The sequence below is a fragment of the Meriones unguiculatus genome, chromosome 9 (assembly GCF_030254825.1).
Source record: "Meriones unguiculatus strain TT.TT164.6M chromosome 9, Bangor_MerUng_6.1, whole genome shotgun sequence".
In the NCBI taxonomy this organism is placed as follows: domain Eukaryota; kingdom Metazoa; phylum Chordata; class Mammalia; order Rodentia; family Muridae; genus Meriones; species Meriones unguiculatus.
This window is the reverse complement of record NC_083357.1, coordinates 70079126-70223304: the sequence shown is the minus strand read 5'-3', so window position 1 is coordinate 70223304 and position 144179 is coordinate 70079126. Positions and strand designations below refer to the sequence as shown.

Here is a 144179-nt window from a genome sequence, read left to right as displayed (position 1 = left end):
TTGCTGTCTTCCAAAGAAGCTTTTCTCTTCTACTTGACTATCAATATTTTGATTACTTCCTCTATCACTCTAAGCAATTTTTAGCCCCAAATGTACCTAAATCCTAACTTAGCTTATTTTCTAATCAGATCACATTCTTGATCCTAGACTTTCAAGGGCATTTCCTAAGCTCACTCAACTAGAGAGGAAGTATGTGGGAGAATGCTGTCAGGTTCCTAAAGCCTTTTTAGACTTCAGCCACTTTAAAAAAAAAAGATGTGATTAGGAAGGGAATCTAGAGTCTGTAGATCATGCCTAAATTTTGTGTTCTGGTCTTCGATGCTCCTTGAACTGGGGAACAGTGAGTGAACATTTGAGCTCAGTGGTTAAGAGCACTGGCTGCTTTTCCAGAGGACCTGAGTTTGAATTCTAGCACTCACATGGCGGCTCACAGCAACCTCTAATTCCAGTCCCAGAGAGTCCAACACCCTTTTCTGCCTTCTAAAGGTACCAGGCATGCATGTAGTACACAGACAAACACATAGACAAAACAGCCATACACATAAAAAAACAAAAACCATAGAAACCAGCCTGCCACACACACACACAGTAACAATGCCTTCACATCAGTCCTGTGAATGACCACCCACCAGCCCCTACATCCTTTCATCAGGTGACAGGAAACAGCCCGGCAGCTTCTGAGGTCCTGGCCAGACTCCACCTTATATCTGTATCCACTGGCACATAATTTGCTTCATGAAGGAAATAGAAGAACCCTGCTTGCCTTTTTAACAAGACAGCCTTTCACATATGACCATGGTCCTTGTGCCCCTGCTGTGCCTTCACTACCACTGGGTAACTTTTGCCATCCACTGAGAGATGTTTGTTCCCAGACCTCTCAACATCTTATGCACCTTCCTCCCGTCAGCAAATATCCCTCTTGTCACTTCACATTGAGAATGAACTCAATCCAGTGCAAACAATGGAGCAGTTTTGTGGTAAGGGAATGTCTTTTCAAACCAAATCACAGAAGCTGTACGGTATGCTGATACACCAGTCACCTTGGCCGTTGGAGTTAACAGGCAGGAGGATCACATGTTCAAGGCCAGCCTGACTGAGCTACATAAGATCCTGTCAGAAAGAGAGAGGGAGGGAGGGAGAGAAGAAGGGAGGAAAAGAGAAAACACATCATATCGTTAGTTATTACTTCAAAAAACATCAGAAAATATACTTTCTGTAACATAATGTTTCACTCATGATAGCACATGTCATTTCCATTTTTTTTTCCTTTAAAGTTAGATGTCTTTAAGTTTTGGGCAACACCAACATCAGAGAGAATTGATTATAAGGGGTTGATTGCTGTTGGTGGTCAGGAAATGGTTCTTTTGTTGTCAAGAGAAAGGTCACAAGAGGGCTTTTATGGGATTAAACTAAAGAAAATGGCTTTTAAATTGGACATTTTCTTTGAGGAAGAGGGAGAATAAAAAATGTCATGGACAGCAGCTTCCTACACTGGAGGGAAAATAATGAGACATGAAGAGGTGAAGTCACAAATTACATTTGTGTTAATTAGTGACAGTGCACAGAGGACAAAAGAAGAAAAAAAAACAGTATGTTATTTCTCTCCTTTCTCTTTTAACTGACATACAATAATCCTACATGCCTGTGGGGAATAATATGATTATTTGATACATGTCTGGGATGTGTAATGATCTAACCAGAGTAACTAATATGTCCTCCTCCATCAACTAAAACAAACCACGCCTGCTCTCATCTCCTAACTTCAGGGCCAGAGGCAGCCACTGGAGGTCTAGCCAGAGAATTGCTTCAGAGAAAGTGGTGAACTGAAATGGCTGGATCTCTTTTATTCTAAACTTGAGGGGAATGTGTGTGTGTGTGTGTGTGTGTGTGTGTGCGCACACACGTGTGCGCACTCATGTCCGTGGTGTTCTTCTGTTGCTCTCCACCTTGTCTTTTGAGATGGGATGATTTCTCTGTACCTGGGACTTACCACTCAGGCATTAGCTAGTCAGAAAGCTCCCGCCTCGGCCTTCCCAGTGCTACAGACTTGAACCACCAGGCCCAGCTTTGTGTGGTGCTGGAGATCAAAACCCAGGTCCTCCTGCTTGTATGGCAAGTGCTTTACCAACTGAGCCCAACTTTGGGTATACTGACTGCACAGAATGATGCGTTTCTTTCCAGTATCTTTATACACATATGTAATACTCTTCAATCATATCACACACACATACACCCTACATACACTGCCCTCTCTTATGCCCTGGTCCCTTCCCACTGGCTTCCTTCCTCTTCCCAAACTGTCTTATGCATTCATCAGAATCAGTTACATGATTCTTTGGATAAGGAATCCAAATCCTACAAAAATATTTACTGAAAATTATACTCATGGGAACATCTCTTCAATTAACAACAACAAAAAAAAAAAAACAACCAGAAAATTTCAAAGTATTTAAATTTCCTTTCCTTCTTTTTAAATACATCTCAAATTTGGGAAATTGTAGATAAAAGGATATGAGCACAGAATGATAACTGAATGACTGTTCATATTTATTGGTCAGGCATGTAGACTTCCATTGATTTTAAGCTAGAATGCTATAGAAAGTTCCAGAAGTGAACTCAGAGGCGTGAATTCTCACCACACCCACACTCCTCGGAATTCTCATATCATGAGAGTAACTTGTGGTTAGTATAATGTTGTGTGAATCCTGTTACCATTTGGAAAATAACTTGCTCTCTCCCAACACACATGGGAAAGCTCATTAGCACAACAAATATTTGAAGTTCAAGAAAGTCCTGGATGTGCTGAATGATTTCAAGGAGTGGAATGGAGCAAGCTAGCTAAAGAACACAGTCAGTATGAAGATTATGCTCTGTATTCCTGCTAGGAATTACTGGTCTACCCTGGCAGCCAGAGTCACCTTGTGATCGAACAGAAAGACAGAGAAAATGTGGGACTTGGGAAGGGCAGCAAGCCCCATCTTTGCCAGCTGAGCATTGAGAGAATCTCACTGGCAGATTCTGAACTATGTTACAGTCAGCACACATACTTAGATTATCTTGTGTACATACTTGCTAAGGATGCATTTCATTTTAAAATTCTGTTTAAAATCTTATCAGCCTGTTAATCTGCCTGACGTAACCACCCAGTGACCTCACTTACTTTTAAAAAGTTCCCTAGAAGTACACCAAAACATTTTGCTTTGAACAGGGTATTTTCCTAGGCCACCAAAATACTATAAATATAGCTATTCTTAAGATCCTTAAATGTGACTCTCTTCCTAATTTACCTGTGCCAACCCTAGGACATATACTACAACCGTTTTTACCTCTCTCCTTCCCTATCTTAATGCCTGTGGTTCAGTTTATACTAGACCCTAAAGGAACTCCAACTTTGCCTCTTACTCATCCTGAAATTCTTCTCTATTGCCTAAGTCAAAAATCCTACCCAACCTGATTAAAGGTCTCTGAAAAGACTTCCTTAGGCTGCTATAGGCAACAGCATTCATCACCCTCTCCTGCAGCAGTGAAGGAGTTTCCCCTCCCAAACATCATCTCAGTCTCATAACTTTCGCTAGCCATGCACACAACCTCCACGCTCCACCCTCCACCCTCCACGCTCCACACTCCACAGCCCACTACATGAAATTCCTTATACCTTCAGAGCTGTTGTAAAGCCAAACAATGATATTCCTGGTAGCAAATCTGACACTGGGATTCTCAGCTCCACAGTGGAATCACTTGAAGAGCCAGTTAAAATGCAAATACCTGAGGTTCACGAATATCAGGAACGAGGAGGTAGAAAGATTATAAGAGCCAGAGTTTGGGGGTAGGAGTCCATGTATGCTCGCTCTACTGCCAGCAGAGAAATGACCTGTGAAAAAGCAAGAAGGAAACTCAGTTCAGTATGACTTAGCCAGGCTGGTTTAAACTTCTGGAGTATGACACCAGCCAGTTTATTTTAGACATATGTAAGTACAGTACAATTTTGGAAAAAAGTTTCCTAACCGTTAACTCAATTTTATGTGCACAATAAAGCTTAAGGTGTGACTACATTAACACTCTTTTGCAAAGTAAAATGTGGCCTCTACCATGAAGACGGGTTCTATAGCTTAAGGGCCTAGGATCCGGTGTGGTCTCTGACTGAGATAGCATAGGGGTCACCAGGCTTTAGAGTACATGTGACATCTCCTCTAAGGGGGGTTCTATTGACAGAGAGACAGAGCAAAAGCTAAAGGTCTAGGGAAGGAGAATCTGAGAAAAACATGATAGTTTGGGGGTCAGCTGTGGCCATCCCCTATAGATAGCAAAGGTCATCAGGTTACTAACTATATCCACACCCAGCCTTCTGGGTGGAAAAACAGGTAGACACATCCCTTCTGTTGAAGAGACAGCTGTGTGCTTAACCTTCCTGGTTTCCCTAGTGTGTGTCGGTGAACACGTGATCATTGTGCCCTCTAAACCTCAGGACCAAAAAGTCCAGTGGCTATATGTGTCTTCTACATAAGAAAGAGAAGCTACGCCTATGAAATCTCAACAAATGTAGCTGTTTAAACAAGACCCGAACATTTCCAGTGTCAGCTGGAATGGGGAAAATCTCACAGGGCCCTACTCTTAGATGAAGAGCTGCAAACAATTAACAACTGCTGAGAAAGAATTCATCTTCCCCAGGGATGAGGCCCTGATGGTTATCTAATACCACATGGTCAGCCCTAAAAGATATGTGCATATGAGCAACACTAAATGGAGTTAGCAAGTCATATTTATTAATATATTTGTTAATATATATGATAATAATAATAATAATTAAAGAAAAGGAAGATACTGAAAACAGATGGGAGGAGTTGAAAATGTGTTGTGAATATGAACATGTTTTTGTTTTGGTCCCTGGTGTGGGATGTGGGACTGGTTCAGATGGTCCACAGCAGCAGACTGTTTTGCCTCATGGGGGCTCTGAAAGGAGCTCTTTGCCAGCTGCAGATAGTTTAAATCTGAGGACTCTGGAGAGAGAATAAATGCCAGAGCCCAGAGAGTGTGAGCTCTGAGAAAGAACAAGGCTGCTCCTGGTTGCTCTTGTGAGACAAGAAGTTGGAAATCTCCTGGAAGGAGGATTGGACTGGCTCCAAGAAACCTGACAACCTTAACCAGCAGGAAGTAGCTAAGAAAGAACTGCACCCCCTCTCCCACTAACCCTTTCTCCTACCTGGTGTTGTGGTATTGGAAGGGATTGGGGTGGAGTAGGCAGAAAGAGATATAAGAAATGTAAATTAAGAGGTTTTTTTTAAGTATGCCAACAGAGTATAAAAGAAATCTTATTTTAAAAAAATGCAAATGTCACTGATTCTGATTTAATTCAGTCTACAGTGAGAATGAGGGTTATAACCTAAGGTCCACCTCACCTGAATGATGGGAGACATCATCCTCTGAGTCACTGTAGCTATGTTCATAACACAGAAGGGACAGGAATTTACAGAAACATGGCTTCCCAAACACCCTACCCTGGGGGCTAACTGCAATCAAGAATTAAATGATAAAAGTGGATCCTAGGTAGAGTGTTTGCCCAGCATACTTGAAGTCCTGGGTTGAATCCCCAGTACCACACAGAATTGGCACACACCTATAATCATAGTCCTGGAGAGGGACAGGCTGGAGAGCAAGAAGTTCAAATCATATGTAGGCTTAGATTTCTCCCCAAAACTACTTTATTTAGGGTTCCTGATTGTTTCTATCTCTCTTCTACCCACTGACCAGTGGTAGGGGAGAAAGAAGGTTATTAGGTAAAGGGGGTTGTAGACCTTTTTAGAAGTAGTTCTTTGGGGTGAGTCCACTCTTTGTTGTCTAGATACCAGTAGTCCAGTCCAAAGGCCATCACCAATCAGCAACACGATTCAGCATGATTCAGAAGATTGGGACAAGTCATTGAAAGCTGCAAGATTCAGTTGGATTGCCCCGAGAACTTCTCTGGAACATTTCTCTCTGTAAAGTGAAGTGTGGAAGCACCAAGATCAGTGTAGCGGTGTCGATCCAAAAAGTGATGTCTCACTGTCCGTGGGCCTCTATATATCTCCTCTCCTCAGAGTTCACCCACAGATGTTCCCAGCTGACCAAAGTCCTGCCCCTCTCAAGAGAGAGCTCACAAACAAAACACCGTCTGCCCTCTCATGAGCCTGCCTCCAGCAAAACATCACATAGCTCAACTGAGTCTTCAAAGAAACCAGACACTTTCACTTCAGTCATCCTTGGCTACATAGCCAATTTCCACCCAACCTAGGATACTTGAAATCTTGTCTCTAAATAAACAAATACTTAAGGAGCAGGAGAGACTGTGCAGAAGTTAAGAGCATTTACTGCTCTTCCAAAATACCCATGTTCAATCCCCAGCAACCACATGGTGGTTCAATTCCCAACAACTACTGGTAACCCCAGTTCCAGGGCATCCAGTGACCTCTCGTGGCCTCCGTAAGCATCAGGCAAACACTAGGCGCCTAGACAAAAATTCGGGTAAAATACCCATACAGGTAAAAATTAAAAAAAAAATAAAAAGTAGGCCCACAGAAATGACTCAGAAAACACCCAAAGAGAAGCTCTGAGGAGAATAGGTCCAAGCAGATATCAAAGCAACCTACAAAGTCTCTGGAACACTGAGGAGTTGACAGCCAGACCATAAAGAAAAGGGAAAGTCCCCAAACAGCCAATGACTGACACAAAAAAATGGAAACAGCACTAAGCTGACTCAATGGAGCAAAGCTAGCACTTGCAATAAACAGTGTTGGGAAAAACAGCTCCGAGGGGGAGGAGGGAAAAAGTCAATCCATTCTTTATACAATAAAGCTCCTGTGAGCCTTGAGCCTTCCCGCTGCCAAGGACCTTAGAAAAGAATGAAAGAACAGCATCCCCATACTTCCCTCATCCAACCCCCTCCTTTGTCACTTGACCCTGTTGATTAACATCACTGTGCACTTGGGACCTACCCACACACATACAGGCCACTTGCTGCCAGGGATGCCTTCTCACCTAGCTTTCCTCACCTTTCTTCTCCTCCTTCCAGAGGAAGGGAAAGCCCTCCCTTGATCTTTGGCATGGTGAAGCACCACCCCCCTTGGTGCTTTTATGGCTGTAGAAACCACAGTCTACTAAAAGCAGGTGATTTTCCCCCTGCTTTTGGCTCTGAGCCCCTGAAGAGTGGAAATGTTGCCTCTGTCAGCTGTATCTTCCCAGTTCCTTCTGGTAACTAAGCGTTTTGTTCAACTAAAGTGTATCAGCAAGCCATGAAGGACCCTATTGTTGAAAGAAGAGTCAAAAGAAAAAAAGAAAAACCTAAAATATGAGTTCCAGTGGGTGGGAGGCAGTGGCTCTGCTGCTCAGGAAGGGTTACTCCTGCAAACACGCTCTCACTAGACCATAGGCTGTCACCGTGGAAAACCAGGAAGGGACCTTTAAGTGATAACGAATACCACAGTCTGACATAAAGAAAATAAGCTTCTGGCGCTGTCTTCCAGGTGGCTGAGATTTTACTAAAAGAGCAGCTAATTAATGGGTGCTTAATTGGAACGCTGCCTTGTCTAGAATAGGGAAAAGCATGCCGAGTAGTGCTGACCCAATGCCCCGGCATAGAGTCGCTGTCATGACAGTCAGTGTTGGCCACCAGCCATATTCCATGTGTGACACACTCCCAGGCACGTGTTCTTGACTGACAGCAGGTGGGGCGGAGATGAAGAACTGCTTGTCAGTCAAAGATAGGTTTTCCGATTTTGTCACCTATAGGAAGCTGGTCACATTCTTTCCTCCTCCTGAAGCGTGTTGCCTATTCCCATGCTGCCCTGACAGCCTTCCTGAAATGTAATTGTAAAACAAAACTCCAAACCTCCCCTTCATTATGAATGTGATGTCTGTGTCCTTAATGAATGCTCTCCCTTTGCGGCAGTTTTTAAAATGGCAGATTTCCTTTGTGTGCTTTCCCACTGCCTCCCAACCTACAGCATAAAATCTCTCCCTGGAGCAATGTACTTTTCCGTTTGGATACTTACCAGTCAGCGTTTTACTCCCTACTTGACCCTTGTGGGTTCAGAGGCACTTAGAGTCTAGCCTCTGCTCCTGACAAGGACTGAGCTAGTGTCAGCCTAAGGGCATAGCTTCTTCTCATCCCTAAGATTAAAGCCAATGAACTAGGTGGGGGTCGGGGGAGCAAAGCTTAAAAACAGAGGGAGTTTTTAAGGTGGTGGGCAAACAGAAGGGACGAAAGGGAAGGACATAAAACAGCCAGGGCATTACGGAAGCTGCCAGGAGGAGCCCACTGCCCTCCTTCTGACAACTTGGAAAAACAACCTTCTGGATTGAGTTAAGGGTTCTTTCAGCAATGACTATAAAGGACTGGAAAATTTTAAAGCCTAACATCACTTCTCCATTAAGGCCAGCCAAGTGATGGAAGAGGCATGTAATGATACAGCGAAGGCAGAAAGGCTGGCTCAGGTCACAGCACTGTGAAACCTCGAGTGAGTCACTTAGCTTTTGCATCTTGGGGTCATCTGTCAAGTCCTGCCACAAAGGGCTGCTGTGACTATGCACATGAAATGGTCGGTTTATATTTCAACTGTGGGTGGGAAGAGCATCTTCACGTGCGTGGAGTGTTCCTGTGCCTGTACTTCAAGGGAGTGTGAGAACTGAAGCTTGAAGGATGCCCAACCAAAGCCACAAGGCCACTTCTTTACAAGCGCTCATGGGTCCACGTTTTTCTACACCAAAAATGGTGGCGGAAGGAGGGCTTGAAAGGAACAAAGATATTTTTCTGCTGTCTGACTCAAGAATTAGCTACATCTGGGGTGGACTGAAACAGGACCTCTGTCGGCCTTGCAGATTAATGCTACTGGCCGAGGTTTGTGATCGTATGGTAGAAATCTCTCCAATGTTCAGAGCTGTCTGAGAACAGCAAACTCTTGAGTTAGCAAGAAAAGTTGAGAGAAAAGTCCAAGTTAAGAGGTATGTCCAACGGTTGAGATGTTTCAGAAATACAAGTTACTGGAGGGCAGGAGTGGACATATACCTGTTTTGTTAGCTGATGTAACATTGTGTCTAAATAGTGTGGCTGGCACATAGGAGACACCCAGATATGATGAGAAAGGGGATAAGGTGATCACTTCAGATGATATGACTTCATGAATGATACTCAATAGCAGCTGTAGTTCTGTTGAGTTGGTCTCAGTTCAGCTGTTCGGTTGAGGGCTCCATGACCTGTCCTACCTTCATTCTACTGCTCTAATAAAAAAAAAAAAAAAAAAAAAAAAAAACACACAAAAAAAACAACTCTGACCAAAGGAACTTAGTGAGATAGGAAAGCTTTACTTGGCTTACACTCCCATGATCCACCATTGATGGGAGACAGGGCAGGAACTCAAAAGAGAACCCATGAAGAAATACTGCTTGCTGAATTCAGTCTTAAACACCCCAGGACTATGTGTCCAGCAAATAACACTGCCCACAGTGGGCTGGCCCTTCTACACTGATATAATCAAGACAATCTTATCTAGGCAGTTCTTGAGGCTCTCCTCTCAGATGATGCTAGGCTGTGCCACATTGACAATAATGGCTAACCAGGACAGGCCACAGCCCTTTACCAATGATTTAGTTCAAATTCACACCATCCTGGAATGTCTGCCTGGCCGTACACTCTAAAAATGTAAGATAAACAGCAGTTAAAATTGCCAAACCTATGCAAATCGATCCACAAAAATCAAAAAAGCTTTGAGGAAAGGGACCAGGTCCAAGTAGTTTCTGTCTCTAATACTCAGCACAACAGCTGGTACAAAGTCAATCCTTAGAATGGTTTGCTGCTAATAATGTTATGGCCACTGATCTCACACTGGCCGCCCCCGTCTTCTCAGCTCTTGAAAGATGAAAGGCACAGCAGCGAACACGGAGGAGGGTGGCGGCCAGCAAAATGTCTCTGGATGTGACACCAGTGTTGCCACCAGAGCTTCTTTTGATCTCACTAAAGCACTGTGAACCGGGGTCACTCCATCTACAATCCTGGTTCTTCCTGTCTTTGAGACTGTAGAGTTGCAAAAGCAGCAGCAGCAGATCACCCAGGAGCCTGACACAATACTGTCTGGAAAGCAGGGCTGTGTCTTCTCTTCCTGGAAAGAGCTGGATTGCTGCTGCTACAATTGAGCTCTCTTGGTAGGACTTAGAAATTCAACTGTCTCTGAGTGGCTGATTATTTGGATTTTTCCTCACTTTTTGAAAAACTGGTTCATCAGTCTATTAAACCTGTTGGGGAGAACTCATCCCACACTATCTCACAGACTCCCAACTGGCGACTGTGCCAACTATGCTGTCCTCAAGTACCCCCCTGTCCTGCTTGGAGGGCATTTGGACCACTATCCACTCCACTTGTTTGAGTAAGTGGGTCCAAACCAGAAGTTCTCCCTCTCTCTCTGTGGGTAGAAACATTAATGTCAGTGGGAAGAAGCAAGCCAAGTGACCTTAACCACCTTTTTTTTTTTTTTTTTTTTAAGGAAATGTCAGGACGATGGACATGCGTGCCATATAAAACTGACACAATGCCTTAGAGCCGTAGTGAAAAAGAGCAGGAGTCCTGGCTGTGCATCAGAGGAAGGAAGCTGGCTGCAGCTTCAGCTGTAAGATGGAGACAATGGAAAGAAAGAAAGGAAGGAAGGAAAAAGAAAGAAAGAGAAGGAAGGAAGAGAAAGAAAGAGAGTCAAGCTGTATGAATTCTAGCCAGTCATTAAGTTGAGCATGGCAAGCAGAGCTGGTACATGGTAGCTAGTGTTGTCTCTTGTACTTTTCCTACCCAGAGTCATGGAGAAAAGCACAACTCCACCCAAAACTGCTGTTTAAACACTCTATGGCTTGAATGTTAGTAAGTTGGTACCTGAATCTACTTGTCCCCAGTCAGCTTCCTACTACCCTCGGTGACTGGCATTCTAGTAAAAAACAATCCTTAGCCTGAGCATATGGCCTAGACTGACACCTTAAATGGCATCATGCTATAAGGCCTAAAATAATGATACCCACTGTCTACATTTTAAAGGACAATGAGAGGGCTGGAGAGATGGCTTAATGGTTAAGAGTGCTGGCTGCTCTTGGAGAGGACAAGAGTTTAGTTCCCAACACTCAAATGGCAGCTCACAACCTCCTATAATTCCAGCTCCAGGAACTCAATGTACGTCTGGCCCCTGGGGTAGAATGTACATGTATTAACATTCAGGAAGACACACACGTGCATATAAATAAAATGACAATCCCCAAAATGTGAATTCTCACACATAAATGCAAAACACTGTTTGGAGCAGGTAGACACAATTTGAGATCTCAGAGGAATCTTCCAAAATAGTGCATTAAACAATACCAGCTCAATTCTCCTCTACCCTTTGTCTTAATCTTGTGTTTTTCCAGTGACGGCCTGTATTAGATTCACCTACAGAAAGTATTACATACAAGTGTGGCCCACCTTGCTGAGCCAGAATCTCTGGGTATTGGCTGTAGGGAACCGCATGCTTAAAAGGGATGCAGATATACACATGTATCTAAATCTGCAGCTGAGCCTGCAGAAAAGATCTCATTCTTTCCCTACTCAGTCATAAAGGAAACAAACATAGCCAGTATGAGCACTGAAGGTACCAGTACCTCATAAACATTTCCAAAAGCATGTGAACACACGTTGCTGGTTAGCTGATGCAAACACCATTTACGAATAGGCTCTGTCATACAACCTGTTGACTGGTCATTGTTTAATCAAGACAAATGAACTGTGAAGCCTCGGTCTGTGTTTACCTGTCATTGACCACATAGGTTTCTTGTTGTGGCGTAACCCGTTTCTCAAAGATACCTTTTAATTAAATTTCTTCACCTCAGAGGGAGCACGGGTTCTGATTTGCTTTCTCAATGGGACATTTCCAAACGAAGGACTTCTCATACACTTCTGCTCGTGGGTCACCTAGATGGCTGGCTTGCCAATCACTGCTCACATGAATAGACGAAGTCACTGACAAAGTTAGGCTGCATAAAACGGTGTGCAGGTATCGCTAAACTCCTCACAATTCTGACTGAAATGTGATCTGCAGGAAACAAGCACCAGGGCAAGGACAGGCCCCCACAATTCATCTCTGCCTGCTGGGCCACTGTCGCCCAGTAAAGCACTTGGTCGTGGGCAGCTGAGCACAGCAAGACAAGCCCTGAAGGACAGAAGCTGAGCAGGGGAGAGCAACATGGGGAGCCATGAAAGGGCCTGAGGGGCATGCTGGCAGAAGAGTCAGATGTGGCTCCGTAACTGTCCCAGTCTCAGAAAAGCTCAAGTCAAGTCAGATGTTTTTACATAGACATATGAGACACATGTCACACACATGAGAGCCAGACAGCTTGGATATGTTCAAAGGCCACGTATTAAAAGGAAGCCTATAGTGAAATAGTTCTCACAGGCTCAAAAATGGTCTGTGCCTAATGACTAACTCACAATATTTCTGAAAACCATGATCAGTTGGCTTAGACTCACAATATGTATGAAAGTCATGACCAATTGGAGTAAAACTGTTCCCTGGGCCTGTATGTCTTCAGCCTGGGACTCAGTTCCTGGCATTCTTCCTCTACTACCAACACATTAATGTTGCCTCTCTTAAGAGCCATGGCCACCAGACACAAGAAGTAAATCACTAGATAAAATACTTTTATTTCACAGCAACTCATATTTTTTAGTGCACTTGGGCTCAAACAGTATAGCCTAGATCACTCTCCTAATTCCTAAAAAGTCTCCCTGTAAGCCAAGTGACTCCGGGCTGTAATCCCAGGACTCAAGTGAAGCTGAGACAGGAGGATCACAAACTTGAGGCTAGTTTGTATTGCATAACTGGAGTTCAAAGCCAACCTGGGGTATATGGCAAGACCCTGACTCACAAACACTGGAGTCTTGCTATAAATGTTTCACACAATGATGTAGTGTGTGAGAAATATGACATTTCAAAAATGGATATTATAAATAATTGGTGCCTGGGTAACTAAGTCATATGGGATACAAGATCTGTATATATTGCCCAAAATTGTCTTGTGCCAAAACAAATTAAGGATTTACATATATTATGAAAACCAAAACCCAGAGTGACATATTTGATTGCTATTAAGTGATATATGCAAACATGTTATCATGGTTTAAGCAGTAAAATGTTGGCTAGAGGCTTGTGTGTGAGAGTTGACTGCAGGCTGGTGGGCTTTGGGGATCAATTAGATTGTAGCTCTCATGTCAACCGTGGATTAATCTTCTCATGGAATCATAGCATGATGCCATTGCTGGGGAGTGGTGGAACCTAGGGATGGGCAGTTAAAGGAAGGAGGCCAATGGCAAGGTTTGTCCTGCCCCAGCCTCTTCCTCTCTTCACTTTCCAGCAAAGCCCCTTCAGGTAGACTGCCTTCCCTCACCTTACCCATCCACCATGATGTGGAACCTCTTCATGACCCCGACCCAGGAGCAAAGGGGCCAATTGCTCATGAACTGAACCCCTGAAACTGTGAGCTAAGACAGAGCTTTCCTACTTTATTTCAGGTGTTGATTCAAAGCTACAAAAGCATGTCTAATACACACATAACACACAATGGACAAATGGATTATCCCAAATATACACAAATTGCTTAACATTAATAAGAACAGTCAATAGAAAAAGTTTAAAAGCATGAAGTCACATACACACACAGGAAAACACAAACCAACTTCTACACATGTTCAGTAATGGATGAAAGCCTTAAGGACTTATGTTATTAGACGTGTGTGTGTTTGTCCATGTAGCTGCCATTCCTACGCATCTGACAGCCTTTTGTAAGTGGGCACAGCAGCACTCATAAAGACCATGGCTCAGCAGCTACAAGGCTGATGCTATGCAGCACTGCGCTTCTACAGAGGCCACAAGAATGTTTGCCAGTGGGCACAGGTGATTTTATCTTTGTGCTCTCTTTCTCTCTTTTTTTTAATAGCTTTCTAGTTAGGTTTTTGTTTTTCATTTTTTTAAATAGCATTTTTTACCAAAACAACTATCTTTTTCCAAAATGCTGCTTGCTTTATCCAACACGATATAAAACCAATAAAAGGATGCTTTTCTGCTTTGAAAACTAGTCAGGAAGTTACGGTTTGCCTTCGGTTTCCATTTCACGCGTCCACCCTGGCATCCTAGAACTAGCACTCGCAACTACTTGACTACAGTAGTTGATAATTAGTGGTTGATCAATTCCTACCAGACACTTGTGACCTGAGTTTCCCAGGGATCGGAAAGCCATAATTATGCTAAAGATTCTGCAAGCTTTATTGACTGATTAAAACTTCATGCTTGTGGAGATGGAATGTTGCAGATCCACAGCCACACTGATATTTTCAGCCAATCAACAGTCCTTCACTGCTCACCGCTATGTCTGACATAACATTCTAAGGGGTTACCAGGTAAATTCTTTTTGGAATGTATTAACAGACCACTCACTTCTAACAACCCAAAAGCTACGAATATCATCCAGTGATATCTAAAACATAGCAAGATTTCCTTACGCTGCTCTAATCCAGCCTGTTGCACCAACGACAAGTGCCTGGTGACTTCTCTGTTCTGTAACTATGTAATGAAACTGCATCCACATTGGATCATGGAACAACATATTTGGCTCAAAAACAAACCATCTCATTCCCCTGTGGGGCAAGGGCTGTTTTATATGGACAGATGAACAAATGTTTGTGTTCACTGACCAGAGCCACAAACATATGCTCCACCTTCCGCTTGCTGTCTTCTGTTAATGTACTAGCTGTGACGAGGCTCTGGGGCTTCATGATTACAGCAATTGCTAGAGATTTACAAACCTGAGTTGCATGAGGCTGAGCAGAAGCTCCTCCCCTTTACTGAGTATTCACTTACAGCTGATTTGCACTTCCGGTGCATACAAGATCACCAACTGTGATGGTGCTATTCTTGGCTCCACTGAAAACACGACATGTGGACTGATGACGGTCCATGAGTAGCAGAGCCCAATTTTAAAAGGCATTTGTATGGTGTTGGATCAAAATTAAGTTTTGATTCTTTTATTAATAATAGCTATATTATTAAGACTGATTATTTTAAAAATTTTGTTTTTTGGTAATGACTTTTGTTGTATTCTATCAAAGAACCGGGTCATGACAGATTAAAAATTAAAGTTCTAATTTTTTTGAAAAGTTATCATTCAAACTGGTTTACAAAACTTACCCAGAGCAGCACTGGCTATGACAGTATACTGCTTCATATAAAAATGCCAGAATGCTTTTCAGCTTGGAACAACATTAAAGTCCTTATGGATGCTCTGTGACACGATTCCTGGAGCAACATGAAGAAAGGTCTACTCACCCCAGATCACGAACTGCTGACAGACCAAAGTGAAGATGACATCCAATTCAACTTGGTGACCCACCAAGCTTTACTGGGGTTACGTACACCTGGAGTGCATCAAACAGCCTGAGGCAGCTCACAAGTGGGAGTGTCCTTGCCTGGCAGTTCAGCTGGCCTGAGGCTCTTCTAGGCAGCCTGGCTGACCAGAGACTCCCTGCAGTCATTACTGCTCACACATTCTAGTGAATCTGGTCAGTTTCAGGGGCTCCTGAACCCTCTGAATTGTTTACTCCGAGCTTAAGGAGCTTCGCCAGGAATGTTTAATCTCCCTTTAGAACAGTAGTTCTTAGAACCTTCCTAATGCTCCTGCTTTAATACAGTTCCTCATGTTGTGATATCCACCAACCATAAAAACTGCTTTCGTTGCTTCTCAATAACTGTAGTTTTGCCATTGTTATGAAACATAATGTATATGCCATGCAGGATCTCTAATATGTAACCCACAGGTTGAGAATTCCTGCCTTAGAGCATCCTGTGTCTTGCTTCCAAGATGAAAGATTTTTACCGCTTTACCGCAGAAGAAAACTGCTATGCAAACTGGATGGCTCAGCTTGCTTCTCTTTCTTGCAGTTTCATCCACTAGCTATGCTCTCTTCAGGACACTGAGAATTCCAACAAAGAAATAGAAATACTAAAACATAAGTTGAAATGCTGGGGGAAAAAAACATAACCCCCTCCCCCCAAAAAACAAATCCTATGGGAAGTCTCAGCAACAGAATGGGCCAACAGGAACAAAGACCGAGCTTGAAGACAATGCAGAGGAACTGAATGTCTAACAGGAGCAGAGAATAATATTAAGGTACCAGCAGAAATATCAAGATACAGCTGACACTCTGAAGAGACCAATCTATGGATGGGGCAGAGAAGACCCATCCTAAAGGCATGGACTCATTTTAAAGAGAATTGTAACAAAAAAAAATTTTGAACAGAGTTAGGAAGGAGGTGCCAGTCCAGATCTAGGAGTCATTGGGACACCCAGCAGACCAAAGCAGAGGAGAGCTCCCTTTATCGTATTATAGTCAAAGCACTAAATATACAGAGCTATGAAAGTATATTGAAAGCTGCAAGAAAGAAACACCAAATCACATATAAAAGCAGGGCCATCAGAATAACAGCCTGTTCCACAACAGAAACTTTAAAAGCTAAAAGGGCTTGTAATGATGGATTTCACACTCTAAAAGACAACAGCTGCCAAGCCTGACTGCTATGCCCAGCAAAGCCATCTGTCATAACTGAAGGAAAAATAAAAACTTTTCATGATAAGAACAGACTAAAAGAATATGACCACTAAGCCAGCTCTACAGAGGTATTTGAAGGAATCCTTCAGACCAGGGGGAAAAACATACATTAGGCCACAAGAATCAATGAACTACGCTGAAATAATATTGTTAAGTGAGGAATAGTTAAGAGGGGAGAAAAAAACTACAAAATCAACAAATGACAGCAATCCAATATACTTTTCAGTAACAAGTGAGCATTAATGATCTCAATACCACCATCAGAAGATATGAGTAGTATGGTAGTTCATCTTGGTGGTCAACTTGATTATGAACTAATCCACAAGAGAAAGTTACAGCTCACCATACTGAGCCAACCTGGAGTCTAGGAGCCCTTTATTTTGGGGTGGTAACTGAGAGCAGGCTAGTGCCTCGTAGACTCTTGGTTCTAGGGTTAGTACAGCATTTTTAAAGCCCAAACCACACAGACCACACAACTTTGGATGAGGGGCAGAGGTTCCTTCCAACATCGGTTTCAGAAGAACACAGCAGTTATTCAGACCTGACAATTAAATTTGATTTATACCTTCATCAGTTATTTCGGTTTCCATTTAGCTGCTCCAGTGTTATGCTGGTTACTGCCCCTGGACCTTAGTCAGGGTCATGGAAATCCCTAATATGTTGACAAGGTAAATGTGGCTTTGGGTGGGTGGGTAGAACGCTGAAAAATGGAATCAAGACCTTAGTTACCTTCAACTACACCTGGAATCAACTAAAACACAAGTAACTGAGCACAACTGTTGAGCGTTTTCTTGACTGGATCATTTAGGGTGAGAAAACCCACCCTAAATTTTGGTCACACATTCCAATGGAAGCTCGCATAAAAGGATTTTAGAAGGAAGCATTTTGGTTTTTGCTTTCTGCCTGCTTGCCTTCACTCTTGCTGGCAAATTTAAATTCATCTATCCTGCTGCTAGGACATTCTTTCACTGATATTATAACCTAATTCTTCAGGACACCAACACAGGCCCAAAGAGCAGCTAAGACACACAGATAGCCTCACAGACTGAACAACTACCAGATTCTTGACCTTTTTGTTTGGAGACAGCCATTATTGGACTAGGCAGACCACAGCCTGTGAGCCACTCTACTAAAGCCATCACTACACATTACACTCATTTTGTATGTATGTATGTATGTATGTATGTATCTGTCTGTCTATCTATCTATCCATTCCTTTAGTTATAGAATTCTAATATAAGTAGATGAGATTAAAAGAACGAACTATGTGTTGCCTCTGAGGTGCACATCTCACCAGAAAAGACATACACTACTTTAGAGTGAAAAAATATAAAAATGTGTTCCAAGCAAGTAGACAGGTGTTACTGTGTGAACATTCAACCAAACCAAAACTATGAACCAAAACTCCCGAGGAAAGATAAGAAGACTATCTCATACCAATGAAGGGAACAATCCATCAAGATGACATTAAGGTTCTAAACATACACGGACCAAGTGCAAAAATAACCAAGCTCAAAAAACAAATACTACCAGACTTAAAAATTATAGACTAACCCTGGTACAGTAATGGGAGCTGACTTCAATATGTCATCTCATCAGTCATCCTTATCAAAAAGAGAAATCTAAGCCAAGCATGGTGGTGCATGCCTGTAATCCCAGAACTCTGGGAGGCAGAGGCAGGTGGATCTCTGCGAGTTCAAGTCCAGCCTGGTCTACAAAGTGAGTCCAGGATAGCCAAGGCTATTATTCAGAGATACCCTGTCTCTGAATAATAAGAGAAATCTTGGTTAATCCGAGTTAAATTACATTACATTTCTACAGAATATCCCATCCAAATATGCAGAATATACATTTTTCTCAGCAGCCCATATAACTTTCTATAAAATAGACCATATATTAGGATACAAAGCAAGTCTTAACAAATAACAAAATTTTAAAAATACCTTGTAATCTATCTGATCACAATGGAGTAAAACTTCAAAGCAAGAGAAACCTTAGTGCACACACAAAGTCATGGAGATTAAAGGTACTACCCATTGGAGGACTGGTCCTTAAAGAGATAAAAAAGAAAATATAAACACTCCTAGACGAAAAGGAAAATATAAAATAACCTTTGCGTGCAATGCACTGAAACAGACCTAGGGGAAGACTTATTTTGGCTCTAAGTGCATACATACATTAGGAAAGCAGAGAACTCCAGAAGAACATAATGACTATAGTGGTTGGAAGGTGAAATGTTCCTCATAGGCTCCCATATCTGAGCACTAGGTCTCCAGCTGATAGCACTGTTTAGGACTTGTTATGGACTTGTTAGGAGGTGGAGCCTTCCCTAGGAATATGTCACTGAGAGTGGGCTTTGAATTTACAGCCTACTTCTTGTTCTTTCTCTGCTTCCTGCTCCAGCCACCTGCTGCCATGCCTTCCTCGCCTTATGGACATCCTGCTCTGGAACGGTAAGCCAAAATGAATTCTTCCTTCTATAAGCTGCTTTTGGTCACTGAAAACTAACAAATACAATGGTTAACCTTAAGCCCATGGAAAAAGAAGGTGAACTCCCAAACCATGAAACAGAAAGAACTCCCTAGGATCAAGGTAGAAATTAATGATATACAAACAAAATAACAATACAAAGAATCAATGAAGCAAAGTTTTTTTAAAACGGAAATGATACACAAACTTTTAGCCAAACTAAACAGAAAGAGAAGGCTCAGCCTATTAAGATAAATGGGAGCCATACAAGACACCAGTGAAATTCAGAAAGCCATCAGATCTTACCTAAAAAAAAAAGGATCCATTACACTAAATTGGGAAAATCTCAAAGGAGATGAATTTCTAGATTTGTATGATCTAACAAAATTAGACTAAGAAAAACTTTTAAATAGGTCTATAACAAACAATGAGATTGAAACCATAATTAAAAATCTCTCAACTAAAACTAAAGTCCAGGCTCAGATATATTCACTGGTAAATTTTACCAGATCTTCAAGGATCCTCAGACTATTACCAAACATTTTTTTATAAAACTAGTATCATCCTATTAACCAACAAACAAAAAGACTTATAGACCAACTTCCCTGAGAAGCAGACACAAAAATTCTCAAAACACATCAAAAGATCATTTACCACGATCAAGTTGGCTTTATTCTAGAAATGCAGATGGTTGATATGCATGAATCAATGCTCTAAATTATATGAATTGTCTAAGGAACAGAAATCACATCCATCTCAGTTGATGTAGAAAAGACTTTTGACAAAATCCAACACTGCTTCATGTAAAAAGCCCTGAAGAACCTCAAACAGAAGGAACATGCTTCAATATAATGAAGCTTTATATAACAAACTTATAGTCAACATTATATTAAATAGAAGCAGTGGTTCTCAACCTTCCTAAGAGCTGCAACCCTTCCATATGTTGTGGTGATCCCCAATCATAAAGTTATTTTCATTGCCTTTTCATAACTGTACTTTTGCTACTGTTATGAACTGTAATATAAATATCTGTGTTTTCCAATGGTCTTAAGTGACCTCTGTGAAAGGTATTCAACCCCCATATATATTGCAACCTATAGGTTGAGAACTGCTGGACTAGAGGAAAACTCAAAAGCATTTTTTACTACAATCAGGAACAAGACAAAGGGCCCACTCTCTCCACTATTATTCAATATAGTACTGGAAGTCCCAGCTAGCGCACTGAGAACACTTAAAATGAATACAACAAATAGAAAAAGACAAAACCAACATATCTCTATTTACTGAAGTGAGTCTAAATGGGAAACTGTGGAGTCTACTAGAGAACTCTCAGAATGGATAAACACTTTCAGCAAGTAGGCAGGATATATAATTAACATACAAAAATCAACAGCTTCCTGTATATCAAGGACAAACAAACTGAGAAAAAAAAAATCAGGGAAACAATTCTATTCACAATTACCAAAACACAAACCAGTAAACATGGGAGAAAGACCTCTTCAACGAACACTTTCAAATCCTAAAAAACTAAGGAAGACACTAGAAGATGGAAAGATGATAGGATTAATAGTGTCATAATGGCCATTTTGCCAAAAAACAATCTGCAGATTCAGTGCAACCACAATTCTAGAGACCTTCTCCACAGGAAAAGAAAAAGTAAACACAAAACAACCTTATAATTCACATGGAAGCACTAAAGTCTCTAGATAACCAAAGAAATCTTAAACAAAATAGTGCTAACGATATCCATTATCTGATGTAGGTTTACATTTTTCAAATATCTACTTTACTTAAGGTTTTTTTTTTTTTAAGATTTATTTTTATTATGTATACAGTGTTCTGCCCTCATGTACACCTGCATGCCAGAAGATCTCATTATAGATGGTTGTGAGCCACCATGTGGTTGCTGGGAATTGAACTCAGGACCTTTGGAAGAGCAGGCAGTGCTCTAAACCCCTAAGCCATCTCTCCAGTTCCTACTTAAGGTTCTTAAACGCTCTTCCAACTCCCTGCCCCAAGAACAATTCAGTAGAAATGGCTAGACTCCACTCAAATGGCACCCCCTCCCCCAAAGTACCAAAACTCCATGAAAGCAGCCCAAGGTCAAGTTCTCTGAAGCATTTCTGTCTTTGAAATCCATCGAAGGATGCAAACCATTGCAAAGAATAGCAATGCAAAAGCATGGAGATGCAAAAAACGTCTCACAGTTCTCAGAGTGCACACAAGGATGTTTTCCAGGTCACAAAACCACGCTCCTCACACAAGGTTGTTTTCAGCTGACCAATATCATGCAGCTTTTGACAGCGGCTGTTTTCTGAGGGGGCAAAACATCCCCATATCAGACACTTGAGACCCAAACAAAAAACAGTCACATGACACAACCGAGTTTTCAAAGAAACCAGAAACTTCTACTTCAATCTGATTTCAAATGTGCTACAAAGCCATAGTAAACAAACCAACAGACAAAGACCAGCATGGTCCTGTCACAAAGGCAGACACAAAGATAAGTGGAATAGAACTGAGGACCCAAATACAGAGAGTTCATGCACCCACAGCCACATGATTGTCTTTACAAAGATGACACAAGTACACACTGGAGAAAACAGCACCTGCCACAAATGGTGCTGGGGAAACTGGATACATGTAGAAGACTGAAACTAGATCCTAATCTCTCAACTTGCATAATGGATTAGAAACCTCAATGACAACAACTTCCCCTGCACCTGCTAGAAGCATAAGGCATCCACGTCATATCTCACAGGTAAGAACTTTCTGAAGAAGACTGACTGCACAGAAAACAAGGTGCATAAGGAAACAATCAACAGATGTTTTAATTTCATGAAGTCTCATGAAATTAAAAACGAGATATATGGCAAAGGAAATTGTTAAATGAAGAGGCAGCCCTAAGAATGTGAGACATCCTTGAGCCAGCTAGAAGTCTGACAAAGGATTAATGTATCTAGAGTATACAGAGAACTCAAGAAACTAAAAATCTAAAAATCAATCCAATTTGAAGGGGTGGGCAGCACAGACCTGAACAGAGTCTCAAAAAAGGTACAGATGGCTAATAGACTTTAAAAATGTTCGGCAGCAACTCACACAGTCAGTCATCAAGAAAATGCTAATTAAAACTACCTTGAGATTCTGCCTCACCTCACTCAGAACGGCTATCATCAAGAAAACAAATGCTTAACAAATGTTTAACCTGGAATGTCTTAAAAGTTAGAAAACCAGATGTGAGGAGACACCTTAATGGAGGAGACGGCAGAATACGTGGGATAAGAAACAGTCAGGGGACAAATAGTTAAATCAGGTATTGGGCAGGGTCAGGGAAGGGAGTGGTAAAGGTATTTAACCATGACTAAGGATGTAGTAAAAAGCCTTAGAGAAGAAACCTACTACTTTGTAAGATAACTATTAAATAAGTAAATGGTTGTTTTTCCCTTGAAACACGGTCTTTCTATGCAGCTCTGATATTCACTATGCAGCCCAGGCTGGCTCCAACTGACAGACTCTCCTGCATGAGTATAAATGTTAGACAGTGAAGCCAACTCACAGCTTCATTATCTCAGCTCTTATGTGTCACCACGGATACGCTAAGTGGTTCCAATCCTGGTACTCAGACACATGGCTTCATTATCCCAGCTCTTCAATGTCACTTTCCCCTCTTCAGGCCATTACTTTAGAGCCCAACTTCTAAATCAAACACTACTGTCTTACTTTTTCATTTTCAACTCTTTAAAATCAAACCTTAAATTTAATATTACAAACTTCTAAATCTTGCTTTTTTTCTTTTTAATACTATACATTACAGAATTCTGAAAATTGATTACCACATACTCCTCTCGCTCCTGTTTCCACAGAAAAGGGCATGATTCTCACTACAGTCCTTTACACTTGGCCCCACTGTTTAACATTTATACTCAGTATCTGAATTTTTCTCTAAAGACAATCATTTGCCAGAGAAACATGTCACCAAAATAAATATAAACAGCTTCAGTATGCTGCTTAAGCACTGTTTTTGTCTTTGCCTTGTTTTTGCTCTTCCCTTCTGACCATGGGCATCTGCTAAAAGTAATACAATCAGAGAGATTTAGTACTTACCAAATCAGTAGTCAAGTTTGCCTGGCACAGGAGGTTACAAATTCTATCCCCAAACTCAGCCATGCAAACACACTTAAAATGTGTTATATTCTCCCTGGACTCTACCTTAACTATAAACTAGAGATGTCAGCTGTTAAAATGACTTTGAAGTTACTAATGCATAGGGCTATAAAAAAGAAAGCATCTCCATACCACCCCAAATTCAAAGATACAATCATGCATGTGAAAGAATAACAAATATGTACCAGACAGTAGATCTGTGAACAGCAGAGTTCTACCAAATTCTCTATAGAAAGCTTTAGAGTATGTACTGTCATGTCCAGTTGTATAATCTATAACTCAGCTCATTAGACCTACTTAGTAAAATGATCATCTCCAACTATAACTTCAAAAGAAAAGAAAATACATTACTCCAAATTACATTGGGAAACTTTTATTAACTTAAATTGGCATTCTTAATTTTGCCCAAGTTGTTAATGTCTTTGATATCAACCTGCAGGTGTTTTTGCCACCACAGAATCATGAGGACTTGTAGTTGTCATTGTCCTGTAATGATTAAATTGATGTTTACTAATCAATACTTCTCTTAACTACTTAAAAGATACTCTGAGGAGTGCTTAAAAGTTCTGTGTGTAAATAATGACTGATACATTTAAGATCCTTTTGATGCTGAAGATAAATATTTCTTATATAAAACATTGTTTTAATATACCACTGTCCTAATGAGGCTGTTATTAGATGTATTTTCATACTAAAGAATAAAGCTTTATCTTTGTAATAAGTTTATTCATAGGACTCTTTTCAGTGAAGAACTTTGTATCCAACAACATAAAACAGGCATACTAAAAGTGACATTCTGTAAAGGAAGCAAAAAAAGATGGCTGCAAGAAATGAGACCAGCAGTTTGCATCATACATTCTTTGTATAGTCCATTCTGAGCAGCAGAATCAAATGCAGAGCAAATGCTTTCAAAGGGTGCCTATGTGGTGATTATATTCTCCACACATTGAAAAGAAAAGGGACAAAAGCAGAGACCACAGTATAATGAAGAGTTACAGCACAATAACACCCTCAGCCATCCACAAAGTTCTTGCTCAGATTGGCAACTGAAACTTCACATCCACGTGGGCTTCCTTGGCTAAGGTCACTATTTCAGAAAGCTTTACAACCTGAAAGAGAGAACAGGGTGTTTCTGTCTCTATCTTTATAACAAGGGGGACACAGATTATAAACCAAGGCAAAAGGAATACAGAATCTTTTCCATTTAAGACACTAGTGCAATTCTGACATCCTACAAGTCAAACTAGTGTTACAAGAACTGACGTTGGAAGATCGTTAAGTTTGACATTCTTCATGACCTATACTTCAAATAAATACGTCCTGATAAAGGTAAGTAACTAGATACATCTTAGACAAAAAACAATGAGTATTCTTGTAAGATAGACCACAATTCAAAGCACAACTAAATAAAACTTACTTTGAAAAAGCTTACAGGCTTAATTTATAATATTGGAATAAAAGTTTAGATATAAAAATTGCTGGTATTTTTTTTTGTGAGGTAACAATATTCAACAAAACTCAAGTACCCTGTATGATACCAGAATATCTGTTTCTATACAAAATGTCATAAAAATTACACACAATATTCAGCTTCTATCTCAGTAGAGTAGTTACAAAAATGTAGTCTGAGGTTAGAGGAATATGATACTAAATAAATATAAATGACTTTATAACACCTATCTCTTCATCAATACACATGGGAATTTTACCACCAGGAGAATTCTTGGGGGCTAAACAGCATTGTCAGAGAGTCAGTACTACAGACTAAACTTCCAGTTTAAGAGAAAAACAGAGGACAGAAGGGCATGTTAAATAGATGATCCCCAGGGTTGCAACCATTAAAAATCCAGACCAAGGGAGACTCTACAGGACCAGAACACAGTATTGACACATAAACTCCAAAGGACGACTGTTTTAAAACAGGAAAGCTACAGCTTAAGAAATGCAGTTGTATATTAGCAACTGCAGGGCAGTTTGGTCCCAAGTCTAAACAAAGACCCTAGATGGTATGAGATAACTGATGAACTTTCATAATCGGACTGCCAGTGTCCAACTTAAACAACAGTAAGACCTTTACATCATTATACTACTTCACCTTCCCACACAAGTGAGATGTAGAAAATGATGCACATGGGGATTTATTAATACATGAGAGAACAAATACGTAAGAACACAGATTAGACCAGACTGGGTATAAACTGGCCACTGTTTAAGATGGATGTATAGAGGTTCAGAAAGAGAATTTTTAAATTCTCCCTGCCTCCAAACTCTCCTGCACTGTCCAATTTGAACATCTCCCTCATGTATGCTGTTTTTATTAATAGTTTCCCATTTGCTGACCAGCTGTCTGGACCACTTTTCCTTTTGCCTGGGGTTGAGTACAACCTTCATGCCCCACTGCAAAACCCCGTCTTAGCAATATATGGATCTACTGCTCTCACTCCCCAGAATTAAGTTTCTGTATATGTAGGTTAAGCACTAACATTAACAGTTAACACTCAGCTGGTTCATTTTAGAATCTAAAGGTATATAGATCCTTTCCACACTACATATTTGACCTCAGCTCATCAGAGTCCACTTACCATTTTAGCAGCTTCATCCAAATCATCACAAGCAAGAATTTTAAGACCACTGTCTGTTATTAGTGCCTTAGCATCATCAACGCGTGTACCTAGAAATGATTTATGCAAATATAAGCAAATGACTTAAATACATATACAAAAGCATTTAAAATCTTTTCACACTATAAGAATTTCAGCACAGCAATTTCTATTATTTAACTTATTGTATTATTTACTTATTTTAAAAAATTATTATAAAAGCTTGGAACTACCTTGTGAAATATTTTACCACATCCATTGTAATACAAGCAAAATCAGAATCCCAGTTAAACCACAATAAAAACACAACACGTTACACAAAGCAAAACTTGGAGCATTTTCCCCTAATGTCCTAAATTCTTTAAAAATAATAATAATAATAATAACTTTGTGAGCCAGGTGCTACTTTAATCCTAGGCAGAAGCAGGTGGATCTCTGTGAGCTCAAGGTTAGCCTGGTCTACAAAGTGAGTTCCAGGACAGCCAGGGCTACACATAGAAGCCCTGTCTCAAAAACAAAAATAAAAACACCAATAACAACACAATCACATTGTGGTGGTATGAGGCTCACGTATTTGTACATTTGGTCCCCAGCTGCTGGCACTATTTGAGGAGGTTACAGAACTTTCAGGATAGAAAGCCTTGCTGGAGGAAGCACGGGCCTTAGTAGTTTACAGCCTTGTCTCACTTTCCTGTGTGTGAGACTGAGATGTGACCACCAGCTTCCTGCTCCTGCATGGTGCGTTTTCCACTGTTGTGGACATCCTGTCTTCTGGAACTGTAAGCCAAAATAAACTCTTCCTTATGTGCCTTTTACTGTGGTATTTTATCACAGCAACAAAAAAATAAGTTTTCAGCTTTTATACTTAGTACTTCCACTAAAAAATACAGCTGTTTGTAAAATTGTATTTTAAATGAACTATACTCCTTACAACTGTATCATTTAAACACTTAGAAAACAACTCATGTCTTTAGCACTCACCTTGTAGCCGTACCACAACAGGTACTTTAATTTCTAAATCCTTCACTGCCATGACTATTCCTTTTGCAATAACATCACATCTCATAATTCCTCCAAAAATGTTGACCAGAATAGACTGTACCTATCAATAAAGTAAACATTAAAGGAGTAAGTATCTGTCCTTTTCTCCCAAACCAGCAGACTAAAAAAACCAATTCCATGGAAACGTTTTCACATAAAGCCATTAGTTTCTTTTCTCTCTCCCCGTCCACCACCCACCGGCACACTCTTTCACTACTTTCAACCACTGGCTGTATTTGTTTTCTAATATATCTACTATATATTACAACAGAACCTTGTAATTCAGTCTACTTCTTCCCAGTCTCCCATGTCATCTCAGATCGTGTCCTACAGCAATGTCACAGGAAACACCTCCATTAGCATTAATCACCTACTAGTTTCTTCATTCCTCCCCATCAATATAACCAATTTTGGGTGCAAACCCTAGTCCTAATAGCTCTACAACTTTTTCTCCTCTGGGCCACAGCTTCTTTGGCTAATCACACCTCAATCCTTTACAAGCTGGCCTGGCTGGGCCTCTACAGCTCCTTTAGTAGCTCTTTCCCCTACTCTTCTTCACACTGTTGCCTACAGTCTTGGTTCTTTAAACTATCTCTCCTGGACATCAACCCACTCCTGATGCAATCTTACCTCTAGCACTTTGTTCTCTCTCTTTTCAACGGCTTTTTTACAACACTGAGGGAACAGGTTCTATTGTTTTCCTCATTTCCCTAATTCCTAAGGCCTCAGTTTTTCCCAGTATGCTGAGGACTTTCAAATGTATCTCCACTCATTGTAACAGGTAAACTCTCCTGGGACTGGAGAGACAGTTCAACAGCTATGAGTGACTGCTACTCTTGCAGAGGACCAGAGTTCAGTTCCCAGCACCCCCATTTGGCGGCTCCCATGCACCTGTAACTCCAGCTTCAGGAGATCCTCTTCTGGCTTCTTTGGGCACCCACATGCACATATACACACAGACACTAACACATACATACAAATGAATGAAAAAAAATAATGTTTTTAAAAGCATAACATATTTATAGCCAGTTGCTTACTAGACAGTCAGTACAACTCAAGCTCAGCACATCAGTTCCAAAATCCTTAACCATTGCCTCTGTAGTACAACAGGCACCAGCTCCCACTGTGCCTCATTTTAGCTGAATCCTTAGCAAAACAATACATGTAGTAAATAACTCTATTGGGTTCCAAGAAAAAGTTAAAAACTTTTAAATTCTATACACCTTCTGCAATTTCCTTTTTCCTAAAGGCTAATGCCAAAAAAATATTGTCAGCAATATCAACGACACTTATTAATGAACTAAGTATGCATGGGTACATATATTTTCACAATTCCAGGCTTTTGCAGTCAAATAATATCATCAAGATTATTGTCCTTCTGACTGGCTCCCACGCCAGTTCACCAGAGGCTTTTTAATAGTATATCTAATTTTATCAAATTTCTTCACTATTGGCTAAATTTCAACATAATTAATTCTTTCAAATGTTCTCTACCTTGTTTTCACTTAAGAGTTCAATTCCTCTTTTCAAACTTTTGTAGTTGAATTTTAATGTTGAACTAGCATAATGACAACTACCAAATGATCAAGTTACTCTCACTATTCAAGCTCTAACCCATAAGCCCCACCCTTACCTTTTTATCTGAAGTGATAAGCTTAAATGCTTCTGTTACTTGCTGGACCGTGGCACCTCCACCAACATCAAGAAAGTTGGCTGGAGTCCCTCCATGTAGTTTTATTATATCCATTGTGGCCATAGCCAAGCCAGCACCATTTACTATCAAGAGGGAAAAATGATTTATGTAAGAAACAGAGACAATGCAGTAAGCTGTGCACAGCCAATTTTAACATGAAAACATGTTGGGTACCTAGACAGCCTATGTTTCCATCCAGGCCAATGTAGTTAATATCGGCATTAGCTGCTTCTTTGTCCCTTTCGTCTTCCTGGGTCCAGTCCTGAAGATCAAAGATCTTCTTCTGGCGATAGGCTGAGTTTGAATCGAAATTGATCTTTGCATCCATGCACAACACTTAAGACGTAAAAATGAAGAAAGCAAACTTATTTTATGAATTTATTATATATTATATATTAACTTATTTCATAAAATGAACTATCCAATAACAAACACGGTTTAATATAAGGAAAAAAAGCACATTTTACTTTTATATTAATTCAAAGTATTACAATTTATGTTCACAATGAATTTAAACTGTTTCTTACATAAAAATAGGAATATAAAATACCCCAAAGTTTTTTTATATATTTATCCTAGCACCAAAGAACAAAAAAGAAAAATTCCTCAAGACATTACACATTTTTTTAAGCCTTCCATATTCCTATCACTGAAGGATACTGTCTTCAAGTAAATCCTAAATCCATTCCTCCTACTTTGCAAGTCAGTTAAATCCCATCGACTTGCAAAATAGTGTTAATACTGAAATTTTCTTCCTCACTCTTCTTTTCCTTAGCAGAAAAAAAACCCTAAAGACTTGAATGTTTGTGGAAGTCCACAAACAATGGCCCATGATGACTTTTGCCTATTTCTATTCTGACATGTGAACTAAGACTATGATTCACAGTTTTAAATGATTAAGAATAAGTAGAAAAGGGGAACAAAAATAATTCCAAAACCCAAGATGGTAAATGTTTGATAACGCACAAACTACTTTGGAACTGTCAACTTGCTGTGCTCCAATGCTCCTATCATTCACTCTTATAACCACTCCAATTAGCTTCTACCCGTGGCACTCAATCAAAAGTGTCCCCCTTTAGGTATTATGTACACCTAACCCAGAGCACAGCACACACAGCAGGGAAGTTCTATCACTGACCTACATCTCAACCCTTGGTTGTTTGAGACAGGGTCTGTTATGAATCCAACTCACACTTCTCCTCCAGCTTCCAAAGGAATTACCGGCATGTGCCACACAAACCAGCTCTCAAGATGGCTGCTTCTCTGACTTCATCATTCAGTAGCCATCCCTTTCTCAGTACAGGGTGTGAACACAGAAGCAGAAATTTGGCACAGGATTTAGAAGCTGAGAGATTTTCAACTTGAAGAGTAGTTGGGAAGTTAAAGTGATTCATAACTGTCTCTACATATCACATCCCTCATTGTCTGGGCTATGATCTCTTTGAGTTCAAGGCCAGCCTGGTCTACAAAGTCCAGGACAGCCAAGGTTACACAGAGAAACCCTGTCTGGGAGAGAGGAAGAAAGAAAGAAAAAGAGAAGTTGGCCTTCTTAATAAATTAAAAAACAAAAGAGAGACTGTATACCTGGAGAGATCACCAGGAAACGTCACTAAGTGAATAAAGATGCAAAATGCACATACTTTATGATCTTGAATTAAATAATTAATGACATGCTTCCTAGTGCTTTACTTAAAAATGAATAGTAGGGAAAAAATTAGGACAGAGAGGGAACCAATAAGGGCAGACGTTTTTTAAGGATGGGTAAATATACCTCAATTACATTGCTTTAATTTTTGAGTACTATTAAAAATTAATATGAAAATGCCCAGAAGTAACCAAAGTAGTAAGAAAACTGATTATGTTTGGGTACTCTAGCGAGGAAATCATGAGTTCACAGAAACTGTTACTTGATATGACAGAGTGTCCACAGATGTGACTAAGACGCACATGCTGGTCAGCACTTGGTCTCAGGCATTGTAAGCATTCTTACAAGAGAAAGGCAGAAGACTCTACTTACACACAGCAGAGAAAGAATCAATGTGGCACAAGGGCAGAGACTGAAATGAAGTGCCTATAGGCCAAGAAACACAACCAGGAAGGGGAGAGCACCGGAAACAATCCTTCAGGATAGCCTCTGAAAACACAGCCCTACCCACTAACCTATAACTATGAAGGGGAAAAATCATTTAAAGTTATGGTACTCTTTATCAGCCATAGAAAACTAACACTGGTAACAAAGAGCATAAACAGAAAACTCCAAGACAAAAAACATGCTCAAAAAAACATGAAAAATATACATTAGTAGAAATCAAAGAACTGATCAACTGAGACAAAACACCATTTCTTCCTCAGCAGCTTGACATTAAAACCGAGCATGTTAACACTAATGGCAAAATATGCAAGACTAACTCTGAAAATATATTAGAATAATGGAAAGAGAGGCATGGGAGGGAAAAATTACCTGGAAAACGAGATCTTAAAATGCTATTATCCCCCGCCCACCAAAAAGCAACATACTATTTGACCCACAAAACTTACCTTTAAAAATATCTATTAAAAACAATCACAGATGTAGTCAAAGATATAAAATAAGGTACAAGTCTTCTAGAAACAGCTTTTGAAAAAGATTTAACTTGAAAAGATTCTTCTGCATGATTGTAAGGGTCAGAGCGTGCAGAGCAAGGCCCAGTATGGAAGAGGGTTGAAGGAGCTGCGCAGAGACCGTCCTGGGGCTGCAGCACTTCTTCCCCACTGCACTGACATTTCCTGGCACAACTTTTCTCTAGTAAGTACACACTGTCCTAAATACACGTTTAAGTACACTAAGAAAAGACAACCTGAAAAGAATCAAACCCTGTTAAGAGGATGAAGGCATTCCCACAGCAGCGGACCGCAGCTGCTGCAGTTCAGCTAGAACAAACCCATGGGCTTATTTTCAGTGTTAACTGACCTCTCTTAAGATATCCGAACAGTACTACTACCAGATGCTTTACATGGGTAATTCCTCATCCTCTGAAAAAAGTTTAATTATATTCTGTTTCATAATTATGTTTATTATTAAGAGAGAATTTATTCACTCTTTATATTATCATATAAATGACTTAATAAAAGTTGGTTTCTTTGATAAATAACTGTAGGTATAAAGTAAAAAACAGTACTACAAATAATAAATACTTAATAAATAAATTATAGCAGTAAAAGCAGTTAATATAAAACAACAACAAAAAATTGGGGTAGAATAAAAAACAATATACATTAAAAAAAAAAAAGAGAAATTGGCCCATAGGGAGTGGCACTATTAGGAAGTGTGGCCTTATTGGAGTAGGTGTGGCCTACTTGGAGAAAGTGTGTCACTGTGGGGGCAGGCTTTGAGGTCCCCTCTGCTCAAGCTATGGCCTTTGTAGCACACAGTCTCCTGCTGCTGCCTGCAGATCCAGATGTAGAACTCTCAGCTCCTTCTCCAGCACCATGTCTGCTTGCATGCCACCATGATGATAATGGACTACACCTCTGAAACTGTAAGCCAGCCCCAATTAAATGTTTTCCTTTATTGAAAGTTGTCATGTCCTGGTGTCTATTTACAGCAACAGGAACCCTAACCAAGACCAAAGCTGGAATATTGCTATGTTATCCCTGACCATGCTTTTCTTTGGAGCAATGCTGGCTTTGGGACTTTGAATTAGAAAAGTAGCTGCATACTTTAAATGAGGCTTAAGGCGCCACCCTAGCAAAAGCATGGAAGACAGTAGTGCTGAGGGTGATTTGAACTGTGGGGGCCTGGCTCAAGAGGTTTCAGAGAAGAGTTTTAGTATGTGGCTTATAGACTGTTCTTGTGATATTTTGGCAAAGAATATTTCTGCTTTTTTAACCCTTGTCTGAAAAGCCTGCCTGAGGCTAAAGTGAAGAGTTTTAGATTTATTGAATTAGCAGAGGAAATCTCAAAACAGTCTAGTATTGACTCCATTGTGTGGTAATTAGTGGTCAATCTTACACAGATCTATAACGAAAAGGAGCAAGCTAAGCAAGGAAAAATACAAAACATACAATTTAAGAAAAAAAGAGGCACCAGGAAGTGTAATGGAGCTAAATCTTACATTCAAGGAAATAAACAGATTAAAGAGAAGCTTGATGTAAAATGGAATAAAGACAGTAATGACCTCAGGGCAATATACCACCCAACTAAAGAGTCTAGTTTGTGAAAAAGAAATTAAAGTTTAGAGCAGGTGTGGTGGTACATGCTTTTAATCCCAGCACTCTAGAGGCAGAGGCAGGCAGATCCCTGAATCTGAGGCCAGGTTGGTCTACAGAGTAAAATTCACGACAACCAAATTGAGGCAGTGAAGAAAAGCACTGAAAACAGAAAGTTGATGAAGATAAAACGGAACAAGGAGACATGTTCCACCCTTAGCAAGCAGCAGAACTTGGCAGCTTCAGCCATGTGGTTCTGGCTTTGGAGTCAAGGATAGAAGAAAGTTTATGGAATCTCCCTCCACAACAAAGGCCAAGCATGTGTCCCTGAATGAGTCCTAGAGAAGCCATTGTGTGAAGCTGTTGCCATGGTCATGGTGCCTCTTCACAGCCATAGAAACTCTAACTAAGACAACCAGTTACACACATGCAAGGGAGCCCATAGTCTTAGGCAAGCTATTCTTCTCTAGTGGCTCCAAATTCAGAAATGACTCCACACCTGAGCAAACTTTTTCATACAAAAGATACAAGCATGCAGGCTTGGATGGCTAATTCTCCAGAGCATGGGTGACTCCTCATACACCCTCATTACTCCAACCCAGAGCTGCCCCACAGGACCTTCTGCCTGGGTGGAATTGCTTCATTTCTGTCCAATCCAATATGGTGAGCAGTGACGCCCTGGAATGTGACTACTGTGACTGTTCGCCTGGGTTGTCAAGTTGTGTCATTTTCATTAATTTAACCAGGTAACTGTGACTGACCAGTGGTCGCCACATAAGGCAGCGCAACCGTAGTTTGTGTTTTAGTGTGTTTCTTTCACGTCTGCTCTCATTCAGTTCACCAGAAGATGAGCTGCTACCCAGGAACAACAGATGACACCATGTGATCTTACCCTGTCCATCAGCATCTTCTACCATTGGGTTTATTTCCACCATAGTCGCGTCGTACTTGAGAAAAAGTTTATAAAGCTTGACCATGTTATCTGCTGCAGAATCCACAATGTTAGGTGGAAATCCCATCTTCTGTGCAAGCTGAAAGTAATTTGTCTTTTTCAGTAATAACTTGTATATGTTTCCCATCATCATTAAGATATTGCAAATAAAAACTTTATTATTTAAGAAGATAAGCTGGAGCTATAGCTAATAATCACCAAAAGGGCAGCTACTTAGGGTCTGAACAGAAACAACAAAAACTTGCTACTTAAAAATCTTCACAGGGTAGGTTTTATGGCCATTTTCAAGTCAGAAAAATGATTCAGTGCTAGGGCTATTAACCTAGATTGCAGTTCTAGCATTCATTTCATAGTTTCCCCCACTGCCTCTAAGCTTACAGTCAACCTACACTGAAAAGGAGACTTAGGTGCTCACTTCGGTGACACATATACTAAAAATTGGAATTATACAGAGGGGGAAAAAGACTTATTTTATTAAAACTACATCTAAAAAGTAGGTCGATAAGCTCAATGGTCTAAACACTGACCAAAGTTACTAAAGCAGCCTACTTTCCCGTTAAGGTAATACAAGGTGGGGCTGGAGAGATGGCTCAGAGGTTAAGAGCACTGGTTGTTCTTCCAAAGGTCCCAAGTTCAATTCCCAGCAACTACATGGTGGCTCATAACCATCTATAATGAGACCTGATGCCCTCTTCTGGTGTGTAGGCATATGTGCAGTACAGAATACTGTATAAACAATAAATAAATAAAATATTTTTTTAAAAAAAAGGTTATACCAGGCACACCTACTGGGCTATTAGGAGAGATGCACCCAAAGGCCACAATCTCATACATTCAAAATTCAACTCTGGCAGCCCCAGGGGCACAGGTATTTAAGCCTATTATCCAGAAGAGTTACGGAGCTGAGCAGCAATCTGAATCAGAGACGTCTATGGAGCATTTTAAACCGCAAATATCAAGATCACAAGCCAGCAGTTCTACTTCACATTTCTATGACAAAGCAAGTGCACATCCCTTTTGCTGTGCTGCAGCGGGTACTAAACCCAGGACCTCCTACAAGTGTGTCAAGTGTTCTGCCCCCTGCCCAGCCCAGAGATTTTCCCACCTGGGACAATCATCAATTTCAAAGTTCTGTGAGAAGTTTTAAAATAGTGCTATACAGGACAGGAATCTGCTCAGAAACACTACAAAGAATTCTTTCCTTTGTTTCAACAATCAAAGCCTGCAATACACTCTTGATTTTCGGTAACAGAAACATCTTAAATCCCTTAAAGGTGAATATGATTCATGTAAAGAGCCAGGCAACAAAAAATAAAGTAGCTAACCAAAAAACAAAATAAAAATCAGAAAGACTGTCATTTGGGTGAAGAGCTTTACTAATAAAAAATAATACCATGTAAGTACCATTTCACTATAAAGATTTTCTTTAGTTTTGCATAAACTTAAATATTTGATAATTACAAAGTGATTTCCACCAATCCAATGTCATTGCCAAGCACTGAGATACAAATCCCTGCCGTGTTCAAAATGCTTTATCTTGGTGCTTATAAATCAGTATTTGCTTCCTCATCTGAACTTTCCTCTCTAGTCATCACTCTCATATAACTCCTAATAAACCAAATCTGCCTTTTGCATATTTATTGCACTCATCTGTTTAAGCCATGAGTTTCACTAAAGAATATCTGTCTTTCCTATGAGTCTAACGCCATTCAAAGCCCTGCTGTTGCTATACTTCAATAACTAAGGTTATTTTAACGTTTTCTCACAGCAACTGATAAAGCTTGTGTTTATATGCACAGCAAACAATTTAACTTACTTTTGTATACAAACCAAATAATTTAATCCAACAACATCATTAAAAATAATATTGAGCAATCCTCAAAGACATATTAAATTCTACAGTTTGTTTGAAGGAGCAGAGATATAGAGAGGCTAGGGGAGGGGAAGTTGACAGAAGGGAGAGGATAGTACAGAAAACCAGAGAAACTATAAACAGCTGTTACTGTATGTATGTTGCAAAGATGGCTGTCATCTACCACTTTATACAATTTACAGAAAATAATGGGGACAGAGGAACATTTTTAAACTGAGCCTATAGAAAGCAATGATTAATAATCACCTCTGATTCTTCAACAAATAAACTGAAATTAATGTAAGGAAGAGGAGACCTATACATTATTTAAAAAAAGGGGGGGATATATTAAATTAATGAGTCTCAGTGAAGGACTTCCTACAGATCTTGACTCAAATAAGTTCTACAAAAAGCAATAATGAGACATTTCAGGAGTTAAAACTGACTGGACCTGTGAAGACACTAAGGAATTACTGTCAATGTTACTGGACACAGGAAAGCACAGTAGGCTATCTAAAAGCTTTCCTGCCTTTTAAAGAAATACACAAATATTTATGAAGCCTACAAAGAAGAGTACTGTAAATACTTTCAAAAACTGCAATTCAAATAAGAAATTAAACTGTCTTAAATTGCGTAGTGTTTTACTAAGTTAACTATATTTTCTTAAATATTATAAATATCTAACTAAAAACTGGAGATGTTTCAGAACATAACATACTGCCACAGCTTGCTCCTTTCGGATGCCTTCCACTATGTCAACAGGTTCTTTTATGATGGCTTCAGGGTTCTCAGCAGCAACGTCCTCAATGTTGACACCACCTTGTGAACTTCCTATCAAGACAGGGCCCTACAAGGGACAGAGCAGACAAAGCATCAACTTTTATTTTAGACCCAATATGCTTTTAAAACTAATCTCTGCACTGTCAGATTTGGGCATCAACAGCTCCCACATCATATTTTAAATTTTCTTTGACAATGTAACACATCTGTAATAAGTAACTACTAAATGTTTAAAAGAAAAATGGAATAGAAGCAGAAACAGAAAACAAAAATAATTACTTGCCTGCAAGAGAATAAGTACACACATACACCAAATAAGTAAATAGAACCAAATAAATAAAATACAACCTATGCATTTTTCGCATAAAACTAAAGAAACATTAAAGTATTACTTAAAGTGAAAATACGAAAATCATTGAAGGGAAAATTAGCATATTTTCTGAGCTTCTTGTCTTCCCACAAACAAATGAAAACAAACTACCTTGTAAGAACAGCCCTGACTACTGCCACAAATAATTTAAGAAAATAAGACATAAGTAGAAATAATTAAATTATGAACTTTTAGTTCCTCCAAAACTCAATCAAGAAAATGATAAAGCAAATATCGAGTAGGTTTGCTACTCTAGGTGGCTGGAAGCACTCTAGTGGCATGTAAAAATGGTGAAATCACATTACAGATAATCTAATGAATAAGAAAATACAGATTGTGTCTAGAGAGCTGGCTCAGCAGTTAAGATGGCTGCTCTTCCAGAGGACCCAAGTTTCACTCTCAAACATTAACACCCATCTGTCACTCCGGTTTCAGACAATCCAAAGTCCTCTTCTGGACTGCACAGAGACAAGGCACACATTCGGTAATAAACATACACACAGGTGAAACACCCATATACATAATTTTAAAAAAGACTTGATCAACAGTGGGATATGTATGGAGAGTTTTGAGGAAAAAAAGAAAGATGCAAAAGCTGAGATAGTGGTTTTTTTAAATCAAGTGTGAAATAAACAACAAAAAAGATTAAACAAAATACAGAGACATCTTATTTTAAATGTACCCATATTCAAAAGAAAATAGTATTCTTGAACTCAGACTTTTACTTGAAAAAAATCTAAAACTAATTTTACTTTTCTAGCCAACCACAGTAACAAAATGTGAAATTTATTTAATTACATTAAATAAAATGTAATTTTAAATAATGTTTTACTCCCCTACACTGTAAAATACAGTTCTTCAAATACTTAAAGAAATAACCAAAGGGAACCTATTTTTTTTTAAGACAGTTAACTCATATTTAAATAAAAAATTATTTTCTACCATGCGGTTAGTTAGATTTTAACATACATGGTAATGAATTATTTATCTAGACTTTGTTCCAGTGGGATAAGTAACTTCTTAAGTCTTCAGCCACCTTTGTCTATGCCCAAGCAGGGATTCGGAGTGGACCCTACTTCATGCTAAGATGAGTGTGGTGGTATGTATTTGAGTGTTTGGTCCACGGGGAGTGGGCCTATTAGGAGTGTGGCCTTGTTGGGGTAAGTATCACTGTGAGGTCTCCTATGCTCAGGCTACACCAAGTATGGCACACAGTCATCCTTCTGCTGCCTGTGCATCCACAGGTAGAACTCTCAGCACCTCTCCAGCACCATGTCTGCCTGCATGCTGCCATGCTTCCCGCCATGACGATAATGGACTAAACCTCCGAACTGTAAGCCAGCCCCAATTAAACGCTTTCCTTTATAAAAATTACTGTGGTCAGGCAATGAAACCCTAACTAAGACACTGAGTCAGTTACCTACGGCATGGGAGAAAGTTCAATCACATGAGAAGAGGGTCACAGTTCTAAACTGGGTAACATCGTGTGGAAGACAAAGATGTAAAGATTTAGTCAAACTGTGGAGATGATGATCCAATCGTTCCTGCAACAATAAAGTCACAAAAAACTCTAGATGCTAGGGCCAGCAAGATTAGTAAAGTAGGACACCAAAACCTCACCTGTTCCCTCCTACAAACATCAAGTTCTAGCACCAATATGCAGTTGAAAGGCCTGACAATTCAAGAAACCAACCAGGGAGTCACTTTACCCAGAAACGGTTAACACTAGTAGCACTAGTACTAAAACTGCCAAGAAGCCACTTCATTTCATCTGCATTTGCCACCCACACCTACCCCATTTGGGGTAGTTTGGGACTAAGAGGGAAACAGTCTTTGCCCAAGGAATAAAAAATATTATAAGTCAATATTTTGGCTTTTTGGGGTGTTGTCCAGGGGGCTAGTTCATGTCTTTAACTTTGGCTGATCTGGCCTTGAACTTGTTGAGCAGGGATCCTGTTGGCAGGGGAAAAGCCTACAAGGCCTTTGATTTAAGCTGCCAGGCTTCTGTCTCAGTCTAGGAGAATAAGGAAGAAGACATCTTGGAAATTCACCATCTTTGTTACCTGGTCATGACCCTCTCCCTATCTGTCTGCCTATCAGGGACTCTAACACCTAGCCCCTCATTCCCCACTCTTAGAGATCACCCTAACTGCTGTTAGGCATTCTGAGGTACAAACTGCTCTTAACTTCTTCCAGCTAACTAGGGAGGGGCAGCCGTCAAAGTGCCTCAGAGGAGGGCTGCTCTATGCATCCAGGATAAAATTTAACCAATGTCAATAACTACAACATAACAGAGCCATTTGGTGATTGTGTGACAGGTGACTTTAGAACAACAGAAAAAAATTAACAAAATTAACAACTGGACAGCTAAAAATGGTCAACTCTAACAAACTCTCAAATATACTAAATGGGGGGGGTATGATTCAAACAAAGTCAACAACAACAAAACCAAGCAGAAATAGGACACTCAGCAAGTGATGGCACAAACAACAAAGCACAGGAGAGGAGACAGAAGATGGAGAAAACAGCAAGTCAAAGGCAAAGAAGGGTGAAAGCAATGGACGCTGTGGGCCCAGTCACTAGAGGAATCTCGGGGTTACGAATTATGACACTCTAAATTCAAGAACCGCAACACTAGCTACTATAGAAACTAAGGGTCACAATGCTACACTAACTCCAGAAACCGTCTGTGTAGCATAAAAACGTGGTATGCAAGCATAAAATTATGCAAACAGACGAGGAAATACGTTTCCTACAGGAATTGGCTCTCTGGAAGTCCCTGGCAAAAATACCCTATTGGAATATGACGTGTTCTTATAATCCTGCTTTCTCAGATGCAAGACTGGAATTGATGAGCTCTTTTTTTGCTGTTTCTCTATAATTCTTGAAACAGTACAATTAACTATTCAAGGAAACATTTCTAATAGATCACTAAAAGCTTTAGCAAATAAGAGTAGAAGGAAAATAAAATTTTAGGAGAGGTAATAAATCAGATTCAGCATCAGGAACTGCTTGTGGAAAAACCAAACATTGTAGGTAGTAAAAGGACAAGAGTTTCAGGGCTTTCTAAAGAAAATGTTTAATCAGGATCTGTTAGGATAAATGCTCTGGATATTCCCACTGCAGTAAAGCTACTACAAAACCATTACCTAACACAGGTATTTATGATGAGGCAGAAAGAAGATAGGCAAACATAGGAGGTCAAAAAGTTTTGTATTATACTATAAGTTTTACGGACAGGCTAGCTCAAGCATCTTATCTCTAAGGAAAGATTGTAAACCCTTAGCAAGCCAAACAGGAGGAATTCCCCTCAGTTCTTACCTCCAGGGGGGTTGTAAATCTTTAGCCGACCTAGTTCAGAGGATTATTAACAACCCCTAATTAACTAACAATAAACTACATAAACAGACCACAAGTTTAACAAGCCCCTGGCCCTCTACTCGCTAAATTGGCAAACAAGTCACTAGTTCTATGTTTGCTCTGCTTAAGAGGCTGTTAGGCCAAGATTTTTGTAGACACTGCTTCTACCAGGTTACTCTTTCAGTTAAAATATAAACTTTGTAAATGTTCCGGGGGGGTATGTCAACTTTAAGGTGCTTCTTTGTAAGATTACTATAAAAGTAATCTTTTATAATCTTCAGTAAAGCGCAGAAGATCCAAATCAACATCTCTGTCATTTCGCCTATCTGTGCCTTCCTGATAACCGAATTCTCTGATTTTCCTGTGGACACGGGGTGGACGCGGGACACCCGACGGGGCTGGTCTATGGCATCACAACTCTGCCCATTCAGAAGCTATGACACCAGCAGGCAAGAACTATAATAGCTGCCAGGTATGGAGGCCATAGGTAGTTAAAGCCCAAAGCAATGAGCATCCAACCTGAATAGAGCCTTAAGTTTCTAGCTTCTAAAGCCTGACACAATAGGCCCCAAGTGCGCAGGACTTGGAGATATAACCCTGCAGACTGTACAAGATAGCACCAAGGCCTAGAACACTCAAGAACAGGACAAGAACAGGAACCACCCACAACAGAAAAGCTTCTCCCAGCCTACTCAAAACTTTTACCCAGGTGGAGAGAAAGGACTCCAACCAACTAACTGATAACAATTTGTTCCTATGTAAAGCCGAGGGTCTTGAAGTGCTTCAGTTAGCAATAAAGCACAACTGTGGGACAAGAGAAACTCCAATCAACGGGCAACAAAGCCACATTCTTTTTAAATCATCCACATGCCTGCACCAAGAACTGAGTAAAGGGCCACTGAAAGGACTCAGCTGGTAAAAGTGCTGCCAAGCCTGTCCCCCAGAGTTCCACCCCCAGAACCCTAACAGAAGGAAAGGACTAACTCTGCAGAAGCTGTCCTCTGACCTCCGTATGTGTGGCTTGGAATGAATGCGTGTGGGTTCGAGCAATGTATGCACACACAGACACATGCATACACACATGCTTGCACAAATGCAGATACTCATGCGCGCTGTGGTGGTCTGAATAGGTATGGCTCCCATAGACTCATGTGTGTGAATGCTTGGCCCATGAGGAAAGGCACTCTTAGGAGGAAGTGTGTCTTTGTGGAGGTACGCTCTAAGGTCTCCTATGCTCAAGCAGTGAACAGTGTAATACACGTCTCCTGCTGCTGCCTGTGGAGAGGATGGAGAACTCCCAGCTCCCTCTCCAGCACCATCTCGGCCTGTGTGCTGCCAAGCTTCCCACCATGATGATAACGAACGAAACCTCTGAGACTGTAGGCCAGCTCCAATTACACCATTTCCTTTACAAGAATTGCCATGGTCATGGTGCCCCCCCCCCCACCACAAGCACAGATGTGAAAATTAAGGAGTCAGGTACAAGATCAGGGATATCCTGGTCTACACAGTGAGTTCCAGTCAGCCAGAACTACAGTGAGACTTGTCTTTCAAAAAAAATAAAAATAAGTAAGAGTTGAGCAAAATCTGACCCAAGGGTAAGACAGTGAAAAGAACAGACAAAATTTAATCTCATTTTAATCAACATTCCATAGTTTCAAATTTAGAGTCAGTTTTAACAAAAGCAGTCTTAAGTTTTTGAAAAGTAACATAACCTCATCATAATCCACATCAGAGTGATATTATCAGAAACAAGCTTGTGGAAGCTGATAATAGACTGCTCATCTGTCTGGCCTCCAGATTTAGTGACTTTTAAGTCTGCTACAAGTAAATGCTTTTCTTTTAACAGACTTCTTTGACTGCTGAGGTGATAACTGCTGTTACTAAAGGCATTTTTTTTTTAAGGAAATTTTTCTTAGGAACAACTCCCCATTGTCTTTGTCATTCTTAAACCTTGCTCATTTTTTAACTCTGCGTAGTCATAAGGAGCTCCTAGCGGGTAAAAATCTCTGGCTTTGAATTAATCTGGCATTTCTTGGGAAGCTGCTGAAGACATGCTTTCACTAGGTAATACTCTAAGGAGTATCTGCCTATAGTCCTTGCCTGTCCCATAACCAGGTAAGAAAAATGGAGGGCAAAAGAGCACCCAAAGATGAAAATTCAAACTAAAATTCCCTCTAAGATGATCATGAACATAGAAAATCCAAGGATTATGCACACAAAAGGTTAGAATAAATAATTTTAGCAAAATTCAGTATAAAATAAGCAAAAAATCAGTTTTATTTCAATACATTGATAAACAGCCTGAAAAGGAAACAATCCCATTTGTAACAGCACCAAACAGGACATACATAATAGTAAACCAAAGAGGTTCATGCATTAAAAGCTATAAAACAGTGCTGAAAGAAAGCACAAACACACAAAACATGGAAAGATACAGGCACAAGAGGTGTGATAAAGTCTAATTGTTCCTAGTAACCCAAGCAACCTACAGGCTCAGTGAATTCCTATTAAAACACTAATGGCTAGGGTTTTCTTCTTTCAGAAATAAGAAAAATATGTTTAAATCCATATATAATTGCTGGGTACAGCAGCGCACTTGGGGAAGATGTAATCCTAGCAGCCAGGAGGCTGAGGCAAAAGAATCCCTGCAAATCTGAGGCCAGCATGGACTACAGAGTGAGACTATCCCAAAACACACTTTTAAGAAAGAACGAAGTCTGGGCACAAAGTGCCCAGGAACCCAGTGCAGGTGAAGACAGGTGGGTCCTGGGAGCTTGCTGATCTCCACACAGACCCATGGGACACATGCCCCATGTATGCCTGTGCACATGTGCACACACACATGTGAACACTCACACTTATTAACTAATGAAAAAATATAATAAAAAAAACTAAAGCCTCTATTTGGTTTGTCTAGAAATTCACATAAGTAACAAGATGATAGGTACTGATGTATACAAGTGGGAAGAGAATGTAGAAGGAAAGCAAGGAAATGCATAAAACACAACTTTTGCAAACCTTTGTGGTAAGGACAGTGTGGTACAATTTCTGAAATAATTTACAAAACTAAATTATACTACACAGAGGCATCTCTACAGCTGTCACTGAAAAATGAAAGAATGCTTTTAAAAATCATATTGAGTAGTTTTTACTACCACCTAGTGTTATACCTCAGGAAATACTTCTTATAAAAATTAAAAATTGTAAGATACTTTTATTAAGTAAACATTACTGAAACATTTAACTGTATCACAACATAGAAAAAATATATAAAGAAAACTATTTTATGATCCTTAAATTTTGCTACTCTAAATTACACACAATAGTAATTTTCTGTATCAGTCATTACCAGGGCTTCCAAATATGTACAGCTTGTTTCCAGCAAAAGCTAGTTAACTACCAAGCAGCCCTCGATGCACCGCGTCTGTGAAAGGGTCTGTACTGAAGTGAATGCCTATGTCCAATGCTAAAACGTTAGGGTCCGTAAGGGGAGAAAAGAGCTGACACTCCTTACAATACCTTGGTGCTTTGAAACCACAACATTTACTATTTAATGTCACCTTACGCCAAATAACCTAGTGACACAAAAATGGGTAACAAAAAGTAAAATAAAGCACACTTAGAAGTTTGACAAGGCACTTTTTGTTTATTCGTTCTTCTTTGGTAAGACTACTCTGCAATGCGAGAAACTAATTTTCTCAGTCCATTAACCCAAATATAACCTCCACAGATTTAAGCTGCTTCTAACAAATTAACCACTTGAAAACCCCATAAAATGTATTACAGTGGACTTTTTCCTATAGCTTTTTAAAAATTATATTAGATGTCAAATTTTACCATACTATTTCTCAGAAATGACAAATTCTCTGTATGAGTTATAGATAATACTTCTTATTCATCATATTCAGCTTCTGAAACTGAATGTCATATACAAATCCCCATGCATCCTGTCTATAAATACTCACTTGAAATGACCTCTCCATTGTTATTGCAAAGTAGTATTCTCTCCTGGGATATTTTCGCTCACAGATCAAAACTTGATTGCATATTCGGCCCTTTGCTCCTGTTTGCTTGGTAATCAATTTTTTCCCAATCATCTGTGAGGAAACAGCTTTTGCTTCTTCTGGACTACAATAAGAAAAAGAATTCAAATTCTTCCGTTCTCAAATTAAGAAAAATCTAAACCACAGCTAAATCTCAGTGTTTTCAACAATGTGATCATTTAAATAATAATTTTCTTTAAGAAATTATCACTTACGAGAATACTATCTTCACTCCCCCTTTGAGGCCACTTGAAAACGTTCCTTTTCCTCTGCCACCAGCTAAGACCTGTGCCTTTATAACAACATCCTTTGACCCTGGAAGAAAAACACTTTTTATTACACAGAAAGCAGGGAGTCACATGCAAGACAGTATTTTATTTAACATGCATGCTAATAAGTGTTATTAAATGAAGTCCCATTAATCCACACTGTCACAGACTGAGGTAGTCCATGTACAAATATTTTATAGGTTTGAAAAGTAGAGCACTCAACCATCTTAAAAAAAAAAGATCTATGCCTTTCAAAGGTTAGGTACTCACATTAAATCTTTTCAGAAATAGTGTACTGTAAATATTTTAGCAGTTATCAGACTAGTGCTTTGGAAGGTATTAAAAGCATAACATTGAGACTAAATGTTTTCTTAAAACTTCCCAGGGCTGGAGAGATGGCTCAATGGTTAAAATCTCTTGTTGCTCTTCCAGCGAAACAAGGCTCAGTTCCCAGCACCCATATGGTTGCTGTAACTCAAATTCCAGGTGATCCAGTGCCTTCTTCTAACTTACTCAGGCACCAGCCACACATGAGATATATGGAGATAAAACACCATACATATAAACTAATCTAAATAATTTAAAGAAATAAATAATTTAAAGAAAAAAACACACAGCCCAGTCTCTCTATTCAGATGTAAAGTTATGTCGTGTGAATGTTGAGTCACAAATACGACTTTAAACAGGACTTGGGACTTGGGATAAGGCCGTGACTTGAGATAATTCTAGAGCCTGGCCTGATAATACCTCATTCCCTCCAGTAACAGCAAATCCTGTTACCATACATCATTGAGCAGTGATGTTATGAAGAGTACTTACTACAAGTTAGGAAGCTAAGCACATTTAAAAAAAAAAAACAAACCCTTACTATATTATGGTAAAAAGATACATAGGGTCGCATGCTATCTGTAGTGTCTCAAGTACAAAGTTACCTCTGGGATATGACTACTACCCTATAAATATGTACAGGAACAGGCTGAAGATGGGTACTCTACTATGAGAAAAAGTCATTTCCTAATGCACAAAGCAGAATTAAAAAAAAAAATCAATGAGATAATAAATGGTTTTTGTTATCAAATAAGAGGTAAACCTTTAATCCCAGTGCTTGAGAGGCAGAGGCAGGCGAGTCTTAGAATCCAAGGCCAGCTGGTCTACAGAGTGCGTTCCAGGACAACCAAGGGTACATAGAGAAACCTAGTCTCAAAAACAAACAAACAAACAAACAAAAAGGAAAAGAAAAGTACTGAACAGGATTACTACAAACTATGCAGACTCTTGGCCACTCCTTATATCCTCCAGGTGGGCACCTTCTCTGATCACCATTCTTCTCACCTGGTTGATGGAATAATGTTAAAAGCAGTAGCCAAGGAGCAGATGAGACCCAACTTAAAACTGCTTTCAGATACAGTTTTAAAATGGGTTTCTGAACCCATTTCAGTCAGAGTAAGAGACACAGTATTTACAATGGCCTACAAGGCACTAGAGCCTACACCGTGTCCTTTTAGTTCCTGAGCCGTCATTGCACTCCAGCTACACTCCATTCATCTTGCCATCAGGACTCACCCTAACACACCATCAGAAGTACTCTTCAACCAGCTGTCCTGTCACATTTCTCTAAGTCTCACATCACCCCTGAGGCTTTACTTAAACTGACAAAGCCACGTTAATAATGCAATCTGCACATCTCTGTCCAATTTCCCTTCTCTGACCTGCTTTTCCCACCAGAGATTCACCAACTTCTAACATAATATGTAATTTTCTTCTTGTATCACTTGTTGCTTGGCTTCCCCACTAGAAAGAGGTTCCAGGCACCAGAACATCAAGCTATATTCACTGACGTTTATATAAGCTGCAAGAGTTACCAAGATACATCTTGCTGAATGTTGGGGAAAGGAACTTGTTAAGACAAACAGAATTCTCATAAATATACACTATTTTCCACTGCTCTAAACTCAACTGAAAACACCAGAGGCTCAGAAGTGCCTCATTTAGAAAAGATCATTCCTACTGGGCGTGAAGGTGCACGCCTGTAATACCAGTACTCTTGGAGGCAGAGACAGGCAGATCACTTTGAGAGTGAGGCCAGCCTGGTCTACAAAGCAAGTCCAGGATAGCCAACACTACACAGGAAAACCCTGTCCTGAAAATGTAAAAAAAAAAAAAAAGAGTATTCCTTTTCAATATGCCAGACTCCACCATTTACAAGTGCATGAAACTAGTAATAGGAAATTAAAGGCAGTTTATTTATTAACTTAAAAAGCAACAGTCATGTCGTTAGTCAGAAATTAACAGGTGGCTTCTGGGACCAGATGAGTGATAGTGTTCACACTGAAACAAAACTCTTACTCTAGCTATTTCTGGTTATCTGCCAACTCCTGATTTCTAGTAATTTAGAAATATTCATTTACATACAAAGATGTACAAAAGGGGAAAGTGATTAGAAAATTAAGTATGGGGCCAAATAATTAAGATAGTTTAATGAACTCCATTAACTCATGCAACAAATCTCTTACATATCAGACCACATGCCAATAACAGTGAGGAGAGAATCTAGTCTTCCCTCTCGGAGCTCACAGCACTGTCATCCTCTGCTACAGACTAGCAATGCGCCATCATTTTCAGAATGGTGTAACAAGAACAACTTCAAGCCGACACCTTAGTGCACAGCTGTAATTCCAGTACTCAGTGCGTTTGAGAACAGTGCCTTCTACCAAGGGAGCCCAGGACAGGCAAGGCTACAAAAAGAAACCCTGTCTCAAAAAGACACTGGGGGTTAAGAGCAGTTACTGTCTGCAGAGCACCCACAGCAGGCGGCTCACAGTACCTGTAACTCCAGGTCCAGCCGATCCCACAGCCTCTCTGGGCTTTGTGGGACCTGCTTCCATGTACTACACATGTGTTACACAGGCAAACACACCATATAAAGAACGTTTGTTTAAAGTAACAAACCTTTTTAACTGTGAGAGCTCCCACCTGCCCTTTCCAGGTCTAAGTCCTAAGGCACAGAAGTTGTCAGAAATAAAAAAATATTAAAATAACCACCTGATTTTTAAAGTTTTTCAATTTTTTTTTACAAAAGTGGAAAAAATAATAATTTGGAGATAGGTACAGATTTGTTACTTCATTAATAAATAAATCAGGACCTGTTGACACTGATCACACACACCAAACCCCATTGTAATCAATTCACTGAAATTAGTATGCCACAAAAGCTTTGTTGAGTAATCTAATAATAAAACTGTAAATAAAGTCATACTCTCAAGTCAAGAAAGCAATGGCCATTCATTCAAAATAGCTTATCTGGTAATACTCTCATTTTTAAAGAAAACTCTCACTTTTACAGCTAAGAAAAATGTAATTTTACACAATTCTTTTTATTTTTTTTTTGTGCATTTTTTTTTTCCCAATGCAGTTTAGTACAGAGATCTGCCTGCCTCCGCCTGCTGGGATTAAAGGTGTGTGCCACCATGATCCGGCAGCCAAGGCAGATCTTTTTAGTTTTATTTTTTATTTTTTATTTATTATGTATACAATGTATACCTGCAAGCCAGAAGGGGGCACCAGACCTCCTTATAGATGGCTGTGAGCCACCGTGTGGTTGCTGGGAATTGAACTCAGGACCTCTGGAAGAGCAACCAGCGCTCTTAACCTCTGAGGCATCTCTCCAGCCTGCCTTACACAATTCTTAAATTTTGTGTGACAAGCTAGTGAACACAAGGTTCACCAAAGCATGTTTAAAGTCACAGTAGTCATAGTTCATCCAAAATGACTGCCTACTCAACTGCAGGAAACTGGTGAACTTCAAATCCAGTATACAGAAAACAGAGAGCACAGCTACAATATTATCTCATTACGTTTTCATACTAAATCCTTTAAAATGCAAATTTATGCTTATTTCCTAAAATAAAAAAATTGTTTAAGATACTCCTACAGATTCAAATTCATGAAAGTAACTAAGGAGTCTCTCAATAAAAGAATGTACTAGCAAATGTGGACAAGTCTTGACCTCAGTTAGCAAACACTAATATTATGGATTACCTAATTATCAGGTATCTTCCTAGGCCTTCGGGGTATTTAGTGAACAAGGAAGACACAGCTTGCTCCCATGCAGCTTAGCCTACAGCTCGCTTCTTCACGTGCCTGCGTCTATTTCCCACACTGGCAGCGAGGAAGTGAGTCCCACCCTCTCACACCACACAGAAACAACTAATATTTCTCTTCAGAATTTTTCTAAAACAAAACAGAAAATAAACAAACAAAACCTTTGTCACAGCCACCATCCTTTAAGCTACAAAGAAAGAGAATCACTTTCCCCTTAAGTCTGTTCTAGCTGAAGAGATTTCAACATCCTAGTGCCACTGTAAGAGATTTCTAAGTCAGTAAGACTACAGCTCAGTATCATCTCTAAAAACTGTGAGTTCTCAACAGTTATAAAATTCTACCTTCTCAATGACAACAACAAAGCCAAGTAAAATGTGTTGGCACACACATAATCCCAGCATTTTAGGAGGTAAAGACAAGGAAAATCTGAGTTCAAAGTCATTCTTGACTATGTGAGAACCTACCTCCCAAAATAAACAAATGTCAAAAGGCATCAAACCAAAAGGAAGCTTACATCTTATCAAGTTTCTATGAGTAAGTTTTTTTTTAAGTACCTAATTTTTTGGCAATTGCATAAGCTTCATCTGGAGATTTTGCCACGAAGCCTTTGGGAACAGAGACGCCAGCTTCCTTCAATAGTTCCATACTCAAGTACTCATGCAAGGAGAGGTTCCTCTGCTGCTGCTGCTGTATTTGGAGTCCATGCTTGCTAAACAATCCAGAATTTCGCAGAACCTAAAAAAATTGGGAAACATGGTTAGGTATTGAAGAAGGAACAAACAAAGGACAGATCTCATCACATTTGGTTCCAGAGTGCTCAGTTCTTTGTAAGTACAACAAAACTGTTACATTCAATCATCTAAATCAATGCAGTACCTCAATGATAAAACTAAAATCGGTCTAGCAGTTAAATATCAAATGTTACCCTTGTAACTGTTACTTATTTCCTCATCATCCATCCTCAGTCCCTATCTTACATCTGTGTTTTATTACTCTATCTCTATAGCCTGAAGGAAATGTTTCCTGGATGGTTAATCAGAGGCTCTAAGGCCAATCTCATATTCTCCACCAAACTGAAACTGTTTCCTAATTTTTTTCTCTATCCTCCTCTGGATCTATAATACCTGGCATTAGATATGTGATAGCTGAATGATTTGGTAGCCATACTCCTTCCAAGAGAACACAGCAACTACAAACTCTTCCCCTTTTCAATCCATGTTTACTAGTCATTCATTCTGTTAAACTTTTGAAGCTTGTAGGAACTAGAGTGGTCAAATTATCCTCTATGGCTTCATTCTAGTGTGTATTTACATACAAGGCCAAACAGTAAACAAACATGCCAGATGGCAATAGAATGAGAAAGAGTGCTCAAAGAGAAAACTAAAACATCCCTATTTTCAACTTAATGAGAATCAACAAAAATGCCAAAGGGGTGGCTCAGAGGGTAAGGTGTCTGAAGTGGAAGTCTGGTGATTTAAGTTTAATCCTCAGAACCCTTGCAAAAGTGAAAGCTGTCCTCTGGCCTCCACCTATACACAGCAGGGAACATGCACACACTTTTGTCTTATTCAAAGACTGTCAAAAAGAAATCTCTAACTTATATCTTACTGCTTGACAGAGAAGTACAAAGCTAGCTTTTCAGCTGCCTGTACCAAGGGCCACAACTCAGGAACCACACACATCAATTGGGTCTCTAGCACCTACCAATCAGAGTGTAAGCTGAACCTAATATTACATTAACATACTCGCCTTCCTTTTAAAAATCCTTCAATCCTTTTAACCTTCAAGGGCAATGTACGGACACATTAGCCACAAAAATCTTCCAAGGCTGCACTGAATGAAATCACCCTTAAACCTTAGCTACACACATCCATGACCTACACATGAACTCCAACACACCAAAACATAATTCACATCAAAAATACAATGTCAAGGATGGAGAGATGGCTTAGCAGTTAGGAGCACTGGCTATTCTTCCAGAGGACCAGGGTTCAATTCCCAGCATCCATGTAGCAGCTCACAACTATCTATAATTCAAGTTCCAGGGGATCCGACACCCTCACACAGGCACATGCAGGGAAAACACCAATATACAAAAAATGAAAATAAATATTTTTTTAAATACAGTATCATTAGATTTAAATTTAAAGAGCCTTACATGAAGCCTGTTCTTTGAAATGAGTTCTTGATCTACTTCATCAAAATTAAAACCGTTTCTTAAAATACAGATTTTTGGATACCATTCTCTACAAAACCAGAATCTCTGAACTGGACTCAAAGAAATCTGAACTGGTAACCAATCACTTAGCTGATTCTTTTTTTTTTTTTTTCTTTCTGTTTGTTTGTTTTTGTTTTTTTGAGACAGGGTTTCTCTGTGCAACCTTGGCTGTCCTAGACTCACTCTGAAGACCAGGCTGGCCTCGAACTCACAGTGATCCACCTGCCTCCACCTGTATGATGGGATTAAAGGCGTGGGCCACTACAACCAAATCACTTGGCTGATTCTTATGGACCCTAGTTTGAGAACCTCTAACCTAATAAGTCAACCACATATAATAGCAGTTTATTGCTAACTCATCTAGTTAAAAGCCTGGCTAAAGTTAACAACAAGGTCCAGTAGGTACAAGTGGCCTGCCACTTTGGAGTTTAAATCCCAAAACCATTAAGGGTGGATAGAAAAAAAAAAAACAAAACTGCACAAATCTGTCCTCTGAACCCCATGTGCCCCTGAGTTTACACATACATACACACACACATACATACACACACACACACACACACACACACACACACATACACGTGTACATGCACACGCACACATACACACACGGGCTTGGGGGGCAGGGAAGACAAGCTTCAACAGATACAATAAGACTGAAATAATCCCATGTATCCTATCTGACCACTACGTATTAAGCTGGACATCAACAACAACAGAAATAGCAAAAAGCCTACACACACATGAAAACTGAACAACTCGATACTCAATGACAGCTGGGTCAGGAAAGAAATTAAAGTCTTCCTAGAATTCAATGAAAATGAAAGCACAGCATACCCAAACTTATGGGACATGATGAAAGCAGTGCTAAGAGGAAAGTTCACAGCACTAAATGCCTTCAAGAAGAAATTCAAAACATCTCATTCAAGCAACTTAATGGCTCACCTAAAAGCCTTAGGGGGGAAAGAAAAAGGGTAGAAGGCTGGAAATAATCAAACTCAGGGCTGAAATCAATAAATTAGAAACAAATAAAACAAATCAAAGAATCAACGAAACCAAGAGTGGTTACTTTTCAAGGGAGCATTAATAAAGAGAGGGGCAAGGAACTCTCTGTATGCTGGCAACTCTGTACACTTACCTTCCTTACCCAAGCGCTGAATTACAACTTGTATAAACATAAAAACCAATCTAGCAAAAAAAAAAAACAACAATAATCTAGCCATTAAATGAAATCATACAGTTTACTGTACATAACTACACCTCAAAATAATAATAAAGGTAAAGGAAGTGCCTAGATAATCCTAGAAACCGTTGTCACACTAATTTATTTTAATGTTTCTAGAGGAGACAGTGTGCCACTAATGCTAAAAATGTTAATGCTGGGGCTAGAGAGATGGCTCAGCAGTTAACGGCACATACTGTTATATAGTGGGAATTCTGAAATTTCAGTTTATTTAAAAAAAATAACAGAAATGTTATACGAATATGTTTTTCATTTTAATCCCAGATTTGGGGATATGGAGCTGCTTCACATTAGTTATGATTTACCTCGTGCTCTAGCAGAGGCCTGGTTTTGGCAACTACAGATAGTTTGTGCAACTGTGTGACATTTGGAATTCTGGGCATTTTTCAGAGGGTACAGAAATACTAGAGCCCCAAGAGGTGAGGTTGGTGGCTGTTGGCCATTCAGGGGGTTGGTTGCAGTTTGTCAGTCACTGTGCTCAAAGAAGAAACAAGAAATTAGTTTCAAGGATCTCTCTCCCCCCTCTATCCTTCTTTCTCTTTTACCTAGCTAGTAAGGGGTAAAGCAGGGGGGAGGGGAGGAGATAAGGGTGGGGAAAAAAAAGAACCCACAAAGTAGCTAGAACCAGCTATACCGTGTTCTTCTACAGGACCCAGGTTCTGCTCCCAGCATTCACATAATTCCAGCTTTGGGGGATCTGATGCTCTCTTCCAGATTCTACAGGCACCTGCACTCATGTGCACACACCCATGAGTCATATATGTGTGTGTACATATATATATTTAAAAACAAAATAACCTTTAAAAAAAAAAGTCAATCAGCAGATTATGCCACTAGATAGTACCTCCTTAGTTGCATATATCAGAAAAAAATACCAAAGAAACGGATCCCCATTCCTAAAATGTAAAGCCTGAAGGATACTGTAAGGATATCAGAATCTGAACTACACATTAAGACAGTAACTTTAAATCAAGATGAAGTTCCTACATATGATTATACTATGGTTATTTTGGGAAAGGTCCTATTCTTTAGGGACTGGGGTGTTTTGTCTTGGTTTAGTTTGGTTTAAGATAGCTCAGGATGGTCTAGAACCCCAGGAATCAAGTGATCCTGCCATCTCAGTTCTCAAGTACCTGGTACATAGTATGGGATCCAAAATGTTTTATTCTTAGAGATATATGTGCAAATACTCAGGAGAGAAGTGCCATGTTGCCTGCAATCTCAGGTACTTCAGGAAAAAAAAAAAGTACGACTTTATTTGTAAATATATATGTAGGAATATAAAAATATCATTACTGAGATGACTATAGTATTATCCCTTGCCCTGCCTTTTCTCCCTACAAACTCTCCAATATACCCATCTGCTCTTCTTCAAAGTCACAATCTTTCTTCACTAGTTGTTATTCCATGCACACATGTACATACATATTCCTAAATACAGCCTGATCAGCTCACCTAAGCCACCTGTGTGTATGTTTTCAGGAATGGCCACTGCTCATCCCCGGGGAAGGCCACCTCTCCCATTTCCAGCTTTTGCCTATAGTTCTTTGTGTAGGGTTGAGGCCTTGTGGGCTTTTCTTCAACCAGTGTGGCATGTTCTTTGGTGTAATTCTTGTTAAGCTCACATTTGAGCATTCATGTTGGTGAGACCTTATACGTGCAGTTTCTGGTATTAATAGAAGACACAATTTCACAGCAAACTCCCTGATCCTCAGTCTCTGGCCCTTACAGTCTTTATGGCCCTTCTTCCTCAGTGTTCCCTGAGCCTTAGGTATGAAGTATCTTGTAGGTGTATCCATCGGGACTGAGCTCTGCAACTCTGCATTTTGACTGGTTGTGGTTTTCTGTAGTGGTCACCATCTATTGCAAAGAGAAGTTTCCTTGATAATGGATGAGGCCTACACTTACCTGTGGTATCAGGATAAATGTTTATAGACTGTTGGCAGGGGTATGCTGGTTTAATAAATTAGTGGTCCACCAATAACCATGACTTCACTAGCACTGAGCAGTTAACTAGGTTTCCAGTATCAGACACGCTCTCCCTCATATCAAACAGGTCTTATGTCTAATTAAGTTGATGACTATGGTATGTGTGCCACTACTGCACTCTTAGGTTTATTGTGCCATGCTGGCCATTGATATGGTTCACAGGTATCACACCTAGGTAGCCCTCCTTTGGGAAGACAGCATGGTGCCTTCTGGTACTGTGAAAACTGGTCTTCAGGGAGGGAGTGGCTGGATCAGCTCCAGCACAGAGATCTCTGGACCCTGTTTCTGAAGTACATGGTATCTTCAGCTAGAGATTTGCTTTCTACCTCTGAGGAAAGCAACAGAAATAGGCTCTATGTTTGGGGAGTTTTTTGGCCAACGACTCAAGAGAGGGCTTTTCTAGAGTATTGGAATTTTTGTTAAGTTCCAATACTCTAACGGCCTGGACTACGCTCGGCTCACCCGGCCACGCTCCCGCTTTGGCTCTTAGATATAAGAATACAATCTTTTAAAGACAGAGCATGTGGCGTACGGTGGTGGTGGTGGTGGTGGTGGTGGTGGCGGCGGCGGCAACACACACCTTTAATCCCAGCACTCAAGAGGCAGAAGCAGATAGCTCTGTTAGTTCGTTTGTCTACAGAGCAAGTTCCAGGACAGGGCTACCCAGAGGGACCCTGTCTCAAAAAAACCAAAAAACAAAATCAAAACAAAACAAAAAGAAGACAAAGCCTATGTAGCAAAATGTTAAATTAGGTAAAAGCACTATAATACTACTGATGGAACATTTTCATTAATTTGGGGTTTTGGGGGTTCTTGGGAGAGGTTGCTTTTGTTTTAATTTGGGGGGGTTGTTTGATTGGTTGGTTTAGTTTTTTTGTTTATTTGTTTTTTAAGGTAGGATTTCTCCTTGCAGCCAATACTATCCAGGAATTCATGCTATAGACCATGGTCTTGAACACAGAGATCCATACTCAGCTCTTTAAAGAGTTTTAATGTCTGAAGTATTTAGAAAAATTGTTTCCTTGCGGCATTAGCAAATTTAATGAATTTTACATTCTGTTAGTAACACAAATTCCAGTATAATCCCAAGGCCTGGGCAGCATCAGAAGTTACAATTAGGCAGGAGGAGGAAGTTTTGATGTTCTAACAATGTACTGTCTTTAACAATACTGTCTATTTTGAAGCAACGATTTTTAGTTTTTATCAGAAAGAAATGAAAAATGTTTGAGGTAACAAAATGCTAGTTACAAGTGAATTAAAACATTACACATCAACTAAAAAAAGGGGAGGGGACTTAAGGAAACTTAAGGAAAAACAGCCTTCCTGCCAAAAAGGTAACCAATCCCTACACAAACCCACAAATATCTGTCAGAACACAAATTATTTTCCACAAAAGACAAACTAAAAAGACCAGAGGAATTTTTTTTTTTCTTTCCAAGATAGTGTTTTTGTGTAGCCATGGCTGTCCCGGAACTCACTGTGTAGACCAGGCTGACTTTGAACTCAGAGATCGAGAGCTGGGATTAAAGGCCTGAGACATAGCCACCCTGCTTGGAGGAATAATTTTTTTAAGTGACCTTGAACAAGTTTCCTCCTAAGACACTGTGTCCTCATCTACAAGAGCAAGGTGTCAGACTACTAGAAACTCCAAAGACACATTCTTAATGGAGTGAAAGGAAAGAGCTGTAATAAAGATAAACATACTGCAAGCCCCATAAGGAGATGCAAAGGCATTTTTAAAGGACTTTCTAAATGAATAAAAACTATTAGAATAAAACACGTGTCTCTAAAAACTAGGCAGTGCTATCGAAGCAAAGGACAAGGGGCTAAATCTGTTCAACTACGGTGTGTCTGAAAAGTTAACTTCAGAACATAAAAATTCTGGACCGATCTCAGGAAGCTCATCTTGCTCCTGCAGTTTTGAGGTGCTAACCCTGAGGGGCCTGTCTTCATGGGGCTTGTTGTTCCTTTGGTTTGCTTTTGTTCTTTTGAGATCGGGTCTGCTGTAGCCTTGGCTGGCCTTAAACTCTCTAAGTAGAAACTGACCTTGAATGTCAGATCCTCTTGCCTCTCCCTTGAGGGCTGGGATTACCGGCATTCTGGGGATGGAACCTGGGACTTCTTTACATGCTAGGCAGGCATGTAAGAATGAACTCGCTCCCCAGTACCCAGTTTTTGTGCTTGACGTGGTAGAGCAGGCACAAGCACACAGCTTCGGAGGACAGTAGTGGAATTAAACCTCAGCCACCGTCTCATCTACTACAGACCAAAGTACTTCTGTAAGCCACAAGATCGTCATCAGTTGATAACTGTTCTTAATGACAACCCCGGTGCTGCTGACAGGCCCAAGGACACACTCTAAATACCGAGAAACAAAGCAACAGAAAGAAGTCGGTACTAGAGTGTGTCCAGAAATGAAGTCCTCCAGAAAGACTCCTTCCTAAACTGAAAACTTGTCACCAGGACTCACGACCAGGACTGACTGATCAAAACACAAACTCTCTGTAGAACGCGGGCAGGCCGACTCTGCTGGTGTCCCGAGGTCCTTCCCGCAGACGACAGTTCGCGGGACAGCAAAGTACACTTGAAGGGCATCCCCCTAACCCAAGAGGGGCCCGAAAGCGTCGGCCCTCGGCCCCAACGGCCCCGGACTCCACTCGGCTCGCCCGGCCACGCTCCCGCAGGAGAGGCCGGCGGCCAGGGCGCCCTGCCGAGCCTCCTGAGGACGCGGGGCTGGGGCGGAGCGGAGCTGCCCAGTCGCCGGCTCGCAGCCCTGGCCCGCAGCCGCTCGGCGGAGCCCCGCACTCGGGACGCGCCGGCGCCGCAGAGAGCCCCGCAGCCGTGCCGCGCCCCGGCGCCGCGCCCGCCGACCCCCCGAGGCCGAAGCCAACAGGGCGGATTTACCTGGGCGGCGGCCCGCAGCGTCGTCTGCGGCCGGTGACTCCGCAGGACGGCCGCGGCCAACTGCCGGCCGTAGAACGCCGCCATTGCCGAGTCTGACCCGTCCCCTCGGCACCGCGCAGGCGCAGACGCGCAACCGCTTCCGACGCGCACGCTGCCCCGAGACCCGGACCATCCCCGGGGCGGGGCCTCGGGTTAACCCTGACGCTGCAGGGCTGGCCTCCTTTGGCAGGCACGGAGCAAACTTTGGCCCTCAGAACCGCCTGCCTCAGCGCCTCAGCCTCCAAGTGTGTGAACTGTGGCCACAAGGCCATCAGACCTCTTTCTGGAGACCTGGAGCGCAGGCCGCTTCGGTCTTAGCTTCTCTGAGCTCTCGTGGCCTCACCTGTAGAATGGGGTGCATTCCTGAGAGCGAACATAAGCTTTGAGCCTTTAGAATACAATAGCTTAAATTAAATAAAATAGAGCCGCCCCCGGTACCCGAAAGATTGCTGTTTACTAGTTAGTGAAGCTGACTGCATTCTGAAAACACTAGCAAGGTGTCTCTGAAAGACAGCCAAGAGATGACTTAGTGGCCAAGAGCTGGCACTGCTGTTGCAGAGGACCTAAGCTCAGTTCCCAGCACTTATGTCAGGCAGCTCACCAAGGCCTGCGATCTGAGACCCTCTTCTGGCCTCCCTAGGCACTTGCATCCACGTGTGCTTACATACAGCAGCACACACGTACAATTAAAGAAAAATAAAATACTGTTACTTTTGAACTGAAAAACATTTAAGTGAGGTGACCCAGTACCCAGAAAGACATATTACATGTTCTCTCTCATTTACTTATGCTATCTTTAAATTTTTTCTGTGTGTATTTATGTGTGACCAAGGGCTAGGGACCAGAAAACTATAGAGGAGCCCATGAGAGGACAATATGCTTGGAGTATGGGTGTGGGTAACTATGTGAGAAAGGGCAGGGAAAAGTAAGGGAGAGGAGGAGAAGAGCAACAAAAACTACATGCAAAAATGTCATAAGGACATATAATATAGGATAATCATACTAAAATCTGTACACCTAAGGAATCTAATCAAGGAGGACGACTCAGGTAAGATGCTCAGTCTTCATTCAGAAAGGCAAACAAGACAGACTTCAGAAGAGGGAGAAAACAGGGAACAGGACAGGAGCCTACAACAAAGGGCCTCTAAAAGACTCTACCTTGCAGGGGATCTAAGCAAATGATGATACAAAGTAAATAAAATGTAATTAATAAAAATAAAATTAAAAATTAAAGAAGGCATAAGGAAACCTGTTAGTTGTATGCTAATTTTTAGTTTGTTAATTATACTGAGTTGAGAGGCAATACAGTAGAGTTAAGTCTGTGGAATCCAGAGGCAGTTTTTACCAGGACAATTTTATAAAGACAGATTGAAGAAAGAACAAACTACGTACAGGTAAAGATAGAACGAGTCAGAGAATTAGAAGGAGCCAGAAGATTAAAGTTAATCTGAGGCCAAACAGAGCAATTCAGTGAAAAACTGAGAGAAGTCAGTTTGAATCAGTCAGCTAGGAGAAGGGTTTGAGCCAGAACAGCCGAGTTGAACAATTCAGCCAGAGTTCAGAAAAAACTAGAAAGGGTGAGCTTATTCAGCATTAAGTCTCAAAGGCTGAAAACATTCTAGGCCTATGTTAGATTATATGGAGGCTAGAAGCTTCCAGGACTAGGCCTAGGTTAGCAGATGGGAGGCAGTAAACCTCCGAGGCAACATTCAAACTGTGCAAATAAAAGTAACTTTAACAGTAACTCCAGTTCCAGAGGATCTGATGCCCTCTTCTGGCCTCCAAAGTCACCAGGCAAGCAACTAGAACACAGACATACATGCATACTGCTATACACATACAAGGAAAAATTTAAATATATTAAGTCCATGTGTGAAATGCTGTAATGAAACTCATTATTATGTATAGTAAATATATGCCAAATAAAATATTTTTAAATGAAAAAAAAAAAGCAAGAAAACCACCCCAGGCTGGACTCAGGAGAAATTAGGGCATTTTTTTATTAGAGTATCTAGGTGGAACACACACATACATCCTCTTAATTTCAGTTCCTGGCCCTGTGATAAAACACCTGACAAAAGCGACTTAAGACAGAAAAAGGGTATTTGGCTCACGGTTCCAGGTTACAGTCCATCACTGTGGGAGATCAAGATGACAGGAACTTGAAACAACTACACACATTATTACACCCACAGTCAGGAGCAGAGAACCTGCCTGCACACAGTGGCCGATCCATCACCTAGGAAACACTGCTACCCACAGCTGGCGGGTCTTCCCACAAACCAACAGGCCCTCACAGACATACCCACAAACCAGCCTAAGCTAGACCATCCCTCCTGGAGACTCCATTCCCAAGTGATTCTAAATTATGTTGGGCTTACAATGAAGACCACCCATAACAAAAGCATGTACCGGGCCATAAAATCCCCTTCCAGGCAGATGCCTGGGCTCCTGCTCCCGCTCCCAGGATCGCTGGGTTTTTTAACATGTGGCATAAATATGAAGCCATGATTTTTATTTCCCAGCACCCACAAAAATTGGGCACAGTGTCATATATCTGTGACATTAGCATTTCAAGTGTTGGAGGCAGGACGATCAGAAGTCCAAAGGTAATCTTTGGCAACAGACTAAGTGTCAGGTGCCAAGAGCCATTGAATTGGGGAATTTCAATAGGCGCCTGGGCTTTCTGGAAAGTAGTCCGGTATTTTGCAAGGTCTGTACCATGAAGCACCCCCATTCCAGCCTCTCACACCCCTTCTTTCTGTGCTTCTGTTATCTCTCAAAAATTCTGACGTGGTGTGAACTCACTGGGTATTTACTCACTCTGATTGGACAAACTTCCTACGGGATCTTTATGAAGATGCACTGCTGTTCTGAAGAATTAATTCCCAATTATGGAATTTCTGACTTGAGCCAAACCAATTTAGAAGTTAAATTGTCTTAGAACTTCTAAAACAATTTTAGAAGTTTATGGCTGCAGTAAATACTTTTGTGGACCTCTAGATGCCTCATTAGGAGACAGGTTTGAGACAGATTTGTGGCTTCAGATTAGCTTTCACTCAAGATGGCACCACGAATCCTGGTATATATCATAAATAAGGCGAGTTGGTTTAAACTTCCCACGAACCCAAAAAATAAGGAGACTACCAAGAAATGTCTGCCTAAATTAAGTACAAACCTTGATGTCAATAAATACTATTTCCTTATACATTGCCAGCTTATAGCTTATACTGTTGTTCTAAATTGAATTTGTATCTTGCAATGAAAGACAGATAAAATTATTGTCCTGAAATCACTCTAAGAGACAGCTAGAAAATCTTAGCCAGATCAGTCCTAATTGAAAAGACTATATTCTTGTAATTTCTTGGACCCTATTATCCTCTAGGCCTTGTCAGCCTTTGCCATTCTGAACTCAGTATGAACTTATGTAATGGATACATAGATAAGAAATGTTTAGTTTTAATGAAGAAAAAAAAAAACATGTAGGTATCCAACTGGCTCAAGCCCAACTAAAGATCTCTGGCTGGGGCTGCTCTCCAGTAAGATCTGAAGGCCTCTGAGCTGGAACTCCAGCCTACTTTGCCCATCAGGGTAAAAGCTAAGAAATGCCTTTCAGTATACTGCAGAAAGCTTTACTTCCCGTTTGCATATAAAGGACCCTGGCTACAGCTGAACCCTTTAGTGGGACCTGAAGACAACAGAAGAAACGAGGTCAGTCTACAAAGATGAGGCACCCCCTCACTCTCAACACGTGGGAGTGCTGACAAGAGCAGCTTGTGTGGGCAGGTGCCCATAATCTGCATGGACTCCCGAATTCCTGCCTTCCCTCACTGCTCTTCCGTTCTGAGCTTTAGTGTGGGAGGCAACAGGACCTGTGGCTTTGGTGTTCACATCCGCCATTTTCCTTCCCTGCCAATTTCCCTGATCCAAGATGTCCAATGTTTTCATTTTCTCCATGGTGGGAGGGTCTCCTGTCCCTCACAGCTGACCCACGGGCAGTTTCAGTTTGTGAGTATCCTTTCAAGACTGGTCCGGCCTGGCCAGTTGGACCGGTTTAGCTCCAGAGGGAACCCAGGCTGTACCATCGCAGGTAGGGAGGCTGTCGCTTCTCTTGGGGTAAGTCCCCAAAGGGAACACTGCTCAGGAGTCAGTTCAGGGAGACCAGGATTCATCCAAGACACACAGAGAGATCCGATACTCTCCAGGACATTTCCAGGGTAAGTGCTGCACCTCTGAGAGGAGCCTCAATTAGGTATCCCCTCCTCCACTTCCCCTGACTCACCCCAAAGATATACCACCCCCCAAAAAAACATGTACCAATTTCAGCCTCTGATTCTCAAAAAGAACACTAACTTTCCTTCTAACAAAATCTGCCCCTCATACTCTGCCAGAACCAAGAACGTGGACTGCCTAATGGCACAGTCGGCAGTAATATTCTACGGCTATGCCTCTTGCTTGTGTTCTAATTTAGGAAAGGACTTTGACATTCCTTCTGGCCAAACTTTCATGGCCTTCTCAGAGTACTTTAGCCGGGGAGTAGGGGGTGGAGAGGACGGTGTCATATGTGCCTCAGCAGATTCTCTTACTCTTGTCCCTCTCCACCACTCAGCCACAGAGGACATCCTCGATGGTCCTTCCTTGTGTTCACACAGGTCCTGTTCATCCTCTGACTTCTCTGCCAGTTGCCACCCCTTTGCTTACCAGCTCTGCCCTCACCTCCTCCTCTCCACCCACGAATCTCTCTCCAAAGGCTCCTTGTCCCTATCCAGGCGAGCTCTCTCAGTCACCTACTCACTGGGAAACTTGATACAGGGAATGCAGAAGATAAAGAAAAGCAATCCCCTCTTCCCAGGGTGGCAAACCTTGTCATACTCAGAGTATCTCCTTCCCTGCCACTTACCAGTTCCAAGGACAACCCAGATCAGGGTTATTAAGCCAGGACCCTGCCATGCACATCAAAGAGGGCCAAAAGGTTATTGTGGCTTCTGAGAACCCGACAAGATGCCTACCTGCCGCATGCCTGAGAAACAGAGGAGAATGTCTTTCAGGCATGCCAGCAAAATAAGGTTCACACTCAAAACCCAGATACAGCCTGCTCCGGGCTTCATTGCCATGCTTAACAGAGCTCTGCCGATCATGACAGACAGACCACCAGTGTGAGGAATGAGTGGGAAAGGGTTTGCTGAAACCATTTGATTACATTTCTCTCAGGGGGAATGAAAAGGGCCATCACCTAGTCTTTTAACTCACAGGTTATGGGATATTGTGTGGGGATCTTCCAAAAACCCTGCCCTCAGTCTTGGAGAGCTGAGAGAACACACAGAAAGAGTCTAGAGTGTCAGGATGACCTGGCTATACATTTTACAAGTTAAGCATCTCCAAGTATTAGACAAAGGCTTCAAAGACTAGACCAGAGACCCTGTATTCCACTCTCTACTTTCTTAAACATGGCTTCTAAGATCTTTAATAATTGGGAAGGAGTTTGAGGGACAGAAGAGTCAAACCTGTGATAGAAAGGGAGAAAAGGGCAGGTGAAGAAAATGGCAGTAGCAACTGCTTCCTCTTTGCTCATCTCAGGAAATCACAGATTTTCATCCAGTCACTGCCCAGTTCAGTCTAAGAAAACCAACCCAGCTTTCAGTAAAAGGACTCTTTCTTACTATCACTCTGGTCAATCAACTAGAACATCTGTGCTGGCTAATTTTATGTTAACTTGACCACAAGCTAGGGTTATCCTGAAGGAGGAAACCTCAGTTGAAAAAAATGCCTCCATACGATCTTGCTGTAAAGTATTTTCTTAATTAGTGATCAATGGGGGAGGGTCCAGCCCCTTGTGGTGGTGCCATCCCTGGGCTAGTGGTCCTGTGTTCTATAAGAAAGTAGGCCGATAGTCTCATTGTAATTTTTTTTGTCCTGTGATTGGTTGATATCCCTGAAAGGCCTGCTCTTAAGGGAAATGGAGGAGGAATAGAGCTGGGTATAGGGGTTGGGGAGACTGAGAGGAGGGAGGAGAAACTGGGGGCAGGATGTCATGTATGAAATGAATGAATAAATAAGAGAAAGAAAGGGAGGGAATAGAGAGGGAATGAGAGAGAGATTAAGGCAAGCAGTTTGAGCACGCCATGAGAAACAAACCAGTAAGCAGCCCCCTCCATGGCCTCTGTGTCAGCTCCTGCCTCCAGGTTCCTGCTCTGCTTGAGTTCCTGCCCTCACTGCTTTTGATGATTAACTGTTATGTGCAAAGGTGAGTGAAACAAGTTCTTTCCTCCCCAAGTTGCTTTTGGTTATGGTGTTTTAGCACAGCAATAGTAACCATAACCAAGCCAACAGTTCAGCTGACAGTGCCCAAGGCCACGGGGCTATTAATTAGGCTTTTCCAAGGGCCCACCATGCCCAGTTTGCAAAGTGGGGGCACTTTAAGTGATAATGTGCTTCTTTAAGAGGGAAAGCCAGCCTTCACCCAAGAAGCTCAGATAAACTCAAAAGGCGTTTTCACCTTCATCTCTGATTTTGTTTTTGGACTTTAAGAAGCTCACATTTGAATTCTGATGGGGTCTTGAGGCTGCCCAAACTAGATCTAGCAACCCTAGGTGTTTCAGGGAACAGAGTGGCTTCACTCAGACACTGGGGCTAATGTTTCAGCCCTAACTACCTTCTTGAGCAAAAACTTTAGGCCCCAGACCCATACCACTGATACTGATGGCAAGCTCCCCTAACCCCTTTTTAGCCTGTATGCTAGACAAATATCTTTCAACTCATTCCTTTCTGGTCCTGCCTAGTTGCCTTGTGTCCCCCCCCCCCCCCACTTGGTAAGGACATCATCTCTACACTTCAGGGTCAGTTGAGTATCAAGACTCCAGAAGCATCCATGGCATTTCTGACACCAAGCGGGTTGCCCTGTAACAGCACAGAGCTGTCTGGAATCTGAAAGGTATTCCCTATAGTCTGTATCGGGAGACCCACCCCCAATAACCCAAGTTCTCCCTGAAGAATATGGCTCCATTTCTGGGTGCTCACTGATAACTATTCCTTCCACAGTTCCTCCTAAGAACCATATCAGTTTTCTCTAAAGGCCCCAATATCCTTTAAAGCCTGAGGTGTGGAAAGCTTTTAGCCTCAATCACATCAATTACTGCCTACCCAGGTAACTCCTTGCAATAGCCCTGTGTTGAAAGTAGTTAAATGGATCCTACAAATAGCTCAAGGACCTGGGGCTACTCATGAGGTCCCAATCCAATTTATACTTTCTTGGACAATATATCCTCTGATACTTCATTTATATATTAAATCCTAGGACAATTTTTCTCCTCAGACTGGATTTCTTCAACCAAATTACTAAATAGCTTGCTTGCCTGAAATATCTCCCCTCTGAAGTTTTTGTTTGTTTGTTTTCCTTTTGAGACAGGGTTTCTCTGTGTAGCTGTGGCTGTCCTGGACTCACTTTGTAGACACCTGTGTCTGCTCCCAAGTTCTGGATTAAAGGTGAACACCACCAATGCCAAGCCCCTCTGGGCTTTTACAAAAGTCCCTACCTCTTTGAACAGGCCCTAACCCAAACCGTGCCCTTCTTTAATTTCTCTCTAGGAACAACCTCCTTCATTAAGTAGATGAGTTGGTAAGCTGCAGCCCAAACAAACCCACTCCAGATCAAAATACTGTTCTCACGCCTCAAAGGCTAGCTTCATGTTGATGTAAGTTTTCTCCTTCAAAAGCCCAGTCTTGTACCAAAAGGACTAGTTAATGGGATTTATACTAATTACAGTCACAAGGAGCCTTTTCAGTAACCTTAAGGATTTCATTTTGATCACAGGGACCCCAGCCAGAAAACAATGACAATGCAGTTTCTTGTCATGATGGGATTTTTCAGAAACTTCATTCCCCAGTTTGGCCTTCCAGCTAAACCTCTTTACAGGGCCTTAAGGAGACCGGAAGGGGAGTGAGTAGAGTAAGCCCCTAAAAATGCATGGTCCCTAGACTTCCTCAAACAGCAGAGAACTCAAAATTAACCCTAGGGCTTTGTATGATGTCTTACGTCCCTCAAGGCTCTCTGAAACTCTGCATTCCAGAGCCTTCCACTTACAAACATATGGTACGACCTGCCAGGGGTGAGCCCCATGACCTCACTGCCAGACCCTGACTCTGACTCTCCTCTGGACGTTCCCGTGACCTGACCTGCAGCAATGGACTCTGCGTACAAGATTCTCTACTTCCCTACCACAAGGCCATCTTAGTCACAGGTGGAAACAGGTTTACGTGGCGGGACACAGGCATTAGTGACCCTCACAAAGGTCATGGGCTAGGAGTGAGACTTACTGATTTCCTCCGTGCTTTCTGTAAGCCATCTATAGAGAATGGGGCCTCTTCACCTGTGATACTTCTATTAAACATACCTCTACGATGTTGCCTACCCAAAGCCTCCTGGCTTCCAGATCAGATGGTCATTATTCATTGACAAACCCACCAGAAGGGCTCTATGCTCCTCTAGATAAAACCCCCATGGGATCAACAGACCAATCAACTGGCTCAACTTCTTCTGCAGGCTACCTTGGTTTCCAATTGTACTCTCCCTCATCTGCAATACACCCAAGAGATGCCACAGGCTTTAAATCAAGGCTTCACCTCACATCCTAAAGGAGCATCTCTTTTTATGGAACCCCCAAACAAGCTGTTACTCCTGGATCATCCTAATGGAAAACCCTGAACAATTGTTACCAGGTCACAGCCCTCTTAGGCTTCTGTTATAAAACACTGACAAGAGAAAAGTTAGAAGAGGAAAGGGTTTATTGGTTTATAGGTCACGCTCCACTATCAAGGAAAAGCAAGGCAGGAACTGAAGCGGGGACCATGGAGGCGTGATGTTCACAGCTTGCCCGGCTACCTTTCTCATACAGCCCAGGACCACCAGCGCAGAGCCGATTCTGCCAATACTGGGCTTAGCTCTTCCATATCAACTATCAATTAAGAAAATGCCCCACAGATATGCTCACAGGACAGTCTGATGGAGGCACTTCCTCAATTGAGAGTCCCTCTTCCCAGGCATGTCTAGGTTTGAGTCAAGTTGACTAACTATGGCACCTTCCAAATTCTAACTGAGCCTTTTTCACAGGCATAAGAATTCTTCAGACCCATGATCCATTTCCAAAGCTTTACCCACCTGTTGCCAGGCCAACCCTGAAGAGCTTCCCAGACCTCCTCCCCTTCAACAACCAATCCAGTGTAGGGATAACTGTGCCTGAGAAGACTGACAAATAGATTTCAACCACAGTCATTTAAACAAATAACTACCAGTTGGAGTGTATGCTCTCACTGGGCAGAGAAAGGCTTTTCCAACCAAAACAGAAAGCCTCAGAGGTAACCACTGTCCTCACTGAATATATTATTCCATACTTCAGGCTCCTTTGATCCCTCCAGGCTAATTATGGTCAGGTTTTCATTTTTAATAGCACTCAGGAAGTGAAGTTTTCAAAATTAACATAGCCTGATCCCCACCCCAATACCCTTGATCTTCCTGGAAGGTCAAAAAGACTAACCTAACTCTTTAAGAAATCTCCCAGTAAGCTTACACTCGAAACTCATGGTCTTCTTGGTCCACTTTTATGATTCTGTGTATATTGCAAGCCACCTTCACACTCCTTTATGGTAAGACCTTCCTCCAAACAGACCTCTCACTAGATCCAGAGATTCAGCATCTGTCTGTCACCAGGACAGACAAAGCTACCAGTGAGTACAGCCCAGGATCAGGACAGCCATATGCCTGAATCCACCTCTTAGAGATTATTCGGCAGGTTAACTCAGGAGACTAGGTCTATCTTAAAACCCTCCCACACGGGGTTGGGAGATGGCTCAATGGGTGAGGTGTAAGCCTGGGACACAGATTCAGATTCCTTAGCCTCCACATAAAGATCTGGGCTCAGTGGACGAGAGCGGGGTGGCGGACTGGTTAGGCTGCTGGAGAGCAGGCATGGGGTACCACAGCCTCACTGTGCTTCCGATTGTGATGGGTGTTCTGGGTCTTCGTGGGCCCTGGTTTATCCCCAAGGGTCCTAACGGGGTATTGTCACCATATTGGTGACCTGTTCCATTTGCTGCTACTTCTTTTGGCTGATTGCAATTCTGGCCTGGCTCAATCCTCTCTTTGTACCACAGCTGAAGAATGAAACCATCTGGTATCTGAAGCACCACCAGCCTTGAGGATGAAGACGTGTTCCACAGTGCACGGGCACTGAGGTCAGAGAGAGAATCCCTTCTAGATGCAAAGTAGCCTTCACCCAGAACACCTTCCTCGATAGCCTACTTCGGGCATTACCTGTCTTACACTTGAAGACCTTGCTCGGCATACGGTATTTTTCCACCTTTTTTACACTTTGATGATGTGCCTCCTTAGACTCTGAGATGTCTGCACTCTGCTGAGATAGAAGAGTGCTGCTCTGAGAAACCTGTCACTCTTGTCATGGAGCCCGCAGATTTGAATATGGCTCTTGATAGCTCACAACCTGAGAGTCAGCATCGTGTTTAAATATTGCTACAAACAAACCAGTCTCACTGGAACAGCCAGGAGTATCTGCCTAGGAGCAGCTCTACCCAGATGTACACCAAGCTCAATTTTCAGGATGAATTTCTTACTTCTACATCTATTGGAATAAATTTTTCTCCTTTCTAAGGGAAAAAAAAAGTCTGGGCCCAGTGGCACACATCTGTAATCCCAGCACTGAGTATAGAGGCAGGAGGATCTCGGAGCCCACTGGCCAGCCAGTTTAACGCAAATGGATAGCTCCTACCTCAGAGAGCTCATCTCAAAAAAACTGAGGTGAAAAAGCAATGGAGGCCAAGATCCTGACATCAAACTGTGGCCTTCATATGAATGCACACGAACAGCAAATGCTACACATACACTCCTACAGGAGGAGAAACACCAGAAAAACACTCCTCACACTGTCCACCAGAACAGCAGTTAGAGTCCATTTTAACAAGAGCCATCCCAAAACCGCAGAGAACCAATCTTTGGGAATTAGATGGTGACACTTGACCAGAAAAATACCTCAAGACTTAGGGAAAAGAAATCTGGAATCACTGTATTTGGCACAACAGGAATCTGGCTGGGTACAGTCTGTAGGAAAACAGACACGGGTTCTAGACAGTATGGCCAGCACTGGGGAAGGATCACGCAGGGGTGGGTCCAGCATTTACAACCAGATTCCTGAGGGACTGCCCAGAGGTATAACTTACACCTGTGACCCAACCCAGGAAGGACCACTCACAGAAACAGCATCCTCCCTGCGCCCTATCTCAGAAGTTAGAACAGCTCTCACAACCTAAGCCTAGGGAGCTTTCACCATATGGCCCGATCTGGGAAGGATTACCCATTGAAATGCCCAGCATCTGTGACCTACACTCAGAATGGATCACAGGACCGTAACAGGCATCTAGAACCCCAGGAAGATAGTCCTCAGAAACCTGAACAAAAAGAAAGCAGGGAGAACTCAATGGTTAAGAGCACTGGCTGCTCTTCCAGAGGACGTGGGTTTCATTCCCAGTACCCACAGCAGCTTACAACTGTCTGTGAACTTTCAGGTTTTGGAGATCCAATATCCTCTCTTCTGGCCTCTGTAAGCATCAGGCACACACGTGGTACCTATGTGCGGGCAAAACACCCACACACAAAAACTAAAATAACTTTGTTTTGCTTGTTTTATTCCAGACAAAGGCTTTTCTCTGTAGCCCAGGCTGTCCTGGAAATGTAGACTAGATTGTCCTCTAACTAGATCCACCTGCCTCTGCCTTCCCAGTGCCAGGAATAAAAGTGTGCACCACTACCACACACCTAACAGGTTTTTTTTTAATGTAAATCACGGAAAAATTCCCAAATTTAGGTAAAGAGATGCTCATGTAGGTACAGGCTATGTGTAAAACATCAAATAGACCAGACAAGAACTTATCAAGGTAATATTATACTTAAAACATCAATATACATAATGAAGAGATTGAGATAGGAACATGAATACAAATAAGGATGATAAAATATCTTTATTTAAGGATTTGATTCTATACATAAGAAATAGAAAAAAAACCCACCAGAGTGCTTGCTACTTTTATTATTTCAACTTGATAGAAGCTAGAATCATCTGAAAGGAGGGAACTCCAAATGAGGAAGTCTCCATAAAGCTGTGCTGTAGGCAAGCCCGTGTGGGTAATTTTCTTAATTAGTGATTGATGGGGAGACTGAAGCCCATTATGGATGGTCCCATCCCGGGGCTGGTGGTCCTGGGTTCTGTAAGAAAGCAGGCTGAGCAAGCCATGAGGAGCAAGCCAGTAAGCAGCACCCTCCATGGCCTCTGCATCAGCTCCTGCCTCCAGGTTCCTGCCCTGTTTGAGTTCCTGTCCTGACTTCCTTCAGTGATGAACAGTGATATGGAAACACAAGCCAAATGAGCCCTTTCCTCTCCAACTTGCATTTGGTCATGGCTTTTCAGCACAGCAATAGAAACCCTAACTAGGACAACCAGAAAATACTTAGATCTGATTAACACTTTAGAGAGATAATAAAAATTAGAATATAAAAACCAACAGCTGTCTTACATATCAGTAACAAGTGTGCTGAGGAAGAAATCAGGGAAACAATCATACTCACAATTGCCAAATGCATATACAAAAATAAAATACCTCATAAGAAACCCACCTGAAGAGAAATTTACAAACACTAAAAAAACTGAAAAACACTAGAAGATAGAAAGACTCCCATGTTCAGAGACTGGAAGAACTAACATGAAAATGGCTAAGCTACTAAATCTAGCCTTCAGTGAAATCTTTAGTATCTTTAATATTCAATAAAATCTCTACCAAAATTCCGATGTCATTCGTCACCAAAAGAGCAATCTTAATTAAGACTCATGTGGAAGCATCAGGGAGTCCGTAAGATTGTGTCTCTTAGCAATGTCAGAAGCTTCACCGTTAAAAGTCTCACCAACATGACTGCCAATGCGTGAGCTGAACAAGGAGGACACCAATGAATGAGCCAAACTGGATGAGGAAAAGTTCACAAGGCCTCAACGCTACGGAAACTGAGGAAAGATGAGCGCAGAAAGACGTGAACTTCTCCAGGGAAGGGCACATCAGTAGGTTGTCCATGCCAGATGGTCATCCCTGAAAACAAAATACAAGTAGCATTATACAGACTGAACAGGCTGGCTATATTTAGGAATGTTTATGTATACATGAATACATATATGCACATAATAACAATTAGTGGAAAAAGAGGCCATGAATTTCAAAGAGAGCAGGGAGGAGCATCTAGGAGGACTTATAAGAAAGGGTAAGAAGAAATGTAATTAAATATCTCAAAAATTTTAAAAATTCATATAGAAGCAAAAAAGACCTTAGATACCCACAAGAGTCCAGAACAAAAAGAATTAACACTAGATTTATAACCATATCTGATTTCCAGATATACTACTATGAAGCCACAACAAAGCCAGAACTGTCTTAATATAAAAACAGGTATGTAGATCAATGGAAAATAATAAAAAAATAAGCCCACACAACTGCAGCCACCTGATTTTGTCAAGACGCCAAAAATATATATGGGGAGAAGGAGGAAGCCCCTTTAACATATACTAATGGCAAAACATGGAAAAGAATGAAACTCAGTCCTAATCTTTCACCATGTATAAAGGCCACCTCCAAATGGCTCAAAGTCCCATAAGACCTGAAATTCTAAAACTTAGTGTCTTACTTAGGATTTCTATTGCTGTGATGAAACACTGACCAGAAAGCAAGCTAAGGAGGAAAGGGTTATTTGTCTTACACTCCATATCAGGAAAGGAACTCAAACAGGGCAGGAACCTGAAAGCAGGTGCTAATACAGAGGCCATGAAGGAGTGCTTTTTACTGGCTTGTTTGCCACTTCCTCAGCCTGCTTTCTTATAGAACCCAGGACCACCAGCCCAGGTGTGGCCCCACACACAATGGGCTATGATCTCCCCCATCAGTCACTAATTAAGAAAATGTCTATAGGCTTGTCTCCAGCCTGATCTTCAATTTTCCCAAATGCAGTTTCCTCCTCTCAGATGGCTTTAGCTCTACCAGCTTGATGTAGAACTATCCAGTACAACTGACCTTTGTCAACTTGACATACAAACATCACTGTTAAGCCACAACCTTTCCTTTCTCATTCACCCCCAAGATCTCACATTAAAAACAAAAATAGCCCTAGAAGTCCCATAGTCTTTACAAATTCAAAAACATTAAAAATTTACTCCCTTTGAGCTGAGCATGGTGGTGTGCCCATTTAATCCCAGCACTCAGGGAGGCAGAGGCAGGTGGATTTCTGTGAGAACAGCCTGGTCTATAAAGCAAGTCCAAGACAGCCAAGGTTACACAGAGAAACTCTTGTCTTGGAAAAAATACTTCCTTTAAAATATTAGTATCTTAAAAAAAATCAAAATTTTCTTTTAAAAATTCAAAATTTCTCTACTGTGGACCCCTGTAAAAATCAAAAGTAAGTTAAATACTTTCTTACTTCAAAAGGAAAGAACCAGGCACACTCACAATCAGATCAAAGCAAACACAAACTTACAACAGTGTAAATAAAACTGTCCAATGTCTGGGCTCCGCTCACAGTCTTCTGGGCTCCTCAAAGGGGCCTGGGTCACTTCTACAGCCCTGCCCTCTTTAGCACACAGCTCATCTTCTAAGCTCGAGCAGGCTCACCCCACTGCTGCTGCTGCTGCTGCTCTTGGTGGTCATCCCATGGCACTGGCAGCTCCAAAATTCTGGGAGTCTTCTGCCGCAACTGGGCTGCACTTTTACCAATTGCCTCTCCCAGGCTCTCTTCGTGGTACCAAGCCTCACCTGCTCTCTTCTTAATCGCTGCTAATTTCTCAGCTCCAGCTGACGAGCATTGAGTGGTCCAGCAAAGCAAAGGTTTCACTTTAGTAGTTCTAGTATCCTCTTAATCACAGTTGATTCTTCAGCCTCGGTTGATGAGACCCACAGATTCTTAACCAAAACAACAAATGGTCCTGACAGAGTCTTTAATCTTTCCTCTGAGATTTCACAAGTCAGGCCTCCATCTTCTGCATTGCCCTCAACATTCTTGTCTTCCAAGTTCCCACAGAACAGCTCCCCAGGCACTGAGCACTCGGTGCCTTTTCTGGAACAAAATTCCAAAGTCCTTCCACAACTCTCTCAAAAACATGGTCAGGTTTGTCCCAGCAATACCCCACCCTGGTACCAACTTGTCTTACTTAGGTTTCTATTGCTGTGATGAAGCACCATGACCACAAAGCAAGTTGGGAAGGAAAGGGCTTATTGGCTTACACTTCCACATCACTGTTTATCACTGAAGGGAAATCAAGACAAAAACTCAGATGAGACAGGAACCTGGAGACAGGAACGGATGCAGAAGCCATGGAGAGGTGCTGCTTACTGGCTTGCTCTTTATGACTTGCTTGCTCAGCCTGCTTTCTTAAAGAAACCAAGATGGCCAGCCCAGGGATGGCACCACCCACAATGGGCTGGGGCCTCCCCCATCAATCACTAATTAGGAAAATGTCCTACAGGCTTGCCTACAGCCTGATCTTATGGAGGCATTTTCTTAATTGAGGTTCCCCCCCTCAGATGACTTTAACTTGTGTCAAGTTAACATAAAATTATCCAGTACAGTTACAGAAGAAAAAAAAATTAAGTACTTGAAGATATAGATGTAGACAAGGGCTTCTAAAATAAGAGCCTCGATGTTTATGAAATACAGCCAACAACTGATAAATGGGATGTCATGGAATTAAAAGCTTCGGTACATCAAAGGAAACAGTTAAGCAAGTAAATAGCCTAAAGACTGGGAGAAAAAATCTATTAGCTATACAGCTGACAGATGATTAGTATCTAGACTACATAAAGAATACAAAAACTGAACAATAAGAAATGCAATCCAATCAGGAAGCAGGCTGATAAAATAAAAAGACTGTTCTCAAAAGATGAAACACAAGTGTCCAATAAAGATATTTAGAAACATTCAATTTCACAGGCTATCTGAGAGATGCAAAACAGAAGCGCACTGAGATCCAGGTTCTGCTCCATCGGAATGTCAGCCATTAAGAGAACAAAGCAAACAAATACTGGTGAGGATGTGAATGAAAGGGAACCCAAATACACCACTGGTAGGAATGTAAATTATCCCAGCACTACGGAAGTCCTTGTGGAGTTTTCTCAAAAAATCAAAGTAGATGTTCCCTATGACCCACTATCTACACTACTTCTGTATTTTTAAGTACCCGGGCTCATTATCTCACAGAGAGGTGTGCACATCAGTATCACTGCAGCACTCTTCCCAACAGCTGAGTTATGGAACCAGCGTAAGTGTGCAACTACAGGAGCACTGGCAAAGAAAGATTTTATATATGCACAATGGCATTTTTTTTTTCTAGCCCTTAAGAAGAACAAAGTTAAAGCTGGGGGTGGCGGTGCGCACCTGTTATCCCAGCACTCAGGGAAGGCTGAAGCAGGTGGATCTCTATGAGTTCGAGGCCAGCTTGGTCTACAAAAATGAGTCCAGGACAGGCAAGGCTACACGGAGAAAACCTGTCTCAAACAAACAAACAAACAAACAAAATTATAAAAGAACAAAAAGAGAGGAACAAAGTTAGGTTGTTTGTAGGAAAATGGAAACAACCAGAGATAATCACATTAAGCAAATTAAGCCAGACTCAGAGAAACAAATATTGTGTGTTCTCACATATGGTTTTTAGATCTTATACAGATACACAAAAATACACAAAATTACATATTCATAGGTGACCTGTGAGAAAAGAAGCGAAACTGTGTAGGGAACAAAAGTGATTGATGGTAAGAAAGAGGGCGGCCTCAGTTTCTTCAAAAGAAGGAATTGTGCTTGGAATGTGGTTTCATGCCCCTCCCAGGTGTGGCAGATAGGAGTGAGTTTACTTCAGATTACTCATTATTGCTTGCTGCGGTTATTCAATTGAATGCTTAGATGCCTCTATGGAAAAACGTGCTCTTGCCATGTGCGGCTTGTTCATCATGTGTGGCTTGTCCTTGTGATTATACACTTTACTGACGTGACCCTTCTTAATGCTCAGAGCGTAAATTGTCTGATGCTCTGAATAAAGTTGGCTCTTGGCTCAGCCTCATTCATGGCTGATTCTCCCAGGTCCCACAGCATCTACAGCAGTTACAGCAAGGTAACAATGTTAACATTTGCAAAGCAAGTTGTTTTGTTTTGTTTTTACAACTGAGCATCTCTTGAATCCTCCTTTTTGCCTCCAATCAGCACTCACTTAGCAACAGGAAAGACCTCTGATAAATCTATTTGTAGTTCTGCCGGAAACTAGGTGGGACTTTTCCTTTCATCTCAGGTCTTTCAAAACCTGGCTTGCCAAATCCCTCACACTGTTGAGCAACCACTGTGGGCAGCTGAATGCTGTCCTGGTATGAGGCTGAAAGAATTCAAGGCCTGAGGCCCCTCAGACCCTTCTATCACAGCCATCTTCAGCAGCCTATTGACAGGCCACTGACAGGACGGCATTTGGTAATCTAAGGGAACAAGCTACAAGTTTCTATGTGGCTCCAAATTATAGCCTTCCTAAATGAGTGATAGGACTACCACGCTGGATGTCCAGATGTCTCCTCTTCCGGCATTTTCATAATTTAGACTCCTGTCTGCGGAAGGCACTCCTACTTCTAAGCCCTCGTGTCACAAAAGCAAAATTCCAGGACTGTCTGAAACCCTCCACTTTGGAGTGCTAGCCACAAACAACCTGTTGCTGGAACAGGCAGCATTATTAGGCCAGTCTAATAATGGAGTCTCAGAGGACTCCTTTGGCCCATGGAGACCTCAGAAATAAATATCAGAAATCTCTCTTACATACACTGTCTGGCATCTACAGAGGCGCCCTGGCTCCTTAGCCAGAGGAACCTTCTGAAACTGCAGGTTCCCAGGTAGCCTTCACGCAGGATCAGGAGGCACATGAATTCCATTTAATGAAATCTATAGAAAGAAAATCTTTCTCAAAATAAACCCAAAACACCCAAAAGCCTAACTCAAGTTAGTGGGACAGCTCCTAGACATCTTATCAAGATGGGTCTCAAAGACTGGTTAGCTCCTACAGGGCAGTTCTTGCTCTTTTTACGTGTGCTCGATCTCCGGTCCCTGCTTACTTAACCTTCTGTTACAATTGGTATCTGGTGGGCTGTGATTATAGGGCAGTAAGCTCCAAATGGTATAACACCAACTCCAATACCTGTCTCCCACTGACACTCAGTCCAGCCTCCAACTTTCTACAATAATTATCTTCCCCAGCTCCAAACTATGGCTTGAGCCTTTTGCTGGATGGTACTATGACCCCCATAAAAGATTAACTAGCTCCCTGCCCATCACTCCTTTTCAACTCTAAAGAAGTTCCAAAATTTAAACAAAAAGGCTAATTCCTGATGAATCCCTGTCATCTCCCCTTAAAAGAACATTCTCAGAATGGACAGATGTATACAATTTACTGCCTAACAACGTAGACAGCTGGGCACTTTTCATCTATTGAAAACTGTTCCCACCCTAATGGCCCACCAAGATAAGCCTAGGTAAACTTGATATTCTAATAGGATCCCATTGTCCCCCGGGGAAGCGATTCATATTCTCCCTCTCTCCTTCTCCCTCCATCTCCCCCTCCACCATCGGTGTCTCTATCCACAGCATATATTCTTTACTCAAACCTTAGAACCAATTCCAGTCTGATAATTCTTTTACCCTTCCATCTTGGGCTCACAGTTTCCAGCACCATTTTCCCGCCTCTACAGAGGATGGTGAGAAGAGAATAAGGAAGGAAATGAGGAATCTGGTGGTAGTTCCCTGAGAAGGAGCTGGGTATTGTGTATTCCCAAGGGCTGTTGTATCCGGGACAAAGGGTGAGGTACCCTGGAGAGATTTGGGAATCTAGAACAAGGAGCATTGGATGGACACCCAAGGTCACAAAATCCCTTGAGCGTAGGAAAGAACTAGAAGCCAAGTGATAGTGAAGAGAAGAAAAACAAGATTTACTCAACACAGGAACTCTGAGAAGAGGAACATAAAGATCTAGGGATACCCCTGCCGAGTCCACCTTCAGAGTCCAGACATGAGACTTAGATTTAAACAGAGGACAAAAGAAGTGCAGAACAGCAGTCCTCTTTAAGCTGTGGTCTCACTCATCATTGTCTGGGCTCCAGTCTCTCCTGTAAGATGGTCTGATCAGTTTTCAGAACTGTGTGATCTCTTTCCAAGAGACAAGTTCCTGCTCCGGTTGGTTCTAGAGCTATTTCTTTCCCTTCTTCTGACATAAGACCCAAAAGAAGTTCCAATTTTTTTTTGGAATTATTATTTAATAGTTTAATAGCCAAAGGAAAAGGCATAAGTGTCTGTTTAGAATATCTTTATTCTTTCCAGGGGAGAAGGACCAGTCAGTAAAAGTAAGCTGCATAAGCCTAGGGGCCAAAGTCCATCCCCGGCACCCATACTGCAGCTGGATGTGGTAGCACAAATTCTTTCCAGGATAGTCACAGACTGCTGCATCTTCTTGCTCGCAGTAAATTTTACTCCCAATGTTCAGACCCTGGTCAGGAGGACCAGGGAAGCCAGGAAAGGCTTAAGGTGTCCTTAGAGCTGGGTAGACAAGCACAGAGGGCCAGCAGGTAGAAACAAAGTATAAGCAATGGTTCTGAGCAGATGAGAAGGACTGTGTGTCAGGTGCTACCTTAATTTATTAGACAACGCCAAGAACTAGCTCTTCCCTTTGCTCAATCACTACAAAAACTTGTCAAATGTAAGGAGGAGGGAGAGAGCAGAGACCTAGCTAGGACAGAGGCTCTTTCTGGCACCTGTTAAGGGTTAATGCCGTGGTTCAAGATCATGGCTAGAGAAACAGACCATATGACTGCCATAGTTCTCCAAAGAATAAATGTGAATGTGAATGGCCAATAAATACTTGAAAAAGTACTCCAACATTCTTAGCCATCAAAAAGAGTGAATTAAGATTGCTTTGAATTTTCCATTTCACTGTGGTAAGACACTATCTTCCAAAAAAAGCTACCAAGGATGTGAAGGTCCAGGTTCAGCACCTATGTAATGACTCATAATTGCCAGTAACTCCAGTTCCAGAGGACCTGATGCCCTCTTCTGGCCTCTGTGCTAACTAGAACACACACACACACACACACACACACACACACACACACACACACACGTATACATGCAGGCAAAACAGTCACACACAGAAAATAAATAAACATTGTATTTTGTAAAAGGGTGTATTGCTCAATCCCCAAGTGTTTTCAAGCTTTTTGGAGTTTGCTGTTGTTTTCTTGTTTTATTTCCCCATACTATAACAAGATGTAAGAAACTGATCCAAGGGGCTTTTCTGCATTGGATAGGCCTTGCTTCATGGGCTAAATCATGATGTGTTTTAGAGAAAACTCCATGAATTGATAAAAAGTTCCAAAGTTGTTAGATGGAATATTCTGTAGATACCTGTTATGTTCATTTGGTCTACGGTGCAAATGAACTCTGAAGTCTCCTTATTATTTACTTTTAGTCAGATGAGCCATCTGTTGATAAGGGTAGGCTGTTGAGGTCAATTACTTGTTGGTGTCAACCTGTATTTTCAAATCATTAGTGATTTTTTTTTAATGAAATGAGGAGCCCTACCATTTAGTGCATACAAATTTACAACTGTCCATTCCTGATGAATGATTCCCTTCATTAGTGTGCAGTGACCTTCTTTATCTCATATAATTTCAATTTAAAAGCCACGTTACCAGTTTTCAGAATTGCTAAAGCAGCATGTTTTCAGTGTCCACTTGCTTTCTGAATTGAGTATCTCTGCCAGTGAGGCATGCTTCTTAGAAACAGCAGAGTTGGCTCCAGTTTGTTTTTGCTGTTGTTTTCCCAGCTAGTCAGCTAGTCTCTATCTTTACTTGGAGAGCTAAGAACAGTTTACACGTAGGGCTATTATGAAGAAATGTTTGCTAATTTTATTTAGTGTTTTTTTCCAGGGTGGTTAGGTTCATTATTCTTTTTTCTCCACTATAAGTGATAGAGTTTTGCTGGTTTTCTGCATTGGGCATGATGAATTCATTATGTTCCTTTGTTTGTTTCTTTAGTGAAGTGAACTCTTCATGTTCTGTGGTTGACTGTCTAAGACCTAACAGTGATCTATGTGTCTCACTGACTACTTTTTCTTCTTTTTATTTAAAATTTTTTTTTTCGGGAGACGGGGTTTCTCTGTGTCGCCTTGGCTGTCCTGGACTGGCTTTGTAGACCAGGCTGGCCTCAAACTCACAGAGCTCCGCCTGCCTCTGTCTCCCTGAGTGCTGGGATTACAGGTATGTGCCATCACGCCCTGCTGACTACAGTGTTTTCAAGTGTCATCCATAATGAGTGATTTTGGTCAGCTCACTTTCCCAGCCTTACACATTCCAGAATTCCATCGCAGGGAATGCTGCCATCCACAGCACATAGGTTTTTCTACCTCGGTCAACCTAATCAAGATAACCCCCACAGGCGTGGATTTAATTAATTCTACACAGACCCATATGCCTACTGGTAATAACATATTGGGAGAAAGAAGAGAAGAATGTAGGTCATTTCTTTGGATATATGCATTCTAGTATGATTTAAACTTATGACTTGGTACAGTAGATGCCATACTAAACTACATGAACTTGCAAAGTGGGTTTTGAATTATATAGAGCTTCAAAATCAAACATAGGGACTGCCAAGAGCAAACAGGAAAGAGAAAGTAGATGAACTCAAGTGCAGAAGAACAGTCAGGAATATTCAGTCAGAACAAGACAGGGTGAAATGCAGGAATAGATCTCACTACAATGGGTTCTCTTTCCCAAATCAGCCCCTTGAGGAGGAGCTTCAGGTGAAGGAGGGAGAATTTGGACAGCTTCACCTTAACTATTTTTAAATTTTTTTTTATTTATTTAATGCACATTAATGTTCTGCCTGCTTGTGTGTGTGAGAGAGGGTGTCAGATCCCCTAGAACTGGAGTTACAGACAGTTGTGAGCTGCCATGTGAGTGCTGGGATTTGAACCCCAGTCCTTTGAAAGAGCAACCAATGCTCTTAACTGCTGAGCCATCTTTCCAGCCCTTGTTTTTTCTTATATCCTAACTTTTCAGACACTTTCAAGAAAATAACAGAAGACTTGTTCCTAACTGATTGCTAGGGATATTCTTAGGTTAAGTTCAAAATGTGAAGTGAGACTTTATCACTATCAGGTGTAAACTGATGTAGTAACAACAGATGGGACTGGGAATGAAGCCAAGTGGTAGAGTACTTGCTTTGCATATTCAAGGCCCTAAGTTCTAACTCCCAGTACTGCATAAAAACAAAACATAACAGACCATAAATGTATGGAAAATTAACATATACATGGTCATTAAAACAAGGACATAGTAAAAATAGGACTGTCTTAATTAGGGTTTCTATTGTTGCAATGAAACACCATGACCAAAATGCAAATTGGGGAGGAAAGGGTTTATTTGGCTTACACTTCCACAGCACTGTTTATCATTGAAGACAGTCAGAAAAGGAATGTAAACAGGGCAGAAACCTGGAGGCAGGAGCTGATGCTGAGGCCATATAGAGGCCATATATACTGGCTTGTTCCTCATATATTGTTCAGCCTGCTTTCTTATAGAACCCCAGAACCACCAGCCCAGGCATTACAGCACTACTCATAATGGGATGGGCCCTGTCTCATCAATCACTGATTAAGAAAATGTCGCCCCCCGTCCCCCCCCAAAAAAAAGAAAAAGAAAATGCCCTACAGCCCCATGCAGAGGCAGGTAGATCTCTGAGTTCAAGGCCAGACTGGTCTCCAGAGTAAGTTCCAGGACAGCCAGGACTACACAGAGAAACTCTGTCTAGAAAAACAAAAGGAAAGAAAAGAAGAAAAGAAAAATGAAAAGAAAAGTGAAAAGAAAAGGAAAGGAAAGGAAAGGAAAGGAAAGGAAAGGAAAGGAAAGGAAAGGAAAGGAAAGGACAGGACAGGACAGGACAGGACAGGACAGGACAGGACAGGAAAGGAAAGGTACAACAGCCATATCTTATGGACACATTTCCTCAACTGAGGTCCCTCCTTTCAGATAACTCTACCTTGTGTCAAGATGATACAAAACCATGCAGTACAAGGACAAAACAGGAACATTTGTGGAGAATGCCAGTATCCCCCAGCCTGAGAATACAATGTTTCTATGCAAATGAGAAAAGGACATGCTCTTGAGAAAGTTCTGGGTTGTGTAGGGAATGGACCTGTGAGCCTGGGCCCACCTCCTCTGGATAAACCAGGAAGGAGACACATCTCTGAAAATCCCTATTTGGTTCCGAAGCTACAATAATGGCTGGTGACCCTTGTTTAATGACTTGTACCTTCCCAGAAGGACTTATGGTGTGTGGATTCTCACGTCAGACTGAGCAACATTTAAGTAGGGTAGTTTTCACTTCTCTTACCTTTTACTTTAGGAAGTTTTGCTGTGCTTCCTATGTGTATCTGGACAGGGCATGGACAGATCCAGGCTAACTTGCAGGACTAGGTTCTCTTCTTCTACCATGCTGGTTCTGGGGAGCAAAGTAGAACACCAGGCTTGGTGGAAAGTGCTTTCATCATACACTATCTCCCTCCCTCTCTTCCTCCCCCCTCCCCCCCAGTGTTTTTCTTTGTAGCCTTCACTGTCCTGGAGTCCCTGGCTGGCCTTGAACTCACAGAGATCTACCTGCCTCTGCCTTTCTGAGTACTGGGATTACAGGCTTGCATCACTGAACCTAGCAAACGTAATTTACTTTTAATTTTATGTGCATTGGTGTTTTGCCTGCATGAGTCTGTTGGATCCCCTGGAACTGGAGTTATAGACAGTTGTGAACTGCCATGTGGTACTTAGAATTGAACTTAGGTCCTCTGAAAGAGCAGACAGTGCTCTTAACCCCTGAGCCATCTCTCTAGCCCCCAACCCCTCTCTTACCTTTTCTCAAACATCACTTTATCTTTCGAACTCACAATCATTTCCATTTCATGTGACTCATGCCATCTTTTTCATACAGTTTGCAGGAAAAATCACTTTCTTGTTTGTGCAAATATAAAGGACAACAGTATTATTCAAATGTTCTTTTTTTTTACTTGTTTATTTGTTTGTTTAAAGGACAGTTTCATTCAAATGGTCTATTTATTTAATCTATGAGCACTCTGTCTGCAGGTATACTTGCATGCTAGAAGAGGTCATTGGATTCCTTTGTAGATGCTCCTGAGCCACCATGTGGGTTACTGGCTGGGAATTGAACTCAGGACCTCTGGAAGAGCAGCCGGTGCTCTTAACTGCTGAGCCATCTCTCCAGCCCCTATTCACATGTTCTTAGTGGTGCACTTACATGTGGGGCACTTTTCTGGGGGTGAGGTGTGCTGAGGTAAGTCTTTACCTTGCCACTAACACTTCTCTGGGATGGTGCTCCTCTTCAGTCGTTCTTTCATGCAGAAGGAGTCCCATGCCTATTCAAACTTTCCAAAGCACAGCTGAGACTAGACTGTAACAGAACCATATTTTATTGGAGGTTTGGAAAGTAAAACAGAATTGCAACACTGTTGGGAAAACTTGAAACTAACAACTAAATGTGAGTTAATTTAAATATAACCATCTGTTCTCACCTCCTGTTAGTCCCCAACATCTTACTCTGTTTTAAGGGCAGCCTACTCTCTTAAATAGGAGTGCCCATTGTTATGGACATTGTTAGCCCCCAATTCCAAATTCTCCAAGGCCTAGTGACAGGAGGAGCCTGCCTTCAAACAGCTCAGTCCAGGGCTTTCCTCCTCAGAGAGTATAATCCTCCCAGATACAATCCTATCCCCAGGATGACTTTTTGACATTAAGTAGACATTCACTTTGCACTGCCTTGACCCTCCTCACTGGCAGACTACTTCATGACTTTTCCTTTCTGCACGTTCTATTTTGGCTCTTAAAAATGCGAGATAGACTGTGACTTTATACAAATGTGGCAAATTCACTCCTTTTAGAACAAAGTCCTTCAAGTTAAAACACACAGTCATGTTATTAACATCATAGTCTACAAATAGAAACGTCGATATCCCAGGAAAATCTCTCCTGTTCTTTTGTAGTTGACCTCTCTCTGTAATCAAAGTCTGTGGCAAAGTTTGGTCTATTTCAGATTACCCTCTAAGTGGAACTATACAGCTTCTGTATCTACTTTCTTTCAGAGAGCATAATGCAGCTGAAAGTTGCCTGCAGTTGATGGTATCAATATGGTGTTCCTTGCTTCTCAGTGATTTTTCCATTTATGAATGTACCATAGTTTATTTCTTCAGCAGTAAAGTAACACCTTGATAATTGTAAATAAAGTCGCTGTAATATTTCCACACATATCTTTGCATTAACATAAACTTTCATTTGTCTCATATATTATCCAACAGCAGGATCACCAGGTTGTATCACAAGAATATACTTGCTTTTTCAAACACAATATGTTTCCCAAAGTGGTTGTGAGAGGTTCAAAAACTTAAGAGTTAATTCCTGGGACTGGGGCAAAATCACCAGATCACAGTTGTTTGAGAACAGGAGTCCAGCAGCAGTCCCCCACCCAGATAAACCTTAGGGTGTGACTGGGGTCACATAGCCCCTAAGAAAGCCCATGGAATGTGCTAACCCCTCTTTCCCCCTTACTACAGACTAGCTGCACTTATCAGGGCAGAACTGGGGGTCAGGTGTCCCCCAGGTAGCCAGGACTGACCATTGGCACCTAAAAACAAACCAATCATTTTAAAGGTCAGCTTCTCTAGAGACCCCTTACCCAACCCTGTAATGTCTAGACTTCCACTTCCCTGCTTGTGTTTGTCCCTTTAAAAACCTTGTTCTCCCAGAGTTGGGGGTCGACTGCCCCTTTGTCTTTGTAATGGGCAGCCACCCAGCTCCACTTTGTAATAAAAGACCCTTGAGGGTTTTGCACCGGACTCAAAGCCTGTTGGTCATTTGGGGACTCGAGATCTGGTCATTACAGTTGTTTCACTTTGCATTCCCACCAAAATTAACCACACCCAAAGGGTACACAGCTCAATTAAGGCCTCTACTGCCAGAGTAGCAACTCTGAAGCTGTGGACTGTATTTCACACTCTCACCATCAAAAGTACTCATCTCCCACCGAAAACCCGAAAAACCATGACAGAGCAGAACTAGAAAAGCAATTAGCCTTGTTTCCTCTTTTGTAACTTAATGGTCCTTTACCTTCATTCAATCCTTCCTCATCACCCTTTTATTTACCCTTTCTATATGTCTACTGTGCCTCCGTGTATATTTGTTTACATATATACACATATATTATAGGCCACAATCCACATGAGGAAGAAAATGTAACTTTTTTTTCTTTCTGAGATTATGTGACCTTTCTTAACATAATAAATTCCAAGTCCTTCCATTTTCTGCAAATTTTTAAATTTCATTATTCTTTAGCACTGGATAAAATCCATGTTATTTATTTACCAAATTTTCATTATCTATTCATTTATTGACAGAAAACTAGGGTATTTCCATTCTCTTGTTATAGAAACAAGGGTACAAATATCTCTATGATAAGGTATGAAATTCTCTGGGCATATGTTCCAGTGTGAAGCAGCTGGGTTGTATAGTAGTTCTACATTTTTTGACAAATCGCCAAACTTATTTCCATAATGGCTATACTAGTTTGTACCCCACCAACAGTGAATAAAGGTTCCTCTCTCTCTCCACCTGTTGTCAGATCTCTTGATGACAGCCATTCTGAGTGAGGTGAGATGGTATCCCAAAGTAGTTTTGATGGAGATAGTCAACACTTTTTAAAATACTGATTATTTGTGCCTCTCTTGTTTTAAGCTGTCTATTAGGTCTTTACTGAGCATGCCTAACTGATATTGTAAATTTCTAATGGATTACCTAGGATGTAAAAATAAGAATCCACTTAGAAATAGGTGTGCAAATATAAAAACACATTTCAAAGAGTTAAAACTGTCTTCGGAAGCAGGACTAAAGGGGACAATGTTTTTGTTCGGACTTTTTGTATTACCGAATTTCTAAAATTATGCACACATTACTTCAGTAGAAATATATTAATACCTTTAATGTAAACCAGAGATTAAAGTAATCCAGAGATTAACGTAATCCAGAGATTTACTTGATTTGAGATAAGGTGACACCTGATTTGTAGGACACAACACTCACAGTACCAGCAAGTTAGGCTCCAGCCGGCTTCCGTACAGCAGGAGGCGAGCGCGGAGTAGAACATCACTTCCGGGGATGGCCAGGAGCTATGGCCGCTAACGCGGAGCCGAGGCGGCGGCCTGGTGTTGGGGTCGGCGTGGTCGTGGTGAGCTGCGAGCATCCTCGCTGCGTCCTTCTGGGGAAGAGGAAAGGGTCGTTTGGAGCCGGCAGTTTCCAACTTCCTGGGGGCCATTTGGAATTCGGGTGAGTAGGTTGCCCTCGTGAAAGCGGAAGTTGCGGGAGTAGCCCTAGTCCGCATGACAAATGTGTCCCTGTCGCGCGCGTCAGTGCTAAGTTGCGTTCCGGTTGCTCTTCGCCCCGGGCTCCTCTAAGATCCCGCCAGGAGGGGTCGCTGTGCCGAGACCCTCGCTCCGCCCTCTCCTGGCAGCAGGTGGAAGTGGTTTGTATTTCTTGGTGCTTACAGGGAAAGTGGATGTTAATAAAAAACTGGGACTCTTCCCTTTGCCCCATGAGATTTACATACATCGGCGTGTTATGAGACTGGCCCTGCGGTTTCTGCGCTGTGGATTTGTCGAACCCACAAAGGGGAGAGGATAAGTCAGTTTCTACACAAGCGTGAAGAAACCATGGCCTTGTGCTCACAGTGTGTTCTAAACCGAGTGTGGCTAAAAACAGATAAAAGTATCGAAATCGCCAAGATCCAGTGTAGTTTCCGTTAGTAATATATAGTAACATAAAACAGTAATATAAAACACTTGGAAGGTGATGCCTAAGCCTTATTATGCCATATCCAGCTTGGACCATACTTGATTTTCTAGACTGTTTAAAAGGAAATCCTAGGCTTTCTATTATGTGTAATCATGTGGGTCACTGTTATCTAACAGATTTATTTATCTTGTTTCTTTATAAGAGATAGGGTCTCTTATGTAGCCCTGGCTACCCTGGAGCTCACAGAGATCTGCCTACCTTAGCTTCCTGAGTGTTGGGAGTATGCCTTGATTGATAACCGGATGTGTCTCTCATTGGCTCTCCATTATACGGCAGGGAAACATTTCTCTAGCAGGCTGAAGGTTACCTTCCTCTTGAAGGTAACCTGAACTTCCTTTGTGGCCTGGAAGCAGAAGCATCACAGGGCTGGCCCACTGCAAGCAAGCCACGTCTTTCTCTGTTGCCTTTCTTTAATGGCCTCAGTTTTGAGGCCTCAACTGGAATTTTCAAGCATAGGGAAGGCATTTAAGGCACTTTTGAAATTCGGCAACCCCATGAGAAAGTTTAATGTCTCCCTTTTCTCTGGGGACTGTTGACTTAAAAACCTGGGTTCTTTTAGTTTTTGTCTTTGGAGATAGGGTTTCTGGATGTCCAATAATTCCCTCTGTAGTCCAGGCTGGCCTTGCACTCACACAGATCTGCCTGCCTCTGCTTTCCAAGTGCCAGGATCAAAGGTGTGCGCCACCTCCACCCAGAAGAAGCCTTAGTTGTTACCTTACACACTAACTGTCCCCCTCCCCCCCAAGCTGCCTAAATCTGTCTCCAGGCTTGAGAATCAGTGCTGGTTGTTAAATGCTGATTTTTATCTAATATAAAGCTCTCTGGGTCTTCAGATCACTAGAATATGTATAATATCAAGATGTAGGGCTTTTTAAAACTACTCTAAAGCATAAACTAATTACTGTTGCTTTTACTTCATACTACAACTTTCCAGCCAGGCACCTCACCTCCCGTGAATACTGAGCAGGCTGTGTCTCTCTCTGCAGTGAGACCTGGGAAGAATGCGCACGGAGGGAAACCTGGGAGGAGGCCGCGCTCCACCTGAAAAATGTGCGCTTCGCCTCCGTGGTCAACTCTTTTGTCGCGAAGGAGAATTACCATTATGTCACCATATTAATGAAAGGGGAGGTGGACACGACTCATGATTCGGAGCCAAGGAATGTGGAACCTGAAAAAAACGAAAGTAAGACAATCGCATACGATGTGTGTTTCTTCAGAGAAACCTACCTGTGGGTATCATTACCATATGAAGAGAATCAAAAAAAGTCCTGTGTTGGAGCTAGGAGTGGTGACACATGCCTTTAATCCCAGCACTTGTAGATCATAGGCAGATAACTGAGTTTGGGCCCAGCCTGGTTTACATAGAATGTTCCAGGCTATCTACATGCAGAGACACAGTCTCAAAAGAGACAGAAAATAAAAACAAAAATCCCTGTGTTGGAATTCTGATCTCAGGGTGATAGTGACAGGGGATGGGGCGTTTGGGATATGATTAGGTCAGGATGACAAAGCTTAGACCACACTGTTGTGACAAAATACCCAACATTAACAGCACAAAGGGAAGAAGATCCCTTTAGCTCTAGTTTCCTAAGTTTTACCTGGGCTTTGTTGATTCTGGGCCCTTGGTGAGATGGAATGTCATGGAGGAAGTGTAATAGACATTTCTCACCTCAGCCTCGCAGCAGGACAGAGATAGAGAAGGAAGGACCAGGTGTAGCCTAAGAGGCCCAGCCCCAGTGACCCCGCACACAGTCCCCACCTGCTAAAGCTTCCATCACCTCCCAGGATAGCAGCAGCCACAGCTGGGATCCACTGTGTTCAAGCGTAACAGCCCACAGTGGATTAGTGCTCACCTGACAGAGGCCCAGGCGGATCCTCACTACTTCCTCTGTATGAGGACACCGAGGGAGCATGGCTGTCCCATGAGCCAGGAAAGGGGCCGTTATCATCCTGTCTTGCCAGCACCTTCGTCTTAGGCTTCCAGCCTGCAGGCTGCACTGTTACAGCATCACAGAGACAATATGGAGAAGTGGAAGGTAGATTCCCAGGAGTGTAAAATACAGAGCACCTGGGTTTGTGTAACGGTTCCTGCACTGTTCTTATAATTGAGGGCACGGTTCAAAGTAGACCACTCCATGGCTAGAAGGGAAGGCTTATTTGGAGAAATTGAAAGCTCTTATGGCTATCTAGCGGATGCAGGGAGTGGCATGGACATGAAACATACAACAGAGAATAGCAAAAGGCGGGGTTGGCATAGACTCTGAGAGAATAGCGAAGATAAAGCCTTGACAATCTCAAAGAAATAGGCTGGGGCTGGGGGAGTCTCTAAGCTGGAACAGCCTTAAAGTTTAGAGTTGGGGGTGGGGAATGGGAGGGTGGTGTGCTAGCTTGGGCACTTGATAATGTGGTACAGGTGCGTGTTAGCATCGAACTAGATACCTGAGCTATAGTGTCAGATAAGGGAAATAGAGGCTTTTCCTGAGGAAAACCCACATCACAAGTTTCAGAGGAATGCTGATTTTAGGTTTTTATCGACCAGCAATCCTTCTGTTTGCCTGGTCAGAGTCCAGTGTGTAATATAGACATCATCAGTGGCCCCATTCTGGGGGTCCCCTTTGGATTTCACAGTTCTCTGTGACCCTGGTCAAGTTAGCTCATGGTGGGACGTCTTCTCTCATCTGTGAGAATAGTAGAGACTTCAGATGAGTTCAGGTAGACTGAATGCTTTGATACATGTGACTGTCTCACAACAAAGAGACAAAAAGCAGCCCAGTGTTTCACAGTCACCTCTCTCTTCCTAAGCTTTTCACTGTAAATGTAGGTTTTCTTGGTACAGCCAAGGTAGCCCAGACATCGCTGCTGGTTTCATTAGCGGAAGGTCACTCATCAGGTCATCGAATGTTTTCTACATATGCAATAGGTTAGTTCACCAAGTGAAGCCCCTGCATTCTGCCATCCTTGTGCACTGATTGGCCCTCTCTCTCTCTCTCTCCTAGGTTGGGAGTGGATTCCCTGGGAAGAATTTCCTCCTTTAGACCAGCTTTTCTGGGCTCTCCGTTGTTTAAAAGAACAAGGTTATGATCCGTTTAAAGAGGACCTGAGCCACCTGGAAGGGTACAGAGGAAAGCACCTCGAAAATAACAAGATTCCTTGATTTAAAAAAAAAAAAATTAGTAAATGAAAGATTCTGTGTTTCAGGACAACTCCATTTTATGTGCAAAGCCAGTCACCAGTTTATTTGCAGCTTCCTACTGTTAACTCAGACCCTTAAGAAAGTCTTTCCTGGGATGTGCCGATGGACTGTCCTTGACGCCCAGAAGATGGATAAGGAACTTGTGGCTGTGTACTACTGTGTGGGTACCATTGTCGGCTGCATGAGGCCGTGTAATACAATTTGCCTTATTGTTGTACTTCAAATGGAGGTTGGAACTCAGATATGGTCACTCGAGTTCAGAAGCAGTGTGTCTACTGAAGAATTCCTCATGCTTGCTGGTTTCCCTTTGCCCTTCCACTTGAACTCTGAAACGACAGTCTGTGTAACTAGAGATCATGACTTCCATCCCTTATTTCTGGCAGAATGTGCTAACTGTGAGACAGACTACGATGTGGATGCCACCACCAGCGGCCAGGTCGCCTGCATTTCCCTCTTGCTGCCTGAGATCTGTGTCTTTGTATATATACTGGGATTACACAGAGCAGTACAGATTCTCCTAATGTAGGGGATCTCCCAGAGGGCCTCAAGAACTTTCCAGAGCATCATGGCCAAAGGTTGGTTGGCTTCATTTTCTCCCCTAGCAAACTCTAAAATTTTACTGTGGAGACTGAACAGTGTAATGTTTCACAGGGCTACCCCTGCAGTGGAAGCTGTGGGGTTGGTTTTAACCTGCTTCTGGTTTAGAGGGGTCTTTGGGTTTGGGAGGATCACTTTCTTGGCATAAGGACCACCTCAGGCCTAGTTAATAACTGACGCTTCTAAGCAGCCCATTGTGCTGGATTGCAGGTGCCCCGTCCTTTGGCTGACATCATTTCTGTCCCCAGGCAGTCACTGGTCCACTCTGCTGTACAGGCCCTTTCCCAGCTCTTCCTGTGAGGATGTATCTTACTAAATGCAGACAAGAAAAGCCAGATTCCTTCTGACAGGTCAGACATTGAAGAGATTTGCCAAAATCTAAAACAATGATGGATTTTTGTTTACAAGAAAACTGTGTTAACATGTATTTGACTTTTATTATGTGGTCAATAAACTTTCCTCATTTTAAAATTCTAGGTTTAAACACCATTTCATAAAAGCTTACAAAAATAAAATCTGTGCTTTTTACGCTTTTATAAAGGGATCCAAAACCTAAGGGGGTTGGGCATTTAGTGCAATGGTAAAGCTACCATTGCTGGGCTCAGTTCAGCACTCAGCTCCCCCCCCAAAAAAAAGGCAACCAAAAGGGTTTTGAATGATTGCACAAGACCATAGCTCATTTTCTTTACAAGCTCACTTCTGTTAATCCTGTCTCAAGTAGCTGACATTTGGATTTTGCTCTTTTAAAGTATTGTATTACTGTGATGTTTGTAAGGAACCTTTCTTGGTTTTTCAAAATTACACATGTACCATATATACCTTACTATTTATAAATCCCACTTTCTCTTATAACTACGTATTTGTCAGAATGTTTGTGTTCAAGTATGATAAATGTGTGGTGCCTAAACTCCTGGGACTGGGCAGGTGTTCACTGGTCACAATGCCAGCTGGCCTAAGACTGCACCACCAGGCTGGCTAGCCTCAAACTCAACACATCTGCCTGCCTCTGCTGCATGGGTACTGGGGCGTGTACCACCATGCTTGGCACATGTAGATTTTTAACAAGAATCTATAGCAAAAAATGTTAACTAATACTAACTCTGGGTAGAAGGCCTAGTTTACTTTTATGTGTTATGCTGTTTCTTATATTTCTATAATAATGTTATATTAGACACAGATGTTAACTGCTTGAAGTTAAAAACAGTTAAAAGTAACTGCTTTTGACGACAGTAAGAGGCTAAGGCAGATGACTGCAAGTTCCAGGCTAGCCTGTACACATTAACTAAGCAGGAAGACTCAGGCCTGTGAAACACGGGAAAAAGTTTCAGTAAGGAGACAAGGTGATGCCACGAGGTAGTGGCCTTCTATCCCACAACCTTCCATAAAATTCACTCTATGCGTATGTGTGCCTATGTGGTATGGGACTGTAATAAATGGTTTCAATTTCTCAGAGACCTGATTGTGACTACTAGTTAAGATATAGTCATTCTATCTTATACATTCTCATATATACCAGAATCGTATTTGAATATTATAAAATGCAACTGAATTTGTGTCTTAAGGGTTGAGGGTTTCAAGACAGTGTTTCTCTGTAATCATGGCTCCCAGAACTCACTCTAAAAACCAGGCTGGTCTCAAACTCAGATCTGCTTACCTCTTCTGCCTCCTGCGTGCTGGAGTCAAAGGTGTGCCCCCACTGCCCACCCAAAATGCAACTGGATTTTAAAAAGTTTCCTTCCTAGACTGAAGGTGGACCTAAATAAAACATACATGAAAAGAAAAATTGAAAAAATTAAAAATACAAACAAAAGCAAGTTTATTTACACAAATTACAGTATTTACCACATAAAAGCTGCTGCAACATCAGCTGACTCGTTTCAAGTGAGCACTTGCACTCTGAACTATCACACACTTAGAGCTCCATGCCTTTGTTCTGGCAGGGCTGCTCTGTGGCCCTGATGGGGAGAGCCTGCTCTGTGGCTCAGGCTGGCCTGACACTCATAGCCTCCCTGGTGCTGGAACCGCAGGAAGGAGCCACCGCGCCTGGCTCAGTGCTGTTTCTAAGTAACTCCATGAGTTGCATGTGACTCTCCTCCAGTTTCAGTACAGAACTGCTGTGTACAGACCCAACACAACAGCAATTCTGAGCAACCCTCAAACATTTGCCTCACGGGTGATAGAAACCCAGGGGGTTGGGCTTTAGGAAGAGAACCCACTATGGTTTTTACTGGGCGGCTCCTTAGGGGCCTGTGGCTGGCATTCCTCTTGACAGAACTGCAGTACTGGAGTCTGCACGCTGCCTTCTTCAATCAGAGTCACTACTACTGCTTGAAGAATCTGTTGACATAACCTCGACGTCATCCTCGTTTTCCTTGTTGTGCCCAGGAGGCTCCAACAGGAAGTCACTACTGTGATTTGGCGGTAGCATGTTCACAGACATGTCATTTGACTGCCATGGGTACTGTGGAGCAAGGACATCTGGAGAAAAGAAGAGAAGCACATGACATTAGTTGTACTTGTAACTAATCTCCTCAGTCCCCCTCCCTTTATGGAAGTAACTTCATTCTATCTACCCACCTACCTTGTAGTAGCAAAGATCCAACAAGATGAGGGTTTCACAATGTTAAACACACATCCATCTACACTCCAGCCACATTATACTTACATACATATGCTACTCATTCATATCGTCACTAGTTAATAACTCAATTTTCCTACTCAAGTTACTGATGTTGTTTGTCTTTTAAAAGGATTGTAACTGACAGTTTAGCACAATGCACAGTTTCCAAATCCACACTTTAGCACAGAAGTGACAGCTAAAAATGGGCTTTAGAAAGCAGTCCCCTACTCGTGTCCTTTCTCCTTAGAAAGGTTCTTTCACATTGAAACACGGCACCTACAAATCATGCTTGCTCTGCTTGGGGAGCATGCCTTACAACCGCAAGCCTGCTCTTCAGGGTAGTCATAAAAAGGGAAGGCCAGTGTCTGGGAGGGTGGCAGGACACACAAACGAGGGACAGAAGGGCTCAGGCTAGTGTCCTGTGAGCCACCAAAGGGTGGATGAAGCAAGCACAGAACAATGAACTGGCAGGGAACCTGGAACACATGGCTTGGTCTCGGCGTTCGCCGCTAGCCTGTGCCTCCCTGGCGCCTCTCCGCACCTCTGAAAGACCGCAGTCCGCCTGAAAACACCCTCCAGTTAGCATTACCTGGCAGTCTACCTGCTGCGAGGGCATCCCCGGGGAGGTGGCCATTCACACCACTGCTGGAAGGATTGTTCATCTGGCCCAGCAAGCCACTTCTCATCTCTAAATCAGTTGGGTATGGCCTCCGGGGGTCTCCTAAAACAATAAAGACAGCTTTTAACTCAAGTTTCAGAAAAGCATTTATGTTCTTTAAAGTATTGGCTTTCCTTGGTTCACACTAAAAAAAAACCAAGCTCTTTGTGAGATAGGTCTCACTAGGTGGCCCATGCCAGCCTCAAACTTGCAACCCTGCCTCGGCCTCTTCAGTAGTTGTCTTTATATACCTTGCCTGAAGTTACATTTAAAATTCTCAAGCTGGGCATGCTGGCACACACCCTTACTACCAGCCCTCAGGAGGCAGAGAAAGGCAGAATTCTGATTTTAGAGGCCAGCCAGGTCTACAAAGTGAGTTCCAGGACAGTCAGGGCTACACAGAGAAACTGTCTTGAAAAATAAAATTCTGGAAAATGAAAATTTATTCTATTACTTGTTAAAAGTATAATATATTAATTTAAAATTTTTATTTTTATTTCCTGTTCATTAATATTTTGCCTGCATGGATGTCTGTTGAGAGGTTATCAGAAATCCTGGAACTAGAGTTAACAGACAGGTGTGAGCTGCCATCTGGGTACTGGGAATTAAAAACAGGTCCTCTGGAAGAACCACCAGTACTTTTTTGTTTTGTTTTGCCACCAGTGCTCTTAGCCACTGCCTCCAATACATTAATTTTCAAAATGCATACATTTTTATTTCTTCTCAGAATCCTCCCAGGAATATACCATTATCTATGTTTTGTAAAAATTAAGAAAAAAAAATAGCCATTTTAGCAAACATTCCAAATGATGACTTAGGTAAAGATAAGTCTCAATGCTTCCAACTTAATTCTATTTCCCAGTGAGAAATTTAACAATGATGCATGCTCAGAGAGAAGAGTTCAGAATACTTAGATGTTAGAAAGGACTGGAATGTTTACTAAGCTTGTGTAATCGAAAACCTTTCCCCTGCCAACCTTTCCAAGTTTGACCAGTTCCTAAGCTGGGGGTGGTGGGCACGCTACCCATAATTACACCTGTAGCCCAGCACTTGGAAGGTGGAAGCAGGACAGCAAGGAGGCAATTCAGAGGAGGTGGGCGGGACTGTTCAACTGAATGGACGCATTCCTATACCTCTCTAGTTTTAACAAGAGAACTTAACTGGCTTCCCATCAAAAACGGACACTAAATAGCAGTCTGGCTATGATACCTACACACCCAGATTTGGTAATGTTTCTCACCAACCCCATGAGCTACTTATCCCCACACTGCAGCTGTTATCTGTATTTTCAGCGACAGCAGACAGCAGTCAGAAGTGCCCAGAGCTGAGCTGAAGCTCTCTGTCCTCCAAAGAGGCTGCTGCTACAGCTTGCGTATTTGGTCTACAATGTTGTGACTGTAGTGTATTGCTCTCTGCTATTTCTAACTCTCCAGCTCTTCCCAGGTCTGTGTATGCTACTGGGTGTTCTGTGGCTGTTGCTAAGCCTGATTCTTTGTAGAAATACAATGGCACTAAAGAACTGGCTTCTAGCCAGCCTGGGTTTCACAAGTATATAAACCTATTGCTTTAGAAGTGTCACAGATGAACCTATACCACCAAAAATAAAATAGAAAAACCATTTACCATCATTGCTTGGCAAAAACAATGTAACAGAAATGGAGATAAAGAACCCCTCCATGCTCTAGGTAAGCAAGTGGAAAGCTACAGGTATACACAAAGAAACCTGGCAGTAGCTATTAAACATGTCTGAGCAGTACTTCTGTGAGGCTACCCTAGGGGGAATGAATTCACAGATGGCATCACTTATGACACTGAAGAAAAATATCTTTATTAGCAGATATTATCTTATTTTTGTTTTGTTTTGATTATTGTTGTTGTTTGTTTTGAAACAAGTTTCTCTGTGTAGCAGCCCTGGCTGTCCTAGGCTCACTTTATAGACCAGGCTGGCCTCAAACTCACAGAAATCCACCTGCTTCCACCTGCTGAATGCTGGGATTAAAGACGTGCACCAGCCCATCTGTTTTTGTTTTTGTTTTAAAGACCCTGCAGCACCCAGTATTCCCAGGCGGTCTCCCATCCAAGGACAAACCAGGCCTGATCCTGCTTAGCTTCTGAGATCAGAGGAGATCACATTCAGGGTGGTATAGCTGTACACAGCAGATGTTATTTTAGATAAGGACATCCTACATTTAAATAGTTTTATTTAGATACTCTGTCCTTTGAAACCTGCACTCATCTGATATAAGGAGAAGCTTGTTACCTGGAACCCAGGTTAGTGGCGCACAGACTGCGTTGCTTGCACTAATCCTGTGTGCATATTTTATGATTTCTTCAGAGGAAATAGCACCTGAGTTGAGAAAACAGAATAGTTCAGACCATTAAACACAAGTTCAGAAGAGCATACATCCTAGCCACACAGCATACTTAATTTCAAGTATCAGGAAATAGATTACTCTCAGCCATCTATCTTCCCTAATGCCTGCTAATTCATGATAGGTTCATATCATGATTATTCCTAAACTAAAGAACCAAGACAGCCATTCAGCAAAATCAGCTACCACCACTGTGAGGCCAGCATAACCCTCAGTAATCTCAATTACTAGTGGCCACCCAAAGCAGAACTCATCTGAAGGCCACAGTGAGGACAGTCAAATGAGGCGAAAGCTCTTGGTTCCAGCAACACCCTGCTGATAAGCCAGCAGGGAACATCCTCTGTGTGAAACCAAGGAAGAGGCCAGAGATGACTGCACCAAACAGTAACAGCAGTCCCCTACCAGGACTGGGAACAGCTTTTCATTCGACACACTCTAGACCTGTTTTGAAAAGCAGTATGGACTTCTAACTAGTCCCAACCCATAGGCTTGGCCACTTTCCTAGAGATTTGCTTCTTGCTACAGAAGCCCACCCATCTCTTAGAGAATTTTAGCTCCTTCCTCACTTATATCAATCAGAAAGGAGATTCCAACCTGGCAAGCAGCAAACAAATCAGGTAGTTAAATATAAACCAAATGCACTAAGTATTAAAGCCAAAACCTTATAACTTCACTCTCTGTATCTGAACTAGAAGAACCAGTGGGCTCACGATTCAAGGAGAGGGAGGGCAGGCAGTGTACTGGCTGATGGTCTCCGACTTCATTGCTTCCTTCTCAGTTTAACAGCATGCTCACCATCATTCTTTCTGCCTAGCTTTCCAGATCCAGCTTAAACCCCACTTTTCTTTCTTTCTCTCAACAGTTGTCTCACTATCCATGTAGATAAAAAGCAAATTCCCTTCCATTATTGCTTTTTGTTTTTGTTTTGTTTTTCGAGACAGGGTTTCTCTGTGTAGCCTTGGCTGTCCTGGACTTGCTTTGTAGACTAGGCTAGCCTGAAACTCACAGCGATCCACCTGCCATTGCCTCCTAAGGGCTAGGATTATAGGCGTGTGCCACTGCTCCTGGCTCTATTATTACTCATAAACTAGAGGAGGGTTGTAAGGGACACCCACCCTCTTCGGGATGCCACCTACAATGCAAGAACACAACATACTTTACAATGAGTAACTACTGGGCATCCTTTCCACAGCCTGGTTAGCAGTATTTTAAATCAACTTAATTTTATTTATGTGTGAACAATGTGAGAATGTATGCATATGTATGTGAAAATGTGTGAGTTTGGGCAAATACACAACTTTCTGTGGTTCCTAGGGAATCACACACAAACTTTTTACCACTGCAGCATCTCCTCCATCCTTTATCTGCACCTTGAGACACTGACTTGCTTTTCAGGTCAGCCAGCCTTCCCACGGTACCAACCTTTTTTCGCTCTGTCTATTGACTTGAGTTTCTCCTTTGCCTGGTAAACAGCTGTTGCCTAATTTAAACAAAATTTAAAATACAAATTATTCTTAACTATACCAAGCACAGTTTTTAGACTGATTCACAAGGTTACTCACCTACAGAAACAAATTGCAAGACATGGAAATCCTTGAAATTTACGTGTGATCTTCTGAAGCATTACTTAATATCATTTACATCACAATTATATTTAATGGAAGAAATATACTCATGACTCAGTTTCCCACTAATAAATAGCTGTTAAAAATACATTATGTGAAAGTACAGGGAGAAAATACTGGGGGTGAAAGGTTTAAGTGGGGGTTGGGGTGGGAGGACAGAAGGTGAGGGGATACAATTAAAAAGTATGCATGGAACTCAAAAAGAAATAGTGCAATCCTGTTTAGAAAAACAAAAGCAAAAACAAAAACACAATAAAAGACCAAAATGTGGATTGTGCCATTATTTGAGCTATGAGACAAAGACAAATTTTATTTATTTTTCTACTTTTTCCTATTTTCTGGTAAGTAAATATTACTTTCATAAGAGAAAATATTTTTAAGAGCATTTACTTTAAAATCAAAAGAAAACCCCAAAGCATTTACTTGTGAGTGTTCCTTCTTCTGGGGGATCTGTGTTACCCTAAGCCACGCAGGCTCCTTTTCCTGGAGCCCCAGTGTGACACACTTGTAAGCTGTTCTCGAGAGCAAGACTGGCAGCAGCACCGGACCATGAGGGTCTAACTCAGTTGCTGCAGTGCAACTGCAGGACAGTTACAGCAGTTAGCAAATTAACTGGACGCATCAAAGCAAATAAATTATTTCTTCAAATGAGTAGCCAAGCCAGGCAAGGTGGTGCACACCATTAATCCTGGCACCCAGAAGGCAGGGGCAGGTGGATAGCTTTGAGTATGAGGCCAGCCTGGTCTACCTTGAGAATTCTAGTCTAGCCAGAGGTACATAAGAAGATCCTGTCTCAACGTGGAGGGAAAAAAAATTAAAAAGTGGCAAGAAGCTGAAAGAGATGGCTCATCAGTTAGGACCAATTACAGAGGACCCAGGTTCAGTTCCCCACAACCATACCCACAGGGCAGCTCAAAATAATCTGTAAGTCTAGTTCCAGGGGCCTGATGCCCTCTTCTGGCCTCTGTGCACTTATAGGGGCAAAACGCTCATACACATAAAAATATTTTATTTTAAAAATGTAAATTAAAAAATATTTTAAATAATAAAGAAAAACAAAACCTAATATAGAGCCTTGATTGATAACAAATTCACCTACCTTAAGATGGAAAAACAAGTAAATTCATGAAGTTTTAAAGAATTTGTGAAACTAGTACATGTATATTGACCCAAAATATTTCATAAACTAGAGATTTTTGATTATTAATATAAACCTTAATCAGGCCATAATTACTCTTTCTGTAATTTAAAACATTTAAATAAAATATATAGCTCAAAAGTAACACAGACCATCTGAAGATAAAATTGGAGGGTGGATGATAATGGGATTTCATTGAACCATGGATAGGATGTCACTTTGAAACTTGTCTGGGCCTGGTGATTCCCACTTGCAATCTCAGCACTAAGGAAGCTGAGGCAAGAGGACAGCCAGCAAGTTTGAGGTTATAGGTGGCTACAGAGTGAAACCCACTCCTGTCAAATAAAAGCTGGGGGCCTAGAAAGAGGGCTCAGTGATTAAGAGCATTTGCTGCTCATTTAGGAGACCCAGGTTTCCCTCCCAGTAATCACACTGTGGCTCACACAACCACCTGAAACTACAGTTCCAGGGGATCTGAGGCCCTTTTCTGGCCTCTATAGGCATCAGACACATGTACGTAAGTATACACATACATATTAGATATGTATGTATATATACATACATAAGTACATGCAGGCAAAACATTCATACACATAAAGTAAAATAATAAAAAGCAATTAAAAAAAAAAAAAACAAGGTGTTTTTTCCCCTTCAAAATATGACCGCAGACCTTTCAGAAGAGAATGAAATAGCTCCCCTCTCTTCAGGATCAATCATAGTCAACTCACCAGTATTTGCTCTGCCTCTTTTAGCTGTTTCTGCAGTTGCTGAATATCACTGTCTCGCTTCTCTACTTCTTTTTCTAAAGCCTGCATTTCATGATGGACTTTCCCCTGATTAAGTGCTAATTTCATTAGTTCTTGAAAGTCCCCATCTCGGTGAATCAGCAACTCCAAGACCTGTCAAATAACAGTTGATTCCATCAAACAACAGGAAAATAAAGGCTATCGTCACTAATGAGACAAAGAATCCATACCTGAATTAGTTAGGTTTATAAATTTTAAAACCCGGAAGTATTCTTAATCAGCATTAACAATATACATAACCCATTTGTGGGAATTTTGAGAAACAGTCTGAATATCAAGAATTTCCATTCATTTTGTTCCTCTTCCGTGCAGAGCAAATCTTTCAGAAGTAGTGCCATGCCAAGTTTCAGGTTTACTCATCTTCCAAAGATAAAATTTTAAACTTTATTCTTAAGCATACAATGGAATAAAAACTCTTCCAAAACCTAATGCTTTGAAGCAACTTTAGTTGGCACCAAAAACTTTTAAAACTTTGAGATAGAAGTTTCACTAATATACTACTCAGCAATCAAAAAGGAGGAAATCATGAAATTTGCAGGCAAATGGTGGGATCTAGAAAAGATCATTCTGAGTGAAATATCCCAGAAGGAGAAAGACAAACATGGGATATACTCACTTATATAGACCAATAAGATATGATAAACATAATGAAATCTATACACCTAAAAAAGATAATCAATTGAGCAGACATGGGGTAAGATGATCAATCCTCATTTAGAAAGACAGATGGGATGTGCATCGAACGTATGACAGGAGTCTACTGAGCGCATCTGAAAGACTCTAACTAGCAGTGTTTTCAAAGCAAAGACTCATGACCAAACCTTTGGCAGAGTACAGGGAATCATAAGAAAGAAGGGGAGTTTGTCTGATGGGGAAAGGATAGGAGCTCCACAAGGACCAAATATATCTGGGCACAGGGTCTTTTCTGAGACTGACATTCAACCAAGGACCATGTATGGATATAACCTAGAACCTCCACTCAGATGTAGCCTGTGGTAGCTCAGTAACCAATTGGTTTCCCAAAGTGAGGGGAACAGGGACTATTTCTAACAGGAACTCAATGACTGGCTCTTTGGTCTCCCCACCCCCGAAGGGAGGAGCAGTCCTGTTAGGCCACAGAGGAGGGCTTTGCAGCCAGTCCTGAAGATACCTGATAAAACAGGATCAGATGAATGGGGAGGAGGTCCCCCCTATCAGTGGACTTGGAAAGGGGCACGGTGGAGATGAGGGAAGGAGGGAGGGAAGGAGGGAGGGACTGGGAGGGAATGAGGGATCGGGACACGGCTGGGATACAGAGTTAATAAAATGTAACTGATAAAAATAAAATAAAATAAAAAAAAATTTAAAAAAAAAAAAAAAGAAGTTTCACTAATATAATAGAAGCTATAACTAGGATACATTTGAAACTGTAATTTCACACAGTATTGCTTAGAATAGAGAGCCTAGAAAATGAGGTGATTTGAAAAAAATAGTAAAATAAATGGATGGTATGCAGAAATAGAAAAAGGCCACAAAGATTACTATACGACAGAAGCCCTGGGATATGGTTTGCAGCCCTTCACCTGCTAGCAGTATGACACAGGAAAGGTCCCTACTCTCTGTGAGCCTATTTTCTCCTCTAGAAAGAATGATTCACTAATGGCACTAATGCCAACTGCTCTGAATATAATATAACGCAGGTTACAACATACAAGAGGAGCTCAGCAGGCCAGGCATGGTGAACACACCTGTAATTCCAGCACAGAAGCAAAGGCAGGAGAAGCAGTAAGTTCAAGGCAAGCCTGGGCTACATAAAAACCTCATTAAGGCAAGCTGGGTTATATAAAAACCCACATTAAAAAAAAATAAATAAAAAATAAAGAAAAAAAAGAGCTATAGAGATGGCTCAGAGGTTAAAAGCACTGGCTGTTCTGCCACAGGACCTAGTTTCAATTCCCACACGGCAGGTCCTATCTGTAATTCCAGTTCCAGGAATCCAACACCCTCACAGACATACATGCAGGCAAGACACCAATGTACATATAATAAAAAATAAATAAACTATTTAAAAAAAAGAAAAAGAGCTGGGTGGTGTTGCTGGAGGTATATGCCTTTTTTTTAAAATTTAAATCCACTTTTTACTTTTCATAGATCAATAATTAGACATCACTCTTAACATAAAGACAATGCAATCTGAAGGATAAGGAGAGAATTTTTTAACATTTTATTGATTCTTCTTGAGTTCCATACTACGCACCACAGTCCTGTTCATCTCCCTTCCCCTCACATCTGCCCTTTCCCTTGCAGCATCCCCCACTCCAAACTTAAAACAAAACACACACACACACAAACAATAACAAAGACAAAGCATAGAAAGCAACTCATCATGTTAGCTGTATGTCACAGTGTGTCCCACAGTGTATCCCTCTGTCCACACATCTTCACTTGTAAATGTTCGCTGTCATGGGTCATTGTTCTGGCTCAAGAGCTCTGGCTTCTGTGACTCAATGAATATTGGATCCTCATGGGGACTTCCCAGTTATCCTGTTGTTGCCCTGTGTCATGGAGTTCCTTCAACTTTGGCTCAACAGGACTGGCCCTTTCATATGTCCTAGCTGTTTGCAGATACAGATTTGGGGGTAGGCCAACTCAGAGCCCCTAAATCTGGGCCTGGGTGGTAGCTTAGCTGGTCAGCACACTGGCTCTCTTTTATCTGTACCACCATGGTAAGCTCTCCAGAACTGCTCCAGTTAGGCAATGCAGTGCCACCATCAGCGGGAGGCAGGGTCACCTCTCCTGCTCTCATGACCCAGGGGTTAGCTTACCAGTCCCCATGCCTCCAGAGCCAGCTCCACTGTGCTGCCAGTCAAGGTACAGGGCCCACTCTCCCAGCCTGCAAGGAACTACCAGCCATCCCGCTCTAACAGCCTCAGAGCGGACTCACCCATGCCTTCTCCATGAGGGCCAGCTCCACTGTGTGGCCCAGGGGAGATGCAGGGCCCACTCTCCTAAGTGCTATAGCCAGTGAGGGGCCAGCTCTCCAACTACTGCAGGTGGTGAGGGGGAGAGGCAGAAGGCATCACCCCAGCACCCTTTTGCCTCACAGCAGACGAGTGGCGAGGCCAGCTCTCCCTCGCTCTTGCCCTTGGGGCTGGCTGACCTGTGCTCTCAACCAGGACCAGCACTACCATGCTGTCTCAGTGAAGTGTTCTCTCCTGCTCTCCCCTAGGGCTGAGGCCAACGAGGGGCAAGGCCAACTCTCCAGCTCTCATGAACTAGGGTGACCAGAGTGAATTTCAGGATAGCCAAAGATACACAGGGCAAACCTGTCTTGAAACCTACTGCCCCCCCCCCAAAAAAAAAAGAAAGAAAAAGAAGTTTCTTAATCAGAAAAACAAAACAAAATGCATCTAACTACTGCAGAAATTTAGAAAGAACACAACAGTACAGATAGCTTCTAAAAACGATATGGTCTTTGATTTCCATTCATTTCAAGTTTCACTGGGATAAATCAGCAACAGACAGATGTCTGTAGTAACAACTTTCCTCCAACATACTGTTTTGTTTTGTTTTGTTTGTCCGTTTTACAGGGCTTTATTGATTAATTCAAAAGTAAAGGAATAAATTCATATCTAGAACTTGAAGAACCTCAACTCACTGAGGTATACATACCTGGGATATGCCAGTGCTAGGAACTTCCTCAAGCACAGTGTTATATAAGTGATGCAGAAAAGTATCAATACGCAGGGGAGAGTAGCCCACACATTTACTCCCAGCACTCAGGAGGCAGAGGCAGGCCAATTCTGTGAGTGTGAGGCCAGCCTGGCCTACAGAGTGAGTTCCAGGACAGCCAGGGTTACATATGGCAGTGTCTCAGAAACCAGTGCACCTCCCCACCCCCAAAAAAACTATGCTAGAAAAAGTATCAATTTAAAGATTTCAAGCAGCTTCCTGTTCTCACACAAAATATAAACCTTCAAACATTAATCTTTTTTTCTTTTCTTTTGAGATAGGGTTTATCTGTGTGTGCTAGCTGTCCTGGAACTCCATCTGTAGACCAACTTGACCTTGAAATCAGAGATCTGCTTGCCTCTGCCTCCTGAGTGCTGGGATTAAAAGTGTAAGCCACTACTGTCTGGCATTAATAATCTTTTTAACTAAAAAAATAAACCATTTACCTGGTTTTCCTCTTCCAGCTGTAACAGCTTCTGATTTCTTGAAATTGCCAGCATTTCTATAAGTTCCCTAAAAGATAAAACAACCATCAGGGTATGGTGGTGCTTTCCTGGAAACTCAGTATTGGGAGGACTGTGGCCAGCCTGGGCTACCTAGTGAAACCTTAACAACACAGCCAACACAGCTGATTGTTGGGTTCATGGTACACCTAGCATGCTGGACACTCGTGGTGACTATAAACACGTCAGCACTCACCATCTACAGCATATGATCACCAAAGGCTCAGTTGTGAATTACAAGAAAACAGCCTGACTGGACTGTGGGTCTGCAAGCCAAATCCAGTAGAGCTATCATTTGCGTAAATTATGTTTCCTTGTAAGACAGTACTGATGGTCATGATGGTGACCATTTTTCCCTTTCAAGGCCCCAACTGATGGATGCAAGGCTATCAAGACAATATGGAGAATGACATCCAATTTAATCTATCTCAGTCCCACACCAGCCACCTCATCATGTCCTGCATGACGGTTTCTACCAGCCACTTAACGAGTTTGATGAACTCGAAAGCAGCCCATTTCTTCAGGAAGCTTGCCCTGCTTCCACCAGAAAAGGAGTCCCATTCGTGGACTACAGGAGGCTGCAGCTCAACCCTTATAAAACTGATATATGTAAGTTTTACACATCTGTCTCCCTGCTGACCCTGGGCTCCTTCGGGTTGGCATCCAGCCTCCTCCCCTTGACTACAGTATCCCAGCACTTGGCACCCCAGGGGACGTGATTTAAATGTCTCTTGAGTGTCCGTGAAGGAGGGGCCTCGGATCTGGCCCTCTCACCGGCTGCCACAGTTTGGACTGTCTTGGGGTTCCAGGGCACTGTCACTGAGATGTTCCGCTGGTGAGGAAATGCCGGAAGGCAGTAGACCCCACGTCCACCACACTCGCGCTTTCCAGTCAGCGCCCACAGCTGACCCTACCCGAGCACGCTCCCAGGGCGCGGTTACCTCGACAAGACCTCCAGATCTTCCAGCGCGGACAGCAACCGCTCTCGCGTACTGCCAAGGCCTGACATTCCCAAGACGCCTCCGAACCGCTCCTTCTCCTTCTCCCCACTTGAAGAAGCCGCCATCGCCCCGCGGATCAACAGGCGCCGCATGCGCAGTGGGAAGTAGCCCCAGGAGGGGCGGAACCGGAACACGGAAGAAACAGTAACGGAAGCCGCGACGGGACGGCTCCGCTAGGGCGCCGCCTACCGTCCTGGAGGTGCACTGCAGTTCTAGCGCCATCTGCAGTGCAGAGAAGACCTTGCGGTGCGTTCCAATCTGGCATCCCCAGCTAGACTAAGGATGAGAGACACAGTGCCCAGTCTCCTGGGTATTCTGTTTTCTCAGCAACAATAGAAGGCTTCTAAACGAAAGAATTTGCATAATTATTAACTTATTATCTGTCTGTATTACGACAATAATATCCCAGCCATCAACTTTGGTCTCCCAGGAGGTTGTAGCAAATTTACAACAGGGAGGAAAATCCTTTCTCCCCTCCCCACTCCTTTGTTTGGTAGCAAAATACATATACTTGCCCTATAGACAAAGGCTGGCTTCGAACTGAGAGATTTGCCTGCCTCTGTCTCTCGAGGGCTAGGATTAAAGGGGTGCACCAATGTGGCTGCCTTTAAGTCAGTATTTTACCATTTGTGTAAAGGGTTCACTGGCATTACATTGCTGTTAAATAAACCAAGTGGTGGGGACACATGCCTTAATTTCAGCCCTTCCGGAGGCAGAAGGAGGCCGGGGCAGGGGGATCTCTGAATTTGAGGTCAGCCTGGACACGGAGCGAGTTCCAGGCCAGCCAGGGTTACACAGAGAAATTCTGTGTCAGAACAAAACAAAATAAACTGTTGTTAAATAACATCAATCTCCAAAGCTCTTCATCTTGTAAAATGTAAAATTTATACTCACGAAAGACCGACTTTCTGAGTTCCTGGAAACTATGCTGTGCTTTCTGTTTCTGACGATTCCACATGTTTTGTATGAATGGAGTCACATAGACTGTTCTGGTGTGAGGTTTTTTGTTTGTTTGTTTTGTTTCCTTCCTTCACTCCTTCCCTCCCTCCCTCCCTTCTTCCTTCCCTCCCTTCTTCCCTCCCTCCCTCCTGCCCTCCCATCTTTCTTTCTTTCTTTCTTTCTTTCTTTCTTTCTTTCTTTCTTTCTTTCTTTCCAGACAGAATATTTCTATATAAACTAGTCCTAAACTAGGAAGGAATTCGTCTTCTCCTCTCATCCTGCTGAGCCACTACACAAGGCTGATGTCATTTAGCACAATGCCATCAGGGTTCATCCAGAACACTCTTCCCTGGAAGCCTGAATAATGTTCCCCGTATGTGCAGACCATACCCACCATCTGATGGGCATTTGGCTGGGTTACTCTCTCTTGGTTTCTAGAACTCATCTTTAGGCTTGTGTATCTTCTAACAAAAATGCTTTGCTCATTATTCAAGATGACTGTTGAACTGAATCAATCAATAGAGTGTGTGAACCGTATTTCAACAAAATAGTGCAAATAACTGACAAGGTACATATTCCAAGGCAGGACCAGGTGTCAACACTGAAAATGACTTCTGGAGAAATCAACACAGTGGGGAACTTTCCCTACGAGGAAAACCCAAAGTTCCTGCTATTGGCAGTGGGAATGCTGTGCTAAGTCATGTTTGCTATTATAAAAAATGAGGTAAAGACCTGGGCATCCAGAACTGACAATTCCCTAAGAGACTCATGTTTATAAACCCACTCATAACCACAGCTGTGTAATTCAGAAGGTCAATTTATTCAGTTAACAATGAAAAATGATGGCACTGAGCACATTTTCCCATAAACAAACCTACAGGAAAGTCCATTATCGCATTAGTTGTCTGGTGAACTTGAATTCAAACAAATGAGGACGAGCTACCCACTTAATGATGCTGCCACGAGGCAGTGCGGCTCCAGAGTTGTGCGGAGATCTACGTCACAGATCAGAACGTTTGTGTTCGCAGGGCAGGGTACCTTCTTCCCATACAGGGCAAGAGACTCAGGAATTCCTTTTGGTTTCTGCCCATCCTGCATCTCTATGAGCCCTTCCTGGGAATGGGTCATTCATTGGTCATGATAATAAATTATGTTTATAAACATGAAAGAATGCACCCAACAAAAACATACAAAAAAAAAAAGTCACTACCATCGCCTGAAGAGCCGCACATTCTGTTGTGTGCTGTTCCGCAGAGGCAATTGCTTTCAATGTTTTTAAATGTGACTTTCACCATTTGCTCTCAGATTTTGGATAATACACATATACACATACGTCTTTATTGCCTAATAGAAAGCTCCGCAGGAATTTTTAATGAGAAAACATTCAAAAGACCAGACACATAGTCCTGCTCTATGAAAACTTTTCTCGGTTATACATTAGTAATTTTTTTTTTTTTTTGGACAAGACCTCAACTACATAGCTCTGGCTGCCCTAGAATTCTCTTTGTAGATCAGGCTGACCTATATCCCTCAGCCTGGTATTAAAAGTGTGCCCCACCATGCTTGGTGATATTACGAATGTCTTACTGTGCATAAAAAGACATGAAAGTTTGAAGATGGGCCCTTTAAAGCGGTGATTAAGTTAATTGAGGGTTGTTAGGGTGGGGCCCTATCCAATCTGACTGGTACCCCAGGGAGAGTAAGAGATGTGCCTGAGATATGAGAAGAGGCCCGGTGAGGACACAGCGGGGTGGCTCTCTGGAAGCCTAAGAGGAAAACAGCCCGCTTGCTCGAAGCCTGCTGGTCTCAGACTCTGTGGGAGCAGCCCCAGTAGGCTTACATGGGGGAGGGGGGCTGCGCGTCAGTAAGGAGCTTAAGGAACTGCATTGCCTCACAAATGCATGTGACCTTCTCTCTATTCGTCCTTCTTTGGTCCTGCTCACTGCAGACAGGGCCTTCTCGACATTAGGCAAGTACTCTAGCATTGAGCTACCTTCCCAGGCCTCTCCTCCATCTTGATATGCGTTGCTGTCCTGTCAGGACCTCACGCTAGGCTAAGTGCAGCTTAGCTACACGTCTTTTCCAACACAGATGAAGGCCAATGGAGAAAAGCATACAGCCTCTTGGTTCTTCTCACAATTCGTGACTCCAAACCCCGAATTTCCAATGACCCCACCTGAGACTGCGTAGTCACACCACGTGCATGCTCTCGATCCTCCCCACATCCTTGACATCACCTCACAGTCCTGCCTGTCTTTGCCCTTCCTTCCCAGTTAAGGATCTGGCTTCAGTCCCTGCACTAAGAAAGGAGGCAAAACCGGAAGAAAGGGCTTCCATAATCTGTCTCGATCGTGTGCGGCCACCCACCTGCCAACCCACGCCGCACCACAGACTGTCTGCCTAGCACAGGAGCAAGGGTGTGAAGAGCTGAAGCTCTGAGGTGAGTGGGAGCCCTTGTGAAGGAATTCATGCTGTTATTTCCAGAGTGAGTTAGTTATTGGGGAATACCCCTTTTCTCTCTGGCAGGGGAGCCCTTAGGCCCCTTTGTCATGGGATAATGCAGCAGAAATACCCTCACCAGATTCAAACCCTTGGTCCCAGACTTTTCAGTCTCAAGAACCATGAGACAAAAAAAAAAAAAAAAAAAAAACTTTCAGGATTTGGTTCTTGCCTTCCACCAGGCTCGCCTTCAGGCTTGGTAACAAACTCCTTTCTCAGCCAACCAAATTTTTGTTCCTTATACGTTACCCAGTACTGGATGTTCTGTTATAGGAACACAACCCGGATCAAGATACACTGCAGCTCCCCAGCCTGGCCTCTAGCATGTTTGTATACCAACGTTGTACTCAGAAATTCTGCAGTTTTTTTTTTCTTTTTACTCCACTGTGTGTGACCACTAGTAACTGGGCACTAAGAAATACTGGATTTACTACTGATAGGGAGGCTGAAATCACCAAAGACCTGATACAAAGAGGAAATAAAGACACAAAAACCAAATAATCATTTACAGCTTGCCTGTGAGTAAGAAAGAAAATAAGAAAAAGCCTATTTTTTATATTTGCCTTCACATGTTCTTGACCTACTTTAAAGCAGACTCCAAAACGTGAAAGATCCTCAACTTAAGGTGGAATGACTTGCAGTTTCGGTGCAGGGGACTTCATGGAAACTTGCGGCCATTAGTCCGTCTGCTCCTGCTCTGGAAAGCTCTTTTCCCCAGCTGTTTCCCAAATCAAGTTTACAGGCTTAAGATCAAGGATGAGGAGGAGAAGCAGAACTAGACAGTTCTCTCTCAGTAGCTAGGTCGTGAGGGAGGGAAGCCAGGCCCGCTGCATTTATTACCTCTATTCCTCAAGAAGCAAAACAGCTCCGCCACTCTCCATGAAGGCATGGGCCCCTGAGCCTCTACTCTGAGGTAAAAATAACATCTACCTTATCATCAAGCTTCAGTGTGTGCTTACCCGGAGATGGCCCCCAAAAGGTCAAGCATCGCGGTTGCTGATTACCACGTATGGTTTGTGGAACTCTGTATCTCTCAACTGGGAGCTATGTGTGGTGATATATGCCTGTCATGGCAAGACTTAGGAGGCTGACACAGTAAAAACCACAAGTTCAGGGCCAGCCTGAGCTACACAGCGAGATCGCTCAACAAACAACAGAAGCAACTGGGTCAGAGGTTAGAACAAACAAACAAACACCATGTTGAAAATCCATCATAAATCTTCAAAAAAATGTGTTCTTTGAATTGTTTTCCACAAACCAAGTTACCCAGTTAAGCCAAACCAAGACTTTCTGAGCGTTAAGAAGATTCACAATCTGTATGAGCTACGCTGTAATACTTTCCTCAGAAGAAACCTGTCTTCTCATTTCAACATCACACAGCAGGGCAGCTGGGATGGCTCAGCAGCTAAAGACGTTTGTTGCCAACTTAAGAACTGGAGTCCGAGCCCCAGAACCCACATGGCAAAAGGAGAGAACTGACTCCCCAGGTTGTCCTTTGGCCACAGGATGCATGCACACATAGAGGATAAATAAAATATATATATATATATAACTAAAAATAAACGAAGCCCACAATATAGCAAGAAGTTCCCAAGCATGCTACATTCTATGCTAATTAAAGTCATCAGCCCCTGCGTTGAATGTGACATATGATTTTTTAAACCCTCTACAGTCTTGTACTTTGAGGATAACAAATGGTTTAGGATAAGTCTTTCCTTCCCTTTAAATAACTGGAGTGTTGGTTTCAAAGGAAAGGACAGCTAGAACTAATCAGTTCGAAAAAGTATTGAGGCCCCCCTGAAATTTCAGGCATCACTGAGGATTTACTTACTAAGGAAAGGTGGGCATCTCATGGCTTCCTCTGCTTCCTCTGATAGGTTCATTTATTCTTTTGTTGGTTTGTTTTTTGAGAAAGGAGCTAATGGAACCCAGGCTGGCCTTGAACTTATTACATTGCTTACTCTGGCCTTCAGTTTCTGATCCCTGATCTGTCTACCTTCCAATGTTGAAATTACAGACATGTGCCTCTACACACAGGTTCATTTACTCTATAACAAATGTTTCCCAAGCTCTATGTATGTTCCGGGGATCGAACTGTTGGGCCTTCTGAGGATGAACAAAATGACAGTAGACAAGGTTCTTAAAGGAGCTTAGGGAGATGTATCAGTGGGTAAAGGTGCTTGTAAAAGCAAGAGGACCCATGTTCAAATCCTCAGTAGCCAGGGAAAAGCTGGGTATGGCTATGTGTGCCCATGGACCCACTGATTAGGCCAGAGGCAGGCAAGATCTCAGAAGTGTGCTGGCCAGTCAGACTAGCTAAAACAAGAACATTTCAGATTGAATGAGAGACCCTGTCTCAGAAAATAAGGTAGAGGCAAGAGAGACATGCAACATTCTCTTCTGGCCTCCAAATGGGTGCTCACAAATGCATTACTCCCTCTGTCCCTCCTTCCATCCCCCTTCTGTCTGTCTGTCTGTCTGTCTGTCTGTCTCTCTCTCTCTCTCTCTCTCTCACACACACACACATAGAGAGAGAGAGAGAAAGACACACAGAGAGATTCTGTTGAGAAGGTAAACACAGAAAGCCCCAAGATAGAAGTGTGCTGGGCTTAGTTAGAGGAGGCTAGTAGAAGATTGGAGAGGGCCTGGGGAAGGGATAACTATTGCTCAGAGAGACAGAATACTCCAACGCCATCCTTTCTGTTTGTTCTTCAGATAAGATCTTGCTGTACAGCCCCACTGGCTTGGCACTCACCGCAGTGTAAAACAAGCTGGCATCAGGCCTGTCGCAACCCTCTAGCTTCAAATGTGGGGGTTACCAACTTCTTAATTTAAATGTGTAGCAAGACGGTACTTGCCAGATGTGGCTCTGACATCGTGTTCTCTCCAGCTTCAAGGTCATGAATCACTGCATTTCTGCTTATTATAGTGATCTGGCCTGAGGTGATAGTAGCACAAAATGATTGAAGATGGCCTCAACTGTCTCAATGTCTTCAAGAACCTTTTGAATCTAAGGACCCATGGTGGAGACTGATTGCTCTCAACAGCAAACAATCAAAAAATTAATGCTGCTGAAGTACAGCCTATTAACTCATACAATGCAATTAACCACCATATGATTGTAACAGAATTCTAATTCATGGATTTCAATACAATATTTTTTTTTTGCCCTTTTCTTCCTAATGTTCCTGAGACACTGAAGGACGAGGAAGAAGAGAAAAAGAAAGAAAAGGATGGGGGAAGAAGGAAGAAGGAAAGAAAGAGGAAGAAACAGGGGGAGGAGGGAAGAGGGAGCTAAAAAGGAAATGGAGAGAAAAAAATGAGATTTGAAGAGAAAGAAAAAAAATTATCCTGTACTTGTACTTGTAATTTCAGCTACTTGTGAGGTGGAGGCAGGAAGAATGGAAATTTGAGATCTACCTATACTCTATACTCTTAAGACCTACCCAGACCAATCTATAGCAAGTTCATGCCAGCCTGGGAGACCTAGTGAGGCCCTCAAGAAAAGAGGGTGCAGGGTGCTGGAAAGGAGCTTAGTGGTATCATGCTTGCTTGCCTAGCACACGTAAGGCCCTGGGCCTAGCCCTCATCACCATGAAAAGAATTATACAAAATGTTCAAATTGATGTTCTTACGTACCACTCCTGTCTCTGAACCTTTGTACAGTTTGTCTGTACACACCTAGGGTGTGCTCAGCACTGCGTTGTCATCATGCGATTCATCTAAAATCTCCATGTGAAGGTCATTTTTACATTCATTTCAACCTTTGTTTTCTTCCCGATCAAAATATTTACTTTGGCTGTGTTACGTGCGAGGGTTCCCAGAAAAGTTTCCTTCAGCTGTTGATAAGTTCATGGGCTTCCTGTCTTTAACGCTGGGGAGACAATTCGGAAAGGATTGGCCATAATCTCTTTGTTTTCAGTTTCCTTGCAACTCGAACCAGTTTTCCTTTTCCCGTTAGCTCTCACATGTTCGATAGATGCTTGATAAAATGCATGATAATTTGATTTAATCCCTAAAGCATTTCATCAGCTGAACAATATGGTTGAATCAGTACAGTTTGCCTCAGACTGCCTTCACCTTGGGTCTGAGTGTTTATTACAACCCAGAAAGTACTATACAACCCTGTGCACAAATGAGTCACTGTAGTCTACCCACAAAGGCATGGAAATAATCGGAGCCCGGTGCCAGCAAGTGCAGAATCGCCTACGCGCCTCAAGACCCCCACATCCCGGTCCATTCAGTCTTTCTGAGAAATACACCACCAGGATTTCCATCTTTCCGTTTACTGTCAGACGCACCCAAAGGCACGCTCTCCGCTTCCAAGCCGGCCCAGATTTGTATCATTATAGGCAACAAAGGTGAATTTACTGCTGAATGTTTGAGTAAAAGCAAAGAGAGGTTAAAGGAGGCTTCTTGGTACTTGTTTCTGCAGAACAGTGGGCTCTTTGTCTTTTCAGAGTCTCTGGGGGTTGGCCCCGGGCCTCTTCTTGGATAACACGTTGCTCTTCGTCTCGCTGGGCAGCGGCCAGACCTAGTTCTCACCCCCTCCCCCAATAAGCTATTCCCTTTGGGCAGCCCCAATGCAGACATGCATACAGTGACTCCCTGTCCCCAGCAGTCCCGCTTCCAGAACATTCCCTGCCCATTTTGTGAATCTAATACCTGATATAAGATTTCTAATTACAGGCACTGAATACTCTCTCCTAGGAGATCTGAAGCTTCAAACTCTGCTCTTTGCCAGACCTTTTCTTCTCCCTGGAAAGCCCTTGCCAAACGGCCACATTTCACTTTGTCTGATCCAGGCTTTTTATCTGTTCTCAACCAGACAAGGGCAAAATGCTTCATTTGCTGGCCGTGCAGGCAATCCATTTCCAGGATCTGCCCGTGCCCACTCCTGCCATACCAGCGTGCTGTACAAAGCGCCCCAGAGCTACTTCTCAGGCCCTGGCAAAACCACTGAGATGCCTCCCAAACAAAAACCCTTACAATTGCAAAGAGTGTCTAGACAAGTAGATTTCAGAAGTGTCAGTGGCTTTTTTCTGTGATTTATACCAAAGTCACAGAGCAGTAGACGCCAGGTTCAGATGTGAAGTGGTAGAATTATGAAATGTAAATATCATTTGGCAAGAGAGAATTCTGACCAATGCATATTTAAATGTTTGCAGAAAATGAGCTTTTGGCTTATGTGTGTTCTAGAGTACTGGTCAGAAACTTCAGATTCCCTCAAAAATGAAGAGCCGGACCAGCATCTGTCATCAAGGACAATAAAGTGGCCCAAATCCAAAGATTATACAACTCTCACCTATCCTATCTATTCTGGGTAATAATAGATATATTTGCAGTTCCTGTATGACATGCACCACCAGAGGCTTAGGTAGGTTCAAGGTGGCCCCAGGAAATGTGAAGCAAGAAAGGCCATCAGCGTCGCCTCTGACCTGAGTCAACATGAGAAAGGGTCAAAGTCAGAGGAAGGGAGGAGGATCCTGGGCGAGCAGATTACTCTGTTGATAGATGTTTGGCTGGATAATCTCTTGGTCTGGATTTCTCTTTGGAAACCGAGAACAGTGGTGAGACACATAAAGTGAGTGAATGAACAAGAGAGTACAGACAGAAAGAAATCCTGCACACAAGCTGACCACAAGCCTCCCTGCTCATTTAATAATGCGTAGGGGGTAACTGAGAGCCTGAGGATGTCCCAGAGACACGATGGAAGATGGCCCAAATGATCACCACTCTTTTACAGCTGACTTTCCAATGGGAGGCAGAGCTTTAACAAGCCAATATTACCAGATAATTTAGTTTGTGGTAAATATTGTGAAGGGGTGAGGGCCACCTCCCTATGGACATCCATAGAAACTGTCTCTAAAGAGGGAAATGCTTTAGCTACATACCAAGGAATGGAAAAGAGAACTCCCAAAAGATCTGAAAAGATCTGATTGGAAGGTCTCTGAGGAGCCAAAGTGTTGTGTGACAAGACTTTTCCTGGGGAGACCCTACATACACACATCTGCTCAGCCCAGCTGGGGAGCCATGAGAGACCGAAGTACAGATACCACCAAAGTCTAGCTTGGTGAGCCGATGAGGTTTACTAGGGGTATGTACAGGTGAGGGGTTACTGACGAGGAACAGAAATAACCCAAAGACAGTTGCATCAACAAAGCCCGCCCTGTCATGGATGACAGCTCAGAAAGCTGGGAACCTGGAACACGCTGCACAGCCTGCAGGTTGTAAGAGTGCCCTTTCCAAGCGACTCTGGTCTTAAACCTCTTATAGGCAGCTGATCTCACATCTGAGTCTTCTTTGAAGCTTGTCTTGTCTGAGGGTCTTCCTTGCAGCTTTTATTGCTTTTTTTGGGAAGAAGGGACCTAGTGAATCTTGTCAGTTTCGGAGACTTCCTGAAGCTATTTTGAGTTGTTTATTTTCCGTTTAAGGTACTTCCCCGCAGAATATAATTTTCTATCTTTGAGTAAACGCTTATACAACGCAAGGAAATGGTGGAACAAAATGAGAGAGCCAGAGGGGCAGGTGGGCATTCAACAGAGGTCTCATGCAAATCAGGGCAGAGTTAGTACTTTGCTCCTGCTACAATGGGGAGGCAAGGGGCAGTAGGTTGCTTTGGATGGAGCCTCATGATGAGGGGTGCTACATCCTGAAAAAAATCATTTCCTACACAGGGTCACTTCCTTTTTTTTTTTTTTTAATTCAGAGAGAGATCACATTACAGTGTCAATCACTGCCTACTGTACCCTAGGACTTGCAGAACTCACAGGGACTATCAGTTAGAACTTAGATGCAGGCAAATGTCATGAACTGTTCCTCCTGTGATACGAGGGCAGTAGTTATCATGAATTGGGGTCTTCATGGCAAATTACATATTTACTAAGAATTTCTTATGTAGTATGGTTATGGCTGCAAGATAGGTCCATTCCTGACTACGGTGGAGCGTATAAACTGCCAAGTGACTGACAAATAGGCAGGGACTAAATGATTTGACTATGGCAGGGAAAGCACACGGGAGCCAGAGGCACACAGCAGCATAATCAAGTAACTTTTCAAAGAAAGACCTTCCGGAGGAAGAGATGCTCCTTGGCTTCCCAGAGTCCTCCCAGTCTGACTATTTCAGAGCTTTTGAAAGGTCTCCTTTTCAGCTGCTGGTTCTTCGCTTAAAGCGTTGCTCTCCTTAGGGACCGTTTCTGAGGCCGCCCTGTGTAATGCAGTTCTGATCCCTTCTTACTATTTACCTTGCACAGGTAGAATAAGAATTACCAGAAGTGGGCAGCTTGTCAAGGAAGAGTTTTAGAGTTGGGAGGGATGAGGTAAAAAGCTCCCATATTTGTTTGTTTGTTTGTGCTTACAAAATTGAAATATGACAGCAAGACCAAGGAGCGGAAAAAAAGGGCTAGAAAGTAGAATGTTCTAGGGCCCAAGTCAGGAGGTTAGATGGAGAAGGGTCTTGTAAAGATGTTAACTTGTCTATACTTTGTGCTGGTAGCAGAGAGAAAGCTCTGAAGGGTGGGTGTGGAAAATGAATTGGGCATGGGGAAGATGAAGTTGCAGTAGTCACTGGAAGACTCTGCACCAACTGATGATTGACACATGCGCAAACAGAGAAGAGTTGACCAACTGCAGGCATCTGTAGCCATGGCTTTATAAGATGGGCCGCATTGTGTATGGTGCTTGTAATCCCAGCCTTGGAAGGGTGGAAGCAGGAGGATCAGGAAGTCAAGGTCATCCTTGGCTATTTGGTGAGTCTGAGGCCAGCCTGCCTGGGTTAGGAGGAAACCCTTCTCCAAAACCAAACAAACACAAGCCAGAGCCATCTCCTTAAATAACTTGAGCCAGAAAACAAACACAAATTGAAACTGGCTCAGAGGAAACTTGGCAGGCCATGATGGGTTGTGTAAACCAAATGGGTAAAAAAAAAGTCAGCCCAGGAATATGTAGATGCTGTAGCAAGAGGAAAACCATGATGAGTGCTGTGTAGGGGAAGAGGGCAGCAGCAAAAAGAGACTGTGCTCGCAGCCCATGAGAAGGGGGTAGGGAGTGGAGTAAGCAGCTGTTCCAGGAGCTGGCAGAGCTCTCTGCAACCTTCCAGGTTCCATAAGGTTTAATGTTACCATGTCTCCTAGCCATGAGTTACCGTGAGTCTTTTCTGCCTTATTGCTCTGCATAAAGGAGTCTCTATCCTTCTGTGTATAAACTCACTTGATTTTTCTTTCTTATGATATAAAAAAAATGTGAGTAAAACAGGCCTTGAATCCCACCTCTTGGAAGCAGAATCAGGCATGTATGTATGAGTTTGAGGACAGCCTGGTCTACATAATAAGTTCCAAGACAGCCAAGGCTACACAGTGAGTCCTTCTCTCTACAACAACATAAACAGCAGCAACAACAAAATTGTAAAGATGATGTGTAAAAATAACTTTTATTCTCCTGATCACCTCTTGTCACTTCAGAGGCTTACTGCCTCCATCTGCTAACCTAGGCCCTATCCTGGAAGCTTCTTGCCTCCATACAATCTACTCTAGACCTAGAATGCTTTCAGTCTCTGAGATTCACTGCTGAATAAGCTCACCCTTTCCAGCTCTTTCCAACCTCTGGATGGCTGCTTCAACTCAGCTGTTCTGGTTTAAACACCTCTCCAAGCTGACTGATTCAAACTGGCTTCTCTCACTTCTGACTGAATTGCTCTGCTTGGCCTCAAACTAACTCTAGCAATCTGTTCTAATCTTTTGACTCTTTCTCATTCTCTGGCTTTTGTCTTTACCCGTGTCTAGCTTGTTCTCTCTACAACCTGTCTCTGTAAAACTCTCCCAGTAAAACTGCCTCCTCTCTGTGCTGCTCTTCCCTTAAATTGCCTCTTTTTCCTATGTTCTAGTGAGAGTTGGGCATATCCTATTATGTCAGATCTTTCTCTGATTTGCCACTGTCTTTGATATCTGCCTCTCAATTAGATATCATTTTCAAAATCAGTGTTTCCTTCTACCAACTAATTTAACCTTCGTTGTTTGGGATTAAAGGGAAGTACTAAAACTGTGTCAATATTCCAGCCAGAGTGGTCATGTTGCTGGATTAAAATTCCTCTACACCTCCCCCCTTTATGTTTAAGCTAAAAATTGTACATGGTTCAACTATTATATCAGAAACAATTAGCAATCCCCCAAACTCAACAGTTTGAATGTCCTTACGAAGTTCTGTTGATACAATGATCCTTCATAACTGTAGTTCTGATCATCTGTCTTCAGCAACAGTTATTTCAGCATCAAGGTTTCCAAATCTGCCAGTCTGGTCTGTCCGTCAGCTGGTTTGTTGAGCTCTTTCCATACATGCATATCAGCTTTCTGCAACATCTGATTCAAACACGAATAAGGAGAGGCGATAGTTCATCCGACAACTTGGCCATTCAGTCCAAACTAACTTGTAAAGACTTAAAAATGCCTTTCATTTGATCAGACATGAAAAAAAAATAAAAAGTAATAATAATTTACCAAAGGCACACTTGGCTTACTGTCATGAAATGAAAAATGGGTTTCTTAAACCATATGTCTTAATTCCGTGTTTGAATGTTAGACTGTAGATTGCCATGTGGTATACACAATCTCAGATATCAGCTTTTGAGTTTTCTTCTTAAATAAAAAGGATATTTTTGTTTGGAATTAAAAACCCAGTTAAGAAATTTAAAACAGTTTAAGTAAACTCAAAGCGTTACTACAGTTCAGACTTGTTTTCTAAATCTTTAAGGGTTGGAATGATTTGGAGCTAAGATAAAATATTTGAGCAGGACGGTGGTAGCCCATGCTTTTAATCCCAGGAGAGACAGCTAGATCTGTATAAATTAGTTGTTTCTAAATTCTAAAGTTAAAGTGAACAAGGTGGTGGTGGTACATGCCTTCAATCCCTCCCATCTTCTCTTGCACTCTCTCTGCCTCAGTTTCTCTCCCAAGCCCCACTACCCCTATGTCTCTCTCTTACCCTCTCTCTCTCTCCACCTCCAGATCTGTTGTATGCGGCATTTTAAAAATAAATCCTAACACCGATGGCTCATACAAGGAGGGCTCTTTCTGGTAATGTTTAAACATGCTGAAACCCCTCTTTCCACGCCCTCCTACAACAAAGCTTCCTCTCTCAGGCCACCTTCATCCCCTGTGCCTTTTATGATTGCAAGCACCTGTCCCTCTGCCCATGGCCACTCAGACTCATCATCCTGCTGCTGCCGCCACATGCTCTGCGCGCCGAGGGCGAGGGCAAGGCGGCTAGCTCAGACCTGGGCTACTCTCTCCACCACCCCTGGCGCACTGGCTTGGCCTAAGACCTATGGATGCCGCTCTAAAACAGGCAGGAGACCGGGACCCTGCAGCACCCGCACCAGCAGGTCGGAACCGAGAGAGAATACTGCCTACACCAGCCACTCCTGAGGTTTGTCTGTTATCCTAAATTCTACCTTTGGCTAAATGCTACCATATGGCTTTTTTCACTCGTGGACTCACTCACCCCCTCCCCACTCCTGCAGCCAGCCTGCAGGATTCCAAAACCTCAAGCTCTTCCCCTCCCCTCTTCTAAACTTTAAACCTTAAGATGACACATGATTCAAAACATTTATAAGACTTCTTAGTCACAACTAACTCTCTGTTTATTATCTTGTCTCCGTTTAGACTAACAAAACAAGTCTCAATTTAAATTAGTATGGATTTTTATATACATTCAAAGTTATATTTTTACACCATGCTCTATATATGCATATATTTTTAACACCATGATATATATGTATGTATGTATATATATATATATATATATATATTATTCAACCCTGGTTCAAAATAATTTTTATATGATGCTAAAATTTCAAGGTTATAAAGGTCTATTCAGATGAACAAGCTAATTTAAAATGTATATCTAACTGCCTATGTCTTTACCAGTTCCTAAATAAAAGAATGAATGCTATTTTTCTTGCCATCAGCTGCCCATGATCTGAATTCACCACTAGGTTTTCTAGCTGATAGATTTGGTATAATAAATTCAAATGTAATATTAAAACTATTTCATGCTGTTCTACTGTATTGCTAATTATAAAACTCATAACTCAGGATTACTACATAAAAGTTTTTGCCCAGATGCTCTAAAACTATCTGATATGAATCCAAGGATACTCTAAATTGAGATCTATTAATTTTAGAGACATTCATTTGTTTACAATGTCAAAGCTTGGTAATTGTGCTGTATCTTCACTCCCATAAAGGTTAAAATATATTTGGTTTTGTTTTCTAAATATGGTAATATTATTAATCTATAGTATAGACTTAGACCTTTATAAGCTATGGACTTTTTATAAACTGAATCATACAGAAAACTATTATGCTCCCTCTTTACAGAATCTGTTTATGTTTTTAAAGGCTTCAACTTAATAGGAATAGAACCTAAAGTCCTAGTCTTTAATTGATGATTAATAAATGCAAATTAATAATCAGTCATCCTGTAGATAATTAAGTCCTTTAATATGTTCAAGAATATATTAGTCCTACAGATGCAGACACGGTCTCACTGCCATCTTAACTAAACAGCTGGGGATGGTCCCTGAACCCCTATCTCAGAGCTGCTAAAGGTGATTTTTATAGTCTTTAAAGCCTGAGAGGAGCCTTCCCGACAGGCTCAGCTATAGCAAAACAACCATGTTCCAGGACTTGCCTGCTGCCCTGCACCTGTCAGAATTCCTGTAGAGGAAACGAGAGGTCTGCGGTGCCCCATCCTGCAAGGTCCAGCCTAAGTGGACTACCACAGGGACACTCCCTGCAGCTGCCTCATCAAGCCATGTCCTTGCCTGCCAGCAGACCGACCTCTGGAAGTCAAAATGCTCCCATGCGGGCTTGTCCTCTGTGCCCAGCCATGGAGGCTCAACCAGAACAAGAGCCACAGAACTTCCAGCCTTCCAGCTCCTTGGCCTGGCAGAGGACAGACAGCTCCTAGATTCAGTGGTCTCCTCCGCCCTCACTGAGCCCAGGGTAATGCTGCAGGTCTGTTTTAACCTCATGCTCGGGCCCCACAGTCACACTGCCAACCTCTGTCAGGAGAGGCTCCAGATGCCTTCTCAGTCCTCTTCATATGCAGGAGACTGGGCCTTAAGCCTCAGAGCTACTACTGTCAGGCCTACCTTGATACCAGACTCAAACAAACAAACAAACAAAAACAGGTCTCATATATTTAAGGTATCCTAAATAGATAAAAATTCTTCATTTTTCTTCCCCTTGCTACACTGCTGTTGTATTAACTATCCAGAGCTTTGACATTTATCACCAGAGCTTTGATTTATTAATGGAACTCTGACAAAACAAACATTCCACTGTACAATCCACTTGCAACTACCATAGTTGCAAGCTCAAGATTTTAAATCTCCTGTGGTTTGTCTTTTAAGTACAGACTTCAAAGTTGTTTCTCATTGTGCTAGACTTAGGTACACCCAGTCTTCTGGAGAGAGAGAAGAAGTCTTTCTTCCAGGATACATAATCATACTAAAAGTCAAGATCAAATGAGCTTTTGCCCCTTGCACTTCACGGAAGGCTTCTGCTTTTCCAAAGCTCACCTTAAAGAGTGCCCGTGCTGTTAACGCAAAGGCGTATGTCTACAGCCTTTTTCTACAGTATATATTTCACTGCAGACTACAATGGTGATGCTAACATGTCTAAAGTTTATCTCCTGTGTAAACTTAAAAGGATCCTTATAAGCTACAGGAAATCTACCTGAATCCACCTCTCAGGTCAATTGGAATCCAGATAAGTATTACCAACCAACAGCCAAATTTTCTCACCTTTTACCTGTCTCAGAGGCTGGGATTCCTAACCCCTCAATCCTTTCCCTGGTTTTGGGACTCCCCTTTCCTGGCTACTCCATCACGACATTCCTGCACCCAGCATGGGCCGATTGGCGAGTCTTCCCTTCTGCTTGGCATAAACGCTTCCTACGGTTCTCACCAACCTACATCCACACCCTTCATCTAGGACCTTTTTGTTTTGGATGAGCTCTCTACCAGCACGGTTCCTCTCTCATCTATAAAATCCTAGCGCTAGGTAATCGTGTCTGCTACAGGCAACTGTGCTCTTGGTCTCTGACCAGTGCTGATGAGCTGCTGCAGCAGACTGTACCGATCTGCTGAGTCAGACCTTGCTCTTGGGTTGCCTTGACAGGTCACTGACTCCTACCTGCCCAGTGGAAATAGTCCATTTGCCCATTCCTCCAGATTCTCCTTTGGGATGCTTTCTGGAGAATTTCAGATTTTTACACCTAGTGCCCACATTAGGACACTAGCTTCCAAGCTTACTTGCCTCTGCAATCAAACTTGGCCTCAATTTCCCTTAGATGACAGATCCAAAATAAAAGCTTTTTTTTTTTCCCATAATTTTATTTTTCTCATTAGTTACATTTTGTTAATTCTGTATCCCAGCTGTATCCCTCATTCCCTCCCCAATCCCACCCTCCCTCCCTCATCTCCTCCCTGCCCCTTTCCAAGTCCACTAATAGGGGAGGACCTCCTCCCCTTTCATATGACTCCCTTTTGTCAGGTATTTTCAGGACTGGCTGCAAAGTCCTCCTCTGTGGCCTAACAGTACTGCTCCTCCCTTGGGAGGTGGGGAGGTCAAAGAGCCAGTCATTGAGTTCCTGTTAGAAATAGTCCTTGTTCCCCTTACTATGGGAAACCAATAGATTACTGAGCTATCACGGGTCACATCCGAGCAGAGGTTCTAGGTTTTATCCTCTCATGGACTTTGGTTGAGTGTCCATCTCAGAAAAGACCCTGTGCCCAGATATGTTTGGTCCTTGTGGAGCTCCTATCCTTTCCACATCAAATTCCCCTTCTTTCATATGATTCCCTGCACTCTGCCGAAGGTTTGGTTGTGAGTCTTAGTATCTATTTTGGAGCACTGCTAGGTAGAGTCTTTCAGATGCTTTCTGCGGTAGACTCCTGTCATACATTCAATGCATATCCCATTTGTCTTTCTAAATGAGGATAGATCATCATACCCCGTGTCCGCTTTCTTGATTATCTTCTTTAGGTGTATAGATTTCATTATGTTTATCCTATCTTTTAGGTCTATATAAGCGAGTATATTCCATGTTTGTCTTTCTCCTTCTGGGATACTTCACTCAGAATGATCTTTTCTAGATCCCACCATTTGCCTGGAAATTTCATGATTTCCTCCTTTTTGATTGCTGAGTAGTATTCTATTGTGTAAAAATACCACAATTTCTGTATCCTTTCCTCCGTTGATGGACATCTGGGTTGTTTCCAGGTTCTGGCTATTACAAATAAAGCTGCTACAAACATGGTTGAGCAAATGTCCTTATTGTGTACTTGAGCAAATTTGGGGTATATGCCTAGCAGTAGTATAGCTGGGTCTTGAGGAAGCGCTATTCCTAATTGTCTGAGAAAGCGCCAGATTGACTTCCAAAGTGGTTGTACCAGTTTACATTCCCACCAGCAATGGAGGAGGGGTCCCCTTTCTCCACAACCTCTCCAACATGTGTTGTCATTTGTGTTTTTCATCTTGGCCATTCTGATGGGTGTAAGGTGAAATCTTAGGGTCATTTTGATTTGCATTTCCCTAATGGCTAATGAAGTTGAGCATTTCTTTAAGTGTTTGTCTGCCATTCTATATTCCTCTACAGAGAATTCTCTGTTTAGCTCCATTCCCCATTTTTTAATTGGATTACTTGTTTTGCTGCTTTTCAGCTTCTTTAGTTCTTTATATATACTGGATATTAGCCCTCTGTCAGATAGAGGGTTAGTGAAGATTCTTTCCCAATCTGTAGGCAGTCGTTTTGTTTTGATTATGGTGTCCTTTGCTTTACAGAAGCTTTTCAGTTTCATGAGGTCCCATTTGTTGATTGTTGCTCTTAAAGCCTGTGCTGTTGGAGTTCTGTTCAGGAAGTTGTCTCCTGTGCCAATGAGTTCTAGGCTGTTCCCTACTTTTTCTTCTAACAGATTTAGTGTATCTGGCTTTATGTTGAGGTCTTTGATCCACTTGGACTTTAGTTTTGTGCAGGGTGATAAATGTGGATCTATTTTCATTTTTCTGCCTGTAGAAATCCAATTAGACCAGCACCATCTGTTGAAGATGCTATCTTTTTTCCATTGAATGGTTTTGGCTGCTTTGTCAAAAATTGAGCATTCATAAGTACATGGGTTTATTTCTGGGTCTTCAATTCGATTCCATTGATCCTCCTTTCTGTTTCTATGCCAATACCATGCAGTTTTTATTACTATTGCTCTGTAGTACAGCTTGAGATCGGGAATGGAGATACCTCCAGATGATCTGTTGTTGTATAGGGTTGTTTTGGAGATTCTAGGTTTTTTGTTTCTCCATATGAAGCTGAGAATCTTTTTTTCAAGGTCTGAAAAGAATTGAGTTGGTATTTTGATGGGAATTGCATTGAATCTGTAGATTGCTTTTGGCAGGATGGCCATTTTCACAATGTTAATCCTACCAATCCATGAGCATGGGAGATCTTTCCATCTTCTGAGATCTTCTTCAATTTCTTTCTTCAGAGACTTGAAGTTTTTCTCAAACAGGTCTTTCACTTGCTTGGTTAGTGTCATCCCAAGGTACTTTATGTTATTAGTGGCTATTGTGAAGGGTGTTGTTTCCCTAATTTCTTTCTCGGCCCTTTTGTCTTTGGTATACAGGAGGGCTTCTGATTTTTTTGAGTTGATTTTGTATCCAGCCACTTTGCTGAAGGTGTTTATCAGCTGAAGGAGTTCTCTGGTTGAATTTTTGGGGTCGCTCATGTATACTATCATATCATCTGCAAATAGTGACACTTTGACCTCTTCCTTTCCAATTTGTATCCCCTTGATCTCCTTTATTTGTCTTATTGCTCTGGCTAAGACTTCAAGTACTATGTTGAAGAGATATGGAGAGAGTGGGCAGCCTTGTCTTGTCCCTGATTTCAGTGCAATTGATTTAAGTTTCTCTCCATTGAGTTTGATGTTGGCTGTAGGCTTGCTGTATATTGCCTTTACTATGTTCAAGTATGTGCCTTTTATCCCTGATCTCTCCAATATTTTAAATATGAATGGGTGTTGGACTTTGTCAAATGCTTTTTCAGCGTCCAAGGAGATGATCATGTGGTTTTTCTCCTTCAGTTTGTTTATGTGGTGGATTACATTGATGGATTTCCGTATGTTGAACCACCCTTGCTTGCCTGGGATGAAGCCTACTTGGTCATGGTGGATGATATCTTTGATGTGTTCTTGGATTCGGTTTGCAAGTATTTTATTGAGTATTTTTGCATCAATATTCATAAGAGAGATAGGTCTGAAGTTCTCTTTTTTTGTTGGGTCTTTGTGTGGTTTGGGTATCAAGGTAACTGTCGCTTCATAGAATGAGTTTGGTAATGTTCCTTCTGTTTCTATTTTGTGGAATAGTTTGAGGAGAATTGGTATTAGCACTTCTTTGAAGGTCTGGTAGAATTCTGCGCTGAAACCATCTGGCCCAGGGCTTTTTTTGGAGGGGAGGCTGTTAATGACTGCTTCAATTTCCTTGGGGGATATAGGGCTATTCAGTCTTTCTATCTGATCTTGACTTAATGTTGGTAGATGGACTCTATCAAGAAAATTGTCCATTTCATTTAAATTTTCAAATTTTGTGGCGTATAGGCTTTTGTAGTATGACCTAATGATTGTTTGGATTTCTTCAGTGTCTGTAGTTATGTCCCCCTTTTCATTTCTGATTTTGCTGATTTGGATAGATTCTCTCTGAAAAGCTTTTTAATTACTGCCATCGACCAGGTAAATGGAGGTTCCTATGTTCAAGTCTCTTCTTCATCTCTGCTTGCTTTCCCAAAAGTTTCAAGTATACACCTAAAAGGAATTTTCTCCTCAACCTAAACTTTGTCTCTGCCCTTATATATAGTTGCCAGTATCCTGCCAGACTCGGGTGTTTCCTATATCTACAACAGTACCAAAGCAGCTGCCCACAGGTTTTCCAGGCTAACCTCGAAGCTGGACCTGCACTTTCCCTCCCAGCTGTGGATGTTCTCACAGATCCCAGTCAGCATCAAAACAGCCTACTCTTCCTGGACTTGGTCAACATTTCAGCCTTTTGGCCTCCCAGTGTCAGCCGGAAGTAGCCAGAAAAGATTCTTTGCCCGTTATCCACTTACTATCAACAAAAGGCTGGAATGCTGTGCTTCAGACCCAGGACAAAAAGCTCCAGGTTCTCCCAGCATTCCTCAGTTCCTGTCTGCTGCTGGGCATGGCTGGCAAACCCCACCTCTACCCTGAACTTTCTAGGACAGGGGCTTAATCCTCATCCTCACCATGTAATCTGGACATTTTGGTGTTCTTAACCCCCTTACCTCCTTTCCCTTGCATGGCAACCAAGAGCTGCTTCCAATGGACCCAAGCTTGTATACTTTAACTTGCCTTGCATGAGAAGCAGCCCAACATCCTCACTTTTGCCTCCAAACCCCACCCTAGCTCCTCATTTTTTAATTAAACAAAAAGGGAGGAATGTTATGTTGTACAGGCAATTCAACTGGCCTGCCCTTAGAGGCCTTTAGGGTCCTGACAAAGTCCTATGTCTCTGCTTGCATCCCGTGTCATCACCTGGGCCAAGTGCTTCAGTTATAGCCATTCTGACACTCCCACCTGCTCTCTCTCTCTGCTCTATTCTCTTGTACCCTCTCTGCCTTGGTTTCTCTCCTGAAGGCCTCCACCATCTCTCTCTCTCTTCCTCTCTTCCTCTCTCTCTCCACTTCCACCCAGTAAATCTCTTTCCTATCAGATCTGTTGTATGTAGCCTTTTTTAAATATATCCCAACAGGTTCACTGGCTGACATTCAGAGTAAGTGTTCTTTGTGATCTAAAAATAGATATACTTAAACCTCGAATTTATGTAAAGAGAAAGGAGTACATAGATGTAATTAGCCACTCATACTAAAGTATATTTAGTTTCAAATTTTCAAAATATCTTTTTTTTTTAAATTTCAAGTGAAAGATGATATAATTTCTGTTGCTAAAAACCATTTTGCCCTGGGAAAGATATAACCCAGAATTAGGGTTAGGGCAGAGTTTTGTTGTTGTTGTTTTAATCTTTCCTGGAGAATAAAAGCATCCAACTAATGAATCTGAAGACCACTAGACAAATGAAGAAAAAGGGTGGACCATCAAGGGAAAATTTCCCAAGAAAAAGAGTACATTGACCAAGTGGTATTGCCTACCTCCAGGTTGTCTCTGCTGCCTGTATAGACATGAGCAGCAAATGATCTTTATGTGGTCCCAATTCAACTAGAAATTAAAACTGTCTATGGGGTTGGAGCTTGGCCCTTTCCTTCTCCAAACCCAGGAATGCTTGTCAAAGGAAAATCCAAAATCTCTGTTTCATATCAGAAGAGCCACCTGGTATAAGACAGGGGAGAACAAAAATAAATAAATAAATAAATAAATAAATAAATAAAGGACTAATCTATTGCCACTAATCTCATAATCTTTTGGTTTTCATTTGACTCTTTAAACCTTTTCTTAAGGTATAAATATTATTCCCAAATCTATAAGATTATTATGTACATATCAACTTTCTAGTAGTCATGCAGAGTACTAGTTCTATAAATAAACCTCATCTAGCTTCCTGTATGTGTTTTCAGGTTTGAGTATGAAGCAGGTGACTAGGAACAAAGTTTGTGTACCTTGGATGCACTTAACAGATTGTGGTCCTCAAACCTTTCAGACATCTGCTCAGCATGGCATTTAAAGTGTTTAAGTTTTCTACCTGACTATTCTGGCAGTAACCTTTGAGGCCTCCAAGATAATGAGGCCCCGCATTGACAAATCTACCTGGATTGTGGTAACGTGCAAACAGTGGACACCTTTGGGATGACTGCTGTATTCTCTACCCAGACAACATTGTCACTAAGCTAACAAACACTACTGATCAGCTTTGGACAACAAACTGCTCAGGACATTCAAATTGCTGAGTTTATTTGACACTGACAGGAACATTATACAGAACTTTGAACTCATAGCACCAGAAGGTGCCAAGAGGGAGAAGCAATAACTGTGAACCACAACAACATAACAACACATGATACTTGTATGATTCTCCTAACTCATATCTTGGCAGTAATCAAAAGTTCTCTAATTGGACTTAAGACCAGCTCAACAGGAGGGAATTCATACTTAGTACTAGGAACCTTGACAACTTCCTGAGAACTGTAGACCTTAGCGGAAAACCTACTAAAGCCACTTTACTAGACCAGCATCATTCCTAATGGCATTCTAAGTAGGCATATTTATACCCACGGTGTGTATACCTTTTGCCCTCACCCTTTGTAGCTGATGGAGAGCACCACAGAAACCACAACTGGTTGAAAGACAGAGATCAACTTCTCATGGAATATATGTTTAACACAGCTTTTAGACCAAAGGCTCAAGGAACATGGAAAATGGGGAAGAGAGATAGTAAGCGCCAGAAGACCAGGGAGTCTGCTGTGAAATTGTGTCCAGTAAATAGCACGAAAGCTACACCCATGATACCTCGGCAATATGGCTGCCTAGACAAGACCCAGACAAGGACAACGCTAGTGGATGTGTTGACACGCAAATGGTAAAACTCCAAGAGGCCCACCCCCAGACAAGGACTGCAGGCAACTAAAGACCATTGAGAGAGGGAGGATTAATCTTCACCAGGAATAAACCACCTCCAACGGGGTATCTAATGCCAAGTGGTCAGACTCAAATCATTAGCCACACTAAAACAGACTGTTTTAGCCACACTAAACAGACTCAGCAGACTGTGTATATATACTTACCTGCACACATGCATGCACACATATGTACACATCATCATCATCATCACCAAAGAAAAAGAGGTCATAAATTTGAGAGGGAGTGAAATGGGAGTATAGGAGGGTTTGGAGGGAGAGAACACGGGAGGGATTGGAGGGAGGAAAGGGAAGGAGGAGGAAACAATGTAATTACATTTCAATTAAAATTTTTTTAATTAAGAAAAACATTAATATAAACAGAATTAAGATGGATATAATGAGAAATATGAGTTGTAAGTGATCATGGATGTCCGCTGTGTATGGAACAGAAGTTTTCCAATATGGTAACCACTATGAAGATCAAAAAGTGGCTTGGGGGGGCCAGTGAGATGGCGCAGTGGCTCAAAGGAACTCATATAATAGAAGGAGAAAACCTCTCCTGTAAGTATCTTCTGGCCTTTCCACATACACTGTGGCTGTGTGCCTCCTCCCTAGACACACACACACACACTCACTAAATGCAACAAAAAAAATTAAGTGGCCTATGAAATTTGATTCAGAACCAAAAGTACTGAGTGGCCATCGTGTGTCATGGAGCCCTCTATCTCCAGTTTCTTCCCTAGGAAATAGTGCCGAGCCACAAGGAACCACCTCCGTGGCAGAACACAGCCAGGGAGGCCTGTGACAAAGGGACTCAGGGAAGAAGCTGTCTTGGCTGATAAGTGTTCCGTTCTGAAGCTGGTGATTAAACAAAGGGAGTGAATGCTGGCAGGCGCTCTGGGGAGGACGGAGAGGTAGGAGATGGGGGTAAGTTCGGTTAACTGGAGCACAGTCAGGGTCTGCTCCAGGTTCTCCAGGACCTGAGCCCCAGTGAGAAACACACAGGCCTAAGAAAAGGAAAATTTATAATTCACGATTTTAATGTACAATTTGATGGTTTTCATTGACAGGTGTTCTATTCCACACTCTCTCATCCCTTTGCCTCACTCTTACTGGTCCTGTTTCTTCCTCCAAATAATCCTTCCTCTGCATACATAGAGTATAGATCCATTTTTCCCTCTGTTCTCCCTCTTAGGATAGTTGTGTTCGTTCATACATCCACAAGAGTTTTAGGTTTTGTTTTTTTATTTTTTGTTTTTCATATTTATGTGAAGAATTATCATCAGAATCTTGATGAAGACCCCTCTGAATCTTTAGATCATTTTTGGTAATGTAGCCATTTCCCCCAATATTAAACTACCAGTCCATGGAGGTCTTTCAATCTTTTAACATATTACTCAAATTGTTTTCTCCATGTTTTAGAGTTTTCACTGTAAATATCTTTTACTTCCTCAGTTATACTAATTCCGAGGTACTTTAAAGAACTATTGTGAATGCAGTCTTTTTTTTTCCTAATTCTTTCTCTCTAAGTTCTAGTCTCCTAGAATGGCCCATTAAATTTTACTTATAATATTTAGCCATTTTTCTAATCCAATGTCCCCAAATCTTCCATATTCCTCCAAAAAGAAACATTGTCTAGTACTACATAACAACACCCCATTCCTGATACCACATCCCGTATTATTTACTTTTGGGAGAATTAAGGTAAGCTTAGTTATGTTCTTAAGATGGGGGCAAGAAACAGCCAGTCAAGTTGGGAAGCCAAGGCTGAGGTTGGCTGTGTGTTGTGGCACATGACTGTCCTTCCAGCACTCACAAAGCAGAGATGGAAGAATTGCTGCAAACTTGAGGCTAGCCGGATCTACACAGGAGAGCTTCCGTCCTTTGAGGGCTACTTAGCGAGATCCTATATAGCAAAACAAAGAAGGACAACAATGTGGTTCCTATACAAGGGATTCAACTAATGTCTACTAAAGCAATAGCGAGTAAGGACAGGCAGATGGAGACAGCACTTTCAAGTTCAAGGACAATTTAGCAACAATGACTCATTGGTAGGAACAGGATCAGGATCAGGGGATGGCCAGGAAGTAGCAGAAATGGAGAAAGGCTTCTGACGGATCCCACAGCCCAGAAATGAGCTTGACCTTAACAAGGCAGCCTGGGGGTGACAGGTCCAAGATTATGTCAGTAATTCATGAGTCCTCACACAACCTGCAGTCATTCAGTTAATTTACCCTCTGACTCTTCCTCGGCACGCCTCCACACTTGTTTGGATAATTGCTATCCCAGACAGACGAGATGAAGGGGACTCTTATCCACAGTAGATAGAAGCCAGAGCCTTGCCCTTTACTTTCACATTTCAGGATTAAAGGGCTTTAGTTATCTGAGGGCTTTAGCCAGTGTTGATTGTGATGACTTAGAAAGCCCCCGGGGCTGCTGTCTGATGACACGTGTGAGCTGACGTGTTTTAACTTTTACTGCTTTGAGGCCAGTGGTACAGAGCGAGAGGAGGGAGAGCATGGGGGAGGAAGAAATGAACCCAGAACTGACAAGATTCCTTTCATCTCTGATCTTTTTTCCCTCCTTTTTTCCCTTTCCTCCTTTCCACTATACCACCCTTGGACACTCTCCCACATCCCCTCACTCCCCACAGTCCTCCACCCCATCCCACCCCCGTACACGAGAACTCTTCAGGATCTCACATAGCCCAGGCTGGCTTTAAGCTCACTCTGGCAAGAGCTGCCCTTCTTGCTTCAATTTTTTAAGTGTTCAAACCACAAGTGTGTGCTACCTACCCCGTTCATTTATGACTTTTCTAATATTCAAAATCGGTGTTATAACATCTTCACTCATTCGGCAAATGTTTCATGAGCATCTGCTATGTGCTATGTGCTATGATACCCTTCTGCCCACTGTGGAGTCATTTTTGAAAACTCAGTCAAGTATCATACGTGAAGATCCTCAGTTCAGCGTTTAGAATTGAACGTGTGCTGACTGTATTAGCCTTTTCTGCCCAGTTCGTGACTTGTGATGGATATTTGGGCCATTATTGGGTCAGGCCTACAACAGGTCAAGACATTCATAGTGTTAGTGGTATCAAGATACTCCGCAAAGGGAGATAATCAAATAATTGATTAAATTGGGGTATTCACGAATAAAAAGATCTTCAGTTTTAAGATGAAGTATGAGGTATGATGAAAGGCAAAAGACTGCCCAGGGGGGAGTGAAACAGGCCCGTTTTGAGGCTATTCTAAAAGTATTCAGAGAATGCAGTGAAGCAGCAGGGCTGCTCCTGGATAAAGTACGTGGGAAACACAAGTGTGAAACTGTCTAGAAAGACTACTGAAAGGAAGCAGTGCAGGAAGTCAGGTCAGTTGGCAGTCTCTCGGGCAATGGGGAAAGGTTTCTGAGCCCCCACTCCTAACTGAGGAGCTATCCCCACATGGTGGCTTCTGGGAGAGGAAGAATCAGTTTTCTTCAAGGATGTGGACTCTGATAGGTCAACTACGCTGCAGAAGACAACCTACCCTGGACGGCACAAACTGGAGCTCATGGATTATTAAACAAAAGAAACGAGGATATGAAGTTGTGGGGTGGATCTGGGAGGAATTCAGAGAGGAGTTTGGGGTCAATATGATCCAAATACATGGTAAAGAACTGATAAAACACTAATAAAAATATTCATAAAAAAGAAAATGGTCTTCCAATAAAGACAGAATTATTGGGAAGAAAAAAAACTTGAACCAACTTCTTTTTAGTCGCTTCTAACCAATTTTCCTCAGAAGTCAACTGTTCCTCCAGTAGAAGAAGCTGCTACTGGGTAAACAAGGTTATATTATAGGGCTCAAGAATAAGAGCCAACAAGGAGTTGGGGTAGGGAAGATGATGACAGTATATACATAGGAGGAACAAAAACACAGTATAATTACGTATGTATGTTTGTGTGTGTGTGTGTGTGTGTGTGTAAGAAAAAGTTGCTGTAAATGAAATTCTTTTCTTCATGTGCCAATAACAACCACCAAAAAGAAAAAGGAAAGGAAAAGAAAAGCATCTTTACGAAAAGAGCCCACACATATTCTGAGAAGGACAGAGGCCTGGGTACCTCATTCTTGTCCTTAGACTAGCAGCTCTGAAAAGGCAAGGGCTTGGGACTAGAGTGAAGGTTCAGGGGTTAAGAGCACTTTCCGCTCTTGTAGAGGATTTAAGTTCCCCTCCCAGCATGAACATCAGAGATCTGATACCTTCTTCTGGCCTCTTCACATATATGGCACATATCATGAACACACACATACACATAAATAAAATAAAATCATAAATAAAATAAAATCTTTAGAAAGACAGATTACCCACCTTCCTGAGGTAGTTAGGGCAATGCATTTGTTGGGGCTCTGTGCAACCGCTGTTAAGAGTGGAGTTAGCATGCTTGTTTTCAGGCTTCAGGGGGAGCTCATGGTTTGATCAGGTCAGCAGCCACAAGGCACCAGCTGTGTACACCCTGAGGACACCAAGTTCAAGACTGTTAGGGTCGGATAATAAAACTGTTGTAACCTACTTAAATTCTGTAATCCCTCTGTTAAGACCTACTTTATTTCTTAGCATAACTATGGCTCCTTTGTTAACACCTGCTATAGCCTTTAGCACAGCAGAAGCCATTTTGCCTGCAAGTGTCCATTTTGATTATGTCTCTGTGGTTTCAATTCCCAGACTTTGTTACCTGGACAATCTATGAAGTCTTCCAACTGCAGAACCAATCAAATTAAGGGTCAGTTAGAAAAGCTTTGCCGAGCCAGCCAAAATGATGTAATCTTGCTTTTTACACCTGAATACCTGTTTTTTGTTACCTGGTTGTTACCAAGTTGCAGTTTCTCTCCTACATCTGGTTACAGATTTTTGGTTTTGTTTTTCACATAGTTGTTACATGGTTACAGTTTTTGTATAAAAAAATCTGCCTCCGGAGAAGACCAGTGTCACAATGAGAAGACCAGTGTCACAAACTGGCTCCCGAGTCCAGATTACCAGATTACGGCCCTGGCCAGTCAGCTCCTGTTTAGCGTTTAATAAACATCTGTTGAGTGGAGTCTGGTGTCTGAGTAGTCAGTGAGCACTGAACCTGTAACAAAACAGTGCTCAATCGTCACCTGCAAGAAATGGACAAAGGCCACTTGTGAGAGTCCTGCAGAGGATGAAGAGCAAGAGAGGGCATGTCCAGGGACAGTTTATTAGTCTACAGAGCAGCCAGGAGCTAAAAGGGCTGGTTTGGGGCAGAATAGTACTTCCCTTCCCTGAGCAATGTTGAACCAAGAGCCTTCAGGGGGTGGTTGTACTTGAGCTTAAGAGCTTGAGAATCTAGACAGGCTGTCAATCAAATGCATGGAGAACAGCTCCAGGGATCCTTTGCACAGGGCTGTTCATCCCCTCTACATGATTACATTGGCACATCAGACTCAGGCTTGTCATTCCTAAGCTTGCCAAAGTGGAGTCTGGAGGAAGATGCCAGCTTTCTACTGCTTGCAGAAGCTTATCCAGCATGGTTGCCTCTGAGAGTTAAGGAAGTGGCTCAGTGTGCCATGCGAACTTCGTGGGCCCCTGAGACAGCTTGGGGTAAAGATGCCTGCTGCCAAATGTGATGACCTGAGTTTGGTATCCAGGACCCACACGGAAGGGAAGAACTGACTTCCCAAAGTTGCCCCTCTGATTTCTTTTCTTTTCTTTCTTTTCGTTTCTTTTCCTTCCTTCCTTTCGAGACTGGGTTTCTCTGTGTAGCTTTGGCTGTCTTGGACTCACTCTGTAGACCAGACTGGCCTTGAACTCACAGAGATCCACCTGCCCCTGCCTCCCCGAGTGCTGGGACCACAGGCACGTGCCACCATTCCTGGCTTGCCCTGGTTTCTATACATGCTGTGACGTGCATACATAGAAAGACACAAAATAAATGTGCAAGAAAATGTTTTTTAATTGTGACTTTTAGAGCCACATGTCAGGGTTCTAACTGTACCTGGGCATCTCTTTATCCTCAGTCTTGGAGGGGGTTTCCTTAGCTGTAAGACTCCGTCGCTATGTATAGAGATTATGGCTCAACTTGCTCACATCTTGCCAGAGCAGAAAAGAGAAACTAGATTGCAGCGAGGGCTGCAGCTTTTTGTTTTATTTGCAACAGGGTCTCACTGTGTAACCCTGGCTGCCCTGGGACTTCCAAGCTGGCCTCAAACTTGCAGAGATCTGTCTGCCCCGGCCTCTGAGTGCTGGAATTAAAGTGTGTAACATGCCCAGCAGGTCTCTAACTTTCAAAAGTCCAGTCTTGCTGCCTTACTTCTTTCAGTTATATTTTATTCCGCTCTTTTCTTAAATGACTTTTTTTTTTATTCTTTGAAAGTTTACAAACTTTCCTCTGACCCTTGCGTGGTGGGAGGCGGATATACATGGCCCACCTCGAGCTGAGCACTCAGAGTTATTTATAAGTCCCGCTGCCCCCTAAACCAGCACCCCTAGATGGAGGCCAGGTGTTCAGACACAGGAGCTACTGAGTGGCATTTGGCGTTCAAACCATGACAGTGTCACATGACAGGAACAGCTTAAGGGCAGGTTTATTTTGGGTCATGAGAATTTTGGCTCACGAAGGCGTGGGAAGAGCAACTTGTGGCCCAGCAGACCATGGCAGCAGGAGTGTGTGGTCCAGATGAACAACGTTGTAGCATAGGAAGCAGAGCAACCCGACATCAGCAGAACATACCATTCAAAAGCCTACCCACAGGGCTAGGTAGATAGCTCATTCAGCAAAACCTGCGCCTTGCAAACACAAGGAACTGAGTTAATAATAACAGCAGTAGCAGTAGCTAGGTGGTTGGTATTTGTAATCTTAGTGCTGGGGACGTAGAGACAGTTGAACTATTGAGCCAACCCTACTAGGCAAGTTCCAGTCAGTGGGAGACATCTAAAAGAAGAAGAAGAAGAAGAAGAAGAAGAAGAAGAAGAAGAAGAAGAAGAAGAAGAAACAGAGAGAGAGAGAAAGAAAGAATGAAAGAAAGAAAAACTATTTGATGAGTGAGCTATCCCAGAAGCAGAAAGACACACAAGATATATACTCACTCATATAGACATATAATATAGGACCAAACCTACTACAATCTGTACATCTAAATAATCTAGAGGGAGGACTCTGGCTAAAATGTTCAATCCCCATTGCAAAAGGCAAAGAGGAAGGATATCAGAAGAGGAAGAAATCAGGAAACAAGTTAGGAGCCTCCCACAGAGGGCCTCTGAAAGGCTCTGCCCTGCAGACTATCAAAGCAGATGTTGAGACTTACAGCCAAACTTTGGGCAGAGTGCAGGGAATCTTATGAAAGAAGTGGGAAATAGTAAGATCTGGAGAGGACAGGAGGTCCACAAGGAGAGCAACAAAACCAAAAAGTTTGAATATAGGGGTCTTTCCTGAGACTCATACTCCAACCAAGTACCATGCATGGAGATAACCTAGAACTCCTGCACAGATGTAGCCCATGGCAGTTCAGTGTCCAAGTGGGTTCCATAGTAATGGGAATAGGGACTGCTTCTGACATGAACTGATTGGCCTGCTCTTTGATCACTTCCCCCTGAGGGGGGAGCAGCCTTACCAGGCCACAGAGGAAGACAATGCAGCCACTCTTGATGAGATCTAACAGACTAGGATCAGAAGGAAGAAAAAGAAACCCTCCCCTACGGGTGGACTTGGGGAGGGGCATGCATGGAGAAGGGAGAGGAAGGGAGGGATTAGGAGGGGAGGGAGGAAACTAGAGGAAAAAAAATTATTTGAGAGTTTCTCTGTGTAGCCTTGGCTGTCCTTGACTTGCTTTGTAGACCAGGCTGGTCTCAAACTCAGAGCTCGGTCCACCTCTGTCTCCCTGAGTGCTGGGATCACAGGCATGTACTCCTGTACACACACACACACATACACACACACACACACACACACACACACACACACACGTACGTGCCCACACACATGCACACGGCTGCCCCTAGTGGCCTCCTTCCACAGTACCGTCTCACCCCCCACAGGCTCCACACCCTCCCATAGCACCAGCCTGGCCAAGGTTCAAATGCCCCTAGAAAGAAGATTTCGCTGTCAAAATCTACGAGCGGCAGGACTCCATTAAGGACATTCCTCCCAACCTTTTTAGCGCCTATGTAAAGGCTTGTTATCCTGGTGCTATTTTAAGGGTTTGTGCTTCACTCTTCCCAAGAAACCAGCTGGTTAATAGGAGACTAGCTTTGAGGAAATACAATCGATTACCGGCAGTGTTTAGATGAACAAAGACGGGTTAAGCGTATGTGTTACAGAGAGTTACTGAGACGATGAGTAAAAACGTTAGGGGCCTGGGAACGTCACAGATAAAGCCGAGTGGGTACTGAACTCAGTCGGCTCAGCCGCCGGGGAACAACAGGGCCCGAGCCCACTCCCGGGCATTCCCTGACTTGCTTTCTCAAGTTGAAAAGAGGCTTGCTTCCGCAACCCCAGTTATACAAGGACACCCCGAGGCAGGAAATGCTGACACCAGGGCAGTAACCCGCCCCCCCCTCCTTGTTCTGTTTTGCAGAGAAGAAAACATATTCCCACGGGCACTGGGCACCCTGCTTGTCACATGTCATGTGAGGAGGCCACAGGACTAGTCTCAGTGAAGGGCACTGAGAAAGGGCGCTGGGGCTGGAAGGAGGCACAGGAAAGGGTTAGGGATGGGGGGAATCTACACAGTGGGGTCCAGCTAAAAGCTGTGAGGAGAAACGTTAGGTGTTGCTCAGAGGTGGACCACGTGATGAGCATGCACAAATCCCAAGGTTGTATCTCCTGGTGGTGGTGTCGGGAGGAGGGTTGTGGGGGTGTGGAGGGGGTGAGGGTGCACAAATAGAACAGGGTGAGAAGCAAAGGCCAAAAGAATGAAACCCATCTCAAACTGTCCCAGGCCTATTCTTTTTACGTTATTTAGAACTGCTACATGGATGCTGTGTGTGTGTGTGTGTGTGTGTGTGTGTGTGTATGCTAGGTGTGTGTGATATATATGCACATGTGTGTGCATGGCTGTGTGTACATGCAGAGAACACAGGAGGTTGTCAGGCGTCCTGCTTTACCACGTATTGCCTGGAAACAGGGCCTCCAACAGAACGTGGAGCTAGGCTGCTATCCAGCCAGCTACAGTGTTCCTCCTACCTTGATCTCCCACAGCACTGGGGTGTGGATAGGCATGGCCACACCCAGCTTCCTGTGTGGGTGCGGGGCGTTTGTGTTGTGTACCTGAAGTTCTCACCTGCTGAGACAGCCTCTATTACCTGTTTGTTTTTAACCAAGAAAAGAAAATCTTCTACACAGCAGGCTGTCCTTCAGGTGTGACTGGGGCTGGGGTATGAAACTCGTGGTTTTTTATTCCTGTGGTTTTAAAAGATTTCCTCTGGGTGGTAAGAGGTTAGGTGGCACCAGTATCATAGGCTTAGGTCTCGGAAAACTTTTTTTTTTTTTTTTTGAGACAAGGTCTCATCTGTAGCCCAGGCTAGCCTTGGATTCCTGACTTCCTTCATAGACTTCCTGAGTGCTGAGATTATAGACATATGCTGTTTCCAAATAAGGACTAATAAGGTATCTTTCGGATCTAGTGATACAGACTATATTATTATGCTGACAGGCCATGAGACATAATTACTAAGTAGTCATGTTTACAGCTAGTGTTACTTTTATGTATGAGAACCATGTTTTTATAGCTTCTATCATCTCACTTTGAGGCTGTACAATATTATCATAGTGGCAAAGGAGAAGGAGGATTAGGTCAGAAGTGCCCAGCACAGCAAAGACAGACGAGGGGCCCTGGTGACTGGGGGAGGGGAGTCTTCATCTAGAGAGGAAAAACAAAAATCAATATTAAGGATGAGATAAGAATGTGCAGCTGAAAGGAACGGGATAAAAACGGAGGAAATATATTTTATTATATATTTTCCACATTTACTCATAAAATATTTGTATAATATATGAATTGGATTATATATGCATATATAAATATATACAATTATAAATAAATAATTATATATATATATACATATGTTAAAAGGTAGTAGAGGGGTTCTTGTCAGATAGCTAGACCTAAGCATTAGCATGAGAGAACATTTAATCAAAAGTTCATGGATTTGATCCCCAGCACGGGATAGCAGGTATGTGCCTGTGACTGGACAGACTCACAAAACACTTAAATCCAGGCTTGGGGGTTCTGTCCTCCCAGCATCCAGGAGGCTGAAGCAAGAAGACTATCATGCGTTGGAGGCCATCCTGAGCCAAAAAGTGAGACTCCGTTTCAAATAACAAGTTAATTAATTAAATTAAACAAAAACCGAAACACTCAAGTAGATGTCTTCCACATGTTTCAAGGTCAGGGAAAGGTGTCCTGTGTTCATCTCCTGCCTTCCCCCACCCCTTCAAAGGCATCTCTGGTACCTGGAGTTCCTGAAATAGGAAGGAAGGTTTCCGTCCCACAGTGGACACCTGATACCGGGTCCTTTTCTATTTTCATGAGATGGAAGGTCCCAGCAGGAAGCCTTCCAAAGGGGGAAAGGAAGTGACAACAAATAAGAAGTGAGAGCCAAGGCGGTAGCCCACAGTGATAATATCAACAATGTGGCCAGCTGAGGCAGGAGCACATAATGAGTTCCAGTCCAGCTTGGGTTACAGAGTAAGATCCCGTCTCAAAACAAGTAAATTCATAAATAAACAAGAACAGAAGAAACGTGTATGTTGCGCATGTGTGTGTTGAGTTCAAAGAGAGGAACCTGTTAGTTTCTGAGGTCTCCCCTCCTCGGGCAGACATTTTACCCAGCTCCTTACAGATGAGGAAGCAGGGTCACATTGGGGTGAAGTTGCAAGCCGATGGTCATGGTGGTTAGGACCAAGGTCTGAAATCTTCTAGCACGAGAATTCACGAGTTCTTGGCCATCATCTGAAAGAAAGCTGTCTCAGGACCTGGGCCCTTATGTGGACAGTGTAGCCTGAAATCAGCCCTCTTCCGTGAGCCAACGGTAAGGAGGCTTTCTCTGGACCGTCCCGATAGCCAGCATACGCGAGCCTTCCACTTCAAGGAGCCAGCCCTGGCGCTACAGAGACCACCGCATTTAGTTCTGTGGAGCATTTCGGTACCTTCTTGGAGTTACACGTGCATCCCTTTGCTGCTCGGGTGGTTATTTGAGTCCTTGGTGCCGAACGTCCACATTTGAAAACTGGGTTATTTCCACTTGTCCGTTCCCCGGTCTGGAGGAATGCAGGAAGGACCAATGGTCCACTACACACAAAGTGCTCTGAGCCGTGAACCGGAACTAACTGAGATTCAGAGAACACCGTGGCTATGGTTGTAGAGTGTAAGTGGACTGGAGTGGTAGAATACTTTCTTCCCTGCTTTTTTTTTTTTTTTTTTTTTTAGATATTCTTGATCTAAATGGCAGATCATCTTTGAGAACAGCAGTTGTTCTACTGTGACTGTCCTGTCCAGACACAGCTCCAGGGAGGACAGCTGTCTGGTAGAACTGGGAGATGCCAATATCGTCTGGGACTTCTCAGACGTTCAGAGATAAGTATTCTTAATTCAAGGGAAGGATCGTCAAGCCAAGATTTTGAAAGCAGCTCCTTATTTTTAAAAATTGATTAAAAGAACTGGGCCCTCTCCAAGGAAACCTTTAACCTAATAGCACGTTCCAAGCCACTGTATTCAATCCCTCCGATAGTCATCTAACTGATAACACCAAGGGCAAAGCCAAGTGCCAAGTTGGTTGTTTTTTTTTTTGTTTGTTTGTTTGTTTTTTGTTTTTTTAATATAATGATTGACAAGGACAGGTAAGAGGACATCTGCAACAAATGGAATGGGGGTGGGGGGAGTCTCAGCTGAAGATACGATAAAAGCCCAGGGACCACAGAAAGGAAGCCAGTGTTTTCACAAAGGAGTGTGGCTGTTCAGTCCACACTCTGTGTGGTGTCATGGAATTTTTCCCTTTCAAGCATGGGGCTAGGAGTCACCAATCTGTGCCTTCCAGCCAAACAAAGAAAACCAGGAGAATGGTCACAGTTACACAGGTCTATGACTGAAGTTCATGTCCTAGGGCACAGGATCAGAACCGGTCCGGTCATGCTTCCCTAAACATGAGAAAGGAAGCAAGGGCTGTGGGCTAACATGGAAACAGTCAGTTGGAGCCAAGGTGGATATTCACGGTCAGTCACAGGGTGGATGAAAGCTATTTGTAGAAAGGTTGAGAGAGGAAGGAAGAAGCTAGACCACAAGGAGAAAGATGGATCAGGTAGGTCGTCGAGACAAGTGCCTCAAATCTCAGACAAGGTCAACAGCAGGTGCTGTGATTCAAGCCATGTCTAACAGGGGCCAGGACCTGTTTCAGCAAAACCTGAATGTAAGAGACTTTGTACAGCCATGTGCCGCGATAGCCAGCTCTGACAGTGAGGATCTTTCCACTCTCTCTGGATAGAGTCTCACTATGTATCTCTGTCTGGTCTTGAACTCACAGACATCCACCTGCCTTTTCCTCCCGAGTGTTGGGATTAAAGGAGTACACTACCATGACCTGCCTTCTCTCTTAAAAAAATATTAGTGAACAGTCTCATAACTGTATATAATACATTCTGCGCACATAATCTCAACTTCTATTATCTATCCCTCTCCCACCTCAACCCCACCCCCAAACAAGTTCCCTTCCCATGATCATGTCTTTCTGCTTTTGCTTTTGCTTTCTTTTTATGTCCCCAACCTCGAAGTTTTTATAAGGAAAAGTCTGTTATGATATTTTGCTATTTTCTACATCCAATCTTTAATACGGTCATTGAGGTCCTGCTCTTAACAAGTTCTTTTTTGTTTCATTTTTTTATTTAGAGATTTCTAGATTTATTTACTTTTTTATTGTGTATGAATAGATATGTTGGTTTTTTTGAGACAGTTTCTCTGTGTAACCCTGGCTGTCCTGGAATTCACTCTGTAGACCAGGCTAGCATCAAACTCATGTTTAATGTATTAAAGGTGCTAGGATTAAAGGCATGTATGTGTACCATGTCCAAGCCTGGTTCTCACAGAAGTCAAAAGAGGGCTTTGGATCCCCTGGAACTAGAGTTACAGATGTTGTGAGCGGCCACATGAGTGCTAGGAACAGAACCCAGGTCCTCTGGAAGAGCAGCAAGTGTTCTTAACTGCTCTCTTGAAAAGGAGGCATGGATGAGTTCATGTGTTTGCTGAGAACAATAGCCATGGGGCTGGCGTTCCAGGTTATCTGGGCCAGCATTTATTTACGGGAGTGAAGGATGGCTTCCTCATTCACGTTTCTAAGACTGACCCACCCAGTCCTGGACTCAATAGAAGGAAGGGTGGCGTAGGTACACAGAGCTTTGACAATGCCCTACTTCTCTGCACCCCAGCTCTTAAGTATGGCAGTTGAGCAATACTTTAGAAACAGCAGGCCCGAGTTGGCAGAGGGATGAGTAGGAGAACTTCTTCTCTCCTATCTGGAAGGCTAGGTGCACTGTGCCTATGGCTTGTAAAAAGCAGCTATGCAGAAACGAGGGCTGTGAGCACACACCCTCTTTAAACTGATCCAACAACCCAAAACACACTTTTGAGGACAGCAGTTGAGACAGCTTCCACACAGGCATTCTGGGGCCGGCAGGAAATCGTTTCCTGCTTGGAAGGGCCATTCTTCTCATCTCAGGCTTTCAGGTTGGATTCTGATCGCTCTCCTGCCCTCTCCACACCCCACTTCCTGTGCTGAGCCTCTCCCGGTTGTCCCAGCCTGCCCTCCTTTGTTCTTTGGCTTCCTACACCCACTCACTGGTAATTGTGCTGGCAACATCTGCTCATCCCGGCTGCGCCTCACTCCCCAGCCTTGTATACAGCCTTCACCTGCATAGCCCACAACAAGGCTGGGTTATCACAGTAGGGCTGTGGGCGCCTGGCCGTCTCCGTTAATGTCGGCATTGTTTTTTAGCTCACGTGAAAAGGTTTCCATGGCTAACTCTTTTCAAATGACACGAAGGCAGTGTTTCCCAGCCTTCCTAATGCTCCAGCCTTTTCATACAGTTCCTCACGTTGTGGTGACCGACCCCCCCACCATAAAATTGTTTCCATTGCGACTTCATAACTGTAATTCTGCTACTGTCAGGAACCATAATGTGAATATCTGACAGGCAGGGTATCTGATTTTCGACCCTCAATGGCGTCGAGACCCACAGATTGAGAACCACTGCCTTAAGACAGAATTAATTTTTGAGTATCGTAGATTTCTGTGAAACACCCCGGGAGCAGCACTTGCCGGGCAGAGGTAAAGGGAGAACAAGAGGACCGTTTTGGGTGGTCCTAAACCCACACTGCCGTGAGGAAACCACACGCCTCGCTTGGTGTTGTCCCGAATTTAACGGCGAGACATCCGAGAGTGGCATCCTTGAAGGCTCCTGCGAGCCAGGAAGTCTGTTCACCCCACAAGGTGGCCACTGAGCATCCTGGCAAAGAGCAGATGCTTGTTTAAGGTTAATGGCCCAAGGCCTCCATCTGGCCAAGGAGGCTCCACTTTTTGATGACAAGTGCAAGCGCAGTCAATCATTCAAGGTATCAAGCCAGGGGCCCTGGCTTGATTAAACTCTCCTGATATCAAGAAGCCGCCTCTGGCTTAGGAGGACAAATGGTCAAGGGAAAAGGCTTTTAGCAGAGTTCTCACAAAGCAGAAACTAAAAGGAATATTCTGAACCAGAAACAGTGACCTTTCTGGCATTATTCCCAAGAGGAAAAGCCCAAGGCGCAGCCTCAGGAAGGCAAGTGGTCAGCACCCACAGGAACACTGACTTCCAGGGAACATTCCATCCAGGCCTCCCAAGTGCACAGCCTGAGCATCTGTTTTGATCATGTTCCGTGCAAGACATCAGCTTGAGAACCGCATAGCTACACTGACAGGAAGGCTGGAGGTCCTGGCTGCGGATGCTTTCTGAATGTTCAAGCACAAAGCAGAATGGAACCACATCAGGAGCATCAAAACGAAACAAACAAACCTCACATCAGGACTGGTGAGATGGCTCAGCAGGTAAAAGGCGCCTGTCGCCAATTCTGACAACCTGAATTTGAGCACCTGGACCTGCATGGTAAGGAGAGACAACCGCCCCCCCCCCCCCCAATTCACGGTTGCGTGCACACACTGGTACATACACATGTACAAACACAAGTTATTGCACGCACTTGCACATCACACGTAAACCCACACACACTAAATAAATAAAGTGGAATAAATAAAATTAAACAAAAATCTCTAATCCTTTTGAAAAACAAAATGGGCCCGAAATACACACAGCCCTTAACAAAACATCATTAACATAGGGAACACAGAAACCAGTTATGGTTCTGGATGCTGTGTCGTGATAAAGATCTTTTTCCCATAATGAGACAATATGATAAATTTCAGAATTCAGATCTGCATAATGCATTACTCAAGAACCCAGAACAAAAGAGGCCTTCTTGTGGGAGTGCCTCTCCGAGGCATGCAAGGGCAAGACTGAGTCAGTTTCTCTACATGTGGATGTCTGTGTCCAAAGGTAGGCATGTGTAGCCATGTCCAAGCGCAGATAGGAGATTTAGAAGATCCAATGCAGACACAGAATTTTACCACCAGAGGGTATCTTCCCTCTCCTGAATTGCTGGCAAGTTAGTGTAACCAAGACTAGTCCTGAGTAGTAAGCCCAGGTGAAAAAAAAAAAAAAAAAAGAAAAGAAAAAAAGGCTCAAGTCAGGTCTCAGCAAACAGGTTCTCCTTATTGCCACACTTTTCTTCTTGCCCTTTTATTTTCCAGTGGTGTTTTCTTCCCACTGAAGCACGCTGGCAGCAAGCCAACCTACAGTGACTGTAGAAAACAGATCTCACCCCGGCCCTCATCCCCACCCCTCACTCCCGCCCTGCTGATTAAATCGAGAGGATGGTCTTAGGAAGAAGTAAGGGCCCAAGCAGCCTGCTATTTCTGTGGGTCCAGGGGTTGTAGTCAGTGTTTCATGCATCTGAGAACTCAACAGGCAGAGAGAAGGAAGAGAAAGGGATCCCAGGGCCAGGGAAGCTGCCTGCCTGAATCTTGATCGAAACTGATTTATGACTGGAAAATGTTGATGCCTCATGAGAAACCAGAAAAGTGCAGCAAAGTTACCAGTGAGATTCTGACAGCGTCCGGATTCAGGCAGGGAATCTGTCCCAGCCCACGAGGATACTAAGTTTAGAAAGCCAGGCCCTGGAAAGTTGCCACAGGGAGATGCCCCAGGGACTTGGCTTGAATTGGCAAAATGCTTAGTCTTGAAAAAGGGAGACTTTGTTCGGAGAGAAAGTGGTGGAGTTGAGAAATATGGGAGATTAGGTCACTTGCCCAACTAAATCAAGCTCAAAATGCAGACTTCGAGTCAACGAGCAGTTTTCTTTCTCTTTTATAAAGGTATTTCTTTGTTGGTATTTATTTATTTATTGGCAGTACTGCAGAGTAAACCTGAGGCCCTGTATATACCACGCAAATACTCTGCCTGAGCTGCATCTTTTTGATTTTCTTTTTACTTGTAGACCGTCTTGCTAAGCGACACAGATCTCTGTAGTGCCTGCCTCATTCTCCCAAGTCACCACAGTCCTGGCATCTGAACTCTTTGTGTGTTGTGAGTTTTGTTTGTTTGTTTGTTTGTTTTGTTTTCCCCAAGACAGGTTTCTCTGTGTATATCCCTGGCTGTCCTGGAACTCACTTTGGCAACTAGACTGGCCTCGAACTAACAGAGGTCTGTTTGCCTCTGCCTCCCAAGTGCTGGGATTAAAGGCGTGCACCACCATGCCGGCTCTGTGTACGTTTTCTCTATGCACACAGACACTCGTGTGGGTGAGCGCATGTATGAGAGTGTCTGTCAACAGTGTGCGTATTGGAGGTCAGAAGATAACCTCTTTTCTTCATCCAGCTTTCCCCTTGTTTGAGAAAGGAGCTCTCCACCTTCCAGGGACCCTCCTATCTCCCCCTCCCATTTTCCTGTAGGAACACTGAGATTTTAAATGCTCATATCACCCGACTGGCTTTTACCAGGGGTGAGCGGTTGTGAACTCGGGTCCTCAGGCTTGCATAGTGAGCATTTCTGCCCATTTCCCCCCAGCCACTGATTTTGTCTGGGTTTGGTTTATTATTGTTGTTTCACATTTTTTAATTTTAAATTTATATTACCTTTTATTTATGTATTATATTATTTATTATAAAATATTATATTTATTATAATTTAAAATTTATATTTATATTACCTTTTATTTATATACTTATTTATTTTATGTACATGGGTATTTTGCTTGCATATATGCCAGTGTTCTATGTGTGTTTGGATTCCCTGGAACTAGAGTTACAGGCAGTTGCTCGACACTCTGTGGGTTCTGGGAATTGAACTTGGGTCCTCTGGAAGAAAAACTTTGAGGAACCCTGGCTATTGTCATCCCTAGACCTCAGGAGACTAAGGCTGAAGAACCTTAGGTTCAAGGCTAGCCTGGGCTATATAGTGAGATTCTGTTTCAAAAACACAACAGCTCCCCACCCCCATTTTTTTTCCATAAAGAGCTGGAAAGTCTTTGTTCTTATAAGCTTGCTTTTCTACCACTTTGCCATGTAGTGTTAAAATTAATTACAAATGAAATGGCCAGCATAGCCCCCCTCTTTGTTTTCTACAAAATGCTTCTGGGTCAGTGTGTGCTCTTCAGGTCAAGAATGCCACAGGCTGCTGAATTATTCTTGTTAACATCTGTTGTGATTGTCTAGAGAAAGCCACTTTTTCAGTGCCTGAAATCCAACAGCAAGAAAACACACGGAAGAACAGCAGCAAATCTCTGGGTCACCATGTCCCCAGCAGTTGGGGACAGAGTCCCAGGTTTCATCATGCATTTTTCATACGTAGATGATATTTTGCTTTGTCCTCATTCACCCCTTTG

At 42.4% G+C, this 144179-nt stretch overlaps 3 protein-coding genes, 2 long non-coding RNA genes and 1 pseudogene across 6 annotated transcripts in view; 2 read left to right on the top strand and 4 right to left on the bottom strand.

The window, feature by feature from the left end:
• The window catches only part of LOC132656634 (uncharacterized), a 6443-nt gene extending 479 nt beyond the window's left edge, over nucleotides 1–5964 (bottom strand). The window contains exons 1-3 of the long non-coding RNA XR_009594351.1: nucleotides 5793–5964; nucleotides 3766–3871; nucleotides 1–1110 (exon numbers count right to left, since the gene is read on the bottom strand). The exon at nucleotides 1–1110 is cut by the window's left edge and continues 479 nt beyond it. This is a non-coding gene — a long non-coding RNA (uncharacterized LOC132656634). The remainder of the gene's footprint in view (nucleotides 1111–3765; nucleotides 3872–5792) is intronic.
• Nucleotides 5965–23974: 18010 nt separating this feature from the next.
• Nucleotides 23975–57026, bottom strand: Sucla2 (succinate-CoA ligase ADP-forming subunit beta). The gene is made up of 11 exons (XM_021645597.2): nucleotides 56876–57026; nucleotides 49076–49256; nucleotides 44367–44466; nucleotides 44074–44236; nucleotides 36314–36442; nucleotides 33684–33822; nucleotides 28778–28939; nucleotides 28544–28686; nucleotides 26851–26971; nucleotides 25852–25940; nucleotides 23975–24378 (listed from the first exon to the last, which is right to left on the bottom strand). The coding sequence occupies exons 1-11, from the start codon at nucleotides 56957–56959 to the stop codon at nucleotides 24304–24306; spliced, it is 1386 nt and encodes a 461-aa protein (XP_021501272.1). The 5' UTR covers nucleotides 56960–57026; the 3' UTR covers nucleotides 23975–24303.
• Nucleotides 57027–66875: 9849 nt separating this feature from the next.
• Nucleotides 66876–67105, top strand: LOC110553589 (V-type proton ATPase subunit e 1-like; annotated as a pseudogene).
• A 1847-nt stretch (nucleotides 67106–68952) lies between these two features.
• LOC132656509 (uncharacterized) lies at nucleotides 68953–84228 on the bottom strand. Of its 2 annotated transcripts, none has more exons than XR_009594258.1 (4): nucleotides 84053–84228; nucleotides 81375–81479; nucleotides 80415–80522; nucleotides 68953–70054 (listed from the first exon to the last, which is right to left on the bottom strand). It is a non-coding gene; the product is annotated as an uncharacterized LOC132656509 (long non-coding RNA). The 2 variants fall into 2 exon arrangements; XR_009594259.1 differs by lacking the exon at nucleotides 68953–70054 and adding an exon at nucleotides 76335–76559.
• Nucleotides 84229–84245: 17 nt separating this feature from the next.
• Nudt15 (nudix hydrolase 15) lies at nucleotides 84246–89567 on the top strand. The gene is made up of 3 exons (XM_021645585.2): nucleotides 84246–84400; nucleotides 85912–86108; nucleotides 87922–89567. The coding sequence occupies exons 1-3, from the start codon at nucleotides 84246–84248 to the stop codon at nucleotides 88077–88079; spliced, it is 510 nt and encodes a 169-aa protein (XP_021501260.1). The 3' UTR covers nucleotides 88080–89567.
• Nucleotides 89568–90507: 940 nt separating this feature from the next.
• On the bottom strand, nucleotides 90508–103257 carry Med4 (mediator complex subunit 4). The gene is made up of 7 exons (XM_021645586.2): nucleotides 103090–103257; nucleotides 102092–102158; nucleotides 97857–98027; nucleotides 95788–95845; nucleotides 94254–94340; nucleotides 91925–92056; nucleotides 90508–91193 (listed from the first exon to the last, which is right to left on the bottom strand). The coding sequence occupies exons 1-7, from the start codon at nucleotides 103239–103241 to the stop codon at nucleotides 91021–91023; spliced, it is 840 nt and encodes a 279-aa protein (XP_021501261.1). The 5' UTR covers nucleotides 103242–103257; the 3' UTR covers nucleotides 90508–91020.
• Between the last annotated feature and the right edge of the window lie 40922 nt (nucleotides 103258–144179).

Excerpts from the sequence above, each read along its gene's own strand:
- Sucla2 (XM_021645597.2), bottom strand. The coding sequence starts at position 56,959 with ATGGCGGCGTTCTACGGCCGGCAGTTGGCCGCGGCCGTCCTGCGGAGT. Across the intron at positions 49,257-56,875 it reads CGCTGCGGGCCGCCGCCCAG|GTTCTGCGAAATTCTGGATT; the intron begins GTAAATCCGCCC and ends CAATTTTTTTAG. Across the intron at positions 26,972-28,543 it reads TTATCACTTCAGATAAAAAG|GTACAGTCTATTCTGGTCAA; the intron begins GTAAGGGTGGGG and ends CTTTATTGATAG.
- Nudt15 (XM_021645585.2), top strand. The coding sequence starts at position 84,246 with ATGGCCGCTAACGCGGAGCCGAGGCGGCGGCCTGGTGTTGGGGTCGGC. Across the intron at positions 84,401-85,911 it reads GGGGGCCATTTGGAATTCGG|TGAGACCTGGGAAGAATGCG; the intron begins GTGAGTAGGTTG and ends CTCTCTCTGCAG. Across the intron at positions 86,109-87,921 it reads GGAACCTGAAAAAAACGAAA|GTTGGGAGTGGATTCCCTGG; the intron begins GTAAGACAATCG and ends TCTCTCTCCTAG.
- Med4 (XM_021645586.2), bottom strand. The coding sequence starts at position 103,241 with ATGCGGCGCCTGTTGATCCGCGGGGCGATGGCGGCTTCTTCAAGTGGG. Across the intron at positions 98,028-102,091 it reads AGCTGGAAGAGGAAAACCAG|GTCTTGGAGTTGCTGATTCA; the intron begins GTAAATGGTTTA and ends GTTATTTGACAG. Across the intron at positions 94,341-95,787 it reads AATAGACAGAGCGAAAAAAG|GTGCTATTTCCTCTGAAGAA; the intron begins GTTGGTACCGTG and ends TTCTCAACTCAG.